This window comes from Lampetra planeri, chromosome 23 (genome assembly GCF_965212315.1).
Source record: "Lampetra planeri chromosome 23, kcLamPlan1.2.h2, whole genome shotgun sequence".
Lineage (NCBI taxonomy): Eukaryota > Metazoa > Chordata > Hyperoartia > Petromyzontiformes > Petromyzontidae > Lampetra > Lampetra planeri.
In genome coordinates, this window is record NC_136129.1 from 10,264,592 (window position 1) to 10,389,194 (window position 124,603).

General features: G+C 50.9%; 6 protein-coding genes across 22 annotated transcripts; 4 read left to right on the forward strand and 2 right to left on the reverse strand.

Annotated features, from left to right (window-relative positions):
* The first annotated feature begins 6,573 nt into the window (after positions 1-6,573).
* On the forward strand, positions 6,574-13,043 carry LOC144726540 (uncharacterized). Its single transcript, XM_078605334.1, has 7 exons — positions 6,574-6,659; positions 7,263-7,456; positions 7,938-8,173; positions 9,754-9,819; positions 10,371-10,434; positions 10,848-10,921; positions 12,590-13,043. The coding sequence occupies exons 1-7, from the start codon at positions 6,574-6,576 to the stop codon at positions 12,821-12,823; spliced, it is 954 nt and encodes a 317-aa protein (XP_078461460.1). The 3' UTR covers positions 12,824-13,043.
* Positions 13,044-19,690: 6,647 nt separating this feature from the next.
* Positions 19,691-24,000, forward strand: LOC144726482 (small ubiquitin-related modifier 3). The gene is made up of 4 exons (XM_078605245.1): positions 19,691-19,880; positions 22,018-22,146; positions 22,483-22,554; positions 23,045-24,000. The coding sequence occupies exons 1-4, from the start codon at positions 19,860-19,862 to the stop codon at positions 23,105-23,107; spliced, it is 285 nt and encodes a 94-aa protein (XP_078461371.1). The 5' UTR covers positions 19,691-19,859; the 3' UTR covers positions 23,108-24,000.
* A 983-nt stretch (positions 24,001-24,983) lies between these two features.
* On the reverse strand, positions 24,984-83,693 carry LOC144726481 (C-Jun-amino-terminal kinase-interacting protein 3-like). Of its 15 annotated transcripts, none has more exons than XM_078605234.1 (33): positions 82,911-83,693; positions 67,876-67,996; positions 66,074-66,144; positions 65,569-65,660; positions 61,007-61,063; positions 57,097-57,268; positions 56,556-56,642; positions 55,050-55,272; positions 54,172-54,277; positions 52,705-52,826; positions 49,309-49,366; positions 47,935-48,087; positions 47,513-47,567; positions 45,820-45,950; positions 45,423-45,482; positions 44,999-45,178; positions 43,843-43,893; positions 42,267-42,396; positions 40,971-41,063; positions 40,492-40,602; positions 40,039-40,186; positions 39,381-39,581; positions 37,417-37,696; positions 36,718-36,846; positions 35,978-36,058; positions 35,344-35,411; positions 34,625-34,773; positions 33,955-34,126; positions 33,645-33,758; positions 32,425-32,463; positions 29,721-29,882; positions 28,735-28,905; positions 24,984-27,306 (listed from the first exon to the last, which is right to left on the reverse strand). In XM_078605234.1, the coding sequence occupies exons 1-33, from the start codon at positions 83,205-83,207 to the stop codon at positions 27,194-27,196; spliced, it is 4,197 nt and encodes a 1,398-aa protein (XP_078461360.1). In that variant the 5' UTR covers positions 83,208-83,693; the 3' UTR covers positions 24,984-27,193. The 15 variants fall into 15 exon arrangements, with proteins under 15 accessions (XP_078461360.1, XP_078461358.1, XP_078461356.1 ...); XM_078605232.1 differs by having other exon boundaries at positions 40,971-41,078; XM_078605230.1 differs by having other exon boundaries at positions 40,971-41,078; positions 42,267-42,393; positions 47,513-47,582.
* A 3,461-nt stretch (positions 83,694-87,154) lies between these two features.
* Positions 87,155-99,376, forward strand: MBTD1 (mbt domain containing 1). Of its 3 annotated transcripts, none has more exons than XM_078605247.1 (18): positions 87,155-87,333; positions 88,267-88,364; positions 90,092-90,289; positions 90,590-90,723; positions 90,856-90,967; positions 91,111-91,196; positions 91,822-91,939; positions 92,384-92,518; positions 92,727-92,815; positions 93,069-93,354; positions 93,532-93,587; positions 93,915-94,019; positions 94,128-94,272; positions 94,827-94,909; positions 95,539-95,773; positions 96,752-96,826; positions 97,154-97,381; positions 98,211-98,395. In XM_078605247.1, exons 3-18 carry the CDS (start codon positions 90,136-90,138, stop codon positions 98,315-98,317), a joined length of 2,148 nt encoding a protein of 715 aa, XP_078461373.1. In that variant the 5' UTR covers positions 87,155-87,333; positions 88,267-88,364; positions 90,092-90,135; the 3' UTR covers positions 98,318-98,395. The 3 variants fall into 3 exon arrangements, with proteins under 3 accessions (XP_078461373.1, XP_078461372.1, XP_078461374.1); XM_078605246.1 differs by having other exon boundaries at positions 87,219-87,333; positions 94,128-94,275; positions 98,211-98,394; XM_078605248.1 differs by lacking the exon at positions 97,154-97,381 and having other exon boundaries at positions 87,219-87,333; positions 94,128-94,275; positions 98,211-99,376.
* Positions 99,377-109,843: 10,467 nt separating this feature from the next.
* Positions 109,844-115,908, reverse strand: LOC144726484 (nucleoside diphosphate kinase A 2-like). Its single transcript, XM_078605249.1, has 5 exons — positions 115,812-115,908; positions 113,412-113,542; positions 112,506-112,607; positions 111,917-112,029; positions 109,844-110,948 (listed from the first exon to the last, which is right to left on the reverse strand). Exons 1-5 carry the CDS (start codon positions 115,852-115,854, stop codon positions 110,831-110,833), a joined length of 507 nt encoding a protein of 168 aa, XP_078461375.1. The 5' UTR covers positions 115,855-115,908; the 3' UTR covers positions 109,844-110,830.
* Positions 115,909-116,102: 194 nt separating this feature from the next.
* On the forward strand, positions 116,103-123,823 carry UTP18 (UTP18 small subunit processome component). Its single transcript, XM_078605255.1, has 14 exons — positions 116,103-116,245; positions 117,307-117,526; positions 117,880-117,995; positions 118,252-118,347; positions 118,716-118,896; positions 119,343-119,468; positions 119,862-120,036; positions 120,569-120,669; positions 120,906-120,996; positions 121,101-121,224; positions 121,730-121,904; positions 122,575-122,717; positions 123,256-123,301; positions 123,735-123,823. The coding sequence occupies exons 2-13, from the start codon at positions 117,314-117,316 to the stop codon at positions 123,278-123,280; spliced, it is 1,566 nt and encodes a 521-aa protein (XP_078461381.1). The 5' UTR covers positions 116,103-116,245; positions 117,307-117,313; the 3' UTR covers positions 123,281-123,301; positions 123,735-123,823.
* The last annotated feature ends 780 nt before the right edge of the window (positions 123,824-124,603 follow it).

A 124,603-nucleotide genomic window follows, 5' to 3' on the forward strand; every position in this document is an offset into this window, starting at 1 on the left:
GCGTAAACATCGCCACGAGAGAGACAAAGACGGCCGGACGTGGTGCTGGCCACCCACTCCCTCGTGTGCTGACCGAGGGCTTTCCCTAGGCCGACTCAGCCTTAAATAAGTTCCTGGTTCGGTGTTGTAATAAAATCAGCAATTGGGGAGACAAAGGCGGCCGAGCGTGGATCTGCCCACACCACCCCTCGCTGACGCCACTTTACTCGACAGCCTGTGTAAGCTACACAGGGGACCTTTGTCTCTGCGTGTCTCTTTATCGGTGTCTGTGTGCGTGTATTCGTGGACAAGGAGTGGGGATGGTAGTTGGCTGTGTGGACACTATTTTTAGTGCTTGGGGAGGGGGGCCTTGCAACTTCAGTGGGGGGCAGAGTGAATCGATGGGAGGGGGGGGGCTTTGTAACTTCAGTGGGGGGCAGAGTGAATCGATGGGAGGGGGGGCCTTGCAACTTCAGTGGGGGGCAGAGTAAATCGATGGGAGGGGGGGGCCTTGTAACTTCAGTGGGGGGCAGAGTGAATCGATGGGAGGGGGGGCCTTGCAACTTCAGTGGGGGCAGAGTAAATCGATGGGAGGGGGGGCCTTGTAACTTCAGTGGGGGGCAGAGTGAATCGATGGGAGGGGGGGCCTTGCAACTTCAGGGGGGGGCAGAGTGAATCGATGGGGAGGGGGGCCTTGTAACTTCAGGGGGGGGGGGGGGCAGAGTGAATCGATGGGAGGGGGGGCGGGTTGAGGTGAGGGCAGTGAAGGAGCGTTTGCAGAGAATGACACCCACGACACTTCACGGGCGGCGAGTCTCAAGTGATGGACTAAAATAAACTACACCACCACCACCAGCACCGCCTCTCACCCAGGGAGCGATTCGAGCCGCTGCTGCCGCTGCTGTATTGATAGCCGAGTCCTAGGGCGTGAACAGGTTGATCCCCGCTTTTAATTACGTTCGGGTAATTGGCTCAAACAAACCCAGGTCATTAACGCCCCCCCCCTCCAAACGCGAATGGCTCCCAGGGTTCACATCGGGCGTCTGTTTTGTTTCAGCATCTCCAGCCAGGGAGAGAGGTTTCTCCTGGTTCAAGTAAGAGACATTCATTGTAACGCGGTGGTTTGCAGTGAACCACAGTAAACTCCGAGGCTACGAATATATTCGCAGTATACATCAATGACACAATAGGGCGGCAAGGGATATACACATCGTCCACGGTTATGCAGGAATGCTTCCATCAAGAGCTGTGTGGTCCAGGGTTAGGGTTACTACTGCCGTACAAACTAGAGACGTACGGATGAATTGTCAGGATTGATTAACAGCGTAGACAAGCAAACAATGCGTTTCCCTCCATCGCTGTGCCCGTCTCTCCACACAAACAAATGTAGAGTATTGTTTTTACACAAGCTATGGGAGGACATCATTCCAGCAGCGTTCACGATCGCTCCACTGAACAAAAATAGATCAGCGGTTCCGTTTTCAAGTACGAGTTCGCGTTTTAAGTCGATGTCAGAAAATAAATAAATATTCATGGCAGCTGTTTCGCATAGCTGTGAACCCGTACGGTTTACCCCGTATTCTTGTGCAGGGAAATTGAGTTTTCAGGCGTACAGCCGTTTCAATACGGGCTAACAACAAAACATTTGTCTGTGTTTACTCCGTTGAGATGGGACTTTATAGGATGAACGTTGAGGTGTATAAGGGGCACGGGGTGACCAATAATGTCTGATTGGTGTGTAACGAGGTAGGGCACTGATAGGGGGTTGACAGGAAGGGGTCGTGTGGGTGTTTGTAAGTCGATGTCTGCACACGCAAACGCACGGTGACTCCTCAGAATCAATTGCTGCCAGATGTCACCAGCATGATTTGAATACAAAAGATAGAACTAGAAACTATTTGGTCCTGTACTGACTCGTTTTTTTAATAGTCTGGGTTGTCCGAAGTGGTCACGACTGTACGGTCCGTTCTCTTTAAGATGTTTTTTGTTCATGTTTTTGTTTGTTGCGGTTGCACCCGATTCAAGAGCCGAATGGCTCACAGGGCTCTACCTAATAAATGAACTTGAACTTGAACTCTACGGTTTTGCATCATTCTACTGGCTGGTGAGTCGAGTTTTGTCTGTACCCTACAGATTGTATTGTCTGACTCGTCCGAGAAAGAAATAAAAAGAACAGGCTGCTCCTACAGACGTGTACGAGCGTGGTAAGAACCCACGTGAATCGATCAACAATTAACGTGAGGAGCCCGTTACTTCTACAGAACTATACTAATAATCTAATCATGTCAATCTTGAAAGTTGTACAAATGCAGAGCACGCGGCGACCAGCGGGTGGCGTGCGACGCACTCCACGTGCGACGGGAGGGAAGTGAATTTGAATGTTCACACGCGTGACAAAGACAACGATACTAATAGGGGTTTCCCCCTTTTTTCTGGCAACAAAACTGACACCTTTTGCAAGGAATCATGCTTACATTAACCACAATACTTGCAGTCAAATGCAAACAAAAAACAATACTCTGATCATTTATGCATTGTCCTTGAAACTGATTGGTCCACACCAGAGAGAGCTTTCTTTAGAGCCTTGTCTCATTTGGTGTTCGACCAGATGACGCCAAAAGGCGTGCGCCTTATGAGACTAGGCTCTAAAGAAAGCTGTCTCTGGTGTGGACCAATCAGTTTCAAGGACAATGCATAAATGATCAGAGTATTGTTTTTTGTTTGCATTTGACTGCAAGTATTGTGGTTAATGTAAGCATGATTCCTTGCAAAAGGTGTCAGTTTTGTTGCCAGAAAAAAGGGGGAAAACCCTATTAGTATATTTTGGTGCTCGCAAAAAACAAAGATGCCCCGTGTAGTCCGAACAGACTTTTTGGAGCAAGTGCTGCTGTTAGCGAGTAACCCCTCTGAAGGTCGTCACGTGACACAAGAGGGTTGGTGGGTGGCCAGCACCACGCCAGTTGCGATGTTACTAAGTTGAGGCTGAGTCGACCTAGGAGAGGCCCAGCCAGGACCGGTTCAGATAATCGTCTCTGGTGTTGGTGGCCGTGAGCGGGAATCGAACTGGGGATCGCTTGCTTCGTAGCGCAGCGCGCTAACCACTGCGCCACCGCTCCCCCTCCCCCGTGTTCACGCGCGCGAGAAGCGAGTGTCACGCGCAGGGCGTGCTGGGAGGGCCTCGCGTCGCGGTTTGAGTGACAGCAACAACAACACAACAACAACACAACAACAACACAACAGCAACACAACGCTGGCGCAACATGTATGTGGCTGAATATGCACGTAGCGTTCCGACCCCGTGTCCCGACTGGACACCGGTGAAGAAGAATAAGCAGAATAGCTTTGCGGCTCATCGGATTCCTCCTGCAGTCTAATGTAATGTTCTGATTCTGCATAGTAGGCACGTGGAAGATGACCGGTGTGCTCTGAAGAAGGGTCATTGCTCGAATCGTCGCCTATTTTTTTTTGTTTTAATCCCTCTCATTGGTCACGGAGTCATCGACGCATCGTTCAGAGATTCTGCTCATCACGCGCGCCACTGCCACCAACAATATGTAGGGGTGTTACGGAGGAGCTGTATGTGTAGGGGTGTTAGAGAGAGAGCCGTTATGCATGGCAGCTTATGGGAAACAAACACAGTGGGCGGGGCTACGTGAGTGCACGGGGGGGGGGGGGTGCTCTCAACGACGTCCGCACCCGGCAGCCCGGGGCCCCACCCCTCAGCGGGGGTGGAGTATAAAGGGGGATGTGTCAGAGGGCTCGGGGCAGAATGTTTAAGTAAACTCTTGAAGACCGAAGACTGCCTAGCTAGAGCCCTGGACTCCCCTGGGACGCCGCCCTTGTCAGGGCCGCGCAGGACCGAGCCAGCGGCGTGGTCCCGTGAACCAGAGCCAGGACTCTGGGACTCCGGGTGCCGTAGCCCGACTGACCAGTGTCGGGGCAGACAGCCTCCCCTAGCCCAGTATTTGGAGGATTAGGAGGCAGGCTAGGGGTAGCTAGCCGTGTGTTCCCAGCTATCCGGGTGAGGGGGCCGATACCCCCTCCAGTACTGTATGTCCCCAGTGACTGTTGTGAAATAAATACGTGTGCCTCTACTCGGGTGTCCACGCGTCCTCAACGGTACTACAAATATTGCCGACAAATAACAACAACAACAATACTCCACGTGTCCTGTCACACAGCTCACTGTCCACGTACGCTGCCAACATCGCTGGCTGGTGAAGCTTATTAACCCCGGCCGAGAACTCATGAGGTGCAGGATGAGTTTGGTCTACACGAGTGACCTGGGAGGGATGCGTTGTTTCGTGCTCTCTATAATCCACAAGCTGAGTAACAACTTGCGCTGGTTGGACTATTCAAATTGGGAACACAAAAATTAGTTCCCATTTGGAGGTTGCCACCGGCACGCCATGGTCCCTACTCTCGCTCACGACGCGTGAGGGTCTTTAACGTCTCCACTGCGAGTGAGGCGGGCTGCCCGTGGCACGGTGCCTATTATCAAGGATCTTATTACATTCTAGATTTGAAGCTTTCGTGACTGCAAGGATTCATACTCTTAGGTTTTTTCGGTAAAGTCACGTAGGAAAAAAATAAAATTAAAATTAATAAAGTAATAATAGAAATAAAATAATAAATCACGACGTTTCGGAGGCAACACAAGCATCCGTCATCAGGTGGGACCGTCACGGCTAGATTTACTGTATCAAGTGAGGATACAGTAAATGTAGCCGTGACGGTCCCACCTGATGACGGATGCTTGTGTTGCCTCCGAAACGTCGTGATTTATTATTTTATTTCTATTATTACTTTTATTAATTTTATTTTTTTACCTACGTGACTTTACCGAAAAAACCTAAGAGTAAGGATCTTATTACACCCGCACGGATAGCCGAGGGCGGCCGCTGGATTCGAACCGTGCACGTCTGCGACAGGCGGCGAACCCAAATTGATCATCAGAATATTTCGTTGTACTGGAGGAATCCGATGAGCTATGAAGCTATTTTTGCACAGATGTCCGGCAAATGTGAACACCACGCGTGCCCACGTGACCGTGCGTGCGTTGCCCGGCTAAACACAACAACATCATCGCGAAGTGCAAACGAGGGTGCATGCAGTCAAACACTCGCCGTTTCTTCTTGGTCGCCTTCTTGTGCCCGCTCTTCTTCAACGTCCTGGGAGCCATGGCGCAGCCTCCTGCTCGCAGTCTCCACGGCGACTGGCGCCACTCTGCTGGCTTGCACGACTACACGATTCTATAGAGGGCGTCCGCTGTTGTTCTAAAGCCGTGGTTCTTAGCCTCTACTGTAGCCTTTGGGTTCTCAATAGTAAAACAATATGTTCATAGCTGCACAGGGGTTTGATGAAACAGAGTCAGTTGTACTTGCGTGCCCGTGCCGAATTTGTGTTTTCGATTATTTAGCTTCTAAAAAAGAATCTGTCCATGTCTTAAAGTATGTCCCCGCATGTTACACAACGGACGACGTGAGTGTGTTATTACGCTACTCTGGTGTGCGTGTATGATGCACTATCGCTTCTCCAAAACCAGCACCGGAGCGGAGCCCACAAAGCCGACAACCTCCATGGAGCCCCTCTTCATCATCATCGCAGCGCTCCACGTGTTGTGTGCATTACGTCACCACTTAGCAACCACGCACACACGCGCACACACAAACACGCACTGAAAGGACGTCGTTCAAGGGACTTATTTGCTATGTTCAAGCTTCTAAAATCAACATTGGGCATCTTGGCGGGGCAGCAAAGGTGGCAATTGTTGGCCAAATACCCCAATGCGGGGATCTCCTAGAAATAAAAAAAAAAGCTGAGCAGAAACTCAGCGCGAGTGAGACTTTACAGGGCTCAGGGCAATATTAATAGAGTTGTGTGCGCTAATACAGTGGGGATCAGGGCTTCATTTCAGACGGAGCAGGCCAGGGTTGGGCTCCAGAAAATACCCCCCCCCCCCCCGCTATCGGTGGAGGGGTTCAACAAATATCCCGTGAGAAATAAAGCAGCCCTGGTGGAGACCGTGCAGGCGAAATCCGATGAGCTATGAAGCTCATTTTCACAGGTGTCCAGTGGGGGCAGGTCAGAATAATCCAACAAACAATACAAATCACGATGATAGGAGTGCAAAGTACGGTACAGTATAGGAAGGGTTTCTCTGTGTGCCTATGTATGTGTCTCTCTCTATGTATCTCTGTGATGTCTCTCTCTGCTTATGTCTGTCTGTATGTCTCCGGTTCTGTGTTTTATCTCTCACTCTCAAATGTAGCATTCTCTGAAAGAACGTAATCAACCATGTAGGGTGTTGACTGTTATGTTAGCCGACTCTCTGTGTTGTATTGCATTGTATTTCTAAGTTTAGGTTTGTTTTCTATTTCATTTATACCTGATGATGATTGCTTGTGTTGCAATCGAAACGTCGTATGCTATTATTTCATTTATCATTTTCTCTTTATACGTGACTTTACCGAAAGAACCAAAGAGTAATTCCTGCAGTCACGAAAGCTCCAAATTAAATATGAAGGGTAACCAAATCACGAAACAAAGTGTACTGCCCAGAGAGACAATGGGGCTGACACGGCCCTAGGCAGGATGTGGACTGGAGACGTTGACATTTGGACGACCGTGCTCCGTGGAAGCAGTCAGACCACGTGGTGGGTGGTGCAGTGGGCCCAGTGGTGAGCACACCCACGAACCCCTGCGACGTCGGTTCGACTCCTGGCCACGGCTGCCATCAGTAGCAGCGAGTTACGCCTCAACGCGGCCCGGCGTGCCCGCTGCACCAACCGGTTCGAAGCGGCGTGGTCAAGAAGTGGTCAAACAGCCCCCTCCTCCACGGCGGCTGACACAGCATGGGGGAGATCCTCGTTCGGCAGGAGGCCACTTTGCCAAGGGGCTTGTCAACTGTTCGCGTGAATTGTTATCGTTCGGCACCTTGCATTGTTCCGTCTAGACTCTAGAGGACTCGCTGGCCACGACAACCCACGTGACAGCACGAATGGCATTGTTCTACGAGGTACGCTCTGCCTCCAAAGACAAAGATCCCTCGTATAGCCTCTTAACAGACTGTTGGGGCAAGCGCTGTGAGCGAGCAGACCCTATGAAGGCCGATTGGCTGCGGTGGCCAGCACCACGACCGACACACACCGCACACACACAACGTCTTCGCATTAAGCAAATGGGCGTGTGTTGGGGGTCTTCATTAAGTATTGATTACATTCTTCTGTTTCCTTTCCTCGCTGTCTACTCGCCGTTCTCCTCCTGTGCCACACGAGACGCAGCAGCAGTGCGAGAGGCGAGGCAGAGCGAGAGGCCAGGGGGCCGCCTGCGGGGAGCGACTCCGCGCAGCGTCTTGATGGAGGGGCAGAGTCGGCGAGGGAGCCTTGCCGCCTCGCCGGTGACGGGCAGGCGGGCAACCCGGACGGCTACAGAGTTCGTGATGAGCCGCTAGAGAGTTGGAGCCCCGTGGAGCCCCGTGGAGTCTGTTGCCGTTCTTCTCGCGCGTGGCACGCGGTGCGTTCTCGTGTTCGGGCTGATGCTCAGACTGCGCGTTCGCTTTACGGATTAAGTTTATAAAAACGTCATTGTCTTTGTGTAAACTTCAATACCGTTGCTGTCATTAGAGTTGAAGGCATTCATAATGCTGATTGTTTCCGTGAGATGGTCAACGCACAGCTGTGAGACGATGCGATCTTAAGCTTCGTTGCAATGAGTAGCAGCGAGCGGCGCTGTCCAATGGGCTACTCCGTCACTCGGCTTTACACTTCGGTAGAAACAGCGTCGTTTCCTGGGCCTGGCGTACACCTTGCTTGCTTGGGGGCAGGTTTTCGACAGCTTGCTTGGGGGCAGGTTTTCTTCAAATATCCACCCTTTGCCAGCTACAACCGGGAAGTAGATTTCAACGGAATCCACGGCACGGATCAACTTCGCAGTGTTTTCTTCCTTTGGCACGCCAGTAACTGGGACGAAACTCCACAGCTCTTCCATCACGGGGAAACTTCTTCCAGGTGCAAAACACGACTCCAACGCAGATGGGGCTGGCGGAGCGGACTGGTTCGTAGATCCAACCGTGCCCCGTGTCCCGTGGCGCACGCAGGCGGACGTGGGGGACTACGAGGCGGTGGCGACGGCTTGCAGCGGCGTCCCCTGCGTGCTCCGCACGGCCTCCTGCGGCATGCCCGCTCGCGAGCAGGTACTGTCCCACCGGGGTTACCGAGAATCCCACGGAAACCGTTCGCAGACACGAGACGATCTAATGCGCACTCCACAGGTGTAGCAACGATGTAAGCTGCTTTAAAGCGTTCGTGACTGCAAGGATTCATACTCTTAGTTCTTTCGGTAAAGTCACGTAGGTAAAACATGAAATTAAAATTAATACAAAATAAAAACAATAAAATCCACTTGATACAGATTTTTTGCTGTGACAGTTTCACCTGAAGACGGAAGCTTGTGTTGCCTCCGAAACGTCGTGATTTTATTGTTTTTATTTTTTTTATAAATTTTAATTTCATTTTTTACCTACGTGACTTTACCGAAAGAACTAAGAGCATGTAAGCTGCTGTCGCATCGCACCGCAGTATCATGTCCACACGCAACTGTTGTTCAGATATCTCATCGTTAACATAGTGCACCTGGAAGAGTCCCTTGCGATGGAATAGCTTGCGAGGGTGTCCGGGGTGTCAATTGATGGGCGCATTCACAAACGCTGGAATGGCACGTGCACATAAGGATTTGAAATCTACAACCTATACACGCTAAACACATTATTTGGTGATGCTGCTGCTTTGGCAGTGGTGTACAAGCACAATTAACAACAACAACAACCTCAACACGTTTGTCAATAATACTGCGTGGATTTTTCGATTTAAAGCTTTCGTGACTGCAGAGATTCATCTTCTTGGTTCTTTCGGTAAAGTCACGTAGAAGGGAAATAATAAAATAACAAAAATAAAACAATAAAATAATTCTCACGACGTTTCGGCCACAACGCAAGCAGCCGTCCTCAGGTGAAGAACAGGTCTGTCGGGAAGACAGCGTCTGAATGAAACACCCCAGGCTTGGAGCGTATATTTAAGCTGGGTTGGAGGGTGAAGCGCGCCTTAACAAAATAATTTGCATATCAAGAGAGATTTAGCATATTTATGGGAAATGCAGATATGGGATTAGTACTACTTGTGAAGTGCGTAGGAGGTGGGCGGGGGGTTTCAAAGTCATACTATGCCCGTGCATTATGCAGGATCAGCAGCATCTGTGATTGAGTGGCGCGTGGCGCGTGAGCACAGCGACACCTAAGACAAATGATGTCACCGTGCTGTCACTCATACTTGTGCATTCCTGTCACTGCAGTAACCTCACTGAAGTGCCCGAGACCACGACTGTATTGTCTCTGTTTCATTAATGGAGCCTCAAACCATTTTCAGAGCAAGGGACACACAGCTGAGGGAGATATAAACGGGCTGACAGAGCTGAAACTTTGTATTTTGGGTCGCATGAACCTTGAACAGAGAAAGCTGCAAGTTACTGTAAATGGAAAATACACTGGCGTTCCAACAGCACCGAGCCAATTCACATCGTAAGAAAACGAGGGGTGGTGAACGATGATGACGAATGGGGTCAAAGTTAGTGTAACTGTCAGGACTGTTCTGCATGCTTCGCGTTTCAAGTGTCACGTGATACTGCTCATTACTCAGCTTTGTTGGAGTCGTGTTCTGTGCAGCGGTTGTAGTGTGCGTGTCTGTGTGCGCGTGTGTCTCTCTTCGTGCCTGTGCGCAGAGTGGCCAAGCGCATTCTATTAATGACAGAGAGCAAGTGAACGTGTTTCAATGGCTACAGCCGCTGGTTTGTCGTCGAGTTTGTATTCGTTACGATCACTATAATCATTGCCACTGCAAATCACACGATTACCATCACCCCCACGCACACACACATCACTACCACACATACACCACCCATACCATGGTCATTATGTATTAGTATCACCAATCAATAATGCCAATACCCGCCAATTCGCCATAAAGTAACGGTGACGTCACCACGGCGCATGTGCCAGGCTAGGTTGCACTTTGAGGCCACGTGAAGTGTCGAAGGCTCGCTGACAGATCTCGGGACAGACCCAGCAGGTTCCATGGGTTGGCTGACTGAGATAATTGGTAGATACACCAGTTGTACCACCTGCTGTGTCAACTAGAATCACCACCAATACCTACACCACCACCAAGACAAGCGTCATCATTACCACCGTCATGTGATTCAGCAATATTTGGGAGGGAGGGTGACAAACTCTATTAAAAATGCATATCACCTGTGCTCACTATTTGCCCCACCCCTGTCAATCACGTGTATAAAGCGGTGCTGGTCATTCATGCTCAGGCAATGCTTCTGTTGAACAGTTTGAGAAGCTTGGGCACAGCATGCCTCGGACATGCGTACCTGTTCACCTGGTCTACGCTGCAGGTGCGAACTCACCTACATCCACGTTACGAATTGCCAAGTCTATGCGTGAAGAACTTCACTTTCAAGTATGCCTCATGTCCGCACGTAACATCGTGCACACCACGTAACGACCATCAATCAGCCTTGCCTGCAGAAGTGCATTGCCTTCTTGTCTTGGGTCAGCAACAAAATACATTTGATCAAATCTGAAAGTTTAATGTATTGCATTATGTTTGCGTATCGTTTGAAACTCGTGGTTTTCCAGCCCGCTCAATGTTTTCTCATCATTTACAGATTTTGCGCAATATACTGCAGTAGTCACACTATACCACTGGATCCGCACTTGTTATAACCTGCGTAAACCTCTGAGAGCTCTTGGCGTCTTGAATGCTCCCCTTCTCTGCCCCCCCCCCCCCCGTGTGGTTTGGCTGCAGCCCTGACGATGGAATGGGTGCACCTACTGCTGAGGCCTTTGGTAGACCTCCCTCCACTCCTCACCAGGAGCAAGGTAGAGTCACCAAATCCTCGATATTTTGTCAAATAATCCGCACCGAAATGCACTGCACTCTGGGGCAATCCATCGCACGGCATGGCACGGGCAAAAGAGGGTGTGTGCGTGTGCGTGCCGTGTGTTGTACGCTCTCTTGCATATGAGCTTGCACACATTCGGACGGGATTTCACACGTTTCCAAATCATGTGACTGCGTAGTCCAAATCTGGACCCACGGTCCCAAATATATTCCGGCCGTTTGAAACCAGCACCGGTGAGAGATGCATTCACGTCGCTTCTTTCGGGCTTCTGCGAGACGCTCACTCTCAAACGCCCATGTGCCGGTGCGGCATCCTGTGGCCGTCTCGGACCACTTCGTCCCAATCTCCTGTGGGCGTTGGCATTTCTTGAGTGTTGATGTAACTCGTAAGGCAGTGATATCTGTAATCCAGGTCATCCAAACGGGGTCTTCTGGCTTGGGCCTGCGTGTTGAGCATTCCTTCTTTCACGATTGCTGACTCATCAGATGAACAAATTCCGATTGATGGGCGTCCGTGCAATGCACCCGTGGAATGCGGACACTGCCTTTTTAATTGACGAGTCGGGTATTTGGCGAACGACACTGCAACACGCGGGCTCCAGGCTGCTGAGATGCGAGGAGAGAAACAGGGCACGAGGCACACGGGGAAAGGCTTTTAAGGGTCTTCAAAGTGCACGTTATAATAACGAGGCACGCATGCATAATAGAGCAGGCGGAGTTGCATTATTGACGGCCATTGTTTAAGAAGTGCCGAGTGGAATTACGCCTCTGGGTCTATAATAACACCATCCCGCTTTGATGACCTCATTCACGGGATTCGGCGTGAACCTTAAACCGAGCTGTTACTTAACCCAAGCCGCCAGCCGCCGTGCTTCTCGGACACCATATTTATTTAATGCTGTATTATTTACAACACAGTATTCACATCGCGCCAAACGGTGCTGGAATCATCAGCAAAGCGACGCAATAGCTCATGTGAAATGTGAAAAACTCGCCACCAATCAGAAAACAAAAGTCGCTCGTATAATAAAAAAAAAAGTGATTAATGCGAGTAAAACCACCGGTATAAAAAGGGCGCCCGTCAATGCGAAGGTCATTGTGGTGGCGATTGGCTAATTAATTCAAGTCACAACTGCACGATGCCAAAATGTCACCGGACACTCGGCCCCCTCCGGAGGAGGCAGGGTCAGTCTCGGCTGGCCTCGTCACGGGCGCAGGAGACGGCGGGCAGCACCGGCCCAACAGAGGTGGGTTTCAATCGGGCGACTTGTGGAGTCGGGAACGAGAGAGAGTTGCTGACGCGCCGCGTGCAACTCTCGCGCCGCAGCCTTGATTACGAGTGGAACCCCCCGCACCGCGTTCATCCACCGCAGGTCAAAAGCCTGCTCTTCCCTCGCCCTGCTCCACCTTGCAATGCTCTCCCATCGTCGTTCCCCCCTCCCAGTTCTTATAACTCTGCTCAATTCAAGCAACATTCACTTGTTATCTTTTAGACCAATGCTGTGCGTTGCTGGCCGCTTGGCGTTTTCGTCCTTGAGAACCTCTGTGCTCAGCGACCAGGGGCATTTTTTTTTTTTTGAAAGTGTCCACATTTTTTTTTGTACGCGACGTCAATCGTCGTTGCCTCCCGTGTGCTTCGTGTGTAGGTGCGGAACGTCGGCGTGACGCACACATTCTGCATCAGCAAGGCACGCCACCAGCTGGGATACCGTCCGCGCGAGTTCTGTTTGTCCGAGACGCTGCACGTGCCGAAGATCACCCGCATCAAGACGTGGCGGACAGGCGTCGCCCGGCATGAAGCGCTCATGTGGACCGGGGTGCTCCTGTGCTTCTGTCTCCTCGTGCTCCACTCCGTGGTGGTCCTACTGATGATGTTCTGAGGCCGTTGGATGATGCTACGCTGCGCTTTGTCGACGTGAAATGAACAGCACGTTTCTCAATGTTGGAAATGCTGTCAGTGTACGGCACTTATCCATTACTGAATTACAGTACAGGAACAGGTTTCTTTTGACACTTTGGGAAATGGCTCGACTCACCGATAGTTGAAAATACAAAACAATCAGAACAGACATCAGTGTCTTCCAAAGAGAGAGAAAAAAACAATTTTAATTCCAATGGCAAAAGTGTAAAATAAAGTAAATGCATAATTTGAGCAACTTACCCCTCGAAAATTACCCCAAATTATCACCACCACTACCACCACCACCCATTGTCATGTTTCTACATGGACGAATAGCAAACACGACATTAACTCTCCCGAGGCCCTCTTGTCGTAACCAGTAGACCTCGACATTGGCATTTGTCTCCTGAACAGATTGCCAAAGATGAGAATACAACATTTGTGCAGTACCTGGCACATTCATCTTGAGCAAGGGAATGACAGAAACTTGAGACATTTTATTATCATCAACCGACTGCTTGATGAAGTAATTGGATGAAGGTGTTAATTCATGGAAAGCAAATACTCTGCTGCAGTTCCACAACACCAGGTAATGAGCACAGCCAAGCTTAATATACTCGACATTCGATGAGCGACAGGATTGTGGAAGATAAGCTATGCACGTGAGACTTAAAATCTACTGATAACAATACTATATCTTCTTGGTTCTTTCGGTAAAGTCACGTAGAAGGGAAATAAAAAAACAATAAAAAATAAAACATAATAAAATAATACTATACTGCAATACCCCTTAAGCCAAAAAGCCAGTGCCGTATACAGGAGCAGTAAGACTATCGATAATTATTTATTTTGGAGCGTCAAGACTCCTTCTCAGGATGGTCCTGCCTTGGAGATGTGCGGCCATGTTCATGATTTATTGTTTGGGTGCGGCATTGCAAAGGAGACAAACGCAATAACAAGGTGGACATTTAAACAAGACCGATTACAATGGAATTTGTCAAACGCCCGACTTGACATTTAAAACACAAAGTGAAGTAAGAAAAGTTGATGCCTGGAAAAGGGTGGGTGGAGGGGGGTGGTTGTGGTGGGGTGGGGGAGGCGTTTGCTTATATTTTTGGTGACGTTTTGGCGCCAAAAGTTCACCACGAACTGGTACAAGAATGTCGCCCGCGTTCTCCGGATTATAAGACGCACCACCCCCCACCCCCGTAAACGTGTGCCCGGTCCACGAAATGTGGTCTCACGCGTGCTGGATTATAAGACGCACCACCATCAACTTTACATTTAGGACACACGGCGGGCGGTGAAGCTGCGTCTTATAATCGGGAGAATGCGGGCGACATTCTTGTACAAATTCGTGGTGGTTTTTTCGCGCCAAAATTTCACCAAAAATATGAACAAACGCCCCCCACCTTTTTCAGGCATCCACTTTTCTCCGCTTTGTGTTTTAAACGTCAAGTCGGGCCACTCCACCGCAAGTGCCGGGGCCAAGTCGGGCCACTCCACCGCAAGTCGGCGAGCACGCGACCTCACGGCATTGCAGCGACCCCACGACTTGTGGGCCAGGACTCAGCACGGCCTGAGTCGTGACCGCGTGGAGCCGGCGAGGCCTCCTCAGAGTCCAACTCGACGACGAGGGGCCTCATCAGACAGACTCCTGCCACACTTTGATCCACATCAGACTCCTGCCACACTTTGATCCACATCAGACTCCTGCCACACTTTGATCCACATCAGACTCCTGCCACAATTTGATCCTCATCAGACTCCTCCCACACTTTGATCCACATCAGACTCCTCCCACACTTTGATCCACATCAGACTCCTCCCACACTTTGATCCACATCAAACTCCTCCCTCACTTTGATCCACATCAGATTCCTCCCACACTTTGATCCACATCAGACTCCTCCCACACTTTGATCCACATCAGACTCCTGCCACACTTTGATCCACATCAGACTCCTCCCACACTTTGATCCACATCAGACTCCTCCCACACTTTGATCCACATCAAACTCCTCCCACACTTTGATCCACATCAGGCTCCTCCCACACTTTGATCCACATCAGACTCCTCCCACACTTTGATCCACATCAGACTCCTCCCACACTTTGATCCACATCAGCCTCCTCCCACACTTTGATCCACATCAGACTCCTGCCACACTTTGATCCTCATCAGACTCCTGCCACACTTTGATCCACATCAGGCTCCTCCCACACTTTGATCCACATCAGACTCCTCCCACACTTTGATCCACATCAGGCTCCTCCCACACTTTGATCCTCATCAAACTCCTCCCACACTTTGATCCACATCAGACTCCTCCCACACTTTGATCCACATCAGACTCCTCCCACACTTTGATCCACATCAGGCTCCTCCCACACTTTGATCCACATCAGACTCCTGCCACACTTTGATCCGCATCAAACTCCTCCCACACTTTGATCCACATCAGACTCCTCCCACACTTTGATCCACATCAGACTCCTCCCACACTTTGATCCACATCAGACTCCTCCCACACTTTGATCTTCATCAAACTCCTCCCACACTTTGATCCACATCAGACTCCTGCCACACTTTGATCCTCATCAGACTCCTCCCACAATTTGATCCTCATCAGACTCCTCCCACACTTTGATCTACATCAGACTCCTCCCACACTTTGATCCACATCAGACTCCTCCCACACTTTGATCCACATCAGACTCCTCCCACAATTTGATCCTCATCAGACTCCTCCCACAATTTGATCCTCATCAGACTCCTCCCACAATTTGATCCTCATCAGACTCCTCCCACACTTTGATCTACATCAGACTCCTCCCACACTTTGATCCACATCAAACTCCTGCCACACTTTGATCCACATCAGACAGACCCCCATACCCACGGTACCCAGACGCCAGTGTTGAAGTGGGTATGTGCATGCTTGAGCACCTCTAGACGGGTACGAGCGGTATTGTGTTAATGGTGGTGAGTTGGGTCTTTGAGCGTAAGCTATTGTGTTCTGTGTGCTGTTGTGTTCTGTGTGCTATTGTGTTGTGTGCTATTGTGTTCTGTGTGCTATTGTGTTCTGTGTGCTATTGTGTTATGCGTGCTATTGTGTTCTGTGTGCTATTGTGTTATGTGTGCTATTGTGTTATGTGTGCTATTGTGTACTGTATGCTATTGTGTTCTGTGTGCTATTGTGTTCTGTATGCTATTGTCTTCTGTGTGCTATTGTGTTCTGTGTGCTATTGTGTTCTGTGTGCTATTGTGTTCTGTGTGCTATTGTGTTCTGTATGCTATTGCGTTCTGTTGTTAGCTGTTGCGTCGCGAGATACACACGGCACACCGATGTTGATGCAGAACGCACACCGTGTCAACCCATACGCTTTACCCCGTATTCTTGTGCAGGGAAATTGAGTTTCCAGGTTCACACGGCGTACAGCCGTTTCAATACGGGCTAACAACAAAACATTTGTCGATTTGTTTGTGTTTCTCCCTTGTGATGGGGCTTTGCAGGATGAACGTTGAGATGTATAAGGGGCACGGGGTGACCAATACGGTCTGAATTGGTCTGTAACGAGGTATAGGGCACTGATAAGGGGTTGACAGCGATGAGATCTCAATGCAAGCGACTCAACCCTGCAGCAACGGCACCAACCGAACTTCCGTCAAGGTCCACGATCTCGAGTGCAGTGCGTGTGATCGCCCAATAGCTTGAGGTTGTTGAGCCTGCGTGTGTTTTTTGGGGTAATAAACACTGCAGCCTCAGCGTTGTTGTTATTATTATTGTTGTCTCTCAAACCCCGCTCACCTTGACGGGCTCTGTAGCGTCCCTTTGCGTGACAATCGCCTGGGGCAAAATTGAAGGTGGGCCGAGGTCGAAACGATTATTAAACACATTCCTGCGGAGGGAGCTGGTAGGAACGTTGGGTTGCTCGGTCAATGGCCAGAGTCAACGGCGGCGTGGTGTATTCCGCAAATATGCCCGACTGTGAGGGCGGGCACGAGCCGGCGTGAGTAGGTTAAACGTTGAGTTTTATAAGGGCACCACGGGGTGAACAGCCCCTCCCCACCCAGCCCCACCCCTCCCACCCCCCACCCAGCCCCACCCTCCCCACCCAGCCTCCCCATCCTCCCCACCCAGCCCCTCCCCACCCTCCCCACCCAGCGCCTCCCCACCATCCCCTCCCCACCCAGCCCCTCCCTGCACGACGGACGGACACAACAATCCCCTGTGGGCTGGTGTAACCAGGAGGTTCCTACCAGTAATAGACGCACAACACGAGGCTTGGATTATTTTTAGGATTTTTTTTAATGAATGAAAAGCGACGTTATCAATGGGACCCAGAGCAGTGTGATTATATTGTCCTCGTAGCAAAAGTAGCTACATATGCTACGGGCCCCGCACTTTCAAGGGTCCCGCGCTAAATGATTTCAAGCTATCAATTCCGGTTCAGTGATTCTGCACTTGCTCTATTACTATAGTACTACATAAACACCCAGCTCTGTCATTCTGTGACTGTGATTAACGCGGCACGGATTGGTTGAAGTGAGTCACGTGACCGCGAGCAAGAGACGGGTGAGTGAGAGTGAGGGAGAGCCGCGCTATCTCCACTGCTGCCCTGAGGGAGAGCCGTGCTCTGTCCACTGCTGCCCTGAGGGAGAGCCGCACTCTATCCACTGCTGCCCTGAGGGAGAGCCGCACTCTATCCACTGCTGCCCTGAGGGAGAGCCGTGCTCTGTCCACTGCTGCCCTGGGTCAGAGTCGCGCTCTCTCCGCTGCTGCCCTGAGGGAGAGGCATGTTCTGTCCGTTGCTGCCCTGAGGGAGAGCCCCGCTCTCTCCACTGCTGGCCTGAGGGACAGTCGTGCTCTGTCCACTGCTGCCCTGGGGCAGAGCCGTGCTCCGTCCACTGCTGCCCTGAGGGACCCCCGTGCTCTCCACTGCTGGCTCGAGGGAGAGCCGGCTGGCGAGCGAGGCCTGATCGCGAGGGCGGTAGGCCTCACCCAGATGACGTCATAGTGGCTACTTCACCTCGTGCATAATTAATATATTCATCTTTGGCATTTCCCCATCCCGAACCCAATAATCGAATCGTTACAATAACCCAACATTGATTCACCTCCATTCCTCGGTTGCCACATCTTATCAGCAAAAACCTAACCAACAGTAAACATTTGATTATTGCTTTGGCAGTGGCGCAATAAGCATAACAAAATTCAATACATTCTTCATTACGCATAGAATGGCCCAGTAATGGTATATTTTCCAACGGTTCAAAGTCAGCACACTCATCAACCACACTGCCTTAAATAAAAAAAATATATGATCGGCGATGTTTCCGGCAATGGCCCTTCATAGCGAATACGCGGGCTCGAGACGGAGAGAACAATACGAGTTGGAGACTGCACGACACTCCATGGGGGCACGATGCCCAGGTTTAAAATGGAGACGATGAAGAGTCACGCTAACTCGTCCTGCACTCAGCAGCGATTCATTTTCATTCCCCATGAAAGCCTCTCCTCTCATCCTTCAACTCCCTCCCTCCCCCGCCCCCTCCAATTCTCCCGCCCACTCCCTCCCCAATTCCCGACCCCTCCACCCCACCCCTCCTGCTCCCTCCCATCCCCCTCCCCCTTCCACTCTTCATTCTCGACCCACCCCACTTCCCCCTCCATCCCAACCCCCACCCACATTCCCCCCTCCACCCCCACCCCTCAACCCCCCCACCCCTCCCCCCCCCTCAACCCCTCAATCCCCCCCCCTCAACCCTTCCATCCCCCCCCTCAACCCTTCCATCCCCCCCCTCCATCCCCCCCCTCAACCCCCCCCCTCCATCCCCCCCCCCTCAACCCCTCCATCCCCCCCCTCCACCCCCCCCCCATCAACCCCTCCATCCCCCCCCTCCATCCCCCCCCATCAACCCCTCCATCCCCCCCTCCACCCCCCCCCTCCATCCCCCCCCTCAATCCTTCCATCCCCCCCCATCAACCCCTCCATCCCCCCCCCCTCCATCCCCCCCCCTCAATCCTTCCATCCCCTCCCCTCAACCCCTCCATCCCCCCCCTCCATCCCCCCCCCTCAATCCCTCCCCTCAACCCCTTCACCCCCCCTCCGCCGCCCTCAACCCCTCCATCCCCCTCCATCCCCCCCCCCTCAATCCTTCCATCCCCCCCCTCAACCCCCCCCCCTCCATCCCCCCCCCCTCCATCCCCCCCCCTCAATCCTTCCATCCCCCCCCCCCTCAACCCCTCCACCCCCCTCCACCCCCCCCCTGAACCCCTCCATCCTTCCACCCCTCCACCCCCCCCCAACCCCTCCATCCCCCCCTCCATCTCCCCCTCTCAACCCCTCCACCCCCCCTCCATCCCCCCCCTGAACCCCACCATCCCCCCCTCAACCCCTCCATCCCCCCCCCCTCAACCCCTCCACCCCCCCTCCATCCCCCCCCTGAACCCCACCATCCCCCCCTCAACCCCTCCACCCCCCCCCCTCCACCCCCTTCCCTCAACCCCTCCACCCCCCCTCCATCCCCCCCCTGAACCCCACCAACCCCCTCCTCAACCCCCCCCCCCCTCAACCCCTCCATCCCCCCCCCCTCAACCCCTCCACCCCCCCCCTCCACCCCCCCCCCCAACCCCTCCACCCCCCCTCCATCCCCCCCCTGAACCCCACCATCCCCCCCTCAACCCCCCCCCCTCAACCCCTCCATCCCCCCCCCCTCAACCCCTCCACCCCCCCTCCATCCCCCCCCTCCATCCCCCCCCTGAACCCCACCATCCCCACCCCACCTCTATAAACCTTGCCCCTGCCGCTGACGTCACGCAGCTCGACCAATCGGCGCACGAGGAAGCGGCGGCCGAGTGGTGGGGGGCGCCCGGGGCCGTTGGCGCATCACGGGGGGGGGGGCGGCACGGCAACAACAAAAGCCTCGCAGCTCGCCGCGCTCGACTCTCGCTCGGCCTCTTGCCGCCACAAGCCGCCGCCTACAGCAGCCGCCGCCTCCGCCTCGAACCATGGGAGACGAAAAACCCAAGGTGAGAGGCGCCTCCGTCGCTCGTGTTGATTCGCCGCCGCCGTTGCCGGTGGTGGAGCGAGGTGGTGATGGTGGCGGTGATGAGGTGGAAGAGGGAGGAGGAGGATCGCCGCACGTTTTTGTCGCCCCGCGTCCCGCGCTCGCTGTTGCCGCCATGTTAACGACGACGACGACGGTGCCGATGCACAGGCCCCGGCCCGTGCCTCTCTCTCTCTCGCGACTGCCGCTCTGCGATGCTCGGAACGATGTTCGCGCCACCCCATCGACGAACTTCCTCGTTGCCCTCCAACCTTCCCCGCCAAGTCGCCGGCGGTGTTCTTCTTCTAAAGAGGCCCCCCCCCCCCACGACTCCCGCCTCGACTGCTCCGGCTGCTGCGGCACAACGACGACGGCCCGCGGAGCACCTCGCGGATGGCGCCACAATTCTCCCGCTTGTTTTAGTTGTTCAGTTCTGGGGGGTTCGCGCGACAAACGAGACGCGGTGGGGGTCTAAGATATCGGCCTTTTAGCTCGCTGGATGTTATTTTAGTTGTTGATGTTGTGGTTGAGGAGACTTTACAGTCTTGACGAGATGCGTCCGCCCGGCCTCTCCCCCTGGCCAGGCCCTCCCGCAGCCCTCGCGTGGCCTGGGCCCGCCCGCCCGCACATCGCACATGGCCGTGCTGCTGCTGCTGCCCGCTCCTCGCTACTTGCCAAGAGGCCTGCCCGCCCAGCCGGCTTGAGCCGCTGCTGCTTCGTCTTCCTCCCCCACCCCACCTCAACAACCCCTTCTCTCCCTCTCGAGCTGCACGGCCTCCTATCGCTTTCATTGTCCCTGCCTCCTCGGCCTGCCCGGCCTCCCGTGGCCTAGCCGGGTTTCCCCAATCACGATACATCAGCTGCGGCAGCCTGGCACGCTGTGCGTTTAGCCCCTAGCCACCCTGCCCCTATGGCCCTGCTGCTTGTGTGTATATGTGCGTTGAACTTCTTTCGCACCGTACGTAAGCCAACCGCGCTCGCTGTTCTGCGGCCCCGCTTCGTCTGGTACGGCCTAAGCTGGCCTTCCGTGGCTCTACCTGGCATCTGAATAATCCTCTCCCCAACCATGTCCACATCTTCCCAGGGCCAGCCAGACTTGGTGCATGGCCAGCCCTCTCCTGCCCTGTCGGTGCGGCCTGACCACCACCCTACCACCCCCCGTTTCCTTTACTGGACCTGTGTTTGCCGAACATCCTAGCACCGTTAGGTTATTGATCGTCCACCACTGCGGTCCACGACGATCTGGTCTTCACTTGTGCCCTGCCATGTCCCAGCCTGGCCAAGCTGCCCCCCACACGCACACAAAGCCACCGAAACTTTGTGTGGGGGCGCCATGATGGCGTGCACAGTCGCGGCGCGTCTTGGTGACTTCCACCGCGCTGCCGACCGCCCCTCTCGCTTCTCGACGTCGATTGCTTTGCACAGCATGTGCAAGCATCTCTCGCGTGCACGCTGTGGTGTATGCAAGCATGCGTACTCGTCCATGTTCACTCAATGTTTCGGGGGGGGGGGTCGAGCCGAGGCAGCAGACTTGGCGGGGAGACGTGCCAGTAAATAATGTACAAGAATAACAGCAGGCCGCTAAGAATTGTTTTTAATTAAAATACAGCAACAATGAAATGCACATTTGTCCCGGTATAGGGCACGTGTAAGCAGTACGTGTTGTACATTTGCTGTGGCTCCAGCTACGACCTTTTGGGTTCACTACATTCTTGCACGTGGCTGAACGGCGTGGGAACGTGCTCAAGTCGTCAATTGTGTAAAATGTGCATTTACAGTGGCTGGTGAACTTCAGGTCACCAGAAGCTACTTGCTGCTAAACCACATCTCGCTTGAAATTCTGCAGCTCCCCATTAGCCTTGATTTGTTATTCTACAGTTTTTTTGCAGTTAATTTCACACCCCCATAAAACTCCCGATATTACATCCCGTGCATGCCGAATGTGTATGCCCTGTATAAATTACCCAATTGTCTTCTGTGTACAACTCCGGCGGTCCATTGTTTTCTCGCCTCTGGTCTTGGGCCTCTTGCAAGCGGCACATGCTGTACCTACACAAAGCCGTGATTTTTTTTCAAGTCGTGCATCTTGTGTTCCTTTTAAACGTCCGGTGGTGCGGCAGGAGGGAGTGAAGACGGAGAATGATCACATCAACCTGAAGGTGGCGGGCCAGGACGGCTCCGTGGTGCAGTTTAAAATCAAGCGGCATACTCCTCTGACCAAGCTGATGAAGGCGTACTGCGAAAGACAGGTGAGAGCATCCAGCCGTACAATGACTTGCCGGTAGTGCCGGCGTTTCCATAACCCCGTTTGTGTTCACTTCGCATCCTGCTCACAGCACCCCCCAGAAGTATTCGTGTTGCACAAAGTACGGCTGCATACAGCATTCTGAGTAATGGATGTCCGTGTGCGCTGCTTGTTGTTTGTATCGAGTGCATCTTGATCTGTTTTCCCCGCTAGTATGTACAATGAGTAATTCTTTGTTCTCTCGAGACGTAGATCTGTAAACCGCTGGAAAAATATTTGGTGTTGCTCTTAAGGTTTTATTTCGATTTTAATGCAATCGTGTTTTTGTTCTGTAACACAGGGGCTGCAAATGCGTCAGATAAGATTTCGGTTCGACGGGCAGCCCATCAATGAAACGGACACGCCAGCACAGGTGAGAAGTTTACGTTACAGCATCGCTAAGCTCGCGATCACGTGCTTGGCGAACACCTGCACTTTTAAAAAGCTACGCGTAGCTGCGGCTGTACATTACACATATATAAGCATGCAAGATAACCAGGATGGACCCAGTGGCCCACTTTAGATTTTGAATGGTAACCGAGCAAGAGTTGGGGCCAGGTCGCTTCTGGAAAACGAATAGCTCGGTGGGCTTCACCTGGTAAAATAGTCTAGTTTTGATTTATTTTCAGTGATACGTTTAGCTTTCCTATACTTTGCACTCCCATCGTTTTTTTTATTTGTTGCAACTTTCTGACCGTGTCCTGAATGGACATGTGAATAAAATGAGCTCAATAGTTAACCGGATTTCTCCCAGGATAAATAAATATTCTGATTTGTGGGTTAACTCTGTAACCGGAGGTAATGTTAAAGGTGTGTGTGGTGTGTGTGTGTGCTCGCTTGGTGTTATCTTTGTTGCTTGACAGTTGGAGATGGAAGACGAAGACACCATTGATGTTTTCCAGCAGCAGACAGGAGGCGGGTGCTAAGCAGACAGTGGCAGAACCTGGCCTCCCACCGAGTAAAAAAACTAAAAAAATGGTCGCGTTTCTTTTTACCGTTCTGTCAACTCGGCCCCCGAAGTTATCCCCCCACGTTCAATAGCGTCGAAGCAAGCGGCATTGCTGAAATGGAAAAAGGACCAGTATGTTGTGTTAACACCATCTGGAAATAAAAGTAAGGAAAATGCAGTCATTTACAAGGGTCCTGTATTATTGTCAGTTTTAGTAATGAAATCTTACTCGCTAAATGGAGCACCTTCATTTTTTTAAAATTCTCGCTAATGCATACATTTTTCAAAGCTAATGCTGACATACTGTAACTGCTGGTTTTGATGGCAATGGTGGCCATCTTGAATTATGTACCCCTTTCTGCAAGTGACAAAGCCCAATTAATAGGCCCCATTGATATGATGTGCAGTGCATTATACAAAAGACCCTGAGTGGAAGCCCACATTGATTAATCTGTTTGTGATGGTTTGTAATTTCACTTTGTTTTGAATTAGAATGTAATAAATGGTCCTATCCTATACCATTTGACTTTGATGAGCATTCGTTATGATTTAAAAGGATTCACAAAGGGTTTGTCACATTTAATTTTACGTGCATGTTGTAGTGAATGCAGTCTGTATTTGTGTAGAGGTTGGAGGATGGAAACGTCCAAGAACAGCGGAGTTGATGAGTTTCTACTGAAAAGGTGTAGCTTGGGAATGAGGTAGGATTTGTGAATCTTTTTAAACAAAGTGCTGCCATTTTCCTCGCTATATTTTTAGCTAAGTTTTACTTTTCCAAGAGTGTACAAACACAGTAGGCTTTCATGTTTATTGGTCTTATCTTTTGTTTACTTGTACTTCACGTTCATTTAATAAAGTGTTTAAAAGTTACGTCATCAGGAGTGTTATGTTCTTGCAACCAAATTGTCTGATTTCTGAAAGTAGTCTACGGTGCAACCTTCACAGCAGAGTGGCTGATCTGATTAAGCAAACCATGAGCTCTGCATTCCCTTTATGAAGCAGTTAAGGGTTATTTCGATAACTATTTTTGCAAACTCGATTTAGCTCTGCTACACAATTTATGCTTGTGCACCCCACTTGAATGTTTTGTAAAACGTCCTGAATTCCACTGCATTCCAATCCCCAAGTGTCCTCTACTCATTTGTGGATGGGATATTGTTGAGGGGAGGTGCTACCGACTGGTGAACCTGTACAACCATACGGTCGTGTTCATCCAAGCCCATTCAAAAACAAGGTCATTGCTCATTGGAAATGGAACCAAATGAAATTTGGTGGCGACGACTGCCCTGATTTGAGTAAAATATGCCGAGAGTAATTTCATCCACATGCATTATTAAAATAACCATCGTTTTATTCTTGCAGTCAAATGTAGAAACTACAGCTGCCATTCACAATTCCAACCCTGACCATGGGTGAGAAGCACTTCCAAGGGGCGCCATCTTGAATTCCAACCTCAAAGCATTGTTTCTGCTCGAGTCGTTATTACATTCTCCGCCGCTAGGAGTCGTTACTACATTCACGAGTTATTACATCCTCCACTAGTTATTACTTCCTCCATCACTAGGTGGCCACACTCGATATGCGAGCTTTGCTTAACCGAGTGAAAAGTCAACCTGGAATGTCTTTTTTTTAGCAGAAAGTGACCAGTCAAAGTTGATGTCCTTTTCGGGGTGAACTGCATGCACCAACAGTGAAGGCTGAACTTCCAATAGAGCTCATCCACCAATGGACATGACGTGTCTGTGTCCATGTGGATTGCATGGCGTCACTCGAGCATGCGTGGTACTCTTAACACCACGCGTGAGGTGTTGATTGACCAGATAGAACCGAAAGACGAGCAGGAACACGGCAAGTTCTGTGACGCACAAATACTGCTTTATAGGTGCTTGGACAACATCACGTGGGTACATTGATATGGTACAAGGAGGATATGCTTCGACACAAACACAACAGCTGCAATGACGTTGCACTAATACAGGGAAACCATGCTTGTTATGCACCTACATTAACAGCAGTTATTGTTCTCAATGTACACACCACGCCAGCAACGTCGTTAGACGGCACGCACACACACACACACCTTTAACGTTTACACAATGTGCACAACAATTTCATCCGCATTTGTTCATTAATTACAAGTCGAGAGTAACAGCAGGTTCCTTTGTTTTGCAAGTTATGGATCTGTACAGAATTAGTTTCATGGGGTTTTTTATATTTTAAAACGGGTAGTGTTTACACAAACATGCTGTTAAGCCGAGGTAAAAGATTTAAAAGAAGGATTTAAGGTGTCCCGAGTTGCTCACGTGGCAGGGTTTTGCGCAAAGTGCTCGCGCGAGCTCCACCGTGTAGGACTCGGAGCCGGGGTTGGGGCTTGATCATCGATGGACTTCCCCCCGGGGGGTTGGCGACCAACGCAAATTCTCGCCACAGGTTTGGGGCCACAAAACGATGCTCGCGCAAATTTAGCCAACCTCGGGAACAGCAGACCGGAGCGCAATGGGGGGGGGGGGGGGGGGTGAATCGGACCCTGTGTATTAGCATTTGGAATTCCAAAGTGATGCACTGTTATCCTTCCACCAAACCTGCGGATTAGCTGGCTACGTACGGTGCGAAGTTCAACAAACATGGAAAATCAATAACTTTACAGTTTTTTGCATTTAAAAAAAGGTTTTTTTGATTCACAACTTTCAACTTACTATGTTAACATCGGGAATACCGATCAGATGACAAGCCGTTGCACACGATCCACGGTGGAATTGTGGCGAACCTTCGGGAAAACTTTGTGCAAAGTTTCCGATGCTTTCCTATCCTCTAACCCACCCATTCTGTGCAGGGCAGCTGGCTCCATAAGACTGCATTACATCTCATTTTCAAGTGGGGGAGGAGGTGGGTGGGCATCCCAAATTCGTTATTTCATTTTGTGTGGAGCAAGGACGAGGGTGAGGGATGCCTTTCCCTGCGTTCTCACCGCGCCGTCCTCGGTGCGCTGTGCAACATGACGAGAGCCGTCATCGGAAACGGACAACACAAAAAAATCAAGTTGAATAAATAAAATAACAAAAATAATAAACGCAACCACCCAAGTCCGCACATGTTCACCGAGGGTTCAAGATTAAGTACGCGCTCCTGTGCCCGTGTTTCATTCGCATACAATTAAGGCTGCATAAACACTGCCCCAGGCAATGACTTCCACAAATGTTTCTTTATACGGAGCGTACATTTGTCTGATTCGGCATCTTTCAAGTTTAGCAAAACTTGGGATTTTTTTTACAGGAAAGTTAAAACGAAGCTCGGGGATGTTTCGCTGCACGTTTGTGGCGAAGGCCGCAATCGACCGAAGCAATCGCTGCCACCTTGCTACGATTATGTAAAGTGTCGTAGGACTGCCGCAGTCCGACCGGCCTCGATTCACTCCGCGGTTGCCAACAGCCCCGTGAGCGCGGCACGCAACCCCGGGGGGGGGGGGGGGGGTGACCACACCACGGTGAGCTCAACTCTACAGCCACCGCCGAGGGGCCTGCCGTGTGGTCCAAAGTTATCTTATTTTTGTGACACGATTAATCACATGGGCACGTGAAGGGTTTTCATTGATTAGTGAGATTTTCGAAAAATTAACACCGATACAAAAAAAAATGCACAACTCGACGAATCAAATGGGGGCGGCCTCGGCGTTCACGCCCCCCGGGGGCAGCCACGACAGCGGCGGCTCGGTAAAACCCCCGGGCGTAAAATGGAACGCGTCGCCGTCGCATGCAAACTCACGTTCGTCAGCGTGTGGACACCTGACCGACGGGGAGTTCCATTTTTAATGTGGGGGGGGGGAGGAGGGGGGGGGGGGGTGGATTTCGTTTTCTCTTTTAGTGCAGCACAAAGTGAGTACAGCGAGCTCGTTTGGAAGCGGACTGCTGGAGAAAGTTCTCCACACTCCAACGACACCGGCGGCGAGGGGCGGGTGGGGGAGTAAGCGCGCGGGGTCACGTGACCACTCGCCCACCCCCCCCCAAGGATCCGGCAGTGCGGGTGAATAGGCGACTCTTGGAGCACTCCCGCTCTGTGGCTGCCATCACTCTTCGGGGCACATGACTTGCCAGACGATGAGGTGGCTACGCTCGGCTTTCGTGACGACGGGTTTCAACTTCCCCAAGCTGTCATCGGTGTCCTCCTCTTCCCCATCGCCTGCACGCAACACAGACGCGTGCACACACGCACACACACACACATATAGACACGTGGACACAATTGTGCACAATAATGCAATAACCTGGATATCCTCAAATGTTCTGCACAGGAATAGTTCTAAATCTGGGTCTCATTGGCACAAAGTCGACCCTTGATGATGATGATGCTCCTCCTAGTTTAAGTTATATTCTTAGAGGACGCTTGTTGAGAATGTCTGTAACCTTGGGTGACATTCTTTGATCTGAAGCCTTCCTTCTCTCCTCGCATCTCTCATCTCTTACCTTCGCCTGGGTGACGTCTTCCAGATCGACAATTGTCCTACCCTTTCTGCTGCTGAATCCCCGTGTATCACTTTTTCCACATCTAATATTGACCATAATCAACGTTTTTGGGTTAGATCGCGTTATTTATAAATGTGTCGTAACCCTCCACCACCCGACACGGCCAATCAGCAAAAAAAGTGTCACGTTGACAAAAGACAAATAGTTCACTGCTTTAGCCCACCGGTGTGTTGAAGCGTGAAACCACAACATTTACAATTTTTTAGTACGACGTTTCGCTGGTAATTGCATCCAGCATCATCGGACAATTCGCCAGAATGGTGAGGCTCTGCTCTTGCTCCCGTTCTTAAATAGAGCAGCAGCAGGGTGACGTCATCATCCCTCACTCATAACTCGACGATTCAAAACTCCAGAGTTCTGACTTGCACTCCATCAAGGAAATCACAAAACGCCAATTACGATAGCACGCCCACCGTTTTTAAAATTCTAAATGGTCTTACACCAGTCGACCTCCCTCCTCGCCACTCCCCCGATCAGACGGTTGCTCCCTCTCCTCTGCTGCCCTGAATGTTTAGAATTCTCTCCTCCTGGTGGTTCACGCTGCCAATCCCCCCTCCCCTCCACCTCTAATCCTTCTCGCCTGCGCGCTTCACAAGTTAAGTCCTAATTACACTCTCCCTGATTTCTCCCACTCTTCGTCCTTCCATCTTTATCCTAATTGTCACCCGGCCCCATTTTCTTTTTCTGGTTCCACGAATTAAGAGACGCAGTCCCCTTCATCGTTCAACTCATCGCAGTGCTCGTATGGCCAGCCCTGCTGGAGAGTTGAGCTGTACAAACACCGAATACAAAAATGGCTCGGAACCAATAGATGCTTTACGAGCACGGTCAGCTGCATGCATCGTGAACGAGAGAATCCAATTTTATTCAACAAGTCGATAAATTCCAAGTCACGTGGCCGCAGTGAGGAGGCGGGCTGACCCGCGTGACCGGTTTTGACCGGATGACCCACACGACTGGTTTTGACCGGTTGACCCGGGCGACCGGTTTTGACCGGTTGACCTCCGTGGCCGGTTTTACCCGGCCGGACCGTGCATGCAGTCTCATGGGGGAGGTGCGGGGGGGAGGGGGGAGAAGGACCGACCGATGCGGAAGTCGATGTAGCCCTCTCCGCCGCTCATCACCAGCATGGACTTGAGGTGCTGCTGCGGCTGCTGCACCATGGGGTGGTGCGTCTCGCTCGTGGGGGACAGCGCAGTCTTCTCCCCAAAGTTCTCCGAGCAGCTCCTGCTCAGCAGGCACGCTCGCGCCGAGCCTGCCGCGGGCGGGGAGAGAGCGCAGAGTCAGCGCCAACGGCACGGCCGGAGCGAGGAGCGCGGCGGTGGCCGCAGCCTCATTGCCTGCGGACCTTCACGGCGTCAAGCCACGTCGCAAGGCAGGGAGAGTCGGCAGCGGCTCGGGGAGGACTTCATCCAGCAGTTGATTGATCATGGCTGATGATTGTTGATGATGATGACTCGTTGTGTAAATGTTAATGAATAATTAAATAACATTGGACAAATACATGACTGGGAGTGAAATTATTCGGCAGCATTTTTTGAATGCAAGCAAACTCTTAACTGGTATCAACATTCGGTGTCTCGTCAAGAGTCAACGAGAGCTGGTTCTTGGCGAGAACCCCCCCCACACGGACACTCTGGGGGTCTAGCGCAAATCCCAACAGTTCAAGCAGTGGCAACGGCAGCAGCGTCGCCTCAACGAGTCTCAGGACTCACTTTCAGGAGAGTCCTGCCAAGTCGTCACAGTTAGGGGCCATGCTGCCGCTGTGTGTGATGTCAAGTGAAAAGTCGGCCGGTTACACTGCATGGTTATTTTTTCGCTATGGGAGGAAACCGGAGAATCCAGAGGACACCAGTGCAGAACAGGGGGAGGAACATAGAAACTCGTCACGTAGACAGGTTCAAAGAAAATAACAAAAAAAAACTATCTACGTGACTTTACCGAAAGACCCAAAGACTAACATATAAACTCCACACGCACAAAGGCGCCTGTATCGGGGATCGAACCCTGGAACGTCTTGCTGCGAGTGTCACCAGTGCGCCGCCACCACCACCTTGCCGCCCTGCTCACCCGGCACGGCCACGAAGAACTTGACGGCGTCGCGGTGACCGTGGAAGCACAGCTGGGCCTGCAGCATGGAGCAGTAGGGGATGAAGGAGGCGGGAACCGGCGCCTGATCTTCTCCGCTCGTTTCCTCGTCCGTGTGGGCGCCGGTCGCAGGAGACGCCCTCCCTGGTGTCACGCGCACACACACACACGCGCGTGCGGAGTTACGCGCGCACGCACACTAACACGCGCGTGTATGAAAGACAAACTCGAGCGGTTATACGCGCATGCACACGCGGTTACGCTGGCACAACGCACGCGCGTACGTGCGGTTGTGCGGCACAATGTGCAATAAAGCGCACGAGCGACGGAGGCGCGCGTGCGTGCGTTACTCCGGCACAAGCCATGCGTGCGTGGGGCACGTGGCCATGGCCATGCGTGTGTGGAACACGTGGCCACGCGTGCGTGCGTGCGTGGGGCACGTGCGTGAGACTGCAGCAGGGGCAGCCGACTCCCTCCTGTCCTGCTGCCCCGGCACGTGGCGACTCTCCCGCCCATCGCGCACACCTGGCGGACGGGCCGAGCCCTGTCGTGCGCCGGCGGTGTCAGGACACCAGGACGAGTGGTTGAGCGTACGGACTCGCAAGCGGTTGAGCCGAGGAGCTGAACCGGTTACGCCGGGGGAGCCAGGCAGACGACTCGTTTGGCCGCGACTTTCCATACAAAATAGCGCCGATCTTGAATGTCGTCGCACGACAGACTCGGTGACGCAGTCGCTGCCCTCGGCATTGCAGCAGGGAGAGCCCCGGATGCTCGAGGGGGCCAAGAGTGGGGCACCGATGGAGGGGCACCGATGGAGGGGCACCGATGGAGGGGCCTCGTGTGGGGGCCTCGTGTGGGGGCCTCCTGCGCCGACGCAAGGCGGCTTACAGGGGACAGACCAATTGCTGCACTCGTGGGTATATAGCTCGGCAGAGAACACTTTCAATGCAGGCCCTTTAATTAAAATCGCTTTGCCGATTATTAACAGTGGGATTATTATTATTATCATTAAACGGTGTTGAGAGATGTCAGCGATGAAAACACGTGAGCAAATGGGAGCAATTAGGATGCTAATGACTCCTTCCCTCAAGGCAGGCGTGTAGTCGTTGGGAAGCTTGCTCTGGGATTTGGAGAGCTGCTCAAGAAGACCGTGGCCGATGAAAGACGTGGACGTTGACGAATGCGACGACGGAGGGACCGAGCAGTGGCAGCAGTAAGCGTTTGCGCAAGCGTAAGAGGTTTCCCGTTTAACGCGCGACGCGGCCCAAAGATCCCAGCCAGCCGCACGGGCAACGTCTCGTTGTTCAAGCAGGGAGTTGTTGTAGAACCCGTGCCTTGCTCAGAATGTAACATCACTGCTTCTTTTACTCAATTGTTTTAAGAGTGTGTGTGTATATACACGTATAAAATCGTGGGTAAACCCAAAATAATTTACATTATCGCTCACCGATTCCAAACATGAAGAACCAGGAAGAAATGTTTTTATTATAAATTTCTTGAAAAAGGCACCGACAGTTTTAGACAGCACAGTGCCGTGTGCTGCTAATATCCAGAATGAATAAACAAATAAATAAAACAAATCAGAATTTTATTTCGGACTTTTACAGCATTTCCATGAATGTATAAATTCCAAGTGCCATGCCAGAGAGGAATACTCATAAATAGGTGCGGTGAACGAGGAAGCAAGGCCTTATTTAGCGATTATGTTCGTACCGTTATGAGAACGCTGATGTTGTTGTGATTGTGATTATTTGCTATGACGCACTCCCTGTGAGCTTGCCAATTCATGTGAACCCCCCCCCCCCCCCCTCGGGTGGAAGGACCCCTTCCTATTGCCGGGGCGCAGGATCCTGCTGTCGTGAATATCAGAGCTGCGAGCCAGCAACGCCAAACCCGAGGTTTGAGTCTAGGGTCAAGTGCAGCTAAACGATTATCTCAGCCACCTGGCCACCCACGACTCCACAAACAAGAGCACTGCACTCTTTACGATTGTCAATTTTCCAGCCGAGCTCAGCTTTAAAGGCTGAATAATTTAGATGAAACGTGAATATTGTGAATTCTCTCTAAGTAACTTGAAGCAGGTTTAACAATTTGTATATTTTTGGTTGACATTTTTAATATTATAGATATTTTTGTTACCAAACATGTAACCGACCGCCGGGTGTCTCAGCGGGAGAGCTCATATCCTAGTTGGGGGTTAACTCTGCCCATCATCTCTCTGGGCTCAATAAAATTAGTACCGCTTTTTGGGGAAATCAACTACCGGTCACCCTGTGGATGGGCTCGTCCCCCACAACAGCAATGTGGAATTCCCCCCCACTGGTTCGGGGCTGTTAAAAACGGGAGATGAGCAACCAATGGCTCAACGCTGATATCAGCGGGAAAGCTCCAGCCCTTTGTGGACACTTCGGGGGTATAAAACTGGCGTTTAACGCAACACGGCGGGGGCGACGGGCTGGGCACGCCGAACTTGGGATTGCGCAGACACGAGCTCGGCAAGACAGACGGCAAAACCTCCAACGACGACGAAGACAAAAAGAGCAAAAAATATTGAGACACGGAAGCCAAGCACGAGCGCGTGCGGCGGTGGGGGGTGGGGCGGCGGTGGGAGGGTGCCACATGCACGCTCCGTCACGGCAGGCCTGGGTCCGTGCGCGCACAGAGCAACGGGGCTGGTCACACTTACCCCGCAAACCCAACACACGTCCCTCCATGAGCACTACAGCTAAGCAGGGAAAGGACAAAATTAGCCGCCGCAGTTTTGTTGTTTTGCACGTATACACACACGCACACACATCCATTTATAGATACGCCGCGAGAGGCTAAACTAAAGGGAAGATAAGCAACGTGTTAATTCAAAGCCTCGACACCACTCCCACCAATCTCAGCACGCTTCGTAAATCCTTTGACGCTCTCGGCCTGCGAGACTACGAAGCCGTCGTGCATTTGTCGAAGCCACCCTGACCAAGTGACGACTTCTCAGACCGAGACACTTAGCACACCTGACTGCCGGGTCTCTTTTTGGGTTTTGGAAAAAGGAAAAAGTTGAAGACGGCCAAAGTAACATCCAACACCAGCCAGTAAGCAGCTCACCTGGCCACGCGAATAGTCAGCCGATCACACTCACCCATATGGTTGCTTCGCACCAGATGACCAGATATTAAAAGGGTCGGTCAAGCGTGTGACATTCCAGCTTACAGAGATCACCCGTCCGTCGGAGATCAAAGGGGACCAACCGGACAGTCAGGCTATCGACACCCAGCAAGTCATGCCACCGGGTCGACGGCTCACCGGGCGACGGCTCTCCGGCCCACGTGGGCACGGATTTAGAAGGGCTTTGCCTCAAGAAAAGCGCAAACCAAAAAAGAGACACGTGGCTCTCATCTGGTAAACACGCCCCCCTCCCCCCCCCCCACGGGCTGCGTGTGTCACGTCGAGAAGACTCCCAAGCTTCGTTGTCGACGTGACTTTAAAATCACGGTCAAGCACTCTGACCGCGCTTTAGTCTACATCCCTGTGCCGACAGAATGAGGCGATTGACCGTCGCTTTTATCTACTTGCCTAATGGTTATACTTCAAATTATGGGATAGATTTATGCGCGAAACTTTTCGCCACCCGACACGGCCAAACCAAGGCAGGTGCACCAGTGCTGAATGATGCACCAACTACCATTGCTTTCAGCTCGCCGAATTCTCACAACGGAATTCAGCGACGAGATTAAAAATTGTTCTATTAGCGAAGGCTTCAAACCGGTTTGGGACAGGCCGCGGACGCTCGGCCTGGGCACAGCTCCCCAAGGCACAAGGTCCGGGCGATTTGCTTTGCTTGGGCCGTCTTTTAGTTTCGCAATGCTATGGCAGCGGCAGCGGTGGCGGCGTGCGCTGTACGACCGGAGCACAACTTACTCTCGGTGAGCGGGATGGAGATGATGACGCCGTTGCCCGTGCCCACCCACAGGCGGTTGCAGGCCACCAGCAGCGCCGTGATGCGCACGAAGGAGAAGCCCAGCTTCCCCGTGCCTGCCACACCGCACCGTTACGCACGCCGGACATCGATCTACTCCCGGCGCGATCCGATGCGGTGGCGGCGACCGCGTTCGTCGCTCGAATGCACGTTTACGTTTAACGTCTTCCGCACCGTACGTAGCCAACCGCGCTAATCGACCGCTGCGTGCGTGCGTGCATGCGTGCGTGCGACGGGCCGCGGCCGGGTTACCCAGCATCTTGCTGACGTAGGGTTCGATGTCGACGTCCTGCAGGTGCTGGTGCGTGTGCGCGTGGTAGAGCCGCAGCGTCGAGTCCAGCCGGATGGAGACCCACACGCCGTCGCCGATCCACGCCAGCTGCCGCACCTGGCTCTCCTTGCGTGGGTGCGCATCAAACGATTTCTGTGCCACGAGACACGCGCCCCGACCGCCCGGATTTAGGTAAAGCCGCGTTCTGATTCTGTTGCAATGCTTGCGCATTAAACTAATTGGCACGAGGAACAGGCGTGTAGCCAAGTGCCACGACTTGATCGAATGTCACCGTCTGCCTTCTCAATTTGATTCTGGAATTAATTTTGGGCTTTGTTTCCAACGTCTCGTTTTGCTTCGTCTCGCTCGTGCCGTGCGGCCCCACAACCACTGCTGACTTCCCCACAAAGAGGTGCTCGTTTTATCGACTCCAGAGGGAGGGATGATGGCCTGAGTCAAACCCCTCCCCCCACAACCAGGACTTGAACTCCTCGCAAACTTCCGATTGCGAGCCGCTCGCTTCACTGTTGTTCCGCCCGTCCCATACACAACGCAAGTGCGTGGGGATGGAGGGTCGGGGGGGAGCGGGGGGTGGGGGAGCAGGGGGGCGGGGGATGGGCAGGTGGGGGGGGTGGGGCGAGTCGCCCGCACCTCGATGCGCATGTTCTTGGGGTGCACCACGTGCACTTTGTTGCGGTAGCCGCACCACACGCGGTCGTGCACCACCGTCATGCAGCGGATCGAGTGGTGGGGCCGGCCCAGATCCAGCAGGTGGTAGTTGGAGAGGTCCCAGCAGCCCTCTGGCACGGGGGGGGGGGGTTCAGGGGAGCAATACACGCAGGCATGAGCGCGACGTACACACAGACGCGTGCGTGCGTCAGTGAAGGTGCGTGCCGGGGTTGCCGTGATGATTTAAAACGTTGACATGCGATGATGATCGGGATTATTGGCTTCCCCCTTGACTGCAGTTTTAATGCAATTTCAGATGTCTATCAGCAACCGCCGCCTCGGCTCGAGGGAGCTCTACATACAGCCCCCTTCATAGGGTCATTGGCCTACTCTTTCACGCTGCCCAGACATCCTGTAAGAGGTGGTGCTACCCACACTTTATCCATTCGTCCTGCTGCGAGGGAGGGGATTTCAGTCGTATTAAAGGAAGATAAAATTAAAGAAACGAATAGCTCTTATATTGCAGATAGTATCTAGGCTGTGCGTTCGATGCCTTCTTCCGTCAATCTAAAGCTTCGTTATTGAGAGAGAATCAAGACTTTTAGCTCAGTCGCCAACGCCCTCTCGTGTGAAGAAACTCGCTCTCTCGTTTCAACTGCCATGCCCGGTGTGAGAAATGCGGGGAGAGTGTCGGGAAAGACCTGTGGCACGGTGGAAAATGGCGAGTGTGCCATCAGCCAAGGCGACGAGCACCCTGCCCTTGACGTGCCTGCAACGTACGCACACAGACACGGGGGCAGGAGAACGCACGGTTACAGAGTCACACAGACACACACACGGCAGGAGAATGCACGCTATGTCTGTAGAACTTATTTCGCACCATACATAGCAAACCTCGCCTGTGTTGTGCACGGGCGCACAAAACGCAGGCGTGCAAGACAGCGACAACACAAATCACGTTATTAACAATACGAGCACTCGAAGAAGAAGGCATTCAATAGTAGAATATGTCCGTGTTAACAGCGCAACGCGCACACACACTGGTCACCGTGTCACGGCGAATTTCACAACTTGCTCGGTGCGACTTCAAGTGGACGTCGCGTCTCTCTATTTGGTCAATTTGGCGGAGTGATAATTGTTCTTCGGCTTATGGGCGAGCGAGCCGAAAACAACGACAACCGGCTACGTCGAGTGGTGGAGGGAATGACGACATACATTTTTGGCGAGATCATTACGGGGCACAACCCAAGAAAACCTACCACGAATCGCGATGCCGCCTGCTAAACCCGACGCGTCAGACCGAACTAACGTTTGGCAGACGTGCAGGCCACTTACACGATGCTCAGCACCGCGTCCTTCAGCTTGATGGTATGTAAACACTTTTTCCAGTGCCGGGCTGCCAAGTGCACATAAAGGCTGCGCGCACACACACACACGCGCACACAGGAACATACATATAAAAAAGCGCTCACCATACGTTAAAGTGTCAAACAAACTCAACCCATCCTATTGACAGCATGGATACAAGTACCTTACAAGGTTCGTATTGGCAATATTTGCACAGACCACTTGCCACGGCCTTGCTGGGCAGCACCAGTGGTGTGCTGACCACAGGCCGAGAGCCGGTGGTCTCGACGCTCTGGTCATGAATATCGTGATAAACATCTCCGGTAAGGTCAGCTCACAGTGGAGAAGCAAAGCGAGGCCGGCGGTGCGGTGCTGGTGGCCACAGGGACCCCCCATATCCACTGGCACCATCTGGGCCAAGCCAGCACGGCACGGTGGTTTTCCACTGGCTATTTGCCGGGCCGAGCCGGTAACCACGCCGTGCTATGCCGGCCTCACGACACGTCTGAATCTGGCTCGGGTCCCAGCTGTGCTGGGGGGCGGTGATGCGTCTGCAGCGCGCGCAAGGTCAGCCAGCGGAACTTAAGCACGGCGCCAGTGGCACGGCTCTGTTCGTGCGGCGCCGCGTTGGCCCCAGCGTGGCCCCCCCACCAGCGCGGCTCGGAATCGCAAAGTGGAAGAGCGGGTTCAGGTTGTTCAGGTTGTTGAGGTTGTTGGGGGCGCCGTACCATCCGTTCTGCGCGCCCAGCCACATGGTGGGCAACATGCTGCTCAGCTCGCCGTCGCAGGCCGACGCGTCCTGCTCTGAGGAGGGTGAGGGGGACCCCTCTCTTGTCAGGGGGTCGTCCACCCCACTGCTGATCGCATGAGGCCGGGGATCGGAGTGAGAGTGCATGAGTGTTAAGTGGGGTGGGGGGGGGGGGGTAGGGGATTGGAATAGAGTTGGGAAGATGAAGAAATAAACAAACCATTTGAGACATTTTGGCCAGAAGGCAAAGAAGATCAGGAGTTACAAAGTTTAAATTAGTAAATATTGTGACTATTTGTCCCCTGCTGATTCAGCCCCTCACAAACATGGCCTGTAAAATTCACATAGATAGGGTTCAAAAGTTGGTTACTGAATTCTTTTTTTATTCAACCAAGGACCGCGTAGCGACGCCACTGCCCGCTTCGTTGGCTCGTCCGTAGCGTTTCAGACGCTCACCGTGAGGATGCTCCTGAAGCCGCCCACTGGCTCACTCACACCAACCTCGACACGAACGTAGCAACGCCGTAGATCAACATTCACCATATGAATACATCCTGGCTCGGCCTCTTAATGCAGGCCGACTCAGTAGCTTCCAGAGAGATGCACGAGCGTGAGCCAGAGGCAAAGCGTGAGCCGAGCTGCGACTAGAAATCCGTCCCAGGCCGTGGCGGCCCCTCACCCGGCGGGGTGCTCGCGGGCCGTCTCCGTGGGGCTCTGCACGCCCAGCGGGTCGGTGAACACGTGCTCCGTGTGCGGCCCCAGCCGCTCCGAGCCCGGCACGTTGGCGGCAGAGTCCACGTCCGTCGCCCCGGCGGCGATCTCCGTGGCCTCCGTGGCCTCCTCCGCGTTCGGGGCGTCCGGGCAGAAAGCGCCTCCGTCCTCCTCGTCTTGCGACGACGACGAGGTCCCTCCGGCGGCTGTGGCGGCGCCGGAGGCCGGAGCCGACGCGGCGGAGCGACCTGCGGCGAGGGGGCACGGGCGGGCGCGTTACGCACGGGGCCCGCCGCGGTCGGGCAGCCACGCGGGCGCGCCGCTCGCGAGGCGGACGGCGAGGCGGACGGCGAGGCGGGGTTCGCGACGCTCGGCGTGCGGCGCCCAAACGGTTGGAGCATGCCGCGTGCCGTGGGCAGGATCCGAGGGCGGACTACGAGGGCCGGCAATCTCCGCCGTGACAGAGATAACGAGAGGAGCGAAGAAAAATCAAGGCAAACTGGAAACGGAAAACTGGTGACGTGGACCGGGCCTCTGACTGGCCGAGTGAATACAAAAAGAGCGATGAAGGGAAGGTGACGCTTTCTTTTCCAGGTAGAGGTGAGGCGGCATTCCATAGAAGTCCTCTCTTCCCGGCTTGGTGGCAAACCAAGAATTATACCGAGCTGGGGCGGACGGCTGCGTTTGCTGCCAGGCTGTACAAACACAAATCATGTACAACATAAATTCACTGCAATGTGCATCTGCATATCTTTCACTGAGTGGCAAGAAGGTGTATTGTACGTGCCGTGAGTGTATTTTTTTAAATAAACATTTTCTCGAAGCCGTGGGCACATTTTAGATGGAAAAAAGGTCATTTATTTTCGGGGTGAATTGTGATAAATGTTGCTGTGCCGGTTGCCATGGTCACAGGACCGCATGCAAACAGGATCAATGTGATCGATGGAAGCCTCCGAGGACATTCTGTTAAACGGCGTAAAGACTGATTGCGCAGAGGCCTTCTCATTACGTTAATTGGAGTGGGTTCAGTTTCGTTATGTTCATTTAGGATAAAGGGCTAAAATATACGTCCATTTAGAAATACATTTGTATTCCATTTCATTTATCGAAATGTTCCACGTGGAACGTCCCTTGAGGTACGGTGTCTCGTTTTGCCATGGTGTCCAGGTAAAACGTTACTTTAGCGATCGCATGGTAGGTAAGACAAGTTTGTGGCGTCACGCGTCGCACTGATTGGGGATGACAAGGAATCGTCTCCACCAAGACTCCTGCGTCAAGTTCAGACTCTGTAGGAGGCCCGTGAGCAAAAGATAAACGGACGATATTTCAAACGTTCAGAAACCGCAGGCACCAAGTCTCAACGCGGCACCCGAGCCGACTTGTTCAGACATCGATTGGGCGGGAGCGACTGCTGCCTCAACACGTGACCCCGGAAGGGCAGCCGGCCACACTGCGGCTCGCTCACAGCCCGGGGCTGCAACGAGCTTCTCGGGCTGTGCCGCGCGTTGTTCGGCACGGGAATTTGCCACCGGCTCTCCGTACGCATGTACGTACAACTTCTTTGGCATCGTACGTAGCCAATCGCGCTAATCGGAAGTGTGGGGGAAGGACAACAAACCAAACACAAAAAGCAGTTATCAAGAAATTAGTTTTCACTGCGTGGTTGCCGATGCCTTCTCGGTTGTCAGCGGTTCCCGCACCTCCGATTGGCACGGTTGGCTACGTACAGTGTGAAAGAAGTTCAACACGCACACACACACGTACGTTCCCCCCCCGCGGCTCCGAGCCGCCTGCGAGCGAGCGAACGCTGTCGTGCGGCGGGGGCGCAGCAGCACAAGTTGAAAGTGCCCCGGTGTTGTGGCTGTCCTCGTGCGGTGGTGGCGGTGGCCGTGTGGGGCGGGTGGGGGGGGTGGGAAGGCGGCCCCCACTTACCGGCGGCGCCCTTCTCGGAGCCGGGCGTGTCGGAGCAGGAGGGGCTGTCCGTCTGCAGGCTCTTGCATCCGACGGCGGCACACGAGCCGACCAGGGTGATGGCTCCGAGGACCCCTTCGCCAGGGCTGCCCTCCGGGGGGCTGCTGGGAGTGCCCGTGTCCGTCACCACCTCCCCGGCCGGGTAGTCGCCCTCCTGGTAGCCTGCGCCAGAGAGAGGTGGGGGGGGTGGGAGGAGACAATCGAGGGGGCGGGCTGACAAGATTGCCGGCGCAGAGCGAACGCGTACCGTGTTCTCCGGATTACGAGACGCACCTTCCTCCCTGTATTTTAAAAGGAAAATTCGGGGGTTCATCTTACAATATAGTCTTCAGGAAGTCTTGTTTTAATGTGGTTGTTCGGAATAATCTTGCAGGAAAAGTATCTCCCCCATTTTAAAGCGGCGCGTTCATAATCATCTTCTACAAGAGGGCTCTCTGTTGAATGGCGTTCATTCTATTTCGGTACGCGACGTGGTTAGCAATGTACTTTGTAATAATGTAAAAAACAAAACCAAATGAAAACGATCGGCGGTGGTGGGGAAATAAGTCTGACACGAGGGAAATCCGAGTGCACGCGCAAACTCGGCGAACCGAGCGAGCGGCGGACGCGAGCCGCTCACCGGGCACACTGGAGATGCAGAGGATGTGCGAGTTGCAGACGACGAACTGGTCCATGATGTTGGCCGGCTGGTTCGCGTCGATGATGATCACCTTGCTGGTGGAGTGCGTGCTCGTGCAGATCCACACCAGGCTCGGCGTCGCCTCCTTCTGCCGACGCCGACAAAACATTCCTCATTGCCGACGGCAATCCTGTTAAGTGCTCGCACGCCCAGCGAGACCGGGCACGTCATTCACAGGCACTCTCCATTTGCCACCGATGACTGCGTAAAAGGGTAAAGGTCAGCGCCGACCGCAGCGGCCTCCGCACTAGAGGAGCTCTCGTCCCAGCTGGACAGACGCATAGGAAGAGGTTGGAGTACTCACACTTTACCCCCACCACACTCGACTTATTGTGAGCTGCACTCAGAGAGAGAGAGAGAGAGATGGAGAGAGGGAGAGAGACGGGCACCGACCTTGTCGTACTGGCTGTCCCCGTTGGTGAGGGAGGGCGACATGCGCCTCCGGATGGCGGGAGAGGCGGGCGAGGGCCCCCCGGCCAGGTTCACACCGGCCGCACACCACAGCTGCACATGGACAGTGGTGTGTCGTCATCATCATCGTCATCATCGTGATCATCGTCATCATCGTTGTCGTCATCATGAAAATCATCATCGTCATCATTCACGAGAAATTCATTCATTAGGAGCGGGTGAAGGGACGGCCACTGCACCCGCACACGGTGGAGGGGGGCGGGGGGAGTGGGGCCAAGCCACACCAGGGGCCCTGCCGGCGTAATCCAATCAACAACCTCATCAGGCATAATCAATCCAACCCCTCGCAACCGCACCACGTGATCATTCAACCAGACCCTGCACTGTGCCACCGCTCCTCCCAGACTTCGCATCTCACCGCCGAGCTATTTACTACCCGCAGCTGCTGATGGGGGACTCACCTTCATCGTGGGGTCTTTCTCCACGAGCGGCCTGCAGTACACCGGGATGGCCATGTTAACCACCTTGTTGTCCTCTTGCCCTTCGTTGGGACTCTGGAAGTAAATAAGCTTTTTAATGTTTAATCCAAGACACTCGGTGTTGAATCCAAGGCAGGTGTGCCAGCTCTAACGGGTTGGCAGGGACAGCGATTGTCCACACAAAGGCGTGGATTGAACGCAACATAAACCAGGCGGTGAGAACTCAAGGAGACCAGGAAGTGAGTCTCGTTTGCAAGAGTGATCTGGGGCATCGGTCTGACCGTATAATCCTAATTCAGTTATTTCGAATTTGGCAAATGTTGACTTTGCGATGGGTAAGCCTTTTCAGCCAAGGCGATGATGTCACACGCCACGCTTTCGCGTAGATTCTCACCACCAGTGTCACACGTGACATCACACGTGGCATCACACGTGGCATCAGACGTGGCATCACACGTGGCATCACACGTGGCATCACACGTGGCATCACACGTGGCATCACACGTGGCATCACACGTGGCATTAGACGTGGCATCACACGTGGCATCACACGTGACATCACACGTGGAATCACACGTGGCATCACACGTGGCATCACACGTGGCATCAGACGTGGCATCACACGTGGAATCACACGTGGCATCACACGTGGCATCACACGTGGCATCAGACGTGGCATCACACGTGGCATCACACGTGGCATCACACGTGGCATCACACGTGGCATCACGTTGCGCTGCTATGAACGAAACCGTAACTGGCGCTATTTGAATAGTTGAGACGACGAACGCACGTTGGCAAGCATCTTCAAGGACTCTGCGTGCACAATTTCTGTTCCTTTTTCTGGGTGGCGTCTTTTTTCTTTCTTTCACCGGGCAGGCTAAATGCACTCCGAGACACGAGTTTAATCAGCGCATTTTAATACAGCCACTCTCTTTGCAGGGTGCCACTGTGGCAAGATGTTAACTACCTCGCCTGGTATACAGGAGGTCGTGGGTTTCATCCCGACCCTGACGGTGTGCCTCTCTCCCCGTGGTCACGTTGATTTTGCTCCGGGTCCTCCGCGTTTTCCCTCCACATTTAGAATCAATAACACGCGTTTAAAGTATTTGGCTGCTATACATTTCCACGTGATAAGTCACTTTGCTGAGTTATCATTAGTGGCTGGGTCGCTTCTGAAAAGTGGGGCCTTTAACCTGGTAAAATAAAAAATAAAAAATTGTGACTAGTTTGTAAAAGCGGCGAGCGAGCCTTCTGGACTAGCGGGCGGCGGTTCACCTGCTTGTGCTTGGGCGGCAGGCTCCAGCCGAAGGCTTGCAGCCGCCCGTCCTCCTTCTGCACGTGGGCACGCACCTGCCGGTACTGCTCGCGCTTCTGCTCGCGCCGCGCCGCCGACGTGTTCTCGCTGCTGGCGGCACGAGCGGGGAGTGGGGGGGAAGGGGGTGAGGGGGCGCGCGGGAAACACGCACGCGCCACCGCGTGAGCAGACGCGCGCGTTGGCACGCAACGCAAACCCGCAAGCGCGAGCGGGGGGATGCGGCGCTCGTGGTAAAGGTCCAGCACCAGCGGCTCCGTCGAGATAACGGAGATGCGAGCGCACGCAACACTACACGCAGAGACGCACAGACAGATCCCCAGTGTAGCCCACACAGGCCCCCGGGCCACGTGCTGTTAGGAAGCACCTATTAAGGCCGGCATGGCACACGAGGCCGGTACCACACCTGGTCGCCTTCGTCTCCCCAAGTGCTGATGTTTATGCACTGTCAAATGTACTCATTTAATGCCGACTCGACCTAGAGGAGGCCACAGGACCAGTTCAGATAATCACCATGGCCGGGAATCGAATTCGGAATGCATGCGTGCACTCACGTATGCACACGCATGCACACATACGTACACACACACGTACATGCGTGCGCACCACGGCAACGGGAGACCCACACAGCGTTTCGCAGCCAAGTAAGACGTCGGCACAGGCTATGGGTAGGCCCTCTGCGGATTGACCAAGGGGCAAGGGAAGGCCGACAGGCCTGACAATCGCTTTGAGGGTTTATTTGTGCCAAAGAGGCGTAGCGGTGAAGAAGCGCCACCTCCGTGCCGTGCCCAATGGGGGGGGGGGGGCGTGCCACCCGTTGCCTGTGAGTGACGCAAGCACACACAGAGAGGGGCGCTCACGCGAGAAGACCACCCCCCTACACCACCAACCGGCGACCGACGCATCCACGGATAGAACCACAGAGTCCCAGAGCTCCTGCAAGAATGCTTCACGGCCCGTCCAGTGTGAACCCACCACCCGCCAAGCTGGTTAAACTTCACGATTGTTCACCTTGTGGGTTTGTGTGTTTTAAGAGCACTGCACTTAATGCGTATGAATGCAATCCGCAACATCTGTTAAATGTGTTTCATACCAGGTGAAATTGAAACCTGATCATTCCCTCTTGTCAAGAACAAATCGTGTCACGTTATCAACCGATTGTGCTCGTGGTTCTCATATTCGCCGCTCCTTGTCGGGGTGACGAGCGCAAATACAAGCGCCGCAAGCTTTGACAGAATAAGCTCAAGCCAAGACTGGACGAGCCTGCAACGAAACGGTGTTTCTGCTTTGCCAGGAGATTGAAATTATACGGCACATTACAAAACGCCACAAGAAACAACTTCCCGCTCGTAAACAAACCCAACGTGCGGAACGCGGCGAGCAGCAGCGCCTGCCAATTCGGCACCCTCCTATCACACAAACGCAACCCCATTCGAGCAAATGACGACACCGGCAGCAAGCGCTCCGCACCGAGCCCCGTGCCAAGGAGGCCAGAGTGGCGCGGGGGGGGGGGGGATGTGGTGCCTCTCCCGTGCATACTGTTTGGGCAATCCTTTGGAAAGGACGACGTCTTCCTTAGACCGGACCTTCCTGAGGAACAAAACATTGCGGCGGTTACGGTCGGGATGGCCGCGCGGCGCCGCGGACGCGGTGCTGTGCAAGCACGCGACTCAATTTAGGTTTTAGATTATAGTTCTCATCGTGCCTTTAAAAGGGTGCAGAGGTTTCTGTATTTCAGCCCCCGAATGAGGCTTTGAGCATCCAATGACGATGATAGATTAACAAGACGCAACCCAAACTAAAACAGCTCTGCCGAGTTTACATGATGTGGGTGAGATGAGTACATGCCCAATATCCAGCAACAAACAGCACGATTTGAAGTTAAAATAAATCAGAGTTCATACATTGCTTGAATTGAGCAAGGTTTCGATTACAAGACCTTGGGAAAAGAAACGATGTGAGGGAACTTCCAAGCGGAGCAGTGCTCGGGAAGAAGCAGAATGAGAAGTGATGTGACCTGCAGTGTGCCGAGTGGGTGGGTGAATTGGTGAGTGGGTGAGTGAGTGGGTGGGTGAATTGTTGAGTGAGTGGGTGGGTGAATTGGTGAGTGGGTGGGTGGGTGAATTGGTGAGTGGGTGGGTGAATTGGTGAGCGAGTGGGTGGGTGAATTGGTGAGTGAGTGGGTGACTAGGAGAGTGAGTGAGTGGGTGGGCGAGTGAGATTAAAAACAAACAGTGTGGTAGACCGAGACCTCAACATGGGTGGAGGAATGAATGAATGAGTGAATGAAGGAGAGTAAGCGAGAGAGTAGTAGGGATAGAAGAGCGATAAGGAGGTGACTGAGTGAAACGACCGGAATGAATCAGCAAGTGCTGAATCATTACCCAGCCTTTTTATTTGTTTTGTTTATATATATATTTACATACATACGTGTGTGTGTGTGTGTTTACACAGTTGCCGAGCACAGGCCCCAAAGGGAGCCAAAACGGCAGGCAGCCAGCAACAAACGGTGATATTGAAGGCGTAATAAATAAATAGTGCTTAACACGTTAACCCGACCGGGTCATAGGGTTTCGTCTCCCTAAGTGAACACAACACCAAAGGAGAGGGTCCCCGAAGGACGCTAACGGTGGAGGTGTGTGGGTGGGGGGGGGAAATACTTGTGGAGGTGTGTGGGTGGGGGGGGGGGAACTACTTTTCGTGCAGGAAGTCGAGCGCGCGGGACTTGTCGCTGGGCAGCTGGGACAGCGTGGCGCTCCGCCGGGCCAGGCCTCCGCCGCCGCCGCCCGAGTTGGGGGCACTGTACTTGATGTTCACTGCGTGGTACGGCTTCTTGGGCTGCGCCGCGTTGGAGCCGCTGAACAGACGGCTGAAGCTTCACGCCGCAACGCACGCACGCGCACACGACGAGCGTCAGGAAAGCCAGGCAGGATCGCACCGTTGTTTGTTAGCGATGAGTTTGCTTTCAAGACAGTGAGTGACCGTCCTGCAAATACAACCGAGTCGCCAATGACAGAATGTTTGAATTGTTGTTCTCTTCGAATGTAACGGCGATAGCGCTGCAATCGGTATCGCGTGACGAGACGAGGCGGGCGACCGAGCAAGGCCTTCTCACTCACAACTGCCAGATGGAAGACTTGTTCTTCTTCTCCACGATGGAAGGGTGCTCTCGCGACGCCCTGGAAACCACGCGGGGGCGGCAACAACAACAACAACAAGATTATAACAACCATAATAAAGGCAAGCACGCCTACGGCCATTTTCATTATCCACTGCTGGATCAAAAGCTCGCCATACCATGCTGGTCAAAGCTTGTAAGCTAAGCAGGCCTGAGCCTGTATTGTTCCTGTAAGGGTAACCACCACCAAGCACAAAACGGGGGGGGGGGGGTGAACAGGGCACGTTGAAACAACCCCGATGGGTGACAGTGCGTGGGGGAATCTTTAACTCAGCAGTGTATTAATAATAATAATTTATAGAACTTTGCCAACCCACTGCAGGCTTGAAGGCCCTCACCGGATCATCTCGGTCCACCTCACCGCCTCCTGCAGCTCCATGAGCCGCTCCTTGTACTGGTTGCGCTCCATGAGCACGCGCGCCATCTCCACGCGCGTGAAGCGTTTGCGCTGCGCCATTGGCACGTCCTCCTGAGGGGGGGGGGGGGGGCAGGGAGCGTGCGAGAATTCGGGGTCCGGAGAGAGTGTGGGGTCAGGTGACAGTGTGGGGTCAGAGTGTGGGGTCAGGTGACAGTGTGGGGTCAGGTGACAGTGTGGGGTCAGGTGAGAGTTTGGGGTCAGAGTGTGGGATCAGAGTTTGGGGTCAGGTGAGAGTGTGGGGTCAGGTGAGAGTGTGGGGTCAGGTGAGGGTGTGGGGTCAGAGTGTGGGATCAGAGTTTGGGGTCAGGTGAGAGTGTGGAGTCAGGTGAGAGTGTGGGGTCAGGTGAGAGTTTGGGGTCAGAGTGTGGGGTCAGAGTGTGGGGTCAGGTGAGAGTGTGGAGTCAGGTGAGAGTGTGGGGTCAGGTGAGAGTTTGGGGTCAGAGTGTGGGGTCAGAGTGTGGGATCAGGTGAGAGTGTGGAGTCAGGTGAGAGTGTGGGGTCAGAGTGTGGGGTCAGGTGAGAGTGTGGAGTCAGGTGAGAGTGTGGGGTCAGGTGAGAGTTTGGGGTCAGAGTGTGGGGTCAGAGTGTGGGGTCAGGTGAGAGTGTGGGGTCAGGTGATAGTGTGGGGTCAAAGTTTGGGGTCAGGTGAGAGTGTGGGGTCAGGTGAGAGTGTGGGGTCAGGTGAGAGTGTGGGGTCAGAGTGTGGGATCAGAATTTGGGGTCAGGTGAGAGTGTGGAGTCAGGTGAGAGTGTGGGGTCAGGTGAGAGTTTGGGGTCAGAGTGTGGGGTCAGAGTGTGGGGTCAGGTGAGAGTGTGGAGTCAGGTGAGAGTGTGGGGTCAGGTGAGAGTTTGGGGTCAGAGTGTGGGGTCAGAGTGTGGGGTCAGGTGAGAGTGTGGGGTCAGGTGATAGTGTGGGGTCAAAGTTTGGGGTCAGGTGAGAGTGTGGGGTCAGGTGAGAGTGTGGGGTCAGGTGAGAGTGTGGGGTCAGAGTGTGGGATCAGAGTTTGGGGTCAGGTGAGAGTGTGGAGTCAGGTGAGAGTGTGGGGTCAGGTGAGAGTTTGGGGTCAGAGTGTGGGGTCAGAGTGTGGGGTCAGGTGAGAGTGTGGAGTCAGGTGAGAGTGTGGGGTCAGGTGAGAGTTTGGGGTCAGAGTGTGGGGTCAGAGTGTGGGGTCAGGTGAGAGTGTGGAGTCAGGTGAGAGTGTGGGGTCAGAGTGTGGGGTCAGGTGAGAGTGTGGAGTCAGGTGAGAGTGTGGGGTCAGGTGAGAGTTTGGGGTCAGGTGAGAGTGTGGGGTCAAGTGATAGTGTGGGGTCAGAGTTTGGGGTCAGGTGAGAGTGTGGGGTCAGGTGAGTGTGGGGTCAGGTGAGTGTGGGGTCAGGTGAGTGTGGGGTCAGGTGAGAGTGTGGGGTCAGGTGAGAGTGTGGGGTCAAGTGATAGTGTGGGGTCAGAGTTTGGGGTCAGGTGAGAGTGTGGGGTCAGGTGAGTGTGGGGTCAGGTGAGTGTGGGGTCAGGTGAGTGTGGGGTCAGGTGAGAGTGTGGGGTCAGGTAAACCGTCGAGGGTCCGGGAGAGTCTCATTCAACCTGGGCGAGTGGAGGTGAGTGTGGCGTCTCTTACGTCATCCGGTTCTTCCTTCTTAAACTTTCGGAACTTGTCTGCTTCGGTTTTCAACCTGAAACAGACCGTTCTGATGAGCGAGTATATCGGTGAGTTGCATTGCACCGCCACCCACTCAAACCTACGCGGGGACGCCTACGTGTTAAAGGGGACACCAACATGGAAACCCACTGACCCTAGAGCTATCGGAGCGATCACCAGCAGCATTATCGCCACCACATCACCACATCCAACACCATCATCACCAGCACAATGGTCATCGTTGTCGTCGTCATCGTCGTCATCGTCGTGTCCTTTACACGTAACCCGATGAGCATCTACCGAGACGTGGCGAAGTCGCTCTCCGACGGGGGAGCTCTTTGCGGAGCTGGCCGGGGGGGGGTGGTGGTGGTGGGGGGGGGGGGTTGGGGGGCTCGGCTCACCTCTTCAGCTCCTCGTCGAGCTCCTTCACGCGGGCCTCCACCCTGGCCTTGGCCTGGCGTGCACTCTCCAGCTCCCCGCGCAGCACCTCGTGCTCGCTCGCCAGGTCATCCACCTTGGCGATCAGGTCGTTCTTCACGATGTTCAGCGCGTTCCTGATTGGGGGGGTGGGGGGGCGGGCAAATGAAGTCACGGTTCTGCTCTCAGGCTCTGGTTCAAGTGAGTCGACTCACAGCCGCACGTCACTGGAGCCGGCTCTCAGGGTGGCGATCCCAACCGTGCTTAGAACTTGTGCGAGCCGAGCCGGGCCACAGCTGAGCCGCTTCCTTGGGTGTCTTTGGAAGCTCCGGAGCGGCTCAAGCCTGAGCCCAGCCACGTTGGGGGCCGAGCCAAGACTCAGAATATGGTCATAAAGGATCGCTGTGCTCGTTGCCAATACCGTCTTGCCTAGATCTCATCCTGAAGATGCTTCACATAGCCTCAGGCGAAACATTGCGTATCTAATTGCGAAATTTGGTTGTGTGAATCGCTCTTCAACTTATCGGAAGTGAGCTGAAACGATAATAATCTGCGTTGTTAAACGCTCGTACACCACGTGACAATTTTATGGGGTTGGTTGTGTCAGTTGGTGGACATAAAGTTGGCCAGATCATTAACGTGGCCTCACCCAAAATCAATTATGAATCATAATCAATATCATCATACCCCTGTGTATGTACGTGCACATACACGTGCGTCGGTTGTCATTCCAATGCTGGATGATGGCCTCCCAAGGCTGCGCAGGTAACGAGGGTCATCTTGACCATACTTCACCACACTGGTCAGTGCAGGTTTGCGAACGTGGGGGAAGTACAGAGCAACAGTGGAATTTTCTGAGCTTCATTCTGCTGCCCACAGCGCCGATAGCATCCGACCTGTGCGTGGTACGGTGGTCGCTCTCGTCCAAGACACGAAACAGGCTCAACTCTGCTTAGTTGCCGAGGTCTCGTGAGATCGGGAGCATGCCGGCTGAATTGGTCCACTCACAGAATGGTGTTTATTATTATTATTAATATTCGAGCTTACAGGTCGGCTATAAATCCACGTTATTCGTTTTAGAGCAGTGCTCTTCACTGCAAGGCCCGCAGGCCACTGGCCACTCCTGGTGGCCCTTAGTGCCGCCCCCGACAATCCACAAAAGTGAAAACAACCCCCGATCATCATAATCATCATCGTGCTGTCAAACCCCCAATGGTTTCAAGTGTGTGGTGACCCTCACACTGATGCTGTCTTATCGGCCAAAGTGCCCCCTCCTCTGAAAATGTAGTAAAGAGCGCTGTTTGAGTGTAGGCCACAAGCCCGCTAAAAGCTTGATCGGTGACAGTAGCAGGCCTTACTTGGTCTCCATGAGCTGCGTGTTTTCCAGGATGAGATTCTCGACTTCGCGGCCCATGCCTGTGGTTGACGTGAAAAGAGCAACCGGTCACGTGGGACGACACAGCAGCAACAACAACAACAGGGTCCGGGGGTTTTACTGTCAACCCAACGGCGGCGTGACTACTCCCCGCGCAAGGTTTGACGAACGCCAAGGGGGACTCGGTGACCCCTTCTCGAGCGGGGCACGACAAAGACGACGTTGAATCAAACACGGGGAACAACAAAATAAATCTATATTACTTCATTAACAACACTGACTTGCAGAGGGCCACCAAACAAAGGTTCACTGCCCTAGCGTGCAGCACGCTGCCAGAAGGGTCTTCTAAAAGACGGCTTTGTTGACAGCTATCGGGGGTGGCAAATCTCAACCAATCCGCTGTTACTACACAGAATTGCCGCCATGTATTTATTTTATTTGTTTAAGATACGATAAGTTTTTAAATGTAATGATGTGATGATTATCACGATATCGGTTTCCTCATCACGTTGTAATTGTTCTTTGAATTTTCATCGTTGTTTTATTTTCTATTATCTACTTCCAGATTACTTTAACAAATGATTCAACTTGAAAAATTATTCAATTTGAGTTCACTCAACATAAGCCTTACAATCATTGCAATGTTGCAGTGTTGCAATGCGTAAGGCCCATGACACACATGCTGAATGAAATGCCATGGGAACATTGTCATAATTGGCATGGCATCAACAACCACAATTTGTAAATTGAATGTGTAATCGTTACTTATTTACAACTTCAATTCACGTTTGTTAATTCGCAACAAAAATTTGCCGGGATATTGAACACTCAAATGAATAGAACGGTAATCGGGATATGACAATAATTTACAAAAGTGTACTCACGATTATGATGCACCTTTATATCGCATGATATATATCGTAGTATCAATGATATTATACCGTAGTATCGATATATATCGTAGTATCGATGTATACTGTAGTGTCGTCAGAGTGCGCCACTACGCACGTGTTACACTGCACTTGACCTCATGCTAAGCTTATGTGCAAGATCAGACGCTCTGTTATTCAATAAATGTAAACTAGCATAATGCTGGCGTGAATGGCCATGTGCCGTTAATCTTGTTCGCGATCTGTACGTTCACAAAATGCAAAGTGACATAGCCGTGAGTATAAAAAAGCAAGGTTGACAGCAGCCTTACCATAAAAGTTATCGCGCGCTAAGGTCCCGCATCAGGGGCGAGGGCGGGAATCACAAAGAAAGTTTAGAAAAGTCAGGAATCCGTGAAAAGTCATAAACGCACGGCGAGAGAAACAGACTCTTACGGCGAAATAGGAGACTCGGATGCAAATGGAAGGTGCGCCAGCCCGACAAACATGCACACGGAACCACGTTCACGCGGAGGCGACAGTCGTCAAGATCCGAACCCGGTGACCACGTGCGATACCCAACCTACAGCTCGGTGCGCGATCCCTGTGGACCGGCCCAGTGTCTAACAACGCACAGCCGGTCAACGCTGCGGCGTAGAACAAACTGAGTCACGGCTGGAAGCACAAGCAGAAAGCGAAGGATGGTATAATACAAATAATTATGACGATGCAAAGTTTTCGGGCGCTAGCCACGTGCAGCAAGCCCGCTAGACGGAACGCAGCGTCACGCCGTTGCCGCGTCGGTTTTCACGGCTGCGCTGCACGGCTCTCCCGCGTGCTCTCGGGCCGTTACCCCAACTCTCGCTCGGCACGACGTTTCGCCCCGCGTGCCGGCAGCTTCTTCGGGAACCGAATTCCCGACGGCTATTCCCCGAGGAAGCTCCCGGCGCGGCGGAGTTCCATGGCGGACGTCGTGACGGACAACACGAGGAGCGACGCGAGAGAGCTCCACAGCGGAGAGCGCCCAACGTGGGGCAGCACGCAGCTCACGGGAGGAGCACCCACGTCTCGGTTTAATAAAATAAAGTGACAGCCCGCATTGGTTCGCACGGGAGAAACCACAGCTTCGTTAGCAATGACAGCAGACCCGACCGGCGCATATCCTCTACCGCACAATCACGCTACGTCCACGCCCAGGGCGCGACTTGCGTACAGTCGCAACTCCCACTTTCAATGGACGTTCACACGTCTGACCTTTTTTCCGTAACGTCCGCACAAGCCTCTGCCTCTAGAGTGAGTCGGATGTGCGACGTTCTACCGTATTGCCAATAATTCGCCCTCTCGTTGTCACGGCCCCGGACGCGTGGATTTACTGGGCGAACGTGTCCCCACGTGTACGCCGCTCGCTGCAGACTTGGCACAGGCGAACTACGCACACGCCGACACGAGGCCCTGCCGGACAAAGGCCGCCCCTGTGCAAGCGGGGCCGCTGCCCACATGCACGCCCGCGCCACGCAAGAGGCCATTCCTCCCCACAGATAACTCCGCAGGGGGGAACTCAAGCAGGCGTAGAAAAGCGGGAATGGCATTGGAGAGAAATAAACTGGGAAGAGATACACACCGGAAAACTCTCCTATGAGTCAAGGACATTCCGATGGAGCAGCAGGAGGGACAGAGGAGAGAAGGCACTTCGGTAAGGATAATTAATGCGGGGCAGAGCCAGGCCGGTGCGCAACAGGGAAAATCGAATTCTGCGGAAGCCACTCGATTCACACGGCGCAATTGCAACACAGTGCATCGGCGGCGGTGACGGCGGCCGGTGTCCGAGTAGACGTCAGGTTGTCTAAAGCGCGCAGGCAGACGCTCACGTCTACGCATTTATACGAATACCGTCATCTCAAACTAAAAGTCCTTTTTTTGTTTTCAAGAAGTTGGAGCTTCCTTGCATTTCCACCCAGTCTGGAGGCTGGACAATGCGTCTGGTATGGCTTCATACTTACCATGACGTGTGATAAACATTCACTCATTACGGACATCGACAAATTACTCTGTACTTTTTCACAACGTGCATTTGTATTCACACCATGTTCAACCTCTCAAGTACTTCACACACCACAGCTGCAATCACGGACACATTTGGGTGGCCATTAACCAACCCTACTGCAGCAGGGCAAGCGTTATTATGCCAGACAGAACTTGAGTGCTCAAGACAATTGAGGTATAATTATTAACGATGCTACATAATGAGCTGGTGAAACGTGACGCTTATAAACAGCCAGGTTCTATCTACGACAGGCCCCAAGCAAAAGTTCGTGTCATCTGTACTTATCATTGCACCTTACAGTGGAAGAGTGTGAAATAACACAAGTGAATGTTCAATTGGTCAGATTTCCCTAACGGGCTGGGCGAAATGGGTCACATGGTCATGCACCCGAGTCCTTGGTCGCCCGGGGAACCGCTCGCCTGCCTGTCGTGCCGTGTGCGGAGGGGCGGCGCCGCGCAGAACGTACCGAGAAGGTCCGCCCCCTCGTCCACATCCCCGATGACCTCCGACCCTGCGGTGGAGAGCTCCTTGTAGAGGGAGTCCGTGTTGATTCCGAAGGCCTTGTTCACGATGCCCTGGGTGGGGGTGCTGCGACACAGCGGAGGCGAGACCGCACTCGCTCGGTAAGGATCACCGCCCCTCGCTCGGTAACCATCACCACGCTCACTCGGTAACCATCACCGCCCTCGCTCGGTAACCATCACCGCGCTCGCTCGGTAACCATCACCGCGCTCACTCGGTAACCATCACCGCCCTCGCTCGGTAACCATCACCGCCCTCGCTCGGTAACCATCACTGCCCTCACTCGGTAACCATCATCGCGCTCGCTCGGTAACCATCACCGCGCTCGCTCGGTAACCATCACCGCGCTCGCTCGGTAACTATCACCACGCTCACTCGGTAACCATCACCGCCCTCGCTCGGTAACCATCACCGTACTCGCTCGGTAACCATCACCGCCCTCGCTCGGTAACCATCACCGCGCTCGCTCGGTAACCATCACCGCGCTCGCTCGGTAACCATCACCGCCCTCGCTCGGTAACCATCACCGCCCTCACTCGGTAACCATCACCGCCCTCACTCGGTAACCATCACCGCCCTCGCTCGGTAACCATCACCGCGCTCGCTCGGTAACCATCACCGCCCTCGCTCGGTAACCATCACCGCGCTCGCTCGGTAACCATCACCGCGCTCGCTCGGTAACCATCACCGCGCTCGCTCGGTAACCATCACCGCCCTCACTCGGTAACCATCACCGCCCTCGCTCGGTAACCATCACCGCGCTCGCTCGGTAACCATCACCGCCCTCGCTCGGTAACCATCACCGCCCTCACTCGGTAACCATCACCGCCCTCACTCGGTAACCATCACCGCGCTCGCTCGGTAACCATCACTGCGCTAGCTCGGTAACCATCACCACGCTCACTCGGTAACCATCACCGCCCTCACTCGGTAACCATCACCGCCCTCACTCGGTAACCATCACCGCCCTCACTCGGTAACCATCACCGCCCTCGCTCGGTAACCATCACCGCGCTAGCTCGGTAACCATCACCACGCTCCCTCGGTAACCATCACTGCGCTCGCGCGCTCTCAAGTGAGCCGCGCGCCGCCCTCGCCCCATCAGAGTTCCCCGTGCCAGCGCGGGGCAACGCGCCACTCCCTCCGCGGGCAGTGCCCACACTCACGGTGACTCCACTGCAGACTTGCCACAACGCGGGAACCCATTTTAACAGACCCCTTAGGCACAACCGGGGCTTGAACGCAAAACCTTGCGATCACGAGCGCACGGCTCACCCCGACTGCGCCAAACCGGACGCAGCCTCGATTGATATTTATCTTCGTGGCCTTGTAGCGGAAACGGTGAAAGTTTACGGTGACCGACGTCTCGCGAGCGTCGTCAACGCAGAGAGAGCAGTTGCTGCCGAGTCACCTGGTGCCGCCAAAGCCGTCGAGGGGAGCCTCCGGCACCATGTCCAGCTCTGGGGTGGAGTCGATGATGTCCTGGATCTCCGACCACTCGTCACTGCTCTCCATCCCTGCGTTCGCACGCACGCACGCGAGTCTAGTATCTCGAGTGTGTTCTGTTTCAGCAGGCGAGAACTCAAGAAGAGTGCAGGATGTTTGTCCGATTTGCAAGCGTGACCTGGGTCATCGAAACGACCCGATAAATGTCATGAAAACGAAGTACAACATCAAAGCAATGAGATATCAGAGCCAAAGACCACCATGGCACAGATGGAATTAAAACACGGTACACAAGCATTAATCGCCATCAAATTAAATAATTTTCTGTAACGAAATTGGGCGTGGACAAATTACTTTTAAAAACCATTAATTTTGTTTGTCAGCAAACCGAGGGAGGCCTGTTTAAAAACAAGCAACGGTTTGACAATTTGGTACGTCGGGTTGGAGATTACATCCAGCATCATCAGCTGTTCACAACGCTGAGCTCTTGCGTGGCAGGAAAATCATGGAAGTGATGTCCAATTTAGGATTAATGTGAAACTATTAAATTTTTTCATATCCGAGCTTGATTTTCGGATTTTAGATTCATAACAAAAATTGGCAAAACATTCATCCAACACACCTAATGTGGTCAAGGTGGTCATGATAAAAAAATTTACGTATATAAATCACCAGTGATCGCCATTCGCCATGGCGATGGAGCGTTGGGCAGTCGAGACGTTGGCACGTTTTCTGCCCAAAGACCCGACCAACACGGAAACGTTCGGCAACAACACGAACCGCGGTGCTCATCTACATGGACGAACGAACGGCTCCCCCCCCTCCCCCACTTTGGGCGTTCACCTATGGACACGTTCTTGGTCTCCTGCGAGGCCTGCACCTCCGTGTGCCTGCTCCCGAGCCTCCGCCCGCCGGCACGCGCCGCCGCCGCCAGGCCGGCGGCCGTGTCGCCGCCGGCCGGGGAGAGCACGTCGGACGGCAGCGAGGAGGACGGCGTTGCAGACTTGGTGCCGCCCGTGCTCGGCGTGGCAGCCACCGACGATTGGCTTGAGTTGGACAGCTCGTCCTGCGTGGTGGTGCGGTGGTGCGGTGGTGCCGGCGGGGGGGCGAGTGGACGGAGGGGACACACACACGCTGCGTTAGAGACGGGAGACGTCGCGTGGCGTGCGTGTGCGTTATTGCCAATCAAAATACATGAATAGAAAACAAACAAAAATTTTCAGGAGTACAGAATTGTGGGAATGAACTACAACTGAGACAATTAGAAGATTAATTTAAATTATTGAGTAAAATTTTAAGAGTACGTAAATTCATGCTTGCTTAGTACCGCTCCTTTAAAAATGGCGGAAAACCTCCTACAAGCCAAGCGCAGTGTGATGCAGCTGATGACATCACCAAATCCCGCCCATCACCTCCCATCCAGCGGCACAAGAGGGAATTCCAATGGGGGGAACTTTTCAATTCCATGAGAATCATTTAACACTGAAACCAATACTATCGTTAACATTGGGAAATCTGGAAACACAATCAGCAACGGACATTTAGTGTGTTCGGACTTCAAGGCAATGTGAAAGGTACATCAAGTAAAACGTGCAGAGAGTTAAGAACGGACCGAGTTTAGTCATTTTGGAAGAATTGTAAACACATTAAGGGATTAAATCAGCACAGGTTAGGATCTTGTGCAGACACGGACCTCTTGAAATGTGACAATTTAAAAACAGATTCAGAAAAGTGACGCGATTGCTGGTTACTTGGTTATTGGAGACACACGACATCGCACAACGGAGATGAGAAACTCGCAGCTCAAACCGACCGTTGGACCAGGTGAAAAGCGATATTTTAACTCTTAACGATTACTTGATTAATTGTTGTCATGTACATATGATTGTTGATTATGCCAAATGTTTGATTTGAACTATTACATGGGCACGCACCAATTTCATGCTACATAGACTTTAACGTGCCCTCTGCAACACACGGAACAATTTTTTGGTAAATTTCAAAAGTGTTTATATACTCTACCGCAACGGCCCAAGTCAAAGCCGTCCTCTTTACGCGAACCGATTCCAGAGGCAATCGCTGGCTGCGGCCTGCAGATGCGATCGACGTATGCGGCCTCTCCACGCGGCACACTCAGATCAGCTGATCCAACATACGCGAATGTTGCCCATCTCCACCGCGCACGCACGCACGCACGCATTAATAACAGACGTCCGTGATGGTCGTGGCAGAAATCGAGCAGATGGCCCCCAGGTGTTATTGGTCAAGCGAGCAATCAGAATCAGAAGCGACGCAGCAGACGCCACGAAGATCGGCACGCGTGCGCACAGGCGGGAGGGGTCCGTCTACCTTGGTTCCTTCCGCGGCATCTTCTGCAACAGAAGCTAATTTACTATGGGCACTCGTGTGGGCCTCCTCCGGCATATTGTCCCCTCCCTCCAGACAGACATCACCGGGTTGACAACACGCGACAACGATTGATGAACCCGGCACGCGAGTACGAATTCAGTCACGGCAATGTAGCAGAAGCATCGTTGCACAAACTTTGAAAAATAAAGAGCACATTCGGTCCTAACAGGGCTTGTCGGTACCACACAGGGCGACAAACGCCAACGATGATTTTCCTTCACGCATTCTATCTCGCAATGACAAACATGCACGATAGCAAGCTCACCGTGGTAGCTTTTTATCAGAAAAATATAATAAGGATACCCATGGTGTGCTTGACAGGGAACATCGTTTTGGGGCAATAAAAACACCAACGGGTTGAATTAACATCTGTGGAATACGAGAATGAGTAGGAGGTGCGTGATACAAAACAGACATTGTCACCCTAACATGGCCCCATGTGTACCAGGGCCTCTGTGATGGGAGAGGGGCTCCGGGCTACCTTGATGCTGGCGTTGGCGAGCACCTGCACCGAGCGGCCCGACTCGGGGCAGGGCCGCTCCCAGCTCTCGTTGCCCGGAGTGTCGCCCTCGCAAGGCGGATCGGCGCACATGCCTGCCTCGGCCTCGACTGCCCCGAACGGGAAGAGGCTCAGCGAGGCGGGCCGCTCCTTCCTGGGGTGGGAGGCATGAAGCAGGCTGTGAGTGCCACGCACGGTACCCCCCCCCACCCCCGCCACATAGTCTTCACCGACACTAACTCGGTTGGGAGTACACACGCGCCCGCTAATTTCCTAACGGGCGATTTTACTCTGCGCCCTTACACGAGAGACTACTTCTGGGGGTTTTGCTCCTTCCCTCTGGACAGACGGCACCCGGCTAACTTAGCCGGACAGATGACCTTCATCTACGCACCGCCCGGCGCCAGCCACAGAGCCCGGCGGTACGGGAACGGGCCCCTTCGCAGCTCGTGATCGAGCGAGATCCTCCCTCCCACCCGCCAAGCCACTGGCCCGCCGCGGCACGCTAGGCGCTACGCGGGATTCTCGTTCGGTCTCGAACCCAGAGGAGGTCGCACTATGTGTGGGTGCGTCCTCGGCTTCAGAGCACAGCCTGGGTTCGTCGCAGCTTTCTCCACGACGAAGCTCGGTGTGAACAACGAACTGCGTTGAATAATTAAGAGGATGAGTGCCTATCCAGCTGCAATAGACAAATTACCAAATAGGTCGTGCAGGGGGGGGGGGGTGTCTGCACGGACATACGCCAGGGAGAGTTCTCGCTAGGCGCGAGACGCGGCTTCACCTGGACAGGCATCAACGAGAGCGAACTATTTGTTTCACGATGCCTGGGCTCATTGGTAGGTTAACGGCCCCCATCACGGTTCACGAGTTCTTGGCCAAGCGAACGGCTCGAATCACTTTTCAAGCTTAAATGTGAAACCTCCCGCGTTCGGATTCCCAGACCCGCCCCTGGATGTGTGCCAACGTTCTTAGTTTAAACAGGCGCGGCGCGTCTGCCGGGGACGATCAGATAGAAGCAATCAAGCCAGATGACACAGAAGCAGACACGCACAAGCCACGTGAAACTTGAAATTCAAAGGTCACCAGTGAGTCAACAGGCCCTGCGCAAGGCTATATTTGCCTCTCTGATGTGAACACGTTCTTTACTTTATTTAATTTATCTATCTGATGTACCCTGCCTGTGAGATATGCCCAATATACAATTCACTGACAATAATTCACCCGCAGCATGTAATTTCCAGAGCCATGGATGTATTCTAAATTGGCTTGTCATATTTAACCTAATTTATGCTACGTAAATGGAATTACATTAAACTGTCCAAGTGATAACACCGCAGAACATTTAGAATCGGCGTGGTGCTGAGCCACGTTGTGCCCACAGGGACCGCTGCCACTGGGGGTGCCCCCTTTAGAAAAAAAGCGTTGAGATGAGATACTATTTTAAAGGGCATCGGAGGGCGCGATATCAGAAACAAATCATGATTCACTATCTATTATTATGCAACTCGTGCAATTAGCGAGATTAATATTCTACTCTCGTCGTCATGTAATCCAAGGTAACACTGTGGCCCGATCAGCTGCAGGGCCTTCCGCCTTCTCTGCGCACAATCCCACTCGCAGCACTGCGCCCTCCAGCGCCGCTGCTCGCTCCGTGACCTTTGAAGCCCTGGGCCCCGCGTGCTCGCCGATGGATCCGTGCGTCCAGACACCCAAGCAATCACAGTTGGACAAGGATAATTTTAGTTTTGGGAAATCCAGCCACTGGCAATCATCGTAGACCAGAGAGTGCACCACACGTGAGAGCAGTGAATGGTGAATTCGACAGCAAGGCTCGGTACAGAGTGAGAGAGACACACACAGAGAGAGCGTGGCTGCGATGTGAAGCGATACGCGACCCGGCCTGGGTTTTCCAGAGCACCGGCGTCTGGCGATTCCACACAGAGGTCATGCCCAACACGAGCCCCTCTGGGAAACCCCGACTGCGTCAAGACTTGCGTGACGCACCAAAGGGCTAGAAGCTAAACGTGGTAACAGCACCAAGCCCATTACAGCACGATTGGCCAGAACTGCGGACAGCAATCGGTGAATGCTGAACTGTTGGTGGTTTCCTAGAAGTTGTTTAAACCTTCGGAGGGGCTGAGTCCGTGACTTGTTCCGCTCCCGACCTTTGGAACTACGCCAGCTCAAGTCCCATCGGGCACAGTGGAATCTTTTAAATCAAATGCACAAACACATTTGTTTGCATTGGCTTATCCTTTGACCGGGGTTGATTGGCCGATGGTTTTTAATATTGTCTGAGTATTTATTGTAAAGCTTCCTGGTGTGGTCTGCATGAAGAGCTCTGTGTGCGAAAGCGACGCGTATCGAATTATAGCAGGAAGGCGGGAACAGCTGCCCCTCTTCCGCCCCTAAACTTGTGGACATGGGGGCAAGGAAGTTGCCGTGCCCCCCTCAATTAGCTCCATGGGCCCCGCTGACTCCTTGACATGGACCCCACCGCCGAATTTCTTAATCGATAACAAGAAGCCGGGCTAAGTTGCATTTTTTTTTAAATGAATGACATTATTCATAAAAATTCTACATACCTGTTTAGTGGAATACACTTAAAATAGTTGAATACATTGCAGAGAGACACAGCAGGATTGAGGCTGTGCATTTTGTACTGCCTCGCAGTGCTCTGTTCAATGCCCTCGGTTAATCAATTCGTGACCTGCGATGCCCTCGCTTCTCAGATTCATCGCTGCACCAGCTGCCGGGCGGAAATTACTTTCTGTGGAATGCCTCGAGCTCTTGGAGCAAACGCAGCACCCGAGAGGGGATGGGAACGACTCGCCGATGGGAACGACTCGCCGATGGGAACGACTCGCCGATGATTCGAGCCGAGTGGCGGCAGCATCTGAGTCCGTACGCCGTGTCCGGTGTGCGCTGACACGGCCGAACCGTGCAGAGGTTCGTAATTCAAGCCTAGCGGCTGCCGTGGTTAGGAATAAAAAAAAAATACGCGCCGTCTGCAGGAGGCCATGTCTGCGAGCGGCACAGTACAAACGTGAAAAGGTTCATCCGCAAATTACCGGTAGACGATTCCCATCTGAGCAACACTGCACCCTACGAACAGCCTCTGTGCCATAAGGGGCGCAAGTACCAAATGTGCATTATTATGTTGCGTGTCATACATCCTAGGTGCTGTAATGGACTTGTGGAAGAGCACGAACACACACACACAGAGGATTCAATGAGTCTGGCTCGCTTCGTGCGATGAGCCGGTCCTATTCATGTTTTTAGGATTTATTTTAGAGTGTGTGTATCACACGTGGCCAACGCTAATTAAAGAGCAAGCCAAAATAAATCACCCACCCGTTTCATTAACACCAATGAAACACCCTGTTGACACGATCAATGTGAGAACCAGGACCGGACCATTTTTTTTGACTAATGGAAGTGGCATTTAAATCATTCTTTGTACGCAGCGTGTACAACTACAGCGGTAGCAGCAGCAGTGACAACAGAAACCAACCCATGAAGAGCGCGGTTAGTGAGGGGGCGGTTTGAAGAATTCCCTCCCCGCATCCACGTACCCAATGGTACAACCCGCCAGCAAGGTCTCCAAGCCTGCACAGTCATTCCCAATCCAAGTGACGATGCTGCCCCACCACCACCAAGGCCCAATACATGTCCAGCAGTGAAGGCGGTGGGGGATGGAGGGGGATGTTACATTGGCTTGCCTACATTTGCTGTGGGATGTACCATTAGGGATGCAATAGCGGGGTGCGGCGAGGCAAATTCTGACCACCGCCACCCCCTGCGGAGGATTATGGCGAACCCACGGCACACTGCAGCAGCGGCGGTGGCGGCGATTGGCACAACACTCCCGACACAGCGGCACTGTACCCACCGCTGGTCCCCGCCGCCCGGCTGCACCTCGGGGCCAACGAGCCCCTTTTGCTCCTTCCTTAACGGCGTACACACAGCCACACAACAACGCAACATGCTCCGTCACACACAGGGGGGGGGGGAGCCGGGGGGGGGGGGGCGAGCGAGCACCGCTAGTCCCCCCCCGTACCGCAGCAGAGTGGTGGGGCTGTGCCCACAAGTGGAGGGAGTTACCGCGTGGGGAAGAGGAGGGTCAGCGCGCTGATCGCACGTAGCGCGCTGATCGCACGTAGCGCGCTGATCGCACGTAGCGCGCTGATCGCACGTAGCGCGCGAGCAATCGGAACGTTTTTTTAATACTATCAGGTAAGGGCCCACCGAGCTGCAACATAGCTCGTTTTGAGAAGTAACCCGGCTATCGCATGCGATAGATAGCTCAACGAATTGGCTTATCATCATGTGGACATTTATAACAGTAGCCATATACAGCAACAGGCGTCAGGGGTCGGGATCAAACCCACGAACTCCTGCATACCAGGCGAGGCAGTTACCATCTCGTAGCCACCGTGGTACCCCGAGGTGGGCCCTTTATGAAAACATTGCCGCCCGAGAAAGCGGTGCCCCGCTGCCATCGGCCAGAAGAAACACGCGAGCGACTTCATCAGGAGGCTCGTGAGCGGCGGCTTTGCCACAACCACCATTGCCGAGTGTTCGTCTGCGTCCACTTGTTGTTCTCCGACAACATTTGACACGTTACTCGACGGTCCATACCAGGGGTCTCCAACCAGAATAACAAGAGCGGGTATTTTTTTCCCACCGAATTCGGCACAAAAATCAACATTTTAAAGAGCCCCGATGCGTGTGACTGCACACACACACAACGTCACGAAGCGGTCCGCAGAGAGCCACACGCGGCTCCGGAGCCGCAGGTTGCCCACCGCTGTTCTCGATCACAGTGCCCCTGCCACGCTCATCTCTCACGCGGCTCCCGCCACGTGCGCCAGCAAGCGAGGGAGCGCCGGCGACACCTGGGGCGTCACGGCGCAGCACGTGGTGGCTACGTGCGCCTGTTGGTGTTTTCGCCCCCTCGGGAGCGGTGGGTATCTCCTCTGGTTAGGCCCGAGTGGGTTTTAACGCAATAAACAAAGATCCCCCGAGTAGTCTAAAGAGACTACTGGGGCAAGTGCTGTTAGCGAGCACCTATGAAGGCCGTAACGGCACACGAGGGGGGTGGGTGGGCAGCACCACGCCGGCCGCCTTTGTCTCCCCGGTGGCGATGTTTTTACACGTCGCACCACGTACCCAGGACCGATTTGAAGAATGGTCAGCGGTGTTGGTCGTGAGCGGGAATCGAACTCGGGTAGCCGGGCTCGTGGCGCAGCGTAGCGCTAACCGCTGCGCCACCGCTCCCAGGCAGATTCGCCCCCTCCATCGTCTCGCAGTCCGCTGCTCTGGGACTCCGCGCATCGCTAAAGGAGCACTCGAAATGTTAAGTTACTTACTTCATTACGTTACTTCATTACGTTACTTCACTGGCACAGATCTCAAGTGCGCAATGGCCACCCACGCTCTCTCGAGCGCGATCCGAGAAACACATCATCATCACCAGGCTGCTGCTGATGATTATGATGATCACCATCATCATCATCACCAGGCTGCTGCTGATGATGATGATGATGATCACCATCATCATCATCATCACCAGGCTGCTGGCGATGATGATGATGATCACCATCATCATCATCATCACCAGACTGCTGGTGATGATGATGATCATCATCATCATCATCACCAGACTGCTGGTGATGATGATGATGATGATCACCATCATCATCATCATCACCAGACTGCTGGTGATGATGATGATGATGATCACCATCAGCAGTCACGGTCTTACCACTGCTGGATGAATGCCTCCTCATTTTGTGTCTTCATGCAGCATCAGCTAAAGCGGTTCCAACTGTGGCAATGGTTTTGATAATCTCTTTATTGTCTTCATGAAGGCTTTAGCGAGAGCCTGCCCCTTTAAGATCGCCTACAAACGCCAGGCGTGGTTGCAACACCTTTTACAAATCCACATTGTTAAGTTAAAAGGACACCGCGATGATCGGCGATCGCCAACTAAGCCCTCAGTTGGCCACAGCGCCAAACGAACAGATGCAACCCAGACGGGTCGAGCGCGATTGGCAAGAAGCCTGCGCTCAGGTGGTCGTCTCGACGCGGGCTTTAAAAGCAGCGTTACGTAACAGCTCTTTCATCGATGATTTAAACGCGCGCCGAGACCAACATCCGCGGTCCCAAAGGGGCAGGGCGCCTGACAGGGTCGTCTCGCCAGACACGACGCAGGTTCCCACCACACGTGGAGCGCCGTGGTGGTAACCGTGGATCCCTGTGGAAGTGGGTGTGCGCGTGTGCGCGTGTGTGTGCGTGTGTGTGCGTGCATGTGTGCGTGTGCGCGCGTGCGTGCGATGGCACACGAACACACCCAAGCGAGGCCTCCCTTGAAACCAATCCATACAGTGCGGCACGGCCACACGAGCGCTGACAAATGCTCAACAGCCTTTGCTCAGCGCACAACACCTGAAAACATTCACCGTGCGTTGTCACTCGCGTGATTTCCGTCGGTGCTGACAATATCTTATCGATTCATATCGTCATCATTATTATTTGTTTTTTCACGAGCGCTTTCGTAGCGCTGCCATCATGCGTTTCAACCGGTCTGCGTTTCACCAACAGGGCTGTCACCGCGCAACAAAACAAAGTGAACTTTAAACTTGGGGAAGGGATTCATTCGTTAATTCACGTGGGTCCGAGCGTGGGTGCGAGTGGTGGTGGGTTTATGAGAGCGTGGCGCAGCGCGAAGGACACGGCCGAGGGATGTGAGCGCAGAGGCAAGACGGCCAAGCCATACCGTACCTGCTTCTCCAGTGGACGCGGCTGTGCGCAGGTAAGCAAGCGTGGCGGCAGGGCGAACACACAAGGGGGGGAAACGCAGTAAGCGAGGAAGGCAAAGAAGCAGATTCAATGTTCGTATTGAAAAGGTTTTTTCCTTCCTTTGTACGTTTACTTTCAAAGAGTGCATCTGTGTGCCAGACGGACGAGCGAAATGGAAATAGATGAAACGGTGTCGCCCCTCCTCCCCTCCCCCGAGAGGCCGAGGCTTTGGTGGCCTGAGAGGCTGTGGGTTAGCAGATACTGCCACCTCGCTAAAATCTAGTTGTTAGCTACTCAAACCTTTAACTGACGAGACAAACCCATCGGAACAGAGTAATAGCGCAGGCCGGAAAACCGTAAGTTCTAAGCACGTGGTATTTGTGCATTATACAATAAGCATCTGGAAGAAGTGCATTGTGGTCCTATTGCCTTTTGATGATGACCTAAGACAAAGGGACCACAATGCACTTCTTCAGGAAATGCTGATTGCTTTATTACAAATTTGTGTGTGTTGTTCAAAACTCATGATTTTCAGCCCCCAGACGGAGCGCAAGAAACTGCCTGTCACTCCGCAGGTGGCGTCACCAACGAGAGTAAAAACGTAGCTCTTTTAAGGTGCGGCTAATTGCTTGTGAGGACCATCAACCCCCTGGGTTTCGTAAAATAATTTTTAAGAAAGAAACAGACACCGTTTGCTGAACTACAGGGAGGGTCGGACGATTGGTTTAAAATTAAACTCCGCGTGAGAACTTCCGCGTGACTTTCTAGCCATGAGAGGGCTTCTGGATGGAGTTGGAGCAGCAGTTGTGCTGTTCCTCCTCCGTTGGAGTGCAGACTGCGTTGGTTTACAATCTGGCCCACAGATCGGGGTAAGTGGCCACAATCGCACCGTGTGACTTGCAGCGCCACTGAGATGTAATTATTAACATCACGGGGTTTCTGCCCCCACCCCCACCCCCCACGGTTAAAGACCGGGAAGGGAATACCGCTGTTCAGCAGCACAGCAAAGGGCAATCGTCCTGTTCGTGGCGAAAACCAACGTGGCGATAGAGCGGTTTCACGGAGGGGAAGGGGGGAAAAAAGGGGAAGGGAAATGATGAAAGGGCATGGCAGGGCCGAACTACAAAGGAAGAAAAAAAAAGCCAGACATGGCGTAGAAATAAAACTTACTGAAGCAGAGCGTCAGCAGTCTTTACAGGGGGCAGGGGATCGAGCGTGAGGTTGTACGAAGCGGGGTGGATTGCGTGTGAGTGCTGGCTCTATACACGATGCGAATAATCCGCACGTTAATGTGGCTGCGAGCGTGGACACAGCGCGGCTGTTTTGCAAAGGCAATGCGCGCTAATGAAATGACAGCGAGCTTATGCACTGCCCCTTCATGAGATACATGCATTTGACAACTCCGCCCAATTTATTCACGCACGCCCCGTGTTTGTTTGCAACGTGTAGGCGTATACAGACCAGCATGCATTATCAAAACGAAACAGGTCGAGTCCAGATATACATTTCCAACTGCAATCTGCGGAAGTCGTATTCGAAAATGGCCGTCGCATTGAGGCAGGAACACGAACACACACACACGTTTGTACGCTAGGTACTGAAATGTGCCAGTTAGTAATAATTCTCAAAGCGGGCTGGTGCTGCGCATACGTTTTACGAGAAGTCTGGGAGCCGTCGGGCTGACCGGCGTTTGCCTGCTGAGCTTTGGTCCGCTCCATGTGCTCCATGTACGTCTGAATCATCTGAAAAGCACGGCGGCAAAACACAGCGTGCGCTCGACACACATGCACAGAGCGCTAGCCAGGTACGGGCCCCACTTGGCAATGTTTTCAACAGACATCTTGCCCGGGTTTCTTCAAAAATTATAACATTCACATGGAGATGTTTTACCATACAATTCTCCTTTATACAGCACCGTAAAGATATTGTAGAAACTCGTGGGACAAGAAATACGGGGGGGGGGATTTCGACAATTAACATATACTGTACCCGTACAAAAATATTGCTTAAAAGAGAAGTCAAGTCATAGACAGAGATCAAGAGGAAGGTCTTGAACAGGGGGCAGGAAGTAGGTCGCACAGATGGCTTGGAGAGACGGCGTTCCAGGCTACCGAGGAGAGCAGAGAACCTTCACCGCTTGGCCGTGCGCCCGTACCTCTGTGTGCCTCTGGTGCAGCATGTTGTATTCCCGCTTCATCTCCGCCTCCCTCTCGTCGTGCCTCGTAACTGCAACGGGGTACGGACGTGCGTACGCGCTGTTACCTTCACGCTCTCGGCCGTGGGCGTTCGCGCCGAGCCAGGCAGCAGCTTCGTCGTGTGCGGACTGCGGCGGCACCCTGGGACCGCCGCTAAGCTTGTTTACTTAGCGGACACGGCCAGTGACGGTGCGCGTCGCCGTCCGTCTCGCGCCACGGCTACGGTTCGGGGAGCCACGGTGGCTGGGAGATGTTAACCACCTCGCCTGGTATGCAGCAGGAGGTCGTGGGTTCAATTCAGACCCTGACGCCTGCTGTATATTTTAAAGTTTGCATGTCCTGCCCCCGCGGTTGTGTGGATTTTTCCCCGGGTCCTCTGTTTTCTCTCTCCACATTTATAATCAACGTGCGCTTATAGAGTATTTGGTTGCTATACATTTCCACGTGATAAGCCACTTCGTTGAGAAGTCATTTGTGATAGCCAGGTCACTTCTGGTAAAATAAAAAAAACACTTTTTGGTTCTTTCGGTAAAGTCAAGTAGGTATAAAATAAAATAAATCACGATGTTTCGATCGCAACACAAGCAATCATCATCAGGTGGGGAACCACAGCAAGAAACATTTTTTGCTGAAGTGGGAGAGAGATGCCGTGGAACGCTAGGAGAGGGACGTGAAGCTGGACGGGGGGGGAATTGGGCGGGGTTGGAAGTGGGAAGCCGAGAGAGCTGGGGATGCATGGGGGAAGTTTTTGTTTAAAATCACACGCCGTTGCAGGCCTTGCTGCCACACTCGACGCGCTGAACGACGTCGGCAACACCAAAGACGCTGCACTCCTCAAGGCTAGCGCGAGAATCGAGTCGGCTGCCGACATCCGCGGTAGTTCTACGCGGTGTCCAGCGACACACGGGCGGACATACCGCGCTCCGCTACGGTCGTCTACGCGGTGACCGACTGGCCGAAATGACCACAATACAAGTCTGCACCAGATGTTAAGGGGTGCTTTGCCAAATCAAGTACAACGCTTCAAATATATTATTTTTACTACACTTGATCAACAAGTAAAGCTTCACCGAGTCTCACCGAGTTTTCAGGAGGGTCCTGCCAACCTTTCGCAGGAGCGTTGGGCCATGTTGTCGCTGTGTACGCGATCACCAATTGAGTAATTCAGTACAATGTCTTTGGTCAATACCAGTTACATATATATATTTAGCAATGGGAGGAAACAGGAGAAGTGAGGAAAACCATGCGGAACAGGGGGAGAACCTGCAAACTCCACACACAGAAAGGAGCACGATTCGCGAATCAAACCCAGGCCCTTCTCGCCGTTAGGCGCGGGTGTTACCATGGGCACCACCCTGCCGCCCCAATATTAAAAATACCCAGCTCCTATTAAAAATTAACCAGGCGCGTGTGCGCCTGTGTGCAGCACACCACAAACGAACCGGCGCGCTTTACTCTCTCACTCGGCAATCAATGGAGCAGATACGATGCACGTCTTGCCGTGCAAGCAAATCGGTCAAGAATAACTCCGCTTGCAAAAAAATAGAAATGATTTGCCGATGCTGCCGCATTAGGTGCACAAGCACAAAGAACAAAAACAATTCAACACATTGGTCAACGGCACTGTGGCCTTGAAGGGAATCGCGTACATAACCGGTGATGTTACGTGGCGCGTACATTGGCAAAATTTACCCCGCAGGTTACTCAATTGCGAGTAATCTGCCTGTTACGTCACCCATTAGACGTTTTCCCGAGCTCTTACTTTGGTCACAGTAGTTTTTTACTTTGAGCTCCAGCTGCCTGGACTGAAGCTCCAAGCCCTCCACCTTCATCTGCAGGTCCTTCTTCTCTTGCTCCAGGACATCTTCAAACTCGATGTATTTCTGCACGCACAGCGATAGCCAGCCACGCGCTCCCATCACACGTTCCCACGTTCCCATCACACGTTCCAATCACACGTTCCGACGTTCCCATCACATGTTCCAATCACACGTTCCGACGTTCCCATCACATGTTCCAATCACACGTTCCGACGTTCCCATCACATGTTCCAATCACACGTTCCGACGTTCCCATCACGCGTTACAATCACACGTTCACACGTTCCCATTACGCGTTACAATCACACGTTCACACGTTCCCATCACATGTTCACACGTTCCCATCACGCGTTCACACGCTCCCATCACGCGTTCACATGATCCCATCACGTGTTCACACATTCCCATCACGTGTTCACAAATTTCCATCACACATTCCCATCAAATGTTCCGACATTCCCATTACACGTTCCCACGTTATCATCGCATGTTCCCATCACACGTTCCCACTGTCCCATCACGCGTTCCCACGTCCCCATCACATGTTCCCATCACGAATTCCCACATTCTCATCACACGTTCCCACGTTCCCATCACGCGCTCCTACGTTCCGATCACACTTTCCCGACACGGGTTCCCAACACGCGTTCCCACGTTCCCATCACACGTTCCCACGTTCCCATCACGTGCTCCCATCACCCCGTATGGAAGTAGTCTCTTCCAGCTTCTGGTTACCCTTTGAGTGTCAATGCCAAACTCCATGTGATAATAATGACTTCGTACATTTCGTATTCGCACCCTTGTTCTTATATCGCAGGGTATCATGAAGGAAGGCACTATGTTTCAGAGACATAGTCTGTAATAGTCTCACAGTAGGGGGTGATATTGCTTTGTGCAATCCAAATTGAGTAACTTGTGGTCACATTTCCGAATTTGCCAAATTTGTACGATGATGTCGGTAGGCTATGGCACTCTTTTCAAATCATGTAAGGGGATCATTCATTATGCACTGTGAAGCAGACGCTGTGTAGTATTTCACGGTTAATGCACTCGCAATAATAACCAGGACAGCCTGCAGAGTCCGCACCGCGAGCCTCTGCAACAGGTGGCAAACACGTGACCGCTGGGGCCACGTCACCGTGCAAATTCACAAACTGTGGTCCGTGATGCCTTTCAAAAATAAAGATAAAACCTCCCTGGTGCAGATGTGGCCACGAATGATTCGTCCACAGAGGCAACAGACGATTCAAGTAAATGTTCTCAGCCGCAAACCAAAGTCCACGTTTTACAAAACCCGATAAACGTCACCACGGGATCCCTTCAACAGGAGTCTCGTGCCCTCCACCTGTCTGCCCGTGACGGTGACCACCGCGATAAACAAAGACCAGATTCTTCTTCAGAACATGTGTCCCATAGCCTCCCTAAGACAGGATCGATTTCACTTAATATTTCATACAATTGCAAGCTCGGTGGAAAAGAGGTTCCCTCAGTCGGGCCAAGCCCCTATCTCCTTGCTAGCGAGCCTCACACATGCATAATTATTGCTCTCCCATCTCAATAACAATCTCATGAAAATCGTCACCAGTATATAGATTCCTGTGGTTTTTTTAAAACTTAGTTTGGAATTGTGTGAAGATCAGTCTAAAAATAATCTATTTGTGCTGCAGGGAATTTATTATTTGGCTTCGATTTGCGTTTGTACAGTATTTTAGATTTCTCATGTGACACGGCAGTTTTTTGTTGTTGCTTCATGAAAAACTAAGACGAGGTTTTACCCTTGCTGGCAATAAAACAGGCGGTGTTACGATGTTCAAACACCAAATAGAAACATTTTGCAAGGAATCAAGTCTGCACTAACCACACGTACTTGTGGTGAACATGCAAACAAACATGCTCTGATTGATACTGGAAAAAAGTTCCCATTTTGTTGTTGTTGTTGTTGCTGTTCAGATAGCGGTTCACGCTGTTGCTGAGCTTTGTTGATTTGTTTTTTGTGATATTTGACGACCAAGGTCACTCGTTCCTCTTGCAAATTGAGACTCGATGTCTCACCTGGTTAAAATATACACTTGAAACGATGCACTCCAAAAATAATGAGAAATAACATTCCGCAACATTACAGAATGTCTCGGAGCGCAGTTTTATTTAGCCTAGGAGACCTCCTGATGGCAGGAGGTGGTGGCAATAGACGTGGCCTGTAATTCAGCACTGTGGAGGCGAGGGGTTGGTGGATCGAACAAATGTTGCGAAACTCCCTTCCCATGAACTCATCTCCATCTGTTCCATCTGCATTGGATAGAGAGTTGCCCACTCGCACGTGCGGGTCTTCTCCAGGCACTCTGGATTCCTCCCACATTCAACCACGAATTAACTGACCGATAACACCGTAACATATATACATAAAGGACCGCAGAGCTCGGGGGTGAATGGTGCACCGGCTCACAGTCTGGCTGCTGCTGCCGCCTTCCTGCTGGTCTGTGCTTCCTCCTTCCTCGTGCCTCCGAGTGCGGCTGCACGTTACAGTCGGGGCGATTATCTATTTACTACTATCATTACGACCACTGCACGTCCACCCTCGGCTCAATCACGTTGGGTCGTTTACCGAAGAGCGAATGCAAGGCGTGCGCACACGTACACACAGAAAGCGGAACGATTCTTCACATTTATTGGTGGAAATTTATGCTTACACACACTCACGATACGTGAATTTGCACACCGCCTGTAACAATCCAATATTCATGATGTCCGATAATTATGTAGGGATGTTTACGTTCAAAGCGATGCTGCCGTGGTATCGCGGTTGGCGTGCGCCGCCACTTGCAAAAATATAGGTCATCAATTCCTTTAAAATTATACAATGAAGAAAGCATAAAAAAACATGCCCCAATTCAGAAAACTGGACAAGGGAAACAAAAAATTACCGATTCTTGAATAACCTCGTGAACCCGAATCGTGACAATAAATCGAATTGCCAAGGGCATGAATAAATTACAGACATCCCGGATACGCTGCCTTAGGCGTCGGGCATGGAATGAGTCATCTCCCTCTGCAATCCGTTGACGTATCAAGACGTTGAGCCCACACTTCTATTCAACAATTGATTCTCTATGCTTTCCTTGGACAGTGCCTGGCGTGGAGTGGCGATCGAGTGGTGAAGTGCACTGCGCTCCGAGCTCGGCGATCCGAGTTGAATTCCCGGCCACAGAAAACATCGGTGGCGAGTGATATCAGAGCTGGCCCTTGGCCCACGCCTTGTCCTCAACGAACTGAGAGCAGGAAGCGATCACAGGGCTGATGCAATGCGAGTTGCGCTTCATCACAGCCAATGAGAGGGCAGAGAAAAAAGTTTTGTGACCTTTTCCATTGAACACAAAACGAACACAGGAGCGATGCGATGCAGCAGAGTCAACGGGCTCGTTGTTCTGTAGCCCCGGCCTGCAATGAACACGTGAATTCCCAAGGGCCAAAACGATTGTGCTGCCTGCCATCCCTCTGCGTGGGGACGTGCGGACATGACCCTGCGCCACAAAGAAGCAGCGGGTGTCGTAACGAAATCACCCGGCCAGGTGACTCAACGGGAGAGCGAGCGGCTCACGACCGGTGTTGGTAAAAAACGCGCACGACTGTATGGGGGAGGCCACAGTGGTTGTTCTGTGAAGAGACTCGCTCTCGCCACAGGAATGCAGAATTTCCACCACTGGCTCAGTTCTATAAACGCGAGTCCTCATGCAATTGTTTTTTACAAGTCGCTTGGAAAGATGCCGCGTACCCTTAAATTCAGATCCTGCGTGTCGACTAAAAGCGGATGCCTGACAAATGGATAAACACCGCCACCGAGAGAAAACTTGCTGCGGCTAAAAGAAGCCACCCTATATAAAGACTCTACGTGGAAATAAACAAGGCAGCCGTATGGAACGAAGCTGTACGATGCAGAAGTGAAACACCCCGTTCATTAACGGCTGCTTCGCACGTGGGTCACGTTTTCACAGTGGGCACGACAGTACGGGGATGATGCCGTGGTGTAAGGGTCGGCACATCGGACTTTGCAATCCAGAGGTCACCCGTTTGATCTTCCGGCACAGCGGTTGAAACAATGGGGCAAGTTTCTTCAAGTGCACCTCCCCGTTCTGCCTCGGCAGTATAACTGGGTACACCGCGGCGAGTCGGCTGGCAGGTCCGGTGGGATAAAGCGTGGGCACTCCCACCTCTTGCAATACGTGTTGCCATCGTGGAAGAGTCGGCCAAATGCCTTCCAGGGCAGGCTCTCTAGAGGTCCATCGAGTGGAGGCCCTTCTGCCAGCAGAGGCGTGAGCACAGCAATTGCAGGGCTGCGCCTTTACCTTTCACCTTCACCTAATGTGGTTAAAGAAGGTTTTAAAGGCTGTCAAAGTATGGAGAGTTGGGTGGACAGTGGCACCGAAGAATAAGACGGGTTAAAAAGTGATCGCACATCTTGCCTTGGAGCCCTCCCCGTGGTGACGGCCGTCACATGACACACGTCTCGTGACAAATATTTTGCAGAAAAAAACCGCCAGCCGCCAGGGATGGCAGCCCGGGCCAAGAGTGGCACGCGCAACTCTCACCACCCCCCCCCGCTTCACACGTCCCGCTTTGCATAGCCGATGCTTGCGAGAATATTGCACATTCTGAGGCTGGTATATTTAAAACACGGTTAAAGAAAAGGTCTCGTGCGTACACACACACATAGATAGATAACACGATTGTGTACAACCATTTGTCAAGGCACTGCTGGATGAAGGCCTCCCCCGTGCGACGTCAGTCGTAGCCGTTGCTGTACTTCACCACTCCGGTCAAGTGTGGGCTGTAGATGTTGTGGGTTTACTCTCCAACACACCAGTGTGCTGAACTAGTAACGATTTGCCACATTTTTGTTGACGTGACGACCCGTACTTATTGTCTGCGTCAGACGGAGGCGGGTTTAACGACACATTTAAAAATACGCAAACTAACCCGAAAAACCTCTTCTATGGACAAATGTGGTCTGCTTAAGCGTAAAGGGGGAGGGGATTTGGCTGAGAATTGAACTTGGATTGCCAGGCTCGGTGCGATGCGCTCGTGCTCCCCAAACACAAACCCATTTTGCCTCAAACTCGGCTGCACTGCCGTGGTGGGGAATAAGATTACTTTGCTTTCTTGTGCAGAATAAAAGTTTGTGGATCGATGGCTCAGGCTGTGGAGCGTTGACTGCGACTGGACTGCGTGCAAATGAGGCCGAACCTTTCCAACAAGCCTGCGTCAGGTGCTGCCATCGATCGATCAATTTGCTTTTGCAAACCAATGAGAAAAAAAAGATCGTCATTAACTTAATTAGCAAAGACAAAACGACCGATGGCATGCGTGTGTGTCTGTACGGGAAATATACAGTGGCACTTCGTGTTTTGAATCGCAAATTAGGTACGAGATGAGCAAGGCTGATGGGAAGTTGCATCAGATTGCTTAATTGCGATGCTCCCGATACATTGTGTCGGTCTGTACCCTCCTGGGACCCATCACGTATCTTCACAATAACGACAAAACCTCTCCACCAATCTATATAAATACATATTTCCACACAGCATGACCGCACCAATATTGTCATGGGGCATGATTGGAAAGTCATCTTTTTTTTGCAAAAGCACTTCATGAAAAATAAATGCCGTGATCCTGTGCGCGTTTGCCCGCGCGCGCACTTTTCATTTGGCCGTTTGAATCGGTGGCTCCCCCCCGACTCCCCCCCCCCCCCTGGTGGCCGGGTTTGCCCTTCAGGATTCACCGTCGCACCCCCAAGACGCGGCGCTGCCGGCACCACGCTGTTGGGATGAGGAGAATTGCGGCGGCGGCAGTGGCCGAGGAGGAGCGGTGAACCCTGGGAACCTCCTCCACGGCGCGTCACGTGACCGGTGCACTCCTCTGCCGATGTGCCGGGGACGTGGTTCGTGCGTGCAAAGGTTGAAATTCTCAAAGCCGGTCCCATGCAATGTTAATGTGGCCGGACGTGGGGATTATTCCCCCATTATGCCTCAAACTACCCATTACTGCGAGGGTAATGATGATTAATATTGGCTTTTATTTGATACTTCTTCATTTTATTAATATTGAGTGTCGGTATCAATATTGTTATTATTACCAGCGTTTACTGTATTTCGATAGGATGTTTTTTTCTACTTGTGTGTAGTTATATATTTTTTATGAACTATGCTTTGGGATATCTCGGCAGAAAAGGCCCCTTATAAAAGAAAGATTATTATTACCACGTCAGGGTGTTGGTGACTTTTTTCAAGCATCCAATGTGGATGCTCAGCTCTAAACGTGTTCAAGTGCAGACCTCCAGGTGAACGGCACCGACACCGTACAGGTAAAGCGCAGCCCTCTCCCAAAACGTCTGGGCCAGTGTGGAACAGTAGGCCAAAACATAATCTAGACAGGCGGGCGCTCTAGAGCTCCCCCTAGCAAAAACCCTTCCGTCAGCAGTGACGTGAGTGAGCTACTGCGGGGCTGCGCTTTTAACTGCTTACAGTGCAGCGCGGTAGAAACCGTTCCCTTGAAAAGGGGCAATCGACGAGTTAAAATGTGCCAAAGATGACTGTCGTTCTCTAAAACTAAGACAGCGTCACGGCCAGCTGAGCAATCCGAGGTCGTATAACGCAGTTATACATGACAATTATAATCTCCTAACACGCAGCAGCAGCAGCACTCTCATAAACACTTGCTCCAAAAACTAATGTCTTGTCGCCGTGTACCGATGGTTCAAAGTCGACGGATGACGGCGCAGTAGCGATAGCCAGGGGCTCGGCGCCAGTTGTTTTGTGCTGCAAGTGGCCGGGAGGCTGAGCCATTGCGTTAATGCGTGCCCTGAAAGGAAGCCCAACTGTGCTGAAGGATAACGCAATCTCAACGCGCGGCCACGGACGGCCGCGTGTTGCAGGGCGGCTGCCCGAGAGCACGGCATTCAGCCATTCAACGATTCTTCGGCGGAAGGGCGGTGCGGTGTGGTAACAATCGTGCCTCGCAGCAACAAGGTGCTGGGTTCGATTCTCGACTGGGGGCCACCTTTGTCTGGAGTGTGTACAGTCGTCGTCAGCTTCTTCGTCTTTTTATTATTGATATAGCTGATGTAGACGCAGAGCAACAATTTCACATTCAGCCCATCAAGCCAGGAGTAGGGGAGTGCATCGCGGCGATGTCTCCCTCGTATTTGTGGATCGGTCATTGTGTCCGTTATATGTTGTAGGGTCTGTTCTTGATGATCACAGCTCTCCACCCCTGTTCTGCATGGACTTCCTCCTCGTTCTCCGGTTTCCTCTCAAAGTATAAAAAAACATTCTCTGTAACTGGTATTGGCCAAACATCCCAATACTCAAAAATGTACCTGCTCAGTTGGGATCACACACTGCAGCAACATTGCCCTCCTAGATAAAAATTTGGAAGGACAGGCCTTCCCGAGTAAAACAGGCGTTAGTACATAAGGACAATGTCTGCACTTCGAGGGATGGCTTGGAGCGAGTGCTGCCTGCCACCCACACCGATGTGGCCCTGTGCTTGAAGCCCAGCAGGGAGCCACGAGTGAGCACTTGCAGACCTACGCGAGATCGCATCACCATCGGCCACGTGCAACGCTCATCCGATAAACCGACTAAAAGGTCCAAAACATTAGAATTGAGACAAAAATGGAGCAGTCCCTGGGACTCAACATCTTGAGTGCACACACACCGTTTAACACATTTCATGTCTATGCCAAAGGACAGGCTGAGTCATTTATAAGCCTAGTGTTACGAGCATAACATCACACGTGCAGGAACAAGCCTATGACCAAATCCCCTGGAATGTGCCTGGTCTCATCAGACCTGGGAAGCTAAGCAGGGCTGAGCCTGGAGAGCGCTTGGGATGGGTAATCACCACCATGCACACAGTGGAGCAGTGCACTCGGCGTTGTGGGCAGCAGAGGGAGCAGTGCAGTAAAACCCACTTTGTTCTGCACTCTCACCCTCCACCTTCACCAACACGCGCTCACCAGCGTGGTGGAGTATGGTCAAATATACTTCACGGGCCGCAAAGTGGGCCGTGTCGGGAGGCCCTCACCCAGCAGTGAAGTGAGAAGCGGGCAGTAAATGTGAGCCAGCTCGAGTTTTCCAGCTTTTATAACATCCCGTGTGGCCAATGTCGCAGTGTGTGGATGCACCACGTATTGGCTGCCATCTCAGTGTTTCTCTGTCGCGTACATCAGAACATTACGTTGCTAACCGAGCGTGGATTGGAAAGGGGAAGTCACGTTTTTCTTCAAGGTGTGAAGGAAGTGGAATGGGAAGTATTTCAAACATGCGACTGCAACGCCTTCAACAGCTGAACAATGCTGTATGCAAAGCAGGCTAGCCAGCCTCAAGAAACACCCCCAGCGATACGCGAGGTGGCTACCTGCCATGTCCGAGTTCGTAACCACGGCCTAGCGGCAGCGCCGCTTACTTTATAAGTTTGCGGATCGAATCCAGCGGCTGCCGTGGATATTACTGCGGGGTGTATTCCGTATAGCATCTTTTTCAGCTTTCACTTTTCATGGGAAAGGGTTGAAATTATTGGAACACTACCTGCGACGACTGCAAAGGCCCATCTTCACACGACCGAGCCTGCCGCCGTTGTCGCGCCTGTGATTGACTGTGCTTCTGTCACGGCTGCCGACTTTCTGATTGACAAGGCCCAGCGCGTCGCTCCTGTCCACACACGCGCTGGTCCCAGAGTTGCTGAAACCAGCTCACGTCGTAGTCCCGTGGCGCGCCTGCCACAGAATCTGCTGCTGCGCCAGTTTGCCCTCTCTCTTTGCCAAAGCTTCCCACTCATCGACGTTGATGTTAAAACAAAAAAGTATTTTCGATCGTCCTCCTTGCAGACGTCCTTGAATCGGAATATTTGGCGACCTACAAGTCTCTTGGCATTTGGTATCTCACCGTACAGCACGTCCTTTGGCATGCGCCCATCTTGTGAACATGTCCAAGCCATTGCCGCCGTTGTTTACGAGGTCAGGGATACTGGGTAAGATGGCCCTGGTAAGTACATCTGCATTGGTAATTTTGTCTTGCCAGGCAATACAAAGGATGCAACGCAAACAGCGGAGGTGTAAGCGATTCAGTTTCTTCCCCTGGTGCCTGTAAGTGGTCCATATCTCACTACTGTACAGTAGGGTACCGAGGACTTTGGAGATCAGCATTTCCATCCGAACTGTTGACTCGGCGTTTGTTCCAGACACGTTTCCCAAGTCTGCCAAGTGTGGCGGGCTTGCCTTCCCGATGCCGACGATTAATTATTCTTCGAGCGACAGGTTACCATCGGTCACGGTGGATCCAAAGCAGCAGAATTTGTTGACCACCTCAAGAAGCATTATCAAGGGTTTATTACCGGCAGTTGGTGAACATCTTGACCCACGACTGCAGTTGTCTTGATGCCGATCGCGACCGAAGGAGAAAAACGGTGCATGAACTTTCTCCAGCTGGCTTCGCAGCATCGTCTGCGACCAGGAGTTCCCCCGGTGAGAGACGCTTCACCGCACGGTACGACTCGCCGTTGGACCTCCTCGTGTGCAGGTAGACCCCCCCCCCCCTCCACCGCCCCCCCCGCCCGCCTCCGTGTCCGCACCGCCAAAGCCGTAGCTCAAAATAACTGAGAAGACGCCAAATCGTGTTGGTGCCGGAATGCAGTCCCCTGCTTGAATCCATTCTTCTTGTTCACCATTTACGCAACTGTTGATGCCTTCCTTTGCACGGGTGGCAGTGGTGAACATCTTTTACTGACCCCCCCCCCACCCAAAAGGATTACGGACTTGGTTGACTTTAGCTTCACAACAGATCCGAGGTAAAACTGTCGAGCATTCTCCGGCGGACAAGTTGCCATTGTTGTAGACGGCAGCCCAGCGCAAGGCATCGTCGCCGCCACCCATTAAGAGGATCCCCTCCCCACATTGCCCGTGATGGCGAAAACAACATTAAAAATGCACCACGCTGAGCCACCGCCCGGGAAGGGAGCTGGCTCGTCATGCTCGCACACGCCCGCGCTGCATGTGCTCTCTCTGTATCGCCTATCGACTTACATTACTACTGCCTCATCTGTATCGCTTGGCCCAAAGGTTTCCAGTTCACTTCGGAAACCGCTGACAAAATGACGAGAACGTTAAATACTACCGCTTGCAAAATTGCTAAGAAATACGTTGAATACTACCGAGTCGAGGTTTTTTTGTCCTTGGCTCGCGGTTGCCGCCGTACGCCTCTCCGTTCTGTTCTCGCGCGTGTTGCTCGGCTCGATGACCGACGACGAATCGCTGGGAGCTACTTGGCGCTTCCGGGACCATCACGCTCAACAAAATGCAGCACAACCCAAAAGCACATCTGAGAACCCGTTTATACTCTCACTATTGAGCGATTTTTATTTTAGCAGGTAAGGCCCACTGAGCTATGTAGCTCTATTTTAGAAGCGATCTGGCTACAAATGATAGCTCAACGAAGTGGCTTATCACGTGGAAATGTACAGCCGCCAAATACTCTAAAGGCATGTTTAATATCGTAGGTATGACAACAAATTCAAACTCAAGAAGGCATACAAATTATAGACTACATGGAATGCCAAAGTGTTTGATGCAGCAAAATGTGTTACTTAAATTTGTTTTATTTGTGATTGAAGAATTCTATAATGGGCAGACGAAACAAAATACCAAACTCAAATGGGTGTCATCATCAGCTGTGGTCAATCCACTGCTGGATGATGGCCTCCCCTCCCAAGCCGCTGCCACTTCCTGTGGTCCACACTGCAGGCACGTGCACACGAGCTGACCACACTGCTTCAGATCCCAAGACGCGTTTCATTCCTTGACTGCAACTTTAAAAGCGGCATGCGGCAATTTAAAAACCGCCCGATTTTCAACTCGTCACCAGAGTCCGTCTTACAAAAGGGATAATATAACGAGGACCCGTGCCTGCTGCAAGAGGAGAGATATAAAAAGGATAGATCGACTCTTTGAACGTCGTTACATTTTACCTGCCAAGTTAAAAACCCGACAGATTAAACGGAAATCAGCAAAACAGCAGAGCGAGTTCAAAGGGAAACAAAATAAAATATTGACGGGCCGTGCCCACGTGACAGACACCCGACACCGGCATTGTTACGACTGGGCAATCGCGTTGTCTTTGTGCAGCATTGTTAATGTTCTCCAAATGAACGACATTTTGAGCATAGGCATGCCAAACAATGTTCTCAATTTTATTTTCAAACCCCAAATCATTGTTACAAAGGCTGCCATCCTTCTGTTGAAATCCTAGATGATCCTCCTACGTCAAACATAGCCTTTAAGAGACTGTTGGGGCAAGAGCTGCTAGCGAGCTCCTATCAAATGTGGGCATGGCACACGAGGTCGGTGGGTGGCAAACAACACGCCAGGCCTCCTTTGTATCTCCAGTGCACAACTAAGGCGGAGTCGTCTCAGTCAAAGTTAGAATCGGTTCAAATATTTGCCACTGTTATTGGTCTTGAGTGGGAATTCAAATCCAAGCGCAGTGCACTAACTACTGCACTACCACTCCCTTATGTCAAAGCATGCCTACATGCACAAACAATTCTGTTCATTTTTCCCAACTTAAACTTAGATGACCAGGACGAACTGATGTTAACATTTGATCACATTTCCATCGCAGAATGCTCAAAGCAATGAGAGCCTTTGGGTCACTCGTCATTCTGGCTAAACATCGCACAACTTGGCAAGAGATACAACGTGACAAGTCTTGAACCTTGCCCAAAATACAGATATAGCAATGCATTTCTATAAAACATGCGATGCATTCCGTAAGCATTGGACCTTCGCTTTGCAGTTCTCTATCAATCCAATGCTGGATGAACGCATACCCACGACGCGTCGGTTATGGGGGTTTATTTGACCATCCTTCACCACGCTGGTCAGTGTGGGTTGGTGAAGGAAATGGCCCAGGACCGGTTCAGATGTCACTTGCCTCCAACTCGGGTCGCAGCATTTCGATTGTAGCACGTGGAGCCGCTGTGCCATCGCTAACCCCGAGCACGGTAAAACGTGGTCAGCCCTTTCTGGGAATCCGGCAAGAGGTTCTGTAACTGCATTACGAATCCGCATTAACGCCGGTGTCAAGGCAAACCAAACATCAACAGATGTAAGCATCATAATCCAAGGCATTACAAATAAAACAGGGATCCACATCCTGTAAGCACCTTAGCTAGTGTTTCACAGGCCTGGGAAATGGCCATGAACTGTGGCTCGCCCCATCGACTGTACTCGTGCGCTTGAGCGCCGATAACGCGATTGCTCGGGCCGTGTTGTTCGGCAAGGGAATTTGGCACCGGCTCACCGTTCATATCTACGTATGTTGAACTTCTTTCGCACCATACGTAGCCAACCGTGCTAATCGGAGGCTACGACGCCACCAAGGTGGATTCATCTTTCTTGAGGCTTTCTACAGCCAATGTTGCAGAAATGGTCTGTGCTTAATTATATTAATAATAGGACGCACAAATTCAGTAGCGCCGCATGAATATCATCCGATAGCCTTCATCATCATTCATCATCAGCTGTGGTCAATCCACTGCCGGATGAAGGCCTAAATTTCATTGCCACCTCTCACGATCCTGGGACGTGAATAATCCGCCCTGAAGCTGCACAGAATAACAATGTCCGGGCTGAACGCAGCGGCGGCCAAACCAAGGCAACCGGACAGGCATGGCCACGACTCGACTGCGGTGCTCAACCAGATCCTTGCAGTTGGCATGGCACGCACAATCCCTCTCGGGCACAACCACGCAACATTGTGTAACATGTGTGACACATGTGTGACACATGGCGGCGCACACACCGGCACTTGCAAACATGCCGCGATTTGCATTGCGACGAATACGAGCGAGACGCACAGACCTATACTTGCAGGAACTGCTGCCCCCCCCACCGCCCCTGCCTGTGGCATTACTCAAGGCAATCGAGATAATTTGGCAGAGAATGGATTTCAGTGAAATGACTGCGAGAAGTGAAATGCTTGCGAGCGAGCAGGGCCATCATCAGGGCCACACCTCGCCCGCCGCCGCAGGATGCCTGGGTTTCATTTCAGCCAGAAGCTGTCTGGGGCTGAGCGCCAGAAAACATTTCCCTGTCCACCCCCTACCCACACCCCTTGCTGTCGGCGTGGCGGCCGCGGGGGTCAAAGCAGTTGGAGGGGGTCCAGGAAAATGATTCCACGAGAATTGAAGCCCTGTGCAGTCCGGATTGTAAAACGGATGCATTGACAAATGAGAGCAGCCACCGCCGTGATATTGCATTGTACAAGGCCCACGAGCGGTGGACTGGCGCTGCCTGATGCTGCGAAGGCATTTGTGTTTGCTTTTGCTGAATCACCCCACGGCCTTCGCTGGATAAACGCATTTCAAGCGTGTTGACACTGACCAATATCTCTCTTTCTCTCGATCTCTCTGCTTCCAAAATCACTTCTTCTGCTTTCAATGCCCACCTTTGTCTGCAAAACTGGAGGGTCGCTCTCCTGCTGCTAAAATACAAATTGCTCGTATTCTGCAATGACCTTAGTTTTCATCCCAACACGCCTATTTAATTTCTATAGTATTGCAAGTGGCCACGTTATACAGCCATTCAATTTGTATGCAATGTACTGCTCTCTTGGCATGTGGCGGTGGCTTAGGGGGATGCCTTCATCCAACAGTGGATTGACCATGGTTCATGATGATGTCATGTCATTTTCTGGGTGCTGATTAACGCATTTGTGCAAAACAGAACATTTTAAAACGCATCCAATTAAAGTCCATTAGCTACAATACATCTGCGGTGTGTACTGCGTACCACGTAACGTCAAAATACGCATATTCAATGTCAAATATGCACGTTCCTCACTCCCGAACGAGCAATGAATGGGTCTGTGCTCGTTTCTAGCCAATGTTGGGAGATTCGTCATTGCTCTGGCAGGGTGGGGGGGGGAGTCGGTGCAGAGGACAGACAGCCCCACTGGTGACCTGCCATCAAGAGGTCCAGCCTCAGCAGGTGGTGCTCATTTTACCAACCCCAGAGGGATGATGATGATAGGGCTCAGTCAACCCTGACGCACACGTGACACTCGGCTCTGTCGCTCATTGTGCATTGCCTATCCACTGCTGGACGAAGGCTTCGCCGCGTCGTGGCCAGCTCCGCAAACGATGTGCATGCCGATCTAATTGAACGCAAAGGTCATAACGGGTCCCCGTGGCGTCAGTGTCATCAAACCTCGCTACCGCTGCAGGGGACACCCAAGAGAGAAAACAACGTTTAGCGCCTGTGATGGACAAATCTACACACGGACTCGTACACCCAGACTCGCCAACCTGCTCACTAGTCCACCCATCCACAAACCCACTCATCCATTCAGCCAATCAATAACTCACCCACCTACCCACCTATCTACTCACCCACCCACTTGCCATTCACCAATTCAAGCACTCACTCTCCCGCACATGAATTCGCTAGCACACACACACCCACCCATCTGTCAACTCAACCACCAACTCACTCGCTCACCCATCTACGAAACCTCTTAATCATCGACTCATTCGCCCTCACTCAAACCCATCCACCCTCACAGATCCATCCTCAAGTCACACACGCATCCTCTCACCCACCCCACCCATCCACTCACCCACCCATCTGTCAACTCAACCACCAACTTACTCGCTCACCCATCAATGAAACCTCTCCATCACCTCCTCTTCACTCGCCCCCCACATTCACACACTAATCCATTCAGCCTCATACTCACCCATCCACAATCAAGTCACACACACACGCATCCTCTCATCCATCCCACCCACCCACCAATCTGCTCAGTCACTCACCCACTAAACCTCTCCACCACCTCGTCCTCACTCACCCCCACAGTCACACGCTCACACCCAGCCTCGGCACCCACTCGCTCTGCTCCCCTACTCGCCCTCTCACCCCACCACCCACCTCCTCCGTCTGCTTGCGCAGCGCCTTCTCGCGCTCGTACTGCGTGATCAGCTGCTCGTTGTCCTCCTTGAGCAGCTCCAGCTCGATCTCGTGCTCCTGGTTCTCGGTGAACACCGCGTCCAGGTTCTCCAGGACGTTCACCACCAGCGGCATCAGATCCTTCACCACGTCCTCGTCGTAGCGCCGGATCATGCGCTCGAACTCCGTGTAGATGCTGCTGGCGAGGCCCGACACCCGCTCCGACATGACGGACACGTTGCAGTCGTCCTGGTACAGCACGCCATCGTCCAGTTCCATGGCGACTCGCCGGGTTGGGCTGGCGGGGCTTGTTGTTGATTTCGCGTCGTTAATTAGCCGGGTGCGTGCTGCTACTGCTGCTGCTGCTGTGATTGTTTGTCGGCGTAGTTAATGAATAAATGCGAGGGCTCTGCGCTGCTCGCCCGCCCACCCCAGGGCGCCGGGTCGTCTGGCCGGGCCCGCCCTTTAATATTTTTTTTATTGAACCACGAACGGCGATTTTTTTTTTGCTCTGACAGCTGTGGCGACGACACCCACCCACCGCCGCCCGAGTCAATGTTACCCGTCTTTTATGTTAAATAGCACTTAGCGTTACAACAACAAAAATAACAAGCCCGCGACGGGTTGTGTTTTGCTCGTCAAATGTCTACCGCTGTGATTTGAGTGCGTGTCGGTGTGGTGGTGGTGGTGTTGTTGTTTATGGGCGGCCCACGCCTCGGGCGGCCCCCTCTCATCCACCTCGAGCCTCCTTCCGCCGCGCGACTGCGCCGCGTGACGCCGCAGCCCGCGCCTTATATAGCCTCGCGTCGCCCCGCCCGGCGCGCACTCTGATTGGACCCGCGCGGCGCACGTGACCGCTCACCGGCCCCCACCCACCACAACAACCACCCTCAACCCCCCCCCCCCCCATTGGTCGCGGTCAGAATCGGAATCCGGTGAGCTATAAAGCTCTTTGTTTCTCTCCCCCACCCACACAGATGTCCAGTAGGGGCACGGGGTCAGAACTTCATAACAACAAACGATACAAAAACACGATGGAAGTGCAAAGTATAGGAAAGGCTAAACAAATCACTTTAAAAAATATAAAAAATGAAAATTAACATTTTATTTATTTTACCAGATAAGGCACACAGAGCCATTAGCTTCTCGCGGTGGCACGAGGCACGTGCCGCCTATGCGTGCCAAGGAATCTAAGCGTCGCCCCCCCGGGACTCTTATCAATAGTAGCAATATTATTACGACGCGCGATTGGAAATTGTAGATCGTATTCGCAGCGCACCCCCCCCCCCTTCTCGCGCGCTCAGGGCGATACGACGTCTGATTGGTTCACGTGAGGTGCGGCGGCCAATTGGGTTACGCCGGGGGTTAGTGCGCTTTGTGAAATGTAAAACCGCATTGACTCAATCAGCTGGTGATACAGCGGCAGCCAATCGGATTCCTCGCACGCGGCTATGTAACAGCCCTTTTGTCAATATTATGCTGTAAAGTGCAGTCCCCATCTCTGATCCACTCTATCTACCTAGCCTCTACATTTACGTGCTATGAAGAAGGGCAATCGCCCAGAACGTCGCCTATTAAATGCCCTTGTTAATAGCACAGTGTTATTGACAAATGTGTTGAGTGTTTTGTTCTTTTTGCTTGTGCACCACTTCTGTCAATGTATCAATATTACCTACGATAATCACGCAGAAATGTCTGTCCGTCCCGCGCGTGACGTCATGCGAGCGTGGAAATTTACACTAACGCACAAATGTCGCGCACTCCACATTCCGCACCCCTCCCCTCATTAATAATCATGAGCGGGTGACGTCACTCCACATGCCGCACCCCTTCCCAATAACCATTAGCGGGTGACGTCACTCCACATGGGGCTCACCCCCCGCGTGACGTCACTCCACATGAAGCCCACCCCCCCTCATTAATATTCATGAGTGGGTGATTTTTACACTAACGCAGAAGGTCGAGCTGAATTAAATACTTTATTATGCACCGTCGCTTCAAATATGACGATTCTTTAAATAAAGTGACGGTAAAAAAATTAACCCGTAAAAACAAAGTTCTTCACTATAAATCCTTTATATATATGCGTGGCGGCTAGAGTCCTCTCGTCCTCTGGCTTGAGATGGCTGCCACCTATGGGTCAGATGATTGCCTGCCACCATTAAGCAATTGGTAATTAAATATAAAAAAAATCCTAAAAAGTGTCAAATTTTGGAAAAAAAATTTCACGAAAATAAATTGTCTCGCACAACGAGTCTGTGTGCAAAATGTCAGCTCGATTGGATCACGGGAAGTTTGTTTAAAAACGACCGAAAGATTTGCACGGTCGTAAGCGCACAAGCAAGCAAGTGAACTTAATATAAAGGATTTAAAATAAATCTACGCAGCACACTGCTACATCCGTGCGTGACATCACTGCAAAATAACCCCCCCCCCTTCATTAATATGCATGCACGCCTGGAAATGTACACTAACGCACAAGGTCACGCACTCCACATGCCGCACCCCTCCCCAATAACCATTAGCTGGTGACGTCACACCATATGGGGCAACCCCTATCCCTCATTAATAATCATGAGCTGAACAATTTTTCTATTGAATGCTTCAGACTTACTGCAATATACACCCGTCTTTGGACGGGCAAAAAAACTAGTTACGAGATAATTTGTCAATCTTAGAATCTTTATGTCGACTGGAGTAATACGATGGGCAATGAAGCTCTTTCACAGATGTCCAGTGTGGTCGCCATCAGCAGCGTTCTCCCTTTAAGAATGTGCAAATATTATCTGAGCATCTTCGTCAGTCATTGTCAATCCACTGCTGGATGAAGATATCCTCCAAACCACGATTATTACGATTATAATCAATTCAATAAAAAAGATTGTATCTTGTCAAAACACAGTAATTGTTATTTTCTGCGACGTCTTGTTTTTGGATATGATTTTTTTTATTGCATCATCCAACATTTCTTATTCAAGCCTGGTTTTCGGATTAATCATTAAAACGAGAACAAATCACTACTGCATATGCAGAACTCGTAAAGAGCCATCCATTTATAGACTTCTCAACAAATAAATCCTTGAATCCTGTATAGTGATCAAAGCTATTAGTCATTGAGCTCCTGAACATATTGCTATTCGCAATAACATGACAGGCTATCTTATCTTCTTGGTTCTTTCGGTAAAGTCACGTAGAAGAGAAATACTAAAATAAAACATTAAATAAAATGATCACGACGTTTCGGCCACAACACAAGCAGCCGTCCTCAGGTGAAGACAGCTGTCTGGGCAGCTTGTGGCCGAAACGTCGTGAGAATTGTATTTAGTTTTATTTTTATTATTTTATTATTTCCCTTTTACGTGACTTGACCGAAAGAACCAAGAAGATGAATCCCTGCAGTCACGAAAGCTTTAAATCGAAATTCAGGAGAGGCTACGTTGTACAAAGTGTATCAAAAAGTGTTAAGATAATTCAGAAACTGTATTGAGATTGGTTGTAGACGTGCAGAGGCTAACAAATAAAACGTTTTCTCGAGAATGTATCATTTTAGTGGGGTACCTATACATCTGGCAAACCTTTTAAACTATACTTGAGCGTTTAACAAGTGACCGATGCTGTGGATGAATGAAGCTTCATTACAGCGAATTTCCTCGAAGCGTTGTGACAGTCAACGAGTCTCCCCGATTCAAATATAAGAGCCCGCAGTGGAAATTCCACATTCATATGGCGAGGGCGATCAAGGATCATGCCAATCACCGCAGCAGCTGAACAATGCGATAATAAACAAGCGTCTAGCAAGCTACAGGATCTTTAATGTGGCACTTAGTAGCTACAGGGTCTTTAATGTGGCACTGACACAAAACGGCCCGTGACGTTTTCAGTGAATGGAGAGAATGACAGCAGCACTGTACGCGCACATTACAGCACCCTGCACTGTACTACAGTGCATTGTACAGTGCACCATTTCCGGCCTGCTGACACACGACGCGAGAACGATTAAAAAAATTAAGCCACGGTGTACATTTAAACTCCTCCCGTCCACGATCGCCCAAATCCGACCCCTGAAACAAAAAATAAAATTAAAACTTAAAACACAAAGCGCGCCTCCGTTTTGTTACGCGCCCGCGAATTGGCCATAAACGGCACGTGACGGGGCGCCTCGGCCAATGGGAGCGCGTGTTACGTGTGGCGCGCGCACGCGCTGGGGGTTTATTTGTTTATTTTTTTTGTATTTAACTCTCTTCTTGCTGCTGCTGCTGTTGTTGTTGTTACTGCTGCTGTTGTTCGCGTCGTCCTCATCGGTTGCTTGCTGTGCCGCGATCTCTCGGCGTGTCGGGGTTGAAGTTCGCCCCCCGCCACTCGCAGCCCGCGAGGCGCCGCTGCCCCCCCCCCGCCAATGTCCCGGGTAAAGGCCGCGCTTTGCAAGTTTCTTCGGTTTCAATCGCTCTATTGTATGCCGTGTTTTTTTGTTTAATTGTGATTTTTTTTTACTCGCTTTATACGAGCGTTACGCGTCGTTGTGAAACGCTTTAATCGCGGGAGGGGAAATAAAAACCCCTTGTATTTGGTTCGGCTTGTCGGGAAGCCTGTGCGATGTTACCCACGGCAGTGCTAGTTTCATCTCTGGTTTGTCTCGCCACATGAACTCGGTGCCTTTGTTGTGGCTGCTGCTGCTGCTGTTGCTACCGCTGCCTGGTGGCTCAGCTGCTAATGTTCACGCTTCTCTTTCAATGTATACTGTTTCTGGTAATTGTTTAATCCATGTTTTCCTAACGTTTAATTCGAATCGTCGCCCCCCCCTGCCCCCCCATGTAAGGCCAGGACGTGCTATGAATGCTGATGCTGCCGTGTTGTGGTGATGGTGTGTGGTGGGGGGTTTTGTGATGATTAGTCGACATGTGGTGCTGGTGTGTGGGTTTGTCGCGATGATTGTGCTGCTCCGGAATCAACACGAAGAGGGAAACGCAACGGGAAGCTCGTGGGTGAATGGAAGAGGAGTAGAGGGAGATTACAACCGTGAAGAACAAGAGGAGAGGGAGGTGTGGGGTGGTTAACGTGGTGTGCGGTGCGATCGTGTTTTGTCTTGTGATTTTGTGTGGGGCGATTATCGTGTGTTGAGAGCGATAACGCGACCGAGGGAAAGGAGAGGGAATTAGGGGGGGGGGGGGGTGAGATGGATACATGAGGGATTGTGCAAGCGGGAGATGTAAAAGAAGTGGTACATGAAGGTTAAACAGTGAGGTGGACTAGAAAGGGATTGTGAGTGTTACACTCCTTGATGTGCTCCGCCGTTGCTGGATCTGCTATTTGTCTCGCTGTGAAAATGTCCACGCAGCAGCACCGACACGGACCGCCTTTGTGCTGCTGCTGCTGCTGCCTCCACGTGTGACTTGGCGGATGCGATTGGAGGCTCAAACTTCTGCCCGAAATGACACGGTATGTGGACTGTTTTGTTCATTACATTTACACACGCAGAGACCTTTAGCAGTCGCGGGCTTAATGTGGTAAGTAGTACACGTCGTGCTGGCATCGTCTTCAGACATTCATACCAATCCATTGCTGAATGAAGGCCTCCACAAGCTGTTGCCATCCTGCATTGGAACAACATGCAGCTTCATGCTGGGTAGATCGGCATTTCGAGGATAGTTGTTTTGATGCTTGCATAAAACCATTATTACTTTTTGATGATATTGGAGTTTCCGTAACGTGTCGTCTGTGTTTGTGATCATTCGCAAATGACTCCGTGGCTCAAACAATTAAGTGGGAGTCTCCAGTGAGCAGCTTGCCAAAACCACTAAATTGGCTCGCTGTGATGTATCGCTCTGTATTCTTTCTCTACAGTTTTTTTTTATTAGAAGCAGCATTTCTTCGGTTATTCAAATTTCATTGCGAAGTAACTTAATCAGTGCCATGGCATGGTGTTACAAATAAAGTTGTAAATTGTAATACGTATAGCTCAAGATGTGTGCGATAAAATTAAATGTTGTTTTTGTTGAAGTTCCGTATTTTAATGGGGTATTTATAAACATATCAGCCCTTTAAATACATTAAAACAAACTTCCCCACTATGTCTTGCATCGTCACTTCGTGTACCAACGAGATGGATGTTTTGGTAAACGAAGAATTTCTTTGCCCTCGCAATGTAAAACCTAAAGGTAGAGAATATGCTTCTTGTGTTCACTAGTTATCTATTTCCATATTCACATATACACATAACACCGTGCGAGTGCGAATAATCTACCTTGTGTTGAATGAATACCAACCGTGCGCATCTGCCACATGGAACATTTCTGTAGTGTTTTTTTTTAATGCTGTAATTTTGTCAACAGCTATCTTTACACACCTTGTTCGTTTAAAGGCCTTTCGTGGTTCTCAATGTGAACGATGTGTACTGACATTGCTGGGTAGTTTAGGCATGAACCCCAAAAAATATATACAATTTACATAGTTTATTGCCCATGTCGGTGTGACGTGGTTGGCCTTTAGTTATGGGAATATATTCGAGAGTTGATTATACTGTACATGCTTGTTTAGCCTTTCAACATACAGAGCAGTTTAAAGAACAGAAACAACTAAGTATTATACGCGGGGTCTTTAAATGTGTGCGAGCACGAGGCAAATTAGCCCAACCCAGTTTTGTAACCCTGGGTGTAGTAATTATGATGAATTGGATGGCCGACAGCTCTTTAAGTGACTTTCTTTCCTTAGATGTATCATACCTGACATTGATGGGCTGCAAAATCCGGTTTGGGCGGTTGGTTTAGTCGGACATGAAGGTGTTTTTTTTAAACGCAGGAAAGTTTCACTTGTTATTTGGAAAGGTAAGAGGCAAGGAAGATTTTATGAAAATATTAATGAATGCAACACTTTATTGAATATACATTTTTAAGCTTATTTAAAGTATCTTTGCGTAACCTACAATATCTATAACTCGGTCATTTAAAGTACTGCGTAGTGTTTAAATTGTGAAGTGTGGTTGGTTCTCGCTGTTTAAATAAAGGAAGTGGCATAGGCAAAGCCGATTGCATCAACATGCTCGCACCACCTTGAGATGCAGTGCTCTGCAATCGTCTCGCTGCCTTGAGTTGTGGCTCCGCACGAGTCGCGATCCGTTGAGCCACCGTGAGCGTTGACGATCGTGAGCCCGCGTTCCCCGCGGACAGGTGGGGCTGGTGACGGCGTGAGCGCGGCACCGAGTGGCGGAGCGATGGACAGCTACGAGAGCTCTGACGAGAGAGGCAACAGCAGCAGCAGCTCGGAGGAGAGTGAAGATGAGGTGGTGCAGACTCCCCCGGCCAGCCTCCCCGTCATCAAGACCAATGGGCAGGTGTATACCTATCCTGATGGCAAGTCGGGCATGGGTGAGTGGAGCCGCGCGGGTGCACGTGTGCTGGGGCCCACGTTCTTTCCCTCTGTCCCGAGTGGCCCACACGCAGGGCACCTCGTGCGTTTGGATTAGGCAGACTGGAAGGTTGAACCGAAGACCACGGGGAGAGGGTGGAGTAAGGTGGTGGGGGATGGGTCCGTGTTCCTCGTTGGACCATTGTGCGCATTCTTCAGACGGCCACATTGACAATGGATGTTCCCTTGGTCTTTTCAAATTTGTTGTTATTGAACAATGGCATTTTAAAAAGTCTAACATGTATTTTGTTTCTTTCCAGCTACCTGTGAAATGTGTGGCATGGTCGGTGTGAGGGACGCGTTCTACTCTAAAACAAAGCGGTTCTGCAGCGTGTCCTGCTCACGTAGTTATTCCTCCAACTCGAAGAAGGCCAGCGTCCTCGCCCGCCTACAGGTGCCCTGACGCTGCTGTTTTCCTATCTCCTGGAGCAAAATACATTGGCGATCGGGGACTCCATTGCCTCTGATTTGAACTGCGTTACGTGAGTGCATTATACTTAAAAGTGGCCGTGTTTCTCATTTGCAGGGAAAATCGCCATCGAAAAAAGCCAAACTGCTGCCAAAACCGATGGCACCCAAGCTAACGCAAAGCAGCATGCTACAGGCTACGTTGCAGAGTCAGGCCAAGCGCAAATCAAGTGAGCCTCTTTGTGCCTCCATGGTTTAGGCCAGTAAAAAACACTCGCCAAACGTTAAACAATGTGGAAGCCTATCTGGTAAAAAATGAAATCTTCTTTGCAATAGTGAAACCTGCGTTTCTCATGTCTGAATTTCTTTGCAGTAAAAACGTCGTCGGATGGCTTTGAATGGGGGCGCTACATCTGGAAGAACAGTCTGACCGCAGCGTCCGTCGGCTGCTTCAAGCACGTGAGTGGGCGACGTGTGAAAATGGCAACGCATTTATCTTATACCTGCTCTTGGAAGAATGATTATGATGGACACTGCTGATTGCTGTTCTTTTGTGAATTTCTACATTCTAAATCGGTAATTTCGTACACTTGATGCTCTGTGTGCAAAGCACGTAGCATATCAATTTATATTTTTCAACGCGCACAGTTATTGTTCGGTCTCGGAGAAAATTAATTAAATGTGCGGGAGATGACAAACAAGCGGGAAGGCAACCAGAACCGGTGCCAACAATTGGCCAAGCTCTATGGTACTATATAGGGATGTTTGGTCAATTCCATTGAGCGTTTTTACATGTTGGCGGAAACCTGAATACCTGGAGATGTCCTAAGCAAGTGGGGGAGGGGGGGGGTAACACTTAAATCCCCATACAGATGGAAATTAAATTACATGCTGTGATGTAATTTCCTGGTAAGCCATGAGATAGCAACCTTGACGCCTGTGGCTAGAGGGGGAGTTTCACGACTGTGTGTGTGTGTGATCCATAAACCCTCGTCTCCACAGTGGCGAATTGCAGCCCGCGTGCAGCGTGGCCCGCCAGCTTGCACGCTGCCTCTGCCTTCACCACGCTCGTTGATGTTCGCAGGCTCCCATGGCGGATCATTGGGGGGACATCACGGAGGGCATGAGGGTGGAAGTTGTGAACACAGACTGCGTGGTGTCCAGCAAGGTGTTCTGGATAGCGTGGGTCATCAAGCTGGCAGGTGAGTGTGACGTGGCCGCTGTTTATGACGTGGCTCTGAAGATCTGCTTGCACGGCTGCTCACGCGAACCAGATTCTATTTTTATTATTACGCTTGTTTACCCAGGAGAAGTCTCCGTTGAGGCTTGATGCTTTTTAAGTAGGGCCCTGCAAAGTTTTTGTAGTTGGTGGTTGACGATGCTGTGTGTAATCCAAATTGAGCAATTTGCAGGTACATATTTCAGCATTGGGATGTTTGGCCAATACCAATTCCATTGTTGTTTTAGTAAAATTTTTATCCGTGAGATGAAAACCGTTGGAAACCAATGCAGACCAGCCAGAGAACGTGAAACGCATCAGAGTCGTGAAATCCATCCCGGGCCATTCCTGCCATGAGGCACAAGCATTTTTCCACTGCCCCACCCTGCCACCCAAGATGTAACCTCTTGCCTCTCCTCTAACTCAGGTTACAAGGGTCTGCTCAGATACGAGGGTTACGAGAGCGATTCCACCCGGGACTTCTGGTGCAACCTCTGCACTCCGGATGTGCACCCCATCGGCTGGTGCGCAACCATCGGCAAGCCGCTTGTCCCGCCGCAGAGTAAGCCAGCGGGCAGTGCCAACGCAGACTGCAAATTGACTAATTGTATCGTTCTCATACCTGTGCATCACTTGTGTAAATGTATACAACGAGACGTTTTGCTGTATTGCGTGTGCTTTATTGTCCGGGTGAAATGTGTGGACCATGTTGGGACTCGTATCTAAAGGTGTGTGTTTACTTGCGTCTGCCTGCGTTGAACGCTGTTCAGCGATCATGCACAGGTGCTCCAACTGGAAAGCGTTCCTCGTTAAGAAATTGACGGGCTCCAAGACTCTCCCGCCAGACTTCCAAGCTAAGGTAAGCGCGACGTAGTTGCGTGTGTGTGTTTAACTTCGTTCGTACCGTACGTAGCCAACCGTGCTTATCGGAGTTGTGGGGAAGAACGACAAACTCATCGAGATTTAGTTGACAGCAGCAGTGTGCCGCAGGACATGACCGACACGCTTCCGAAATGCTTTAATCTTGACTTGATCTTAACCTTTCTACCCGTTGTACTGCTTCCCTTTTTTCCGGCCATGCCCATGCTGCTCCCACCCCATCCCACCGCCAGGTGCAGGAGAGTTTGAGCTTTCCCTTCAAGCGCGGCATGCGTCTGGAGGTGGTGGACAAGGCGCAGATCTCCCGGACACGCGTCGCTCTCGTGGACAGTGTGATCGGCGGCCGGCTGCGCCTCACGTACAGGGACGGCGCCGGCACCGTGGCGACGGGCACGGCGGGGGGCGGCGCCGGGAGCGTGGCTGGCGGCGATGAGGACGACTTCTGGTGCCACATGCGCAGCCCGCTCATCCACCCCATCGGCTGGTCGCGGGCCGTTGGGCACCAGCACAAGAGCCCTGGTGCGCAACCGCGACGTGAAAACGATCATTGCAATACGATTGTCACCACCTTGCGACAACCCTCGTGCTTGCACACGGACGCCTGAAGATTACATTCGTGTGAAAATAACTTTCGTTTTACCATCACAAGTATTAATTGCCCGACTGCTGGCCCGGCAATGTTGCTTTTCTTTTCAGAAGGGGCCAAGAAACATGATGGGAGTTCAGATGCAGGGTCCTACTTGTTCCCCACTGTGAGTGTCTCGAGATTTAATTTGGAATTCTATCCATCAATATCCATACAATTTATCTTTATTCATTGTTAAGCCGAGTTGATTATTACGCATGCCTTTACCGAGTCCCATCTGCTTCTGTCCTGTGCCTCTTCTCTCGTCACTTCCACTTGCCTCATCTTGACCCACATCTTTCCTTCTCGCCCTCCCTCTCTCTTCTCAACACATGCCCAAACCATCTGGCATCGTGTTACGCCATACGTGTGTACGCTCGTGTGTTTCATGGCTCTGCTTGTTGGTATCTGTTTTGTGTACGCGTGTGTGTCATTGTTGTGTGCCTCCATCCAGGTGAAAGAGATGCCCCAGAAGCAGGAGTGCTTTCGGGAAGGAATGAAGCTGGAAGCCATCGACCCGCTAAACCTGTCCTCCATCTGCGTGGCTACCGTTCGAAAGGCAGGGTCCACCGACTTGCTTTCTGCGCTACATCATTACGTGCCTTCTAACCCTTTTGCACCGAGCCCGTAGTTAACTTCTTCCTGACGACCGTGCGTCCGCACGCAGGTGCTGGGTGACAGCTTTCTGATGATCGGCATCGATGGCTCCGAGGCGGCTGACGGCACGGATTGGTTCTGCTACCACTCCATGTCGCCGTCCATCTTCCCCGTTGGATTCTGCGAGATCAACCAGATCGAGCTGGCGTCACCTCGTGGTAGGGGGGTTCGTGTTGGTGCGCCGTGCGCCGCCTATCCCCGCTGCCCGTACCGTCATCGGTGGCAAGATGTTATCCCCCTCGCCTGGAATGCAGGAGGTCATGAGTTCGATCCCGATCCTGACGTCTGCTGCTGTATATTTGGAGTTTGCGGTGTCTCTGCCCGTGTTCGCGTGGATTTTTCTCCGGGTCCTCTGGTTTTTCCCCCCCAAATTATAGAAATGTGCGTTTTTGAGTATTTGGCTGCTATACATTTCCACATGATAAGCCATGATGTTCAGCTATCATTTGTGGCTATTCTTAAAGAGCTATAGAGCTCAGTGGGCCTGACCTGGTAAAAGAAAAAGTTTTTAAAGGTTTATTTTGATGTTCCAAATCTATGCTGCCGCATTCGTGAAATATCATCCAAATGGTTATTGCAGTTGCGTGACTTATGAGGTTTTCAGCTTAATGTTTTTTAGTTGCACAGGTTTACCAATTCTCCAAGCTGTTATTGATGCAAGTGTTAGAAACTTTACGCGCATAACGCAACGTATGTTTTAATCTATCAGGTTACAACAGGACACCGTTCAATTGGTTTGAGTACCTGCGGGAAACCAGCTCTCCTGCTGCTCCAGTCAGCCTCTTCAACAAGGTGAGTGCAAGGGTTACGTTAGAGTGCATCTACTGATCACCCACAGAGGGTGCTGTTTGCGCAGTGGTGCACGCCAAAGTTGTATTTCCTTGAGCCAAGGGGCTTTTTCAGGACCACACTGTCCGCCATGGGCAGAAAGATTAGCGTACATACTCTCCATATTGTCTTTTTATAGACACACTTCCTATTTTCATATTTCGTGGATGTTTCATTTCGCATTGTTGTTTTGTTCTTCTGAAACTACATTCTCCGTCCAACACTACAGTACCTTACTTCCAATGACTATTTTCCATAAAAAAGCTACCACTTTGCCCTTGCTATCGTACATAATTACAATTTACGGATAAAATGCTTTGAGAAAATCATTGATAGCACATGCGACCCCGAGGGGTAACAATACGCTCTTTTATTGGTCCTGTGGGAAAGGCCGCCTCTTGTAAAATTTCCTCCTCTTCTACCCCTTTTTGTGGTTTAGTTTGTTGTCCTTCCCCCGCACCTCCGATTACCAAGGTTGGCTACGTACGGTGCAAAAGTTCAACATGCATCCATACATAAATGTTTCTGAGTTGGGTCTCGAAAGCCTACGTGTCATACATCCATACATTGCCCGCCCGCCCCGTCGTCGGCAGGAAATCCCAAACCACGGCTTCCGTGTGGGCATGAAGCTGGAGGCGGTGGACCTGATGGAGCCGCGGCTCATCTGCGTGGCGACGGTCGTGCGCATCGTCAACCGGTTGCTGCGCATCCACTTTGACGGCTGGGAGGACGAGTATGACCAGTGGGTGGACTGCCAGTCCCCGGACCTCTTCCCTGTCGGCTGGTGTGAGCTCACGGGCTACCAGCTGCAGCCGCCCCTCTCCTCCGGTGAGTGGGTGGGTGGGTGCCCGGGCCGTGCTCCTCTCTCAGACCCCTGGCATTCACTCAGAGTCGTGAAGGTCACAGGGATTTCGTGCTCAAGTGAGCTGTATTAGGCATTGGTGCTCATCTTCTGTTTATTTGTAAATCCCTGACCCAGTGGTGCAAATTCCACATTCTTATGTCGAGGGTGAGTATATCTATAGGAATACCTCTGTTGATTTCCGCGTTAAAGGATTCTTACTTTTTGGTTTTTTCGGTACAGTCGCGTATAATATAATAATAGAATACGACATTTCGGTTGCAACACAAGCAACCATCATCAGGTCAGAATGAATGATGAAACACAGACACGGGAACAGCACAGGCAGACACATGCAGAGAGAGACATACACACAAGGTGTATGTCTCGCTCGGTGTGTCTGTGTGTCTGCCTGTGCTGTTTCAATTCCTGTGTTTTATCATTCATTCTTACCTGATGATGGTTGCTTGTGTTGCAACCGAAACATCGTATTCTATTATTATTTTATTTTCTACGTGACTTTACCGACAGAACCAAAGAGTAATTCCTGCAGCCACGAACGCTTCAAATCTAGTTTAAATTATTCTTATTTTATTGATCGCTTAGGGATGAAGGAATGAGTCAACCCCCCCCTCAATCAGGATTTAATATTTAGTCTGATGGCTAATTTATTTTGGTGTGTGTATTTGGGTCGTGATCTAAATTTGTGTGTTTCAAACAACCGAGTGTCCACTTGTGCATAAATGCAACAAAGATGATGTTCACCCCAATGTTGCCATTGTAATCTATTGTTTCTACAGTGCATAACTTTCCTGGCATGTTCCGTTGCTTTGTTGCGATCTTTGATGGCTGCAAACTATTTTCCCCCAAAAAAATAAAAAAAGCGCGTGACATTCTTTGGGCCTAAGATAACAATTGAAAGTATAAAATGGTAAAAACGCAACATCTCGCAACATTTTCCACAGTGCCCGCTTCGCCCCACCCCGCTGGTGCAAAGCAAAAGAAAAAAACGAAATCTGGCTACAAAGGACACAAGAAAAGTGAGTGAGCTAATTGATTAAAATAACTTCATTTAGAATTCCTCTTCCACCTGCTAAGGGGCTGTATTTTTAGTCACGGCTCAGCTCCTTAGTCACGGCTCGGATCTGGCTTGAGCCGCTCGGCTGCCCTGCCGTGGCTTGGCTCGGCTCACGGGACCGTGATCGAAGCCTGCTCCAGTCAAGCACGGCTTTGAGTCGGCATACTCGAGTCTGAGAGGAGCCGAGCCTCGACTAAGAGTACGGGCCGCCTAGCCCCCTTCACGCGCGCTCGGGCACAACAACGGCAAGCGTCATTGTGCCAAACGCAGTGTATTGCGTCCCGCGCAGAGAGGAAAATGGCGCTGGGTCGACGGCCCGTAGCCCTGGGGGGCCCGCAGCAGTCGCCAGGTTTGGTGTTGCGGTACCCGGCGGCCGGGGGCGGTGTCCGTGACGACGAGAGCACTGCAGCGCCCCCGTGCAGGACGTTCCCGGCCACACAGGCGGTTGCGTCGGGGCGCGACGGCCTCGCCCTGGGCAGCGTGGACTGCCGAGCCGAGCGCAGGCCGGAGGGGCACGGTGAGCACTCGCTCAGTCACGCTGCACTGGGTTTTGTGTTGCTCGTTTTTATTTTTCTCCACAATTGCATTTCGATTGTGCCCATTGGCTTCATACGTCATGAGATCGAAAAAAAAAATTCCATTTGGAACTCTCACGCTGAGCAGTAAACCCATCTTGTGTCGGAGAACGCCTGCCCCACCCCCACCTCTCCCGGAAGTTGACGTAACAGAACTACTTCTGAAGTCTCTTCAATGGGGCCTCTGTAACCACTAGCAGGACACCATTTCATGCTGTGAAAAGAGTGATCGCATGTCAATCGAACGCGAAAATATTAATTATCATAGCTGAAATAAATGTACCGCCAACTTTTATGTAATGGGATTTTTGTGCATTCCTTGGCGACTGGACTGAGACCATCAACTCGGTACACTCGTAAAGCTGGTTTAATCATGGGCTATTGCCTGGATTTGAACGCAAGGTCTCGGCGGGTGCCGGCTCCGTTTCCCAAGTGGAGTTCGTGAAGGCTGCTGTACGCACGCAGTGCTCTCTGGACTTGGCTGGTATCGTGTGCTTTGTCATACAGATGTATGGAGCTATGAACGGCCACTGGAATACACCTATATTGGCAGTATAAAGTTGGTCCTATTTACAAAAATTCTGTTGGTAAAAATTGATATGCGGTGTGTGGCTAAAATGTATATTTTCCTTTTTTTTTACAATTGTGCGCTTTTCTGTTAGCGTGTAACGCGCCTCGCCTGCGTCTTCCCCATTGAAGCTGTATTTCTTATGCGTCGTCTTTATTTTTGTTTTCCGCTCGCCTAAATCCATTCCATAACCTTCCGCAAAGTGATGGCAGTCAAGGAGGAGCCCATGGACGCAGACCCCCCGTGCGGCGCGAGCGCAGCCTCCTCTTCCTCCAGCCTCGCGCTCTTCAGCACCAAGCAGGAGCCCTGAGCCCCCCCCCCCCTCCTGCCCCAAACGGCGTGCGTCGCCACGTCGGCGAGACGGCACGGCGGCCGTCCCTCGCCCTGCCGCCCTGTGCCGCACGACGGCGCTTAAGGTTTTCGTTGGCACCTACGCGCCGGTGGTGGGCACATGGTGGCCGGTCGGTTTCTCCGTGGAGTTTTGACGCCGTGCCCGTTGCTCCACGGCATTTGTCGGCGATGTTCGTTGGAGCGAGACTGACGCCAGTTCTTTTTAGTGCTCAAAAGTGCCTGCAACTATTCAAGGTGTGGATTTCCAATATAGTGACGTGCGATTTTAGTGGTTGGGGGCTCCCTTGGGTGAGCGTGAAGGGGCGAGGGTTTGCTTTTCTTAGTTTCTCCGCGGGGCACCTCCCCAGAAGAAAAGTCAAGTGCTCCTAAATTAACTTTTGACGGTGTCCCCAATTTGTGGCTTTGAAATTGGGGGTACATTACGTTGCTGTTGCCAGTATGCTGAACCGTTTTGCCACGGGGGGGGAATTCTCGGCTGTTGTGGAAACGATGAACTGCAATCGAAGAGTTGCTTCACGAAAAACAAACTGAATACGAGGAATGCGAGTTGCAGGCTCCACAAAGCCGGTCTTATTCAGGCCTCGTGGCCAATGCTATGGGACGAAGACAAGTCGGCCAACAGGACCGTGCTGCGTACATACTTCCCGTCTCTGCTGCAATGCCCCTTGAAGGGCTCGGGGTGGGGGCGGGGGGGGGGAAGGAGGTTCAACGTTGGTGGCCGTTTGATCGCATTGTGTTTTGATTCAAGGGCGAGCGTTGACACTGGCGGTGCCGTTTTTCACGTTGATGTATTTACAAACTGGAAAACAAACTTTTTTCTTTGTTTAAAGCTGCAAGAGCTCGTGACCCACACAATGAACTTGGAACTCTCGTATAGACCCATATCCGTTGCATCTATTACATTTAAAACATTGGTCTACTTGTGTTTGGGACTTGGAACAAAAATGACAGCCCAGACATGGAGTAGGCATGTGTAATACCTTTTTTTGAATTAAATGTTTTTTATGGTCTTGTGAAATTCACCATTTTTTAATTTATGTTTTTTTTGGTGACATCGAATCGTCCCATTTAAAATGTCTCCCTAATAACTGTACAGAATCGCGTACATTTTTGCTACAATAAAAATGGCATTTGGCTGTTAAGTTTATATCTCCTAGAGGAAGTAGAATTTCTAAATCTGATTCCTATGGTGCTTATCCAGTACCGCCTTTTGTAGAAAACGGAGTGTAAAATCTGAAATAAGTCGAGTATTTTTTCATAATTGTTCTTGTACAAATGGGGCCAATGGCTTGAAATACTTTAACAACATTTGGGAAGACAGAAGAGAACACTTGGTCTGTTAAGAAAAAACAGTAGATTATTTTCTGTAGGGTTTTTGTAAGTCCTTGTGTTTTGATGAATGTTTAGGGTTTGCTGTAAACGTGCACACGGTCTTTCAAACATGAGGGGCGTTTAAATGTTAAAGATTGTTCGGGGGGGTATCTTCATGTTTTGCATTGGAAACGAAATAGTATCTCACCACCAGCATGAAGACTCTGGGCGGGCGATTAATTTTGTTCTGCCGAATGTAGCGACGCACTGCCGTAATCCAGAATTAAACTGCTGTGCAAAGCGCAGATTGTCGGTCAAAGAAAGCCGTTTAAAAGCTGAGCATGGCTTTTGCAGTGTTTTTTAAGATTCGTTTATGGCCGGGACATCAATTGCACGTACAAGTTTGACTGCTTATTGCTTGAAGAGCACACGTGTAATTGCCCTGGTTTTTTGAAAAGCCGTGTCGTATCTCTAGTTTCAACTGATTTTGGTTTTCATTGTTTGAGTGCCCTTTGAAGCGGTGGCGACGCCGAGTCATTGGGAGAGGTTAAATAGCAGGCAGAATGTTGTACCTGAAGTGCACGGCACTGAATGATACCAGTTTGTATTCAAGTGTTTCCTTTCACAGCGGTGATTGGGGCATCCATCCTGTGGTAAAACATTTTGGTTTAACAGCAGAGGTAGTATCCCATCGGCAGGCACGACAATCCATGTTGATGGCTCTGCTCGGATTCAAATTAAGCGACCAGTGAATGGGTGTCCTGAAGTTGGCTCTCAATCAAAATCTGCAAAAGGCTGGACCCATTGGCCACTAGGTGGTAAAGAGCTTCTATATCCATGTCAATAATCGTACCTGATTATGTACGCAGGTATCTTGAACTTCTTTTGCACCGTACGTAGCCAACTGTGCTAATCGTGTTTTGCATCTCAATGGCAATATATATTTCCCACGTTATTCATGAGTATGTGATTGTGCAAATGCAATTCTTCAATAACAGGTGGTGAGGTTAAATCGGTCAGCCTCGCATGATTAGTGATAGCTCTGATTTGAGAACACCTGTTGAGCGTTTTGCAGAATGTAATGTATCCGTGACTCCACAGACATGCAATGTAATTTGGATTTATAAAGTGTCTGAATGTGACTACATCTCAAGGAACTTTAAGAAATGGGGTAGCCTGAAATTCTGAGAGGATTTTGAAGTACAAAAACAGGTTAAAGTTGCTTGCTGTGGCAATAGATTTCAGTGGAAGTGCCATTTTTTTATTTCTCAATTTATGATTCTCTAAACCAGCCCTTGCTGGCGTAGTGAAATATGGTCGAACAAACCCCATTGACCTCCACAGGTGTCATCGGGGGAGACCTTCATCCAGGAGTGGATTGACCGGGCCTTGTAAAATGGGTCTTTTATTAAGTTCGCATTGGGAGTGATTTGCAGACATGAGCATGGCCTGGTGAAGCTCACTAAAGTAGAAAGAAGACCTGCCGATGGTGACCAGAGGATGAGGTTTTAGTAAGGACTGGCGATCCGCATGGAGTTGCTGTACAGCAGTGCATTGCACAGCATTACAACTAATATGTGCAAGACATTCATCAGGAAATAAGTCTAAAGTTTCAAATGTAGATCATCACACTACATTTTTAGTTTTTTTTGCTGGCCGGTTGGCTTAAAGTGGCACGCACAATTTCTTCAAATGTCAAATATGAAATTGTAAAACTTTCCAATTGCGCGTGTGTCTTTGTCATCGGGGAATCTGGACGGTATCGTCGCACTTGGCCACTGGCTCTCGCGAGGTTTGCCAAAGCCCCCTCCCTTGCCCCCCCCCCCCCCATCCTATTCCACAAACGAGGGCAGGCAGGAGACTGGGAGAGAGACGGTGAGAGATATGGATGTCGCGGGATTCGTGCTCGGGTCGGCATGGCAAGGAATTTGAAACGGCCGAATGAAAATCTTTCGACGAAAACAACATTGCGACACGTTTAACCGTTCGCTCCTTTTCCAAGTTGAAGTACGCACTCATTTTCTGCAGAGCTATTCCTTATTTTTGTATTGTAACAACTTGCAGAGAAATGCGTAGGAAGGGACATTGAACGAGATTTTTTTCTGAAAACTTCTTATTTTATCCTATTTTTTTTTCTTCGTCCGTTTATTATTGACCCGAATTGTGAACGGCAGGAAAGCATTACCTTGTACAGAAATACAACACGCAACTACACTGTCGCGAATTCCATCGAGTCTTATCCGATAGGACTGTATAATTTTTCAAACATACCAAATACAAAGTAAATAACAAAATTATTGTAACAATACTTAATAATCCTTGACATGTCATACTTATTAATACATTTAACGTTGTACATAACTGTGTCTTTACAGCATTGAACACAATTAGTGTTTATTTTTGTACATTTAATATCGCAGAGATGATTAAAAAAAATAACAAAGAAAACAAAAAAAAACTAAAGAAATAGCTGAATGATATGTTAGACCTTGCGTGAAGAGATCTTTGATCCATTACCAGGTTTAGATTTCATATTTAAATCTCACCGTTGGCAGCTATTTGAGGTCGTTGGTGGCTCACCTGCTGTAGTTCAGGTGGACTAATGTAACTGTGAATATCCTCATTTGTTTTTCACACTTTGGAGTATTGTGATGATGATAATGTCATGATATACTTTCTGCTTTGGATTAACGTGAAGACAAAGTGGGTGGTATTAATATTTCAATATTGTTTTTGGTTTTGTCGGCTCCCATGGTTGTGTTCAAGTGCTGGCTGATTTTGTGGATAAAATATTTTCTGCGTATCTCTCGTTTCGTTGAACGGTGAAGGGTTGTCGCCGCTTGCCAGCTACATCCATCGCAAAATCTCCACGGTCCGCGTGTGCTTTGAGTCCTCCGACCTTGGAAGAATAATTCTGTTTATAATTGTTTTTTTGTTGTCAATTGTTCGCATGATGGTCTCGGTTAAAGGGCTTTCCAATCGACAATGCCGTGCGTCGATAAACTTGCTTGCACCTCACGCCATCCGATACAGCGATGTTTAGTTTTTGTTCACCTTTACCTGACTCCACGTGGGTGCAGATGTCACGGCTGCCCGGTTGGGGACGCTTCGTCGTCGCGAATGGATTCTGAGAAAGTCCACTTTTTATTTTTTTTTTATAGCAAAGTTAATGTTGCAAGCAAGACAAAAAACCGAGGTAAATGGGCAAAACTTTGTGCCTCGCCTACGTTGAATGGTTGGAAGGCTCTGATGTGAATACTGCACCGCGGTGTGTGGCCACTGCTACACAATCACGTGGAGTTCGTGCGCACCGACGCTCCTGTTGGCCACGTGGTTTACTCGTTCATAATTTGGAGTGGATTGAGCTGAATTGTGTTAGGCCGATGATTGCATGTGAACACACTGCATAGCTAGACGATCTATATTTTTGGGAATTCCAGCGTTTCTTCATTCGCAGGTTAATGAGAGGTAATTGATGCCATTTCCGTGAAGAAACGTATCTTTTGTTTGTCTTCTCGAAAAAGTTTCGTTTTGAAATTACATTGACGACTTCAGACCAAGCAGTGTGGCTGTAAAGGGGTGATTGCAGGGAAAGTGATGACACCTGTACAGAAGGAGACAACGACGAGACGAATGCAACCAAGGCTTGGTCATTAACAGACTTTTTAACGTGCCGTGCGTTTGAAGGCAGGGGTCAATGTAATTGGCTCTGGAATTCCTCAATCACGAAATGCCCCCGCTCCCCAATTGAAAAAAAATACTTTTACACCGTTTACCATGCAGTTGTGACCGTTCACAGAGTAACTGTTTAAGATTTAAATTAATAATTTTGTGATGCTGCGTTGGTGCATGAGCACCAAAAAAACCTCGACACGCTCCTCAATAACGTTGCCTTAAAAAGCAATGTACATAATTTACATTATTAGTCATCGGTATTATAATACATTTCCTTTTTGATGCAGTGTTATTGACGCAAGTGCTGAGTTTTTATTTCAATGTGTCTTTTAACATCTACACACTTCAGCATTTGACATGTAGGCTTTCGCGACCAATATCTATACTGTATATGTTTTTTTGGATTGGATCCCGTAAATTTGTGTCTGTGGCGGTGGGTTTAACGACACATTTATATTTACGCGATCCAACCCCAAAAAATGTCATGGACTTAAGTATTTCATTGATTTTTTTTTAATCTTCCGCTTACCTCTCCTGCAAACCATGCTAACTGGGTTATTTTAGACTTTCAGGGTACACGGCGTTGCTTCATATCCTCGTGAATGAGGTCTGAGAGGCTGCTGCTGCTGCTGGTGAATTGCCCAGCCTGTCCCTCTGCGTCGAACTCGGCCACCCGAGTTCGATCCCCGTTCACGGCCAGCACCAGTGACGATTGTCTGAAGCGCCTCTGGGCCTCCCCTACGTCGACTAGGCCTCCAACGAGAGTACCTGGTGCGGCGTTTAAACGTCGCCACCTTGGGAGGCGGTCTGGCGTGGTGCTGGCCATCCACCCCTCGTGTGCCGTGCCGGCCTTAATAGGTGCTCGCTAACAGCACTTGCCCCAACAGTCTGAGGCTCTAAGGGGGATCTTTGTTTTGTCTTCTTGCGTTGATCCATTAAACCCGATTACCTCGACACCGTTGCGCTGTTGGTTACCGGCTTGTGGTTGCTGCCATCGACTGCCAAGAGAGGCCTGATGTTGGTGCCCTGTGCCTGGCTAGTCTGGGAGTTGGGGGGGGGGGGGTAAGAACATTGCATTTGGCTTGACACGTCCAGCAAATCGCATAAATGATCAATAATATTTGATTCCTTGATGCTGTATGGGATCGCCTTCAACCGCGACAAGCACTCATGCGCCACAGTGTGAAAGAAAATGAAACTAACGTAGTTTTCAACCATGTTTTTTTTTATTTGAGGACTTCGAAATAACAATGAAATGCGCTGTTGTTTTTTAATCTCGTTTTAAAGTTTATTCCCCCCCCCCCCCACGGCAATCAAAAAAATTCATTGCAAGTAGTGACGTCTCTATTTTTTGGGTCTTTATGTAAAGTCACGTAGATGGGTTCAAGTTAATAAAAAAAACTACTATGATGACGATCGCTTGTGTTGTGATCGAAACGTCGTAGTTTTTTTTTATTTGAACCTATCTACGTGACTTTACCGAAAGACCCAAAGACGATGAATTCCTGCAGTCACGAAAGCTTTAAGTCAAGATTTAATGACGTTTTCTGTTTGAGAGCGCCCCCCCCCCTTCCCATGTTCGTTGCTGCATCACCCGTGGGCAATTGCGTTTCAGAGACAAGTTGTTTCTCTGGGTCATCGAGACAAGCGTGGTGGTGACGATGTTCAATGAGAGACGTTTGGGTGTGGTTCACTAGCCATCATGAGCGTTGCTTGAATCATACCGAAATTAGGCCAGCCAGGGTGCTCTGGTACATTAGAATTCTACAGTACAACTTTGGTTACAAATAAAGTTTCTGTGCAGCAACGTGGAAACTTTTGTGGTCCATTGGTACGTCCTATAATTGAGCTCGCTTTGCCATGCTTGGCTGCATATTAGTCCATAGCAGCTCAACTTGAGCTGAAGAGTAATCCGGTCTCTGCTCAGCTCCTGTCCACTGCTGTTGGCTATTATTCAATCCCCAGTAGTTCCATACTGCTCCAGTGAAGTTAACCGTTCTGGATAGAATTCAGTTCGACTTAATATGTCTATGCGCTGATGTTCACTGGTGTACGGCACTGATTTAGTTGTACAGCGTGACGTTGCTCTCCAATGTCATTCACCGGTGTGACTATAGTACGGTGAGTGCTTGTGTGTAGGCTTCCTGCGCTTTATGCGGTAGATGCTTTCCAAAAAAAGGGGCGCACAAAGCGAAACCACCGACCGTGGACCGCAGTCACCCGACCCACAATGCACCACGTGACAGTCGGTACACACACACACGAGGTTGTCCCACGTGCGACCACACCTGGGTGAATTCAAATCGCCGCACGGCGTCAATGTGATGTGGAAATCGGTCACAAACAGAACCCGCAAAGAGCGAGTGAAACCTAAACTGCATGTGGTCCCCGACCGCCTTCTGACATATTCAGCAGTGTGAGATTTAGTTTGGCTTTTTTTTAACGTGTGGGAGTAACACAGAGGCGAGCGGGTGTTTTTTTTTCATTGGCTGTACCTACACAATTCACTGTGACCGACCTGACAATATTCTGGGCTACGTTTTTATTTTCCATAATTTCTCAGCAAAGGCCCAGCTGAATTCAACTTGGTGTTGTCATGTCCAGGTGAGGTGAAAGCGATTTAAGAACACGTCATAATGTGTGATGTCTTTATGTGCAAACTATGACCGAATTTTCTGAGTGACACACAGTATGAAGTGAAATACGGTGGAGCAAACTTGAGCAAGGAACAGCATTGTAAAAGAAACCTGTTTTATCGACAAATGGTGCAACCTCAGCTGCCGCTACTCTGAATGCACTGGCAAGTTCTAGTTTGCCGACTTTGTGGGTGCTCTGTGAGTGTGTACGGCTCCGTGTCTATAATGCACGTATCGTTTACCGCCACCTGCTGTGTTATCGCTCCCTTTTGATTGATTTTGCACCTGAAACTGGCTTTTGTAAACCATGGATTTCAAATGCGCTCACCCAGCCTCGCCGAACACTGCCGATGGCTGTGCACGATCGATGCCGGTGTCGTCGCCGCTATGCAACTCTTGAGATGTGCGCTGGGAAGAGGTTGCCATTGTCTTCGGAACAAATGCAGGTGCGTGCAAGAATCGATCAAGATTCGGATAGAGGACTTGTACTCGTGCATTGCCGGATCGATTATTTTGCAGTCGCAAATGTACGTGTAAAGAAATCTAGAACCACGGTGTATATATCATAATTAGGTGAAGTTTTTTTTATTCACAGCAAACTAAATTATCGCCAAAGTTAACACGTGCAATTTAGTTTCTATGGTATTTTAAGCTGCTGTGCTTCAAAGACCTGATTATATCCAACCCCCTGTCACTTGCATGTAAGTTCATAAGTTACGCACGTGCACATGTGTGCATTCTCCATATCTATACACGGCACACACAACACATCCACACGCACGTGCTTGACCAGCAGTCTGCAACTGCATCATCTCTTGTTCATCACCCAACATGAAGCCGTGTACAGCAGTCGGTTCATCTTCAACAGCAGTGGTTCCCAACCCCGTGTTGGATCCTGGGATAGTGGAGAGTTCGCGCATGAAATCTGCTGATTTTGTGAAATGATTTTGAATCGACACGTTTTGCGCCGACTTCCCATGGCCGCACACCATGTGACCATGCATCACGTGCTCTGCTGTCGCCTCCACGGTGTGGAACTCTCCATCCCTTTGCACATCCGCAACATAAGATGCCTCTCATCTGTCTCGGCCCGGCTCGTCGAGCAGCCCTGAGCTTGGTTGCGCGCCTCCGAGTTGCTGACTTGCCTGCAAAATCGGTTCGCGTGATCTCGTGCTTCGATGCGTCTCACCCCCAGGCTTTGTCCCCCATTTCGGTGATGCCGCCCCATCGCTTCACGTGTTTGAGCCATGTGCGTGCGCTTCTTTTTGAGCTCACCTCCCCCGTGCCCGAAGTATAGCTGATTTGCAACTGACTCACTCACGCACATACGCAATTAGAACTACTGATTATTTCGACTACCTCTTAACAGATGTTTATGGGACGTGTCATTGCTTCGGCAAATCGAGCGATTTGCGACGTCTCCTTGCGAGTTGGCGTTTCACAGTCGTAGCACGTTCGCCGAGAGCCCCGCACGGATACGCAGGTTCGTGAAAGCCACAGCAACTTTGAGTTTCCATAACGTGGCGTTGTTCATTGCCCGAACTGTTGGGTAATCGACACCGCTGTTCTTGGAGCGTTCCACATGAACGCAAGCCGCACGTGTCCGCGCCCTGTCACGGCGCGTAGGGCGGTGTGATGTCAGAATTAAAATCAGTATTCGTGCTGGAGGAATCCCATGAGCTATGAAGCTCTTTCACAAGTCGGGTCGAGAACGTCACAATAAACACGGCGCACAACGCGCCACGTGAGGACGAGGCGTTTGAAGGCTGCTGGACTCCGTTCTTCGCGTTTGCGGTGCGCTTTTTGTTTCTGCGTTGCTCACGTCCGCGCGGATCAAGTTGCGTGCCGACAACTTGGGCCGTCGGCAGGACTTACAATTGCATCCGTTCCCCGTGTGTTGTACATTACTGTTACGGGAATAGTTTGGAAATGCAGCGTTGTTTTTTTTCTAACACGTTCAATGTTTGGATGATGAACGGGGCCGCTTGAAGCGAGGTGCGTGGGGAGGGAGGAGAGCAGGAAATCTGAGTGTTCACAGATATTTTTCCGCAGTAGGTGTTTATTTTTTTTTATAGCATGTAGAATTGGACATATATATAGTAAAACATTTTGTAAACTTTGTATGTACTTGAAATTAACAAGAGGTATTTCTGTATACAAAGGTGCTGTTTGTCACGGTAGTTTTGGGTTGGATATTGAAATAAAAATTTGATTGTTAAAGTCCCATTTACTTCTTCAAACGTTGAATATCGAATCCTCTTTCTAAGCTCAGAAATGAGGGTGCAATTAAAGTGTTTCCTTGTCCATTCGTCAAATGGCTCTGCTCTTTTCTGCAGTGCCGGTGTGAGCAGCTGCTCCCGTTCAAAGTGATCTCATGAGCATTGAGGCAGCAGTGCTCGTGGCTTGGAGATGTTGACTACCTCGCCTGGCATGCAGGAGGTCGTGGGTTTAACACCGACCCTGATGCCTGCTGTATGTTTGGAGTTTGCATGTTTTTCCCCTCCACATTTAAAATCAACATCACGCGTGTAGAGAATTTGGCTGCTATGAATGTACACGTGATAAGCCACTTGGTCGAGTTATCATTTGTGGCCAGGCCCCCACTGAAAAAGAGCGATATCGCTCCGTGGGCCCCTTACATGGTCAAATAAAAAATAGTGAATAGTTTAGTTTTCTGTTCAACACGTAGGTTTTCACGACCAATATTATCCATAAGAGGTTTTTGGGTTAGATCGCGTAAATATGAACGGGTCGTTAAACCCGCCACAGCCAATTAGTAATGTTTGTCATGTAAACAGAACATGCAAATTGGTTACTGGTATAGCACACCGGTGTGTTGGGAGAGTAAATCCACAACATTTACAATTAGAGTACAACGTTTCGCCAGTAATTACAACAAGCATCATCAGGCAACTGCCAGATTTGAGTTTAGTTTTCTATTTACAGTTCCAAGCCAGTGGTGTAAATGTCACATTATGGTGGGGGCGAGTCTCCCCACAGGACAACCACTTGACTTCCTCAAGAGTGGTTCTTATTTATCGACCCTGGAGAGGATGATGGGCCAAGTCAACCCCCAACCAGGCCTTGAACTCACAACCTTCTGATCGCGAGCAGCGCTCGCCCTCCAGCTGAGCCGGTTCACTTTAACCAGATTGCTGCTTCCACTTTATTGCCAACTAGTTCACGAAGCCTGTCTTTACCTGGCAATTGGTTTCATCCACATGGGTGTCATGGGAATGGATTTCGCCAGAGCGCATGAGAAAAGCCTGTTGGAATTTGGAAGGCATTTATATTTAGTAGATCAATGTAAACAATTTCCACCAATGCTTAAACCTGACGATCATTACAGTACTGTATACAGATACTGCAGCTTATTTTAAATTTAGTGTTTCTTGTACACATTTCATAATGCAAAACTAATGACACGTTATTTTTGTTGATCGATAAAGACACTTAAATTTGTGGTGAGGCACATGCAGTAATTAACAGTAATACACCGATAAAATTAAGAGCTGAATCACTCCTACATGACTTATAAATATAATGCTTGGCAGTCTGTAAACAGACTCGTTTATCGGGGGTATTTTAAGGGTGGAGCGGGGACTGAACAATGCCATTTAGGATATCAAATGGATTGTTTAATTGCACAGAATGGGGGTGAAGATGCAGGCTGTCATCCGATTTTATTGCTTCTTAAATCTGTTCACTTGCAGACACATTGGGGACGAGTGAAGTGGGTAGTTATTCAACCGTTGTGTATCAAGGTTTTATATTTTTTCAAAAGTATGGTTACTCCAAGCCGGATAATCCACCCATGGATAATTGAGAGGGAACTATTTTGACAACGCAAATGCATCCAGAGGTCTGGGAACAATGATGTATTTTATTGGCCTAAAAAAAAAACAAGTTATTTCGTATTTGAGTGAACGACCCACGTGTCTGGCTCCTTGCATAAACTCCATAAAGTGATGTCGCTTTGCTGACACGGCTTTCATTTTCTCCTGAAGAATATTACAGCAGCTGTTTTATGCAAATAACCAGCTAAGTTTTCATATTTTAGGCTGTAGACAAATAGCTTTATTTACTGTTCAAGGCAGCTGGAGCCATGTGGACGGACTAAATGAAGACGCTGCACTGACCTCGTGTAGACAAACTAAACGTGCTTCTGCATCACCCGCGACTAAGCAGCAAGACCCCGAAACCAGCCACCACCCCCCTAAGCACACGACATCGCGCAAGGCAAGACAACCGGCATGCACAGTCCACCACTGCCTAAAGACCTCTGTGTGGCAAGGTGCCTTCCATTTTGCTTTTAGTGCTGCAGTGAAGCATAACTGCTTCTGCAATATCTATAAACTATCATATTCTCAGGTATACATTGTTAAAGCTGTATGAAACCTCCGAGTTCTCACCAACATTTTTATCAAGCTTTGCTTTTTTTTTACTTTTGTAAAGGTGTTGTACTTGGACGGAATCGCAAAACAAGAGGCAGCTTTGTGCAGCGAGGTATTCTATCAAGGCGTTTCACCTTGATGATCTAGACCAGGGGTCGGCAACCAAAATAACAAGAAGAGCCATTTCTTTCCAATTCGGTACAAAATTCAGTATTTCAAGAGCCGCAATGCATCTGAGTACATACTGTACATACGTACATATCGTCAAGAAGCAGCCCGTAAAGAGCCGCATGCAGCTCCGGAGCCGTAGGTTGCCGACCCCTGATCTAGACGAACAAACGTAGCTTTTATTTTCCAAACTAAACAAGCCTTCGATGTGTAGCGTGTTTGGATGGAAATAGATCAGTAGGCAGCAAATGTTGAGAAGAGAAATCTCTGGGAATGACACAGCCTCCATTACTCGTAAACCCAGGCCTCGGTGTTGCTGTACCAAGTGACCAGCTCCTCCGGCTGGAACCACAGGGAGATCTCCTTCTGGGCGCTCTCCTCAGAGTCGCTTCCATGGATCACGTTTCTGTAAAAACAAATACAAAGACGCCACAATCGGTCTTCCCAGAACCTCTCGTCCTGCCAAGCCAGCCCATCGCGGCCGACCGATGACAAACCAAATAACGGTGATGAAACGACGATTTAAACCAGATGAGAACTTGTCAAATGTTTCTCAACTGTGACATGGGTCACACAAACTAAACAGTACACGTGAAACAAGGTTGAACAAGATAAAGCATCGTCAAAATATTACTGTTGAGGAAACTAATTACGATACAATAAGCAAAAAAAAACAATTTTAAATACAATTGCAATGACAGTAGAGTCTACCTGTGGTGTGAGTGGACTAGTGGAAACGGGAGGTAATGACAGGGGTGTCGGCTGTAAGTACGAAGAGACTGGTGGCTAAGGGAATGATCGAGAATGGGAGCGTGGTCGGGTGACGGAAGAGGACGGTGGAGTCTGCCGGTGGAGCGAGCGTCCAGTCCGCGAGAAGGTTCGGGAAGGGGGGACATGGGCTCGGTCCGTACATAAGGGGGAGATGCGCGGGAGACTCGGCTGTTGCAGGGGGTCTCCGCCTGTTCAGTAGAACGTGTCTTCAATAAAGAAACCATCTCAAGAAAAGTGTGTCAAGTCGTCTTTACACAATGTTACATTTCAGCGATGTACATAGAAATGAGGCGAGATACAAGGGAGGTGGAGCACACAGCGGTGTGAGCGCTGCACCTTGAACCAGGTGACCCGAGTTCGATTCCCAACCACGGCTAACATCGGTGGCAAATGATATCAGAACTTCTCCTGCCTTCACAACGTACTGACCAACGTTGCTAAGTATTGCGAGATTATGACACCCCATGATCAACATGGTGTAGGGAGGTGTGGACCCATTGGTGGATACAGATATGGAATAAAAAAATAAAGATGAGGCTTAAGGGCCGATTAGCAATAGACGATGGCCGTGACGACGGCCGATGTGTCAAAGCTAAGTCCCACCGGCCGATGTCGATGCAGAAATCCCCGCGGATGGTGCCGGGCGCCGAGTCCGCTGGGTCCGTCTCCCCAAGCATCCGTCGGCAGGTGCGCACGACGCCATTCCCCTCCCACACCTACACACCCACCACCACACGTCACCTCCACAGCGCCACAACTGCACTCTGTGCCTATGGCCCAGTGTTCATTTCATGACATTGGTGACGAAAACATTCGGCAGGTGTTTTATTTATTTTGAGTCAATGATGACTTCAGTGGATGACGTGACGGTGACTCGCGTGACTACGACCGCCCACCGAACACCAAAGCACGGTTGATGATGGCGAGGGGATATTAACAAGCATAAATGAAGACCCAGACTAAGATAACTCAATGTTATTGGAGACTGCAGTGCACTGAGAAATACCAAAATTGTATGCGTATAAAAATTGTGTATTTAAAATAGCATTCAATTCACCGATTGGCTGACCTCATAATATTGGTGGGGGAGAAACATTTTGGCAATTTTCTATGATTCATAAAACACCTCCTATTGTGACCACAAAGCAGAGCGGGTGTGGTGAGGAGAGCCGAGAATGAAGATGAGATTCACCATCGCGAGCACAGGACCCGAGTTCATGAACTGCACGAGACTGCTGTAGAACGCCTTGTCCTTGAGGTCGATGTAATGCTGCTGCAGCAGCGTGACGGGCGGCTGCACAAAGCACAGCACGCAACGTGAACTTTGGTTTTCTGAGTATGTTGAACCATACAGCAGAAACGACGTGCATTGCTACATTGTCGTGCCGTTACTATGAGCGCAAGCGCATTGAAACACAACACTCAATGTCTCAAAAGGTACACTGCCCAGTGGCGGAGCTACCGAGTGTGCCGTCAGCGCAACAGCGCCAGGACCCACGGGCGCCGGAGGCTTACGAAGTGGGGCGGGATTTGACGGCGTGGGCCATCTGATTTATTGCATCTGGTCCCATGCTAATCACGCCAGGCCACCGATACTAGGTGTCCACTAGAAACATCGGAAGAATAAATGTGGAGGATGTAAGGTTTTCATGACCCTGTTATCACGAACCACTTGCAAAACTGGCAGAAAGGTCACGGTATCGGGGTGTTTAGTCTACTGCAACAGGTTTTATGACAATTTGAACTGGGCCATTGAAGAAACACATGAGAACATTAATGCATGGCCAGGTACATATATATTTTTATATGTACACACCTTAGCCAAATACAAATTAAAACATAAAAACACAGGTACATGTGTACAGTATTAATTATACCGCACAGTGTACTGTATAGCACTGTAAATAACGCTGATTGAACATTTGTCAGCGTGTACAATCATTATACGCAGGGTTGCTAATGTAATCGCTGCAGCTACATTTGTTACCAACGGGATACGCATAGTTCGTTATAATGAGGTAACACCGTGGATAACAATGTATACTACCGATGCATTCATTTCTCAATAATAATAATGATTTAGTGTTGCTCAGGCCACCTTGAGGAACTTCATGGCGACCAACTTGAGGCCCTTGCCCTCGAAGCGCTTGACGATGTCTCCCATGAGCCCGCGCTGCACGCCATCGGGCTTGATGGCGAGGAGTGTGCGCTCACGCCGCGCCTCTCGTCCTGCGGGCACATCACCGCCAGCCGTGGTTCAAGGCCACGACCGATGGGGGTCAAGGCTAAGGCCAAAAGCCACAAAGCCAGGAATCTAGATTGACGCCAATGTCAAGTCCACTCTCGGTGGAGTTTAGTAGATTTGCAGTTTTTGGGTCTCTCTCCCCGTGGTCACGTGGATTTTCCTCTGGGTCCTCCAGTTCCTCACCCCCTCACCCCCACATTTAGAATCAACATCATGCATTTAGAGTATTTGGCTGCTTTAAATTTCCACGTGAAAAGCCACTTCGTTGAACTTTCATTTGTGATAGCCAGGTCACTTCTGAAAAAGATATATAGCTCAGAGGGCCTCACCTGGTAAATTAAAAATAGTAGTTTAGTAGTAGTGTCGAGGCAGAACACGAAACTATTAAATTATATCTACTTAACATCTTCACAATTACATTTTGGGAAAACAAATAAATACTCTGGTTCTTTCGGTAAAGTCACGTAGATAGTAGTATAAAAATAACAACACAAATATAAAAATCACATAAATAAGTGATATGTTCATTCAACTTTTAAATAGGTTCTAGCAGATTTAACACTCGTAATACAGGGTGCTTCAAAAAAAAATGAACACTTCTGAGAATTTGCAACAAGACCACGAGAAATGTGCTGACTCCGGGCTCTGGAGACCAGCTGGAGAAGATTCCAGGCGGCGTTGACAACGATGGCGAACAAGTGGAGACTCTTTGACTTATTGAAGCTATTAACATACATTTGTTATCATGTTACAGTGTATTATCCGTTCTTTTGCCATTAAAAACTAGTCCCCTGTAAGTGCTAACATTTTTTTTAAAGCACACTGGACTACTCTACGTTTTCTAAAAGTCATACATTGTGCCATTGGAACCTCCTTTGCCAGTAGCGAAAATATGATAATTGGTTTCTTACCCTTTTATCTGGCAACAAAACTGACACCTTTTGTATTATTATAATACATTGTGATTCAGTAAGTGCTGCTCTCTACATAAGAACGACGGACATCCATTCCTCTTGTTTTAGCCACGAGTTTCCCCCAACCCAGGCTTTCCGTGTCGAGAAGGATCGCTGCTGGCACGAGGTGGTGCCCACTGCACACATTGGCCTGGCATCTCGGTTCGAGACAAAGGCCCTGAAGCCTGCCGTCTCTAGTGTAAACATCAGTTTCAAAGACAATGAGTCATAATACAGGTTTTGTTTGGGTTATATCGCGTAAATAAGTCGAATGATTAGCACTAGACTACAAGAACACTAAGGAAATGTTAAATACTGCCAAATGCATAGAGAATTACAACCAGAGCATGTGTTTTTGTGTTTGCATGTTCACCGCAAGTTCGTGTTTGGTTCATGCGGACTTGATTCATTGCTCAAGGTTTCTACCTGGTGTCCGAGCATCTTAACACCAGTTTTATTGCCAAGAAAGGGTAAAACTCTCTTCTTATTTTTCGATTTAAAGCTTTCGTGACTGCAGGGATTCATCTTCTTGGTTTTTTCGGTAAAGTCACGTAGAAGGGAAGTAATAAAATAATAAAAATAAAACATAATAAAATTAAACAATTCTCACATTTTTTTTGTTTAATTTTATTATGTTTTATTTTTATTATTCTATTACTTCCCTTCTACGTGACTTTACCGAAAAAACCAAGAAGATGAACCTCTTCTTATTGTTTTCATACACGTTGGCCTACTCTTCCTCTCCTGACATGGCGTAGTTATTTTTTGCCGTAAGGGCACAGTCGTTAATGGCGATACAGGACTTGACATTTAGCAGACATTTTCTTAATTCCGTATATTCAATGTCGCTCTCCTTCTCTCTTGGCCTTTCACCTTAAACTTACAAGGCGCCTTACAAATAACAGTGAATTATTATTTCCAAACCAACTACTTTAGAGGTACCAAGCTTATTTTTTATACAACTTATCCCACTGCTAATGACCCCACTGCGATCTGCACACACACACGGTGTGTCCGCCTTTAAGTGCCGAGTTATTTTGACCATACTTCGCCACTCTGGCACAGCCGGGGGTTTATAATCGTGTCCCTTGGTATTTAATGGCAGTGTGCCGAAAACACAAAATGCCAATTCAGATAATAACAATTCTGCTGATCGTACAATCATTATACACCGCGCGGTAACTGACGGCGCAGGCCCACGCAGTGCGTTGGAAGAAACACCACCACCAACAGCCTTGCCGCAATGTTAACCAGCACACGCAACGCATCGACGAGGAGAGCGACCGCTGGCAACGAAGACCTTTGAAGAAGTGCGCCACGAGCGCTAGAAGCAGCGTCCACATGGCGACTCGCCGCCCTTCACCACCGTTCGCTTTGACCCGGAAGCTGTCCCAGCAGCAGCCGCGGCAGCAACTTCCGGGTTAAATAATTTAACATTTTTATAAAACAAAAACTAAAAATGTTTATTTGATGGATGGCGATGTATGAAGTTTGTGTTATTTTGTAAATTAAGCAAAGAGATAATTTTAGTGGGTAAATCTGCGGGGGGTAGGGGGTGGGGGGGGGGTGAGGGGCGGGGTGAGACTTTCCCCCCCGGCCACGCGCGCTCGCCCACCACGCCGGGCCTCGCTCGCCCCACTCGCGACTTTAGCAGCGCAACTCACGACTTTAACAGCGAAACTTACAACACACTCGTCTTTGTCTTCATTCAACAACGCGAGCAGGACGCGACTCGTAAGTTTACGTTTGAGGAAATGTTCTGCCGGTGATTTTTTGTCGGAATGTTTTTTTTTTACCTCAGAAGCGGAGACCGAAGCCTGCGCTAGGCCGCGCGTGAAGTTAAAGAAACACGCTTTTTTTAAACCCACGCGTTTAGCACTGCTTAATCAAATATAATACTATGGTTGTGTCTTTAGTCCTGGGCAACGTTGTACAATGTGCATTTGTTATTGTTCGAGCTCACCGCATTGTGATTATCGGGTTGAATAGCCGATTAACGCGTTTATTGTCAAACGTTGCTTGAATGGTATAAGTGGCTTTTACCACATACACATCTTATAACTGATCTGGAATATCACCCAATAAAGCGGTAGTATATCTTGATATACTATATTGTAATCGCCCACTGAGGTGGTGCGTTACGTGCGGCGGTGACTTTTAGTAACTTCCTATCCCGACAAGGCCATCGACTTAATCGTGATGTGCTTAGGCTGTGAATGTTGTGGATTTCCTATCCAACACAACCGGTTAGTGCTGTACAAGTAACGAATTGGCACGTTCTGTTTACTTGACAAACCTTACTCAACTGAGTATTTGGACTTTTTCTTAAGGACTGTGCTGCCACATTGGAATGTTGCATCCCTGTTGAAGTTTTATCATTTAGGGTATTATTTAAAGTATTATCAACCCTGTAGCGTTACCTTGTACAAACTCATCGGGGGGCCATGACATACTGATCATTAAACAAACGTTTAGTTAATATTAAGTTCCTAAACAAAATAAGTAACGATACGGTCCTCATTCTGCTCGAGCGCTTGCCCCATGTGTATTTGAGGAATGCTGCCGTCACCGTGTTAAATATTGTACCAATATATTTTGGACTACAGTGTGCTGGAATGCATATTAATTAGAAGGGAGTATGGGGCGGCTGAGTCTGCAGCAGCGAGGGGGGAGGGGTCGGCCCTCTCCAGCTTCTAAGATGTCACAGGCGTGGGTATGATAATTGCAACATACCTGGAAGTTTATGCAGTTTTTTGGCTCGGAGATTTGACATGCCCCTTTGGTGTCCCTCTCAGAGCCATCATGCCGAAGGTTAAGTCCAAGAACATGGGCCTGGAGACGGTGAAGTTGGATCCCGCGGGGTCAGTGCGGCTCCTGGAAGAGAAGGTCCGGCAGAAGCACAGGAGCCGGCTCGTGCTGGGTCAGCGGGAGGAGGAAGAGCGCCGGCTGGAGCATCTGGTGCTGGGAGGGCAGGACGATTTCATACACAAGCTGGTGTCCACGCAGCCTCTTAAGGTGCCCTCTTCATGCATTTTGAGAGCAGGAGATGTGGCTCTGCCACTCCCTCCTGTGCTGCACCTGGAAGTCTCGTCACCAAGTCTCTCCGTGTAGCTTCTGCGCGAACGAGTTCTATTCGAGTAAAAAAATTTTGACAAATGTTAATAATTGATGGGCAATTGATAGGCATCCGCATTAGCCAATGCTTGTTGTGGTGTGTCTTATAATTATCAAGCTGTGCGTCTTTTCGGAGCATCTTACAACCTGGAGAGTACGGTAGTCGTAGTGCACATGATCCGAGGTTTTTAGTTTAAGTGACGAGCACCTACATGAAATGATTTACAACTGATTTAAATGCTTGTGCGACGCAGCTCTCAACCGCTGCATCAGACTCCAGCGATGACGAAGAGGCGGCTGATGAGAAGCATCAGGTGGAGAAGCAGCCTGTCTGGGAAGATGAGGATGACGCTGACAACGCCAATGAGTTGTGAGTCTTCGTCGGTTGATGCCGAACTGTACAACGTCACACCTCTGAATAGCCGCCCACACTCGAATGCGATGTTTGTGCACAGTGTAATTGTTATATTCTACAGTTAGATGTTCACATATTCTACCTTTTCTATTGTCTTTTCAGTTTTTAACTCTTAACATTTTCTGCATCCTATTACTTTTGTGTTTTTATAACTTAAAGATATGTCGTCTTGCTGTCTTGAAAAAACCCCCCCGTGTTTTCTGCTTCACAGGGTGGACATGAAGCACCAGTACCGCAGGGAGTTTGTGCGCCACGTGGACGAGAAGACGCTGCCCAGGGCCAAGCTGCAGCAGCGACTCAAATCCGAGTGGGTGCACGTCACGTGTACACCACACGTGCGTTGTGTGTGTCGCGAGTCCCGTCGTGTGTGCGTTTTGCGTGAGCACGTGTGACGCATGGTGCTCGCATTCGTACTGTGTGGGTGTCGCGCTAGATGGTGGAGCGATGAGATCAGCTCGTGCAGAAGCCGCATGGGTCTCACGTCACGGGGCTGTGAGGGATATAGACAGTGTAGGGAGATCTTTATCTCATAGTGAATAGGCAATGCCTGATGGAGATGATAAAATACGATGGAAATTATTAGCGTTTGAGATCCCACAGGTTTTCACCATCTGCCGCAGCTGAGGAACTGAGCACGGCGTCTCTGCTGCGTGTGCCGGTTTGCGGTGCGCTCAGGTTCGAGAAGGCCATGGGCGGCGTTCCCGATTGGGCTGACCTGTCCCGCATCAAAAAGAAACGCCAGGCGAAGCACGACAGCGACGATGAGCAGGAAGAAGATGACGGTGAGGACGATCTTCTCACCAGGACCGGGAACTACCTCACATCCTCGGAGAGCCTCCCCAAGGGCATTCTACGGGTGAGGGCCAACGCGCCGTGTTTGGGCAGCGTGACGTAGCAGCTCCTACGATATGGTTCAGGTTGTACTGCATGTTGTTTGGCACGATGTTCGCTGTTTCGCTTCACTTGCTGGGAGTTCTTATAAGGAACCGAATAAAATAATTTGCTGAAGAAGAAGCGCCGGAAGTCACGCCGAGCATCACGTGGTAGAGCTAGAAAACACTTTGGATAGCCCACAGCTCAATCGTGAAATCCACGTAGTAAGAGTATAACTTTGCCTTTTGAAACATGTTGGTTCATTCGTTCACCCAATCGATGAGTTTTACGAGTGTATCTTTGTTGCTCATGGATTGATAAATACCCACGAAAGAGAAGTCGTGCCGATGAGTTTTTGCCTGGTGTAAGTAAAAGAACCGGTTTTGAGTATCCGATTGTCGACTATTTCACCCTTTGGTCTACCACTAGATGAAGAACTGCATCGCAGCAAACCAGCAGCGCACGTCGGATGGTCGCCTCACCTCCGTGCAGTTCCACCCCAGTGCGGCCGTGATCCTCACCGCCGGACTGGACAGGTCGCTCTCCCTCTTCCAGGTGCTGCATCAACTCCCACGGTCACCATTCATGTGAACTTCTGATTCCTCCACCCACCTTTATAGGGAACTGGGATGACTCTTCCACACCTGCCAACCCATTTATTCTGCTGGGTGGTCAGGTGCAGTGGGGGGCGGGGATTTGAGAAACTTGCACCATTGTTCAGCTGCCGCGCCAGAAGGACAAATCATATCTGTGACCTCTGCGTTACCAGCCCATTGTGTGCTAACCATTACTCCAGTGCATGAATCCCAATGTTATCATGAACTGAAACCATATTGGCAAAGTATGAATCATTGGTTTTTAAGGCTTAACTTTTTGAATAAGTAATTGGATATCAAGTAGTCACATGTGGAGTTGTCACATGTCATGCTTGAACACGATTTGCTTCAGGTGGATGGTCATACCAACCCGAAAATCCAGAGTGTGTTCCTGGACCGGTTCCCGGTGTACCGCGCGAGGTTCTCCGCCGACGGGGAGAAGGTGATCGCGACCGGAATCCGCAGCAAGCCCTTCTACGTGTACGACATGATCGCCGGCAAGATCACGCCCATCCTCGCCATCCGCGGTGAGCACGCCTCTCCCGCCGCACCTCTCTGTTTCTGTCGCTCGGCTACGTGAACTCATCGCCTCTCGATTGGCTGGTCTACGAGTAGAACAACTTGCGTGTAGTCCTCAGTGGCAGACATGCTGTCACGTGATGAGTCTGCCGCTCATCTGAACGTGCGGTCGGTTGTCAGAACATGTAGCCAGATGGGGGTTATTTATATGGTTGTTTATCTACATCAGTTGTTCCCAGCCTGTGGCCTGTCGACCATTGGTGCCCTTCAAGGCTGTGGGAAGTGGTCTGCTAAACTGTTACAGGGCCTGCGGTTTGAGAGTGGTTTTACTTGGTGCACAGTGGTCCAAGAACATTTGTTGTGGGTTGAAAGCGGTGTGCGTGTAAAGGTTGGAAACCACCGGGGTGTTTCGTCAATCTAGAGAGGTTAGCCAGATGGGTTGGGGGCATACGGTTGACTGATGAAGACTGTGGTTGTACAAGTGAGGATGTGAGCGGTCGTACTTGGACACTCACCTGGTCGCTCTGTCCAACTCTGCAGGCTTGGAGGAGAAATGCATAAAGCGTTTTGAACTCTCTCCCGACGGACGGTTCATGATGGTGTTGGGGACATCGGGAGTTCAGCACCTAATCAGTCTGAAGGTAATGAGTACTCCGTGTTTGTGTTTCCATTGACCCACGGCACTTTGAAAGCTGTACATAATGGCATGCTTTTGCGTTCAATCTTGTTATAAATTTTTCCAATAAGTACATTTGGTTTACGGAATATGATATTTTATACAAATATTCTGAAGAATATGTAAAAGGCAACGTATGGTTGTGCGTATGCATTCGTTTGCACTTGTGGATATTCACCCGTGCGTGCGTGCGTGTCACAGGCCAACGAGCTGGTGGGAAGCATGAAGGTGAACGGGCAGGCCAACGCCGCCACCTTTTCCGCCGACGGAAAGAACGTTTACACCACAACAGGTGAGGAGGCCCCTTGGTGCTGCAGCGCCACGTGCTCACGCGACGCGTTTAATCGTCATTATAGTGGAAGTTGAACTAACCGTGCCACCTGGGGCTGCTTGCAGACGAGGGCCAGGTGTACGTGTGGGACGTGGACAGTAGGCGTTGCGTCAACCGCTTCACGGACGACGGCTGTGTCAACGGCTCGAGCATCGCCGCCTCTCCCGACGGCCGCTACCTCGCCTGCGGGTGGGAACCTTCTCCTTGCACTCGCGGATGCAACGTTACGCTCCAGAGCCCACGGCTGTTGTCGACCGACCGAGTGCCTGGCCCCAATTCCTTTATTCGACGACGATGCCTCTTTTTCACTGTGCAACGGAGCCGCACCGCTGATGTTGCACACAATGAACGAGTCGAGATAACCGTAGATGACGCTGTCACTCCTTGTCCGCTGCGTGTCATCTTTATATACAGCTCGTTAGCAGCACCCCTGGCCCTGCTGGATCCCGAGCCCGATTCAGATGTTTTACGAGGCCAGCGAATCGCTGTTCGGTTCTGGCTCGGCACGGCAAATAGCCGGTGTAAAACCCACCCTTTCCGTGAGGGTCCTGCGCTAGCTTGGCTTGGTGTGCCAGTGGAAAAGGGGTATTCGTCTGGATGCACACACAAACTGTCTGTACCCAGCTACGATTGTACGTGGAGAGCGGCGCAATACCGAGCCGAGTTTCTACAACGCGTCTTGCCGTGCGCGCAGGTCCGTGAGCGGCGTGGTGAACCTGTACACGTGCGACGAGTGCCACTCCAAGCCCAACCCCGCACCCCTCAAGGCCCTCATGAACCTCGTCACCCCGGCAACGAGCCTGGCCTTCAACTCCACCTCCGAGATCCTCGCCATGGCGTCCAACGCGGCCAACGAGGCTGCGAGACTGGTACGTGCCGCTGTCCATCGGCAGCTCTGTGTGAGGGAGTATTAACCAGAGTGGCCGTTGGGCTCGAACCTCATACGTTTGCAACAAGTGGCAAATGCACTTGTCGGTCAGCCGTGTTGGAAGCCTCCATGACAGACCTTGCCTTAACAACGAGCACCCGATGTGCTGTCGGTGTGATTTGAAGGAGAGACTCGTGTGGGCTGGCTCATACCCTGCTGTATGTGCTGCACCAGCCGTATGTATGTACGTACGTGTTTAACTTCTTTTCCACCGTACGTAGCCGACCGTGCTAATCGGAGGTGCAGGGGAAGAATAACAAACTTAAACACAAAGTAGTTATAAAGAAATTGGTTTTCAGTCGAGATTTAAGAGTGCATAGCGCCAGTGACTTCCTAATATTGGAAGAGCATTCCAGACGGCCCCAGAAGCGCGACGCGGCGACAGTCTTGTGTGCGATGGCTAGCCAAATGCTGCTGCTGCGAGGATGATCAGAGTCCGCCTGATGGTTTATGCTCCTTGACGAGCTCAGCAAGGTATTGTGGTTAATTTGTGGCAAGCACTGTGTGTGTAATGAGTGCAACCTTACATTATAATGTATTCGTTGGGCAACTGGAAGCCAGTGCAACTGTGATCGGGCTAAGGGGCGTTTGTGCGTCTCCATTGTGCTCAGGTCCACGTCCCGTCCCAGTCGGTGTTCTCCAACTTCCCCGTATTTCGCCGCAAGACGATTTACCTTGCGCAGACGATGGCCTTCTCGCCACACAGCGGCTTCCTCTCGATCGCAAATAACAAGGGCTTGGCGCTGCTGTACAGGTGAGGGCTCGAAGACATGCAGAAACCTGTGCGTGAGCGGAACGTATTTGCGAGCGTCCAGGAGTCACCAGGTGGACGCTCATGTGCTGTCTCTGTGTCTTGAAATGGAAATCCACAAGGTGATCCCCGTTCACCTCAGCTGCCAATGACTGCCCAGGAAAACCCATCGCATTACATTTGTTTCTGCACTTAATTTCGTTCGATTCCGGCTCTGGAATGATCGGTTTGGCTGTCATGTGACAAATTGTCATTTGACAGACATTTAAATTGTAGCAGGATGGATGGGAAAGTGCTGCTGTGGTGTGGCAAGGGTCACCTGAAGGTATTTCAGAAGCAGTTCTGTGACATCTCCTTCAGTGGACCATTCTGGAACATGGGGTTAGGCGCTGCTTTGCAAGTGTTCTGATTGTTGAGACCGATAGAAACATTGGGATGGAATCTGGTGGAAAAACTAACATTGCAATGCTTATTTAAAAGTAGTAAGCACATAGTGATGTACTGACATGTTTTAACTAATAATATATTTTGTCTTGTTTAGGTTAAAACATTATTCAGACTTCTAAGAAGACCTGCTGCATGTCCAGGTTTGTCCTCAGTCTCAAGTCATATGGATCGATTGAATGCAGTGCTCGACTGTGGAGGATTACTGAAGGGGGGGACTCCCTGCTCCAAAGTTAACTTTAACAATTAACTCCTTCACCATTTTACAAATATAGTCCCATGGCCTTTCTGTAGCCAAAATAAATTACATTTGCCTCAGAAAACGATATTTCAGTCTGTTTTGCAAAAAATAATCTATTTGCGTTTGTGTGTGGGACATCAGCATTCACCCCCCCCCATACCAAGGGGCAGGAGCAAGTATTGTCCTGAATATTCACCTTAAGTACTGTTTGCGCAGTTCTCATGATATATAATTTTCACACTTTGAATTACCATGTGTTTTTGTTAAGGTATTGGAGATTACACTGATTTTCACTAAAGCTGTGTTGAAAACTTGTTTTGTGTTTCCCTCCTAAGATGAACGAAGACTGAAAGATGGGGGAATGTTTTATGCGCTCACGGGAGTCTTGTATAAAAAGGACCTCAATAAACCTTTGTTTGCAGAAGCTTGATGTTTGTGAATTGTTAAAGACTCATATTTTTTAAATTCCTTTTCAAACGTTTTTATATTGTACATAGTGCAACATCAAATCTACTTTACAGTTGTAACCCAACCTTTCACTAAAACCTACTTTTCTGTTATGCGTACATCCTGAATGTATGAAACCCGCATCCGTGATTGATGGTGCATGCCGATAATATTGTTCAGGCAGGTAGCTCCGCCACTTGTACTGTGTTCTCTCTGTGGCTGAAGCGTGCGCCCAGCTTTGGTTGCCCTAATAAAGATTGCGCGAGATTGCTTCCACGCGATCCTCAAGAGTTTTCAATAATGTTGTATTATGTACCGAGCGTGTCATTCATCAAATCAGACAGGCCCGGGGCGATGAGAGAGAGGGCGAGGCGGGAGTTCTACTTGCTCTCTCGCCACGTACCCCCCACCCACCCCCCCCACCGTTCAGCAGCCTCGGTGTGCACCCAGGAGCAAGTTTTTATTTAAAATCTTCCCATGTACTTTGCAAAACACAATTGTGAGCGTCGTTGTGTAGAATTTAACAAAAAATACGCATATCTGCCCCTCTACGTAAAATGTTAGTTTTTGCAAATCCCATCGGCCATGGTGTGGGAGTACATGATTTCAAGTTTGCTTGTGTTGAATTAATGCTGCTGAAATTGTACACTCCCAGAACGCTTTGAGATTGGATGTGTAAACACGAATATTTTGTGGAGGGGCCGATGTGTGAAGGATGGGAATGGCTGTACTGTCGAATGCATCTATACAGAGCTGG

What these genes read in the sequence shown, in the direction of transcription:
- UTP18 (XM_078605255.1), top strand. Translation starts at nt 117,314, where the DNA reads ATGCCGAAGGTTAAGTCCAAGAACATGGGCCTGGAGACGGTGAAGTTG. An exon ending in TGTCCACGCAGCCTCTTAAG is followed by an intron (nt 117,527 to 117,879) that starts GTGCCCTCTTCA and finishes TGTGCGACGCAG; the next exon opens with CTCTCAACCGCTGCATCAGA. An exon ending in GAACGTTTACACCACAACAG is followed by an intron (nt 120,997 to 121,100) that starts GTGAGGAGGCCC and finishes GGCTGCTTGCAG; the next exon opens with ACGAGGGCCAGGTGTACGTG.
- LOC144726481 (XM_078605228.1), bottom strand. Translation starts at nt 83,207, where the DNA reads ATGGAACTGGACGATGGCGTGCTGTACCAGGACGACTGCAACGTGTCC. An exon ending in CTCGACTTCCTGCACGAAAA is followed by an intron (nt 43,894 to 44,998) that starts GTAGTTCCCCCC and finishes TTTGTTCCTCAG; the next exon opens with GAAGGTCCGGTCTAAGGAAG. An exon ending in CTGCATCTCCAGTGTGCCCG is followed by an intron (nt 39,582 to 40,038) that starts GTGAGCGGCTCG and finishes TCTCTGGCGCAG; the next exon opens with GCTACCAGGAGGGCGACTAC.
- LOC144726540 (XM_078605334.1), top strand. Translation starts at nt 6,574, where the DNA reads ATGTGGACTGGAGACGTTGACATTTGGACGACCGTGCTCCGTGGAAGC. An exon ending in GCATGCCCGCTCGCGAGCAG is followed by an intron (nt 8,174 to 9,753) that starts GTACTGTCCCAC and finishes GCCTGTGCGCAG; the next exon opens with AGTGGCCAAGCGCATTCTAT. An exon ending in TCACCTGGTCTACGCTGCAG is followed by an intron (nt 10,435 to 10,847) that starts GTGCGAACTCAC and finishes GTTTGGCTGCAG; the next exon opens with CCCTGACGATGGAATGGGTG.
- LOC144726484 (XM_078605249.1), bottom strand. Translation starts at nt 115,854, where the DNA reads ATGTGGACGCTGCTTCTAGCGCTCGTGGCGCACTTCTTCAAAG. An exon ending in CGTGGCGCACTTCTTCAAAG is followed by an intron (nt 113,543 to 115,811) that starts GTCTTCGTTGCC and finishes ATGTGCCCGCAG; the next exon opens with GACGAGAGGCGCGGCGTGAG. An exon ending in CGGGTCCTGTGCTCGCGATG is followed by an intron (nt 112,030 to 112,505) that starts GTGAATCTCATC and finishes GTGGGTGTGTAG; the next exon opens with GTGTGGGAGGGGAATGGCGT.
- MBTD1 (XM_078605246.1), top strand. Translation starts at nt 90,136, where the DNA reads ATGGACAGCTACGAGAGCTCTGACGAGAGAGGCAACAGCAGCAGCAGC. An exon ending in TCAGGCCAAGCGCAAATCAA is followed by an intron (nt 90,968 to 91,110) that starts GTGAGCCTCTTT and finishes ATTTCTTTGCAG; the next exon opens with TAAAAACGTCGTCGGATGGC. An exon ending in CGCCAGACTTCCAAGCTAAG is followed by an intron (nt 92,816 to 93,068) that starts GTAAGCGCGACG and finishes TCCCACCGCCAG; the next exon opens with GTGCAGGAGAGTTTGAGCTT.
- LOC144726482 (XM_078605245.1), top strand. Translation starts at nt 19,860, where the DNA reads ATGGGAGACGAAAAACCCAAG. An exon ending in TGGGAGACGAAAAACCCAAG is followed by an intron (nt 19,881 to 22,017) that starts GTGAGAGGCGCC and finishes GTGGTGCGGCAG; the next exon opens with GAGGGAGTGAAGACGGAGAA. An exon ending in AAACGGACACGCCAGCACAG is followed by an intron (nt 22,555 to 23,044) that starts GTGAGAAGTTTA and finishes GTTGCTTGACAG; the next exon opens with TTGGAGATGGAAGACGAAGA.